Source organism: Setaria viridis, chromosome 5, assembly GCF_005286985.2.
Source record: "Setaria viridis chromosome 5, Setaria_viridis_v4.0, whole genome shotgun sequence".
Lineage (NCBI taxonomy): Eukaryota > Viridiplantae > Streptophyta > Magnoliopsida > Poales > Poaceae > Setaria > Setaria viridis.
In genome coordinates, this window is record NC_048267.2 from 34,141,369 (window position 1) to 34,243,107 (window position 101,739).

At 46.7% G+C, this 101,739-nt stretch overlaps 11 protein-coding genes and 1 long non-coding RNA gene across 23 annotated transcripts; 8 read left to right on the plus strand and 4 right to left on the minus strand.

Annotated features, from left to right (window-relative positions):
- The first annotated feature begins 1,168 nt into the window (after positions 1-1,168).
- On the plus strand, positions 1,169-5,353 carry LOC117859176 (mitochondrial carrier protein CoAc1). The gene is made up of 7 exons (XM_034742378.2): positions 1,169-1,576; positions 2,268-2,353; positions 2,448-2,655; positions 3,361-3,490; positions 3,619-3,803; positions 3,914-4,045; positions 4,917-5,353. The coding sequence occupies exons 1-7, from the start codon at positions 1,409-1,411 to the stop codon at positions 5,019-5,021; spliced, it is 1,014 nt and encodes a 337-aa protein (XP_034598269.1). The 5' UTR covers positions 1,169-1,408; the 3' UTR covers positions 5,022-5,353.
- Positions 5,354-15,265: 9,912 nt separating this feature from the next.
- LOC117858225 (uncharacterized) lies at positions 15,266-19,031 on the plus strand. Of its 2 annotated transcripts, none has more exons than XM_034741255.2 (3): positions 15,266-15,742; positions 15,866-16,091; positions 18,404-19,031. In XM_034741255.2, the coding sequence occupies exons 1-3, from the start codon at positions 15,484-15,486 to the stop codon at positions 18,408-18,410; spliced, it is 492 nt and encodes a 163-aa protein (XP_034597146.1). In that variant the 5' UTR covers positions 15,266-15,483; the 3' UTR covers positions 18,411-19,031. The 2 variants fall into 2 exon arrangements, with proteins under 2 accessions (XP_034597146.1, XP_034597145.1); XM_034741254.2 differs by having other exon boundaries at positions 15,269-15,742; positions 18,382-19,031.
- Positions 19,032-23,546: 4,515 nt separating this feature from the next.
- On the plus strand, positions 23,547-25,986 carry LOC117854508 (uncharacterized). Of its 2 annotated transcripts, none has more exons than XM_034736730.2 (4): positions 23,547-24,122; positions 24,288-24,417; positions 24,642-24,757; positions 25,084-25,986. In XM_034736730.2, exons 1-4 carry the CDS (start codon positions 23,990-23,992, stop codon positions 25,641-25,643), a joined length of 939 nt encoding a protein of 312 aa, XP_034592621.1. In that variant the 5' UTR covers positions 23,547-23,989; the 3' UTR covers positions 25,644-25,986. The 2 variants fall into 2 exon arrangements, with proteins under 2 accessions (XP_034592621.1, XP_034592620.1); XM_034736729.2 differs by having other exon boundaries at positions 23,548-24,122; positions 25,078-25,986.
- A 3,832-nt stretch (positions 25,987-29,818) lies between these two features.
- LOC117854507 (uncharacterized) lies at positions 29,819-33,848 on the plus strand. Its single transcript, XM_034736728.2, has 10 exons — positions 29,819-30,273; positions 30,445-30,539; positions 30,644-30,711; positions 30,801-30,844; positions 30,928-31,005; positions 31,110-31,263; positions 32,572-32,724; positions 32,807-32,917; positions 33,103-33,168; positions 33,245-33,848. The coding sequence occupies exons 1-10, from the start codon at positions 29,957-29,959 to the stop codon at positions 33,422-33,424; spliced, it is 1,266 nt and encodes a 421-aa protein (XP_034592619.1). The 5' UTR covers positions 29,819-29,956; the 3' UTR covers positions 33,425-33,848.
- A 436-nt stretch (positions 33,849-34,284) lies between these two features.
- LOC117854505 (receptor-like serine/threonine-protein kinase ALE2) lies at positions 34,285-41,867 on the minus strand. Of its 9 annotated transcripts, none has more exons than XM_034736719.2 (12): positions 41,285-41,867; positions 40,083-40,214; positions 39,200-39,262; positions 38,918-39,112; positions 38,710-38,832; positions 38,457-38,594; positions 37,887-37,994; positions 37,431-37,799; positions 36,979-37,227; positions 36,200-36,601; positions 35,569-35,806; positions 34,285-35,467 (listed from the first exon to the last, which is right to left on the minus strand). In XM_034736719.2, exons 1-12 carry the CDS (start codon positions 41,403-41,405, stop codon positions 34,843-34,845), a joined length of 2,763 nt encoding a protein of 920 aa, XP_034592610.1. In that variant the 5' UTR covers positions 41,406-41,867; the 3' UTR covers positions 34,285-34,842. The 9 variants fall into 9 exon arrangements, with proteins under 9 accessions (XP_034592610.1, XP_034592611.1, XP_034592613.1 ...); XM_034736720.2 differs by having other exon boundaries at positions 35,569-35,812; positions 38,457-38,642; positions 38,782-38,832; positions 41,285-41,865; XM_034736722.2 differs by having other exon boundaries at positions 35,569-35,812; positions 38,782-38,832; positions 41,285-41,864.
- Positions 41,868-46,870: 5,003 nt separating this feature from the next.
- Positions 46,871-54,884, plus strand: LOC117857381 (WD-40 repeat-containing protein MSI4). Its single transcript, XM_034740020.2, has 15 exons — positions 46,871-47,136; positions 47,845-47,908; positions 48,089-48,175; positions 48,981-49,043; positions 49,246-49,311; positions 49,431-49,505; positions 49,589-49,664; positions 50,383-50,581; positions 51,659-51,740; positions 52,707-52,780; positions 52,884-52,995; positions 53,095-53,169; positions 53,323-53,384; positions 54,245-54,344; positions 54,497-54,884. Exons 1-15 carry the CDS (start codon positions 47,012-47,014, stop codon positions 54,596-54,598), a joined length of 1,362 nt encoding a protein of 453 aa, XP_034595911.1. The 5' UTR covers positions 46,871-47,011; the 3' UTR covers positions 54,599-54,884.
- A 13,848-nt stretch (positions 54,885-68,732) lies between these two features.
- Positions 68,733-69,996, plus strand: LOC117858556 (uncharacterized). Its single transcript, XM_034741639.2, has one exon. The coding sequence runs from the start codon at positions 69,036-69,038 to the stop codon at positions 69,750-69,752; it is 717 nt and encodes a 238-aa protein (XP_034597530.1). The 5' UTR covers positions 68,733-69,035; the 3' UTR covers positions 69,753-69,996.
- Positions 69,997-79,941: 9,945 nt separating this feature from the next.
- Positions 79,942-81,869, minus strand: LOC117855848 (polyamine oxidase 1). Its single transcript, XM_034738247.2, has one exon. It carries the CDS (start codon positions 81,717-81,719, stop codon positions 80,184-80,186), a length of 1,536 nt encoding a protein of 511 aa, XP_034594138.1. The 5' UTR covers positions 81,720-81,869; the 3' UTR covers positions 79,942-80,183.
- Positions 81,870-86,061: 4,192 nt separating this feature from the next.
- Positions 86,062-87,857, minus strand: LOC117854744 (phospholipase A1-II 5). The gene has a single exon (XM_034736970.2). The coding sequence runs from the start codon at positions 87,630-87,632 to the stop codon at positions 86,253-86,255; it is 1,380 nt and encodes a 459-aa protein (XP_034592861.1). The 5' UTR covers positions 87,633-87,857; the 3' UTR covers positions 86,062-86,252.
- A 2,982-nt stretch (positions 87,858-90,839) lies between these two features.
- On the plus strand, positions 90,840-95,295 carry LOC117857248 (probable mitochondrial-processing peptidase subunit beta, mitochondrial). Its single transcript, XM_034739825.2, has 9 exons — positions 90,840-91,522; positions 92,220-92,384; positions 92,480-92,617; positions 92,727-92,878; positions 92,991-93,099; positions 93,350-93,448; positions 94,630-94,695; positions 94,777-94,884; positions 94,997-95,295. The coding sequence occupies exons 1-9, from the start codon at positions 90,953-90,955 to the stop codon at positions 95,120-95,122; spliced, it is 1,533 nt and encodes a 510-aa protein (XP_034595716.1). The 5' UTR covers positions 90,840-90,952; the 3' UTR covers positions 95,123-95,295.
- A 1,115-nt stretch (positions 95,296-96,410) lies between these two features.
- On the plus strand, positions 96,411-98,822 carry LOC117857247 (probable leucine-rich repeat receptor-like protein kinase At1g68400). The gene is made up of 2 exons (XM_034739823.2): positions 96,411-97,875; positions 97,963-98,822. Exons 1-2 carry the CDS (start codon positions 96,519-96,521, stop codon positions 98,595-98,597), a joined length of 1,992 nt encoding a protein of 663 aa, XP_034595714.1. The 5' UTR covers positions 96,411-96,518; the 3' UTR covers positions 98,598-98,822.
- Position 98,823: 1 nt separating this feature from the next.
- LOC117857249 (uncharacterized) lies at positions 98,824-99,813 on the minus strand. Of its 2 annotated transcripts, none has more exons than XR_011898185.1 (3): positions 99,675-99,813; positions 99,502-99,559; positions 98,824-99,368 (listed from the first exon to the last, which is right to left on the minus strand). It is a non-coding gene; the product is annotated as an uncharacterized lncRNA (long non-coding RNA). The 2 variants fall into 2 exon arrangements; XR_011898186.1 differs by having other exon boundaries at positions 99,502-99,598.
- Positions 99,814-101,739: the final 1,926 nt, after the last annotated feature.

Consider the following 101,739-nt stretch of genomic DNA (forward strand, 5'->3'; position numbering starts at 1 on the left):
ACTATAGTACAACTTTATGTTTTATTTCTCTTTTTTTCTTTCGAGGTGAGAGCCTAGCTCCTGTAAATATTTTTTTCCCACCAGGGATCTCTTCCTTTTTAATATAATAGGCATCTCTCCTACCGGTTCGTTTAAAAAAAATGACAACATTTGTGAAGTAGGATGAAAAGGGAAAAAATATGAATCCATATAAGTCGTACATACACTTAGATTTAGAGAATACTCTCTCAGGTTCAACATTTATGAAGTATTCAGGACTTCGGCTTAGACTATATAGTGAAGATTTGACAAAACATATTACATATAGAAATATGCCATTAAAAAAGATAATTGCATATTTTGAAAGTACTTTTTACGGTGAATCTAATAACATATATCTTGCATGTCAATCTTTGCAAAATTTTAAACATTCATGGTCAAAATTAAAATGGTTGGCAGAAATCCTAAAATGGCATGCAGTTTGAACCAGAGATCCTAAAATAACATGTATTTTGAACAAGAGAAAGTGCTTGAGAAGGCTATAGACACCCACATTTTGAAATCAAGAGGTGCCTTTTTCAGTTTGTACTCTATGTCTGCAAAATGACGTGCAACATTTTGGCTTATTTTTGCACCAATAAATTTCATAATTCCATCCAATTGTTCACGACCAGTCTCGTAAGATGATTTTTCGGTTGTGGTGTGAAAAGTGAAAATTGAGGGTCTATTTGGTATAGCTCTATCTGATTCTGATTCTCTATGGGAGCTGATTCTCTAATAGAAGTAATTCTGTGGCTGAAAGTGATTCTTTTTAATTCTCTAGTATAAACTTTTAAAATGAGGATGGGAATCACTTCACAGAATCAAAAGAAGATATTATTTTTCAGCTCCAAATCTCTTAATTTATTTTAGAGAATCATTTTACAGAATCAGAAGAGAATCATTTATCTTTGAAAAAGTTGTTTCACGAATCTCCTGCTGGAATCATCAGCTCTGCCCTGAAAAGTGAAAGCGAACACTCGAGGCACACCGGACGTCGCAGCCAACCTCAAGCCGAGTCGGTTCCGGACTTCCGGCGTCGCGTGAAGTCGGGAAAAAGGCCCCCGATCATGCTTCCCTGGCAGTCGGGTATTCTTGATATTTAACGAGAACGAAGATTCCACCGCATATTACTCGTCTCGTGTGCGACCGCGCCCTGCCCTCGGGAGGAAACCACGCAGCAAGAAAAGAGAAACCCGCAAGCCGCCCCGCCCCCGCGCAGGCGCAGGTCGTCGCCGCTGTCAAATTCGTCGGCGGTTGCGGCGGCGCAGGCCGGAGGGGTTGGCCGGGCCGCGGGGGCGCGCCCGGTCTGGTGGGATCCCTTCAGGCTTCCGCAGATTCCCGCGCGGGGGGTGTGTTTTGATTTGGATGAGAGGAGCCCGGCGGCGGGATGGGCTCCTCCTCGCAGGGCTCGGCGGCCGTGGCGGCGGCCCGGGTCGACCTCTGCGCGCTCGACCTCATGCCCGTCTTCGCCAAGGAGATGATCGCCGGCGGCGTCGCCGGGGCCTTCTCCAAGACCGCCATCGCGCCGCTCGAGCGGGTCAAGATATTGCTGCAGGTTCGTGCGGTCCTCTCTGCTCGTGCCGTGGATAGGTAAACCCGCGTGTTACTAGTGCGTTGGGTTGTTATCTCGTTGCGTGAGCGCATCGGCTAGTAGATAAATGGAATTTCCTGGGATTTGAATTTTTTATTTCCGCGTGATGTAGGGAACTAGGGATCCTCTCTCCCCGTATTTGCCCGGGCCAAAAATTGTTTGTATGCGCAATTAAAACTAGTTTGTCGATTTAGTCGCTGAATGTGAGCGGCTTTAAACAGGACTTGGTTTCAAGATTCCTATTCAAAAGATATTTCGAATCCTGTCACATCTCAGTCTTTGAAGTTGAGAGCAACAATCACAACTCCCTTTGTGAAAAGTTAGATTGATTTTGCTGTGTAAGCAGTAAGCACTCAGTGCTGATAGTTTTAGGATGCCGGAGCATAAACATGTCTTCTGTATCAATGAAATTGGTGCCACCAGGAGATAATTAAGATCCTATAGAAGATTAGATTTGTGCTAGATGGCTTCCATTTTCTTGGATGCAGACATGCCCTGATATTGATGGTGTTAGGTGAAAATTCTTCTTGTCTTGGCATGTAGATGCTACAAGCTATCCAATTGCCTGATTAGTTTTGCACATCCATTCTACGCTGTATGTTATTTTGAGATTAGTGCATGTTATTTCTGATTCATATTTATTCTGCTTTTGTAGACTAGAACAAATGAGTTTGGATCTCTTGGAGTTCTCAAATCATTGAAGAAACTGAGGCAACATGATGGAGTCAAGGGATTTTACAAGTACGTAGCAATTCGATCCAATACAGTACTTGGGTTGAATCATTGAGGTATGATATAATATTGTGTGCTAACCTTGTATTGATACTGCCTTCAGGGGAAATGGTGCCAGTGTGCTGAGAATTGTTCCTTATGCTGCACTGCATTTCATGGCATATGAGCGGTACCGGTGTTGGATCTTGAATAACTGTCCTTCAGTGGGGACAGGGCCTTTAGTAGATCTTTTAGCTGGCTCAGCGTCAGGAGGAACTGCTGTGTTGTGTACTTATCCCTTGGATTTGGCCCGGACTAAGCTTGCTTTCCAGGTTTTTACTTCACCAGTTATTATGTCTTCTTCATGGCAACTCCTTTATTACCATGCTTTTGTCATTCTGGATTACTTTCTAAGTCTTTACAACATCTATACTTTGTTTTGGAGCAAGGATTTAGTGTGAAGATAAGTTGCTACATATAACAGTGATAGATAAATTGCTCAATCAACAAAGTTTTGATCTCTGGCAATCACATTTCATAATGACTAATTTTTATGTGAGCGTCTGAGTTGGTTAAATAAAAATGACACTGTTAGCTTATTTGTGATATGTGCCTTCATACATTTTTCTCTTTTTCTAAGACACATTGCTGCTCAATTTTTTCTGTCAAAGATCATGTCAATTTCCATAGACCATAGTAACACTTATTTGCCAAATGAGGTAGTAGTATTTACACCCGTACCACATGTAAATTCTAGCTGAACTCTGAACTGCGCCCGAGCACCTCGTTAGGACCATATCAGGTTCATGTAATGTAACTGGAGTTAACTGTGGTTCTTTTGGCTAAACTGGTGGGTAGCTGAAACTTTCTCTCTGGTACCCACCGTCCTATTAGATTAGCTTCTACATCAAAATTTTTAGAATCCCCTATGGTATCTATTCCAAACACCAAGTTTTCAACAATTATATTTGGAAATTCACAAACCAAACAGAAGCAGCTTTCAGGGCTGAGTAATGGATGTTTATCTTTGGTCACAGGTCAATAGTTCGGACCAACTCAGCAGTGCTATCAAAAGGGCAAGTCCTCATCCAACATATGGAGGAATAATGGATGTCTTTAGAGGTGTTTACTCAGAAGGTGGAGTGCGAGCTCTTTATCGAGGTGTAGGTATGGTTCCCTTCAAGCCATATTATCAATAATGCCAATTCAAGCAGTGTAGATTTGGGCACAGCCATATTTTAACCAGGTCTGGATTTTGTTTAGTGTTGGGGCTCATCTGAAATATTCTCCATCAGGTCCAACGCTCATGGGAATACTTCCTTACGCTGGTCTTAAATTCTACATATATGAAGGACTGAAGACACGCGTACCAGAAGATTACAAAAATTCAGTAACATTGAAGCTGTCATGCGGTGCTGCTGCTGGTTTATTTGGACAGACTCTGACCTATCCGTTAGACGTTGTCAGGAGACAGATGCAGGTATAGTATGTGAACAGTCTCTGTTTATGATTATCACTGTAAGAAGATACTGTTTTCTTTTTAGTCATTTTTAGCATTTTGAGTGTTTGTATTTGCCTCCCTTTTTGTAGGTTCAAAATCAGCAACAAAATGGACTATTTGGTTGCCCACGAATAACAGGCACATTCCAGGGTCTTATAGCCATTAAACAAACACAGGGATGGAGACAATTATTTGCTGGCTTGAGCCTCAATTACATCAAGGTATTTATGAAGATAATCCTTGACATTTAGGTTCAGCTCATTAGACTTAGCATGCTTACCCCATTCCCAGGTGGCATGATTACATTTTTTTTTGTCAGGATATTTAGTGAAAAAACACACTGAACAAAACCTATTGCAACTGGGTACACTGTAACAGTGCCTGAAAGTCTTGCATTCTTGGTTAGAAGAACTTGTGTTCTGTTCCATCTTGAAGTACTGCTGCATATTTTTCCTGTCTGCCTGAATATGTAAGACATTTCTGTTGAGATATGTGATTGGAAAATAAAAATAGACTAGCTCATCAGTCTGTACCTTTGGTGCTTTATGTTCTCCTCACAACCCTTGGTCAGAAATCCTCTATGACCTTATTTGGAGTGTGAACACCTTTTATTAGTAGTAGACCTGGTTCTTATTAGTAGTTTGTGAGTTTGCTTATATATCTGTGTTGTATGTAGCAAATTCATCTTGTTAAAACTGAAATTACTGGATTCTCCCTACTAAAGAGAATATTGAGTGCTTTATCTTGGTGTTTTCTGTTTACTACCTGCACCTGGCTAAGACTAAGAGTGTGTTTGGTTACATGCACCACATGATGCATGCATGGATGATCCTGGATGGTGGGGTTCAACCAATTTGCTTGTACCATATGGTTCACTCATATTAGTAGAATAATGTATTAAGTGGGATGGCTTCATCCCAACCAAACAAAAGGATCATTATTATTTTGAACTATTCCAGACATGAACTAGATGATACAAGCAACCAAACACACCCTAACTGTTTTGATACTGCTGCTACTTATATTCAGATGGTTACTATAATTGTCATGTTATTATGTGTAATAATGTTAAAAACATGGGTCATTTTATAGGTGGTGCCCTCAGTGGCTATTGGTTTCACCGCATATGACACCATGAAGCATTTGCTGAAGATACCTCCGAGAGAGAAGGTCAGGTCTGTTGATGGCCCTGCTTGAAGTTTTGGTTGATCTCTTCTCCTAGGCTTGGAAATGCCGTATGAAGCTGCAACCCAATGAAGCAGCTTCATCCGCAACTCTGTTACCTAGTACTAATTGTGTCACGTAACAGCTACCTGACATTCTTTCATTCTAATTTTCCCCATTCATTTACGTTTTGAATTTCTAGTGTATATTTTATCAACCACGTGGAGCTACTGAGTTAACATCTGGTGACATGATTACAGAAGCTTAGTCTTAACCATTACTTGTAGTCTTCTGCTTGAGTTCCCCTGTAATGGCAAACAATTACTATGATTGCAGAAGAGGGGTTCCATTTTGGTTTGCATAAACGTTCTTTCGTATGTGCACCTTAGCTATTTGAGTTGCATTTTCGAGCGTGAAGGACTTGTGCTTGTATCTACTCTAGACCGTGCATGCTTGCCAACTTTTGCCTGCCGGTAGTGGAACTGAGAGTTAAGCGTATAGGGCATCTTATTGCTTACAGGTTACAGCTAACCTATCCTACCACTAACACGTTGCCGTGTTTTGTGTTTCAGGGGGAGAGGTTCATAAAATTTGCCAAAACTACAATTGAAACAAATTGTACCAAAATTACAATTGAAATGGTTCAAATATGTTACATACACAGAATATTAAAATACGAATTTCAGAATTAAAATAAAAATAAAGTCAAATAACGTTTGGGCTTGGGCCGATTCGTGCCCAACTTTCTGACTTGAACGCCCCCGCCGCGCGACTGAGCCGCATTATCAATCAACCAGCTAATCCAACAAACAATGGCACCATCCCTATGCAAAGTTGAGCGTTTGTGGATGCTGGAGTAGTCTCTGAATCTCTGATGCTGCAGGATCGCGTCGTGCTTCGTGCAGGAGGACGGTATGGCCTAGTATGTTGGCGATAGCGAAGCCAAGAGAAACAACTCCTCATGAGGGTTTTCTTAAGTTTCATTCGTTTGGTAATTCGATCAAAGGGTGTCACGGTGTCAGTATATGTAGCAAGGAACCGAAGGAAACGAGCAGTGTAATAACAATATAACTTCAGCATAAACATACTAGGTACATGCATAAACACAGTCACATCCCAAGTTAACCTACATAACAGGTGCTTGAAACGTGAACTGGAACATCATTTAATCATTGTCGACCAGACGACTTTGACTTGCAGATTGTAAAGACCACAGGTAATCTCATCCGTCTCTGCACCTTTCATAAATGGAGTGAAGGTAAGCTGGCGATGGGAGGTGGTGGCATTCTGACTGCTACTAGCCCAGATATTGAACTCCAACATCTTATCCAGTGGGACTGAAACCACACAGCACAATAGTCGGAGAACCCTGCCATCACTTACAGTAATAGCGCCGTGAACATCACTGTCATACAAAAGCATATGGCTCGAAACATCTGTTGTGCAAGCAGTTATTTTTCCATGAAAAGATCCAGGCCCTGACAAAATCTTTATCTTAATAGTGCCCTCCAATGCTTTCTCAACGTAAGCAAATACCAGCTCCACCTCGCTAAGCCAGCTATCAACAGTTTTCCTTTGAACCAGAGATTTAGTTCTGCTTTGAACCACATCAATCCATGCTTTGTTGAACTGCCTGTCGTCACACTCTCCGTCTTCCCTGATCTTCAGATCTATCTCGAAAAAGGCATTGCCAACAAAACAACCTCTCTACTTGGGCCAGTCAGAATTAGCGATTCACCCTGCACGTACACAGAAAATGTCAGCAATATATTCCTTAGTACTACAGCAAGTCACGACAGATGACAACTTTGCTAGGAGAACCTAAGTCTCATGTGTCGGAAATAACATGTGACATCATAGAAAAATAACTCTATTTGGGCCAGTCTGAAACTCTGAATCAGAGATTCACCCTACAAGTTTACAGAGAATTTCAGCAACATATTCCTACTTACGACGGGACGGCAGATCACGACAAATGATTACTTTGCTGGAAGAGCATAGGTCTCACGTGTCGGAAATAAAACATAGCATCACAGAAAAACAATTCTACTCGGGCCATTAAGAACCAGAGATCACCCTACAATTTAACAGGGAATATCAGCATTTTTTTTGCGGGGAAGAATATTCCTAAGTCCTACTGGCAAACCATGACTTCGCTGGAAAAAGATAAGTCTAGTACGTCGGAAATAACATGTAGGATTACAGAAAAGAGGGAATGAAGCAGATTGACTTGCTAAACCTCAAGGGAAACATGATTCCAATAGGTAGGACCGATGATTTCAATGCGAAAACGAGGGAAAATGTGACATTAGAAGCCATTTACTCTTCCACATACCGGAGAAGTTATGTGTTGGCAATTGTCTCTGTCGCGGCGGAAGATGTAGTTACGTTTCAGATCCAGACTGTCTTTGATTATCACAGTCCCATACACACTGATTGGGTAGCCAACATCTGAGGACAATATCTTCACACAGAGCATGTTTAATGATTCAGTCAACTCATGGTCCTCTCTGATAACTGAATCAGCAAAACGCATCGGACCATATTGCGCTGGAAAAAGCAAAATGGCATCAGTTCGTTCCTAGGAAATAACAATATGGTAGCAGAGGCAAGTATATCGACAAAAGATAGAAGGGACGACATGTTTGCTTCGGAGATTAAAAGGATTTTCTTGCGTGCGCGCGTGTGGTTGTGTGGGTGGGTGGGGGGGGGGGGGGGGGGGGGGGGGGCGCGATGGAATTCAATTGACGCGCATGTCAGCAGCATTTAAAATGGCTCAAATGGGCAAGAAGCAACAAACCTGAACACTGACAAGGCTTCCTTTTAGCAGTTAATACTTTTGTTGATAACAACATATACAAACACAGTAGAGCAGCTACTGCAGGAGAATTTCTCCCAATGCAGATAAGTAACAAATGAAGTTGAAATTCTTTTTCAATGAATGCAGTCACCAGTGCTATGGGTTCCATCTTCCTGGGTTACAACAGGCATGTGTAAAATTATCAATCCTACTGGTGTTGGGTTCAGCACGTTGCTGGGATAATCATCAAACAGGACCTACCAGGCTACCACCACCAGATCCCACCCAAAAATTTTTTTCTAGAATAAGCAGGAGAGCTATGTATTATTAAGAAGAGGAATAACGTTTTGTTACATCGCGGGCCTACCGGGCGCACGCACACAGAAAAAACATCAAAGATAGCTACATGAAAGCACAGTACAACCGTAAACTACTCTACCAACAGGAGGGAGCAGTTTCATATGAAACTTGCTGACGCCGGCCAACTGAAAGTGGCGAGGAACTTGGCACCGGCCGCGCACCAGAGATTGGCTACCTCTGAAATGGCTCGAGCTAGCTCTGTAGGATTCTTCTCTGTTGATCTATTGAAAACTCGGTCGTTGCGTTCTTTCCAAATTCGCCACGAAATCAGCATGAAGGTGGAATCAAGACCTTTTCTTATGACAGCATTGAGTCCTTCTCTCTTTTGTAACCACCAGTCCATCAGAGAGACGTCCTGCGCCGGTGCAGCGTTCTGAATGCTTAGGAATGAACTGACAGTGTGCCAAACCTGCTGGGTATAGCAGCACCTTGCAAAAAGAATCATCACCCCATCAAGTCGGTGGCTATAACCTCGGACTGTCCAGTTTACCACGAAATTACACCAGATACAGCTAATACGCGATTGGATCCACATATGCATGAATTTAATCGGGAGTTAAGGGTTATACTCTCTTCGTCGATGTGGACCTTGGTGAACCAAGCTCGGGTGTAGCAGCTGGTTCCCAACTTGGGGTCGTACTCGTAAAGCTTACGGGCCACAGCCTGATTGAACTCAATCCTCGCCAATTCCTCCGGAGTAACGCTCATCCGCGGCGGCTTCCGGCTCTGACGCCGACGCTTCTCCTTCTCCGCCGCCGCCTCCTCCTCGTCCTCCTCGACGTACATTGGAAGGCCGTCGCAGTCGTCGTCCGCCATGAGTTCCGATCGCGCGATCGTCAGACTCCAAACCCTAATTCCGTGGAACGAATCACCCGCCAAAATAGAGCGACGAAGAGGATGAAGCACCGACCTGAATCTTGTGATCTGTGCTGCGAAGCCCTCTTTCTCCTCGCACCTCTCCAAAGCCGAACAGACTGGAGCTATTTGGGCCAATAGCCCGCAATTGCCTCTTGAGCTTCATGGGCCAAAATGGCCCCACGGAAAGAAAAGAAAGCCGGCACGTTATATGTGCCAGGCCGACAGATTCCCTTTACAAAATCGTGACTAGTGATTGTGTGTGAGGGGAAAATGCTTTGGTGCATTCAGCACACTGAAATTTTGAACAGTCTCGGTCAGTATTTCATCGCTCAAAACAAAATCCTCAGTATTTCATGGCTCCAAAACCTCAGTGTTTCACTGAATTTGAATCTAATGGTATCTCAACAGCCTGCTTCCATCATGTCTATGTTGGGCGAATCAACAGGGTGCAGTATGCCTTCATCATCCATCACTGATCAGGCATGCAGGTCGGTGCCCATATCAGGTATGAAGCAAATAAGATAACTAAACAGATTTGTTGCTACAGTTTTATCACTGGTTCTGAAGATGAGCAGACCATTGAAAGGCACGAATGCTTCAGGCCTTCATGCCCTGCTTTCTTCTGATCAGGGATTCTGGTCGGCCATCTGCTCGACATGCTTTCCTCTATTTTCCAATCTGCAAGCTGTTCGGCATATAGCAGAGGACTTGCATGGGGAGCAGCAGGTATTTTTATCACACCACTTTCCTGTTGTTAAGATAAGAGTATAGCCACGTAGGCTTTCAGGTTAGGGCGTCACTGCATGCCTAAAAATAATCATAGACGTACCACCATTCATTTTCAGATGGTTTGTTGCAGCTCAATGAAGACCATTTGCTCTTGAGCATAGGAGTTGGAGCTGCATGTAGTTTATACTGTGTCCTGGCCTAGTCTCTTGAGGTGCATATGTGTATGTTATAAATTACACAATTTACAATTTGACATCAAGAAACAAGTATCTTTTGAGCTATCATAAAGTAATCTAGTTGCCAAGCTTTTCTGTGCTAGCCATGAAGTACTTTAGTTGCTTATATATATATTTATAAAATAACTGTATGGCATTCCTGTATTTTATCGCACTTTCGCAAAGCTCATCGATTGCAGTATCTCACAGTATACACTATCCATACTGAAATAACCTACAAGCAAAGTCCGCATCATTCTTTACAACAGGAAGCAGCCAACGCGGGAACCTTTGCTTAAACATCTACGCCCTGTCACTTAAGTTCCTGTAACTGCCAGGTACTCAAGTTCGGCTCAAAAACGGGCGTGGAAGCACGCTCGACCGGGTCCTGGCCACTTCTCTGAATTTAATGTAGCTGTTCATTTACACAGTTATACGCGAGAAATTCAACATAGAAAAAGAAAACCGAAGATAGATACGTCTAAGCAGAAGTACCAAGATGTAAACTTTCACTTAAACAACCGCCAGAGCTTGTTGCTTCATTTCAGCAGTAGTTACGTGATAGCACAGCAAACTGAAAATGAAACAAGTAGATATCTCACCTTATAAACGAGCTATGTTAACACAGATTGTTATAATTTAATACATGGGCACGATAAAGAGGATACTCCCTCCATTCCAAATTGAAAGTAATTCCAATTTTCTTGGAAAGTCAAAGTATCTCAAGTTTGACCAAATTTATACAATAAAGTACTAACACTTATTATATCAAATAAGTACTATTAGATTCTTCATTAAATATATTTTCATAGTATATCTATCCGGTGCCATAAATCTCTGTATTCCTCTCTATAATTTTGGTAAAACATAAAATGTTTGACTCTCCAAGAAATTTAAAATGACCTATAATTTAAGAACGGAGGGAGTCTTCGTACTAGACCTATGCATAATGCAATCATCTACACGAGCACTGACCAAGCGACTGAAACGGACATCTGACAGAAACCCAACATTGAATTCTCCATCACTTTTGCCAAGTATTTTAGCATGACACTTGGCAACGTCTTCAACACTATTTCGGCCAACTCTGCTTTGCGAAGCCCTCGCACCAAGCCTGAGCTCATCACCCTCTTCATCAGGAACAACACGACGTGAAAGCAGAATGCGACCATCGGGTAAAATAGTTACTTTGCTCTCCTGAGAATCAAGAAGCACTATCTCGTCCTTATCCATATAGTCCATCTGAGCAAAAAAAAACGTCCATGAAAATTGCTTCTTCCTCCAGAATGATATATTTCAATAGTTGCCTCCAATGGTATGCACATGTGTGCAAATTTTAGCTCTATTGTGCTACGCCGCTTAGTTGTGCGTCTAAGGGTCCGAACCTACCCAGCAAACCTTTCATTGCAAATATTGTTGTATTGAAAATATTGAGCACTTAAAACCTTCTCTTCTGGCAGCATTCTACCAATAACATAAAGTTCAACCTCAAATTCTGGAGGATCTATCAATGCTATAGCACGACTGGGGCCTGTAAGGACCAAAAAGGGATCCTTCAAAGAGCAAGACAGCATGGTTAGCATACATGATGTACAGAGAGCACAAACTTCTTGTGTCGTTCGCTACTGTTTCTCAAATGAATGAAAATATTGAACAATCACCAGTTATGGCCCACCAACTACTGCAGTTTGTTTTATCGATCTGACTAGTCCACCGGGGCAGAAGAAATACAATCAACTTCAATTTGTAAAGTTCCACAACCAGTTCATGTATAAAAACTATCTAGGAGATTTCAGGCAAGTAAATTCTGTCAAATACAGAAATTTTTCAGACATATGATCAAGCAACAAACTTGATTCAGTAAATAGCAGTTTACACCAATGAAAATATGAGCTCCTTCGTGCAAATGACTAAATGAATGAATAATGTTAACTTCCTATCTCCATAAAACTATTTCATGACACAGAAATGCAAAAAAAAAAATGAATATAACCTAGATAAAGAATAAATTCCATTTGTTGTTTGGATTCATGGACGAACTATATGATATTGTGGTGCATTATTAACAAAGCATTTAATTTGTGATCAAGAATAATTCAGATAAGTCCAACTGACTGAATAAATTGTAATTTAAGATGCATATATGATGAAATAAAATCTAGTACAGAAATCTGCAGTGCCCTGTTTGCTAAGGATTCAAATCTGGGTATCGTTGGCTAGACAGTTTTCCCAAACATAAATTCTGTGAATGACATTGAAAGTTTGAAACTATCTGGGCAATTCCAGGTTAGTGAATTGCTGCCAGATAAAGAAATTTGAACTCTTTGAAAGTTGATTCAGCCAATCCCAGTTAAGACCGTTGAAAATATAAAATCTTTGATATAAAAGACTTAATTAATGAATGTTATTATAGTACTCCAGATGAAACTATTTCCTGACATCAAATTGAATAAGAAAATGAATGTAATCTAGGGGCAAAAATAAATTTGATTCACTGTTGCGGATACATGGCAGAACTATATAGTACTTCAAGTAGTCGACTTGCAATCCAAATTAGTTTACATAAGATTTCAGCTGTTAGCATAAGTTAAACCAATGACTCAGGCTTTTACATACCTCTGCAGTAAGGACCTGACAATTGTTCTTGGAGCGGTGGAACAGTATGTTACGCTTGTAATCCATCGAGTCCCGCACGGCAACGAAGCCGTAGACATGGAGAGGCCACTCAAGACCTCCCTCGATCTGGGTCAACCTGAGGGAGAAAATCTCCATGGCGTCGTAGGGGATACCGCCGATGCGAGGTGGACCGGAATCGGTGTAGAGCATGGGTCCAGAGTCCTCGGCTGCAATAAAGACGGGGAATGTGTCATCAGCTAACTAAAATTCCTCGCTTTCTCGATGGAACTCTATCCATAGGATCACGAGATCAATATGGGGGCATACGTACTTGTTGTTGCATCTACGGGACCGACGTAGGGGGACATGGACCTCGTCCAATTCCTGCGAAATCTCTTCAGAACAACGAGAAGCTCCTCGTCGCCATTTAAGCCTGACTTCTTCGCCAGACACCTTTCCTCTTCATCCTGCTCCTCCTCTTCCTCTTGCTCCTCGGTGCCGTGATCTTCCCTTGTGAAGATCACCTCGCCGCTGCCACCCCGTGATCGATGCATCGCTGCCGCCGCCGCCGGGACAGTCACACACGAAACTCCGCGAGGATGGCCTGGCCGTGTTGGGATCGCGGCTTGTGCCACGGTAAATAACTTTGTGCGCGTGCCAGTTGGTATGGCCCGACTCTGACTGAACACTGAAGTGTGGCTGTTCGATCGGGGCTTTCAGGGGGTACTTTTGGGAAGCGGCGCTGAGGGCCTTTTTGGCGGTCCGTTCTGTAGCGGGCTGGCTGTGGGCCGAGTGGCCCGCACGTCACCTGTTTGAAACAGTTTCTTTCCAATTTCCTTGGAAGCTCTTTTTAACTGAATGGGGCGCACAACTCAAAAATAATTCGGCAAGCTACTCCATTTTTAATTCCTTGCTCCCTCCGTTCCAAATTACAATTCGTTTTGATATTTTTCATAACTTTTTAGATATATATATTATATCTACATACATAGTAAAAATTATAGATCCAGAAAAATCGAAACAAATTATAATTTGGGACGGAGGGAGTAGTTATCAGATCGATTGTTAGTTTGCACTAGTACGTTTTTACCGTCTTGTAGGTAAGGAAAGGAGTCTTTTAATAAGTTCGCTACCATGAACCATAAGTCGTGGCAGACGTGTCCGGTCATGTGCTAGTTCTTATAAGGAACCGTGTATTGACAGGGGCAATAACTTTGCTGCTATGATTTAATATTGATGCTACTATTTACAAGTGCAAGATGTCACAGCTGAAGCGAAGGTGTGCCAAGGAACAACTGACTTAAGAAAAAGAAGTAGAGTTATTAGGTTTTGTTCTTATTTGTAGTCATGTGATAAGAGGGATACCAACGGGCACGCAGAGATGGATACAATTATTTGCTGGCTTGAGCCTCAATTACATCAAGGTTTTTATGAAGATAATCCTTGACATTTAGGCTCAGCTCATTAGATTTAGCATGGTTACCCCACTTCCAAGTGGCATGATTACATTTTTTGTCAGGCTATTTAGTTACAAAACACACTGAACAAAACCTATTGCAACTGGGTCGTCCACTATAACAGTGTCTGTAAGTCTTGCGTTCTTGGTTAGAAGAACTTGTTTTCTGCTCCATTGTGAAGTACTGCTGCATATTTTTACTGTCTGCCTGAATATGTAAGACATTTCTTTTGAGATCTGTGATTGGAAAACAAAAATAGACTAGCGACTTCTTATTTCTATGGAAAGCTCATCAGTTTGTACCTTTTCGTTTTGGTGCTTTTATGTTCTCTTCAGAACCCATATATGCCTATATGGTCAGGAATCCTCTGTGACCTTATTTGGAGTGTGAACACCTTTTATTAGTAGACTTGGTTCTTATTAATAGTTTGTGAGTTTGCTTATATATCTGTGTTAGATGTAGCAAATTCGTCTTGTTAAAACTGAAATGGCTGAATTCTCCCTACTGAAGAGAACATTCAGTGCTTTATCTTGGTGTTTTCTGTTTACCATCTGCACTTGGCTAAGGCTAATGTTTTACCTGTTAAATACTGCTGCTACTTATATTCAGATGGTTACTATGATTGTCATGTTATTATGTGATGTTAAACATGGGTCCTTTTGTAGGTGCTGCCCTCACTGGCTGCTACTACTTCCGAGGCTTGGAAATATGCCGTATGAAGCTGCAACCCAATAAAGCAGCCTCGTTCGCAACTCTGTTACCTAGTACTAATTGTGTCACGTTACAGCTACCTGACATATTATTTCATTCTAATTTTCCCCATTCATTTACCTTTTGAATTTCAAGTGCATATTTTATCGATTCTGTGGAGCTACTGAGTTAACATCTGGGGACTGGTGACATGAACATGATTACAGAAGCTTAGTCTTAACCGTTACTTGTAGTCTTCTGCTTGTGTTCCCCTGTAATGGCAATTAAACGATTACTGTAATTGTAGAAAAGGGGTTCCATTTTCGTTTCGTATTTGCAGCTTAGCTATGAGTTACATTTTCAAGCGTGAAGGACTTCTGCTTCTAGCTATTCTCTAGACCGTGCTTGCCAACGTTTGCCTGCCGGTAGTGGGAACTGAGTTAAGCATATAGGGGTTCTCATCGCTTGCAGCTGAGCTGTCCTTCCACTCATACAATGCCGTGTTTTGTGTTTGATAATGGGGGAGAGGCATTTTTCGAGTTCTTGAATACGGCATTTTTAGCACTACAATGAAGCTGAAATTTGCACGTACGAACCAGAGACGTAGCCAGGATTTTAACGTTGGGTTGGGTAAGTCAAATAACGTTTCAATTTTTGACACAAGCTACACATACGGACTTGTGATGGGCCGAATGGAGCCCAAGTTATTGCCCGAGTGACCAAACCAACCGATCCAACAAAGGCCACTGGAACAACCCATAGACCGGCAAATGGAATCCGCCGCGGCGGCGGCGGCGGCGGCGGCTATGGAATCCGCGTCAAATGGAAAAGGAGGAGATGATCCTGGCTCGTCGGAAGAGGATCACGGCACCGGGAAGGAGATGGAGGCGCAGCATGGAGAGGAAGGATCGGTGACGAAGAAGCCACGCGTTGAAGACGAGGAGGCAGAGCTGCTCATAGTTTTGAAAAGGTTCCGTAAGTATTGGATGGAGGCTTTTTCTGAGTTCTACGGCCCGTTTGAAGCCACAAGTACGTATACTCTCTCGTGATTCCCTTCCCCCTCGATCTGGTTTCATCGAAACTTCAAGATTCGAACTGAAATCGGACGAATTTGTTAATCGAGCTGCCGTTGTTTCGAACTTTCGATTGCAGCCGGACCGGAAGTTGGACCTAAGCGCTACACGGAGTCAGGACCGCCCTTCCGCGCTATGCACTACGACGCCTTGGAGGTCTTCGCGCTCAAGGTGACCGAGATCAAGGAGGGTCTGGAGTGGCCTCTCCGTGTCTTTGGCCTGGTCGCTGTGCGGAACTCGATGGATTACAAGCGCAACATACTGTTCCAACGGTCTAAGGAAAACTGCCAAATCCCACCGCAGAGGTATGTATAGCATAGAGCCCGCTAGCCAGTCTGCTCTCTAGCACTCCCTTACTTTATCATGTTATGTCCATCAACTGCAAATTTGAATATTTGTCGAACAACCTGTGGTACTACTAGAGAACTGACTTTCGATCCTCCCTCTTTAGTCCCGGTTTAATTTTGGCTCGGGAGAAAAGGGGTGCGCCATGGTAGGCTAGAATTTACTCCCGGTTGTTATTTGCAATCAGGACTAAAGGGGACCTTTTAGTCCTGGTTCAAAAATCAGCCACCCGTAGGGATCCTTTAGTCCTGGTTGAAAAATTCAGGCACACGTGGGGGACTCTTTAGTCCCGGTTGGTAAGATCAAGTCACCATTTAGTCCCGGTTGGTATTACCACCCGGGACTAAAACAACCGGGATAAAAGGGAGTCATTTAGTCCCGGTTGGAAACTCCAACCGGGATAAAAGTGTCCCCCACGGGTGGCTGAAAAAAGAATAAAACCCTCGAACCTTTTTATCCCGGTTGGTATTACCAACCGGAATTAAATGAGGTCTTTAATCCCGGTTGGTGTTACCAACCCGGATTAAAGGGTCCTCCATAAGTTAATACAAAAGGAGAGCATCCCCTATATAGGCAGATGTGGTGTGTAGGTGGAATGGCAAGGAAGCTGCGCGCGAGGCTTGAGGTCATGGGTTCGAATCCCACGGACCGCGCACGCGCATATTTCGCGTGACTTGTGACTTATATTTCGCATATTTTTTTTGCAAAACCATTTAGTCCCGGTTGGTATTACCAATCGGGATAAAAGGGGCGAGAGGCAGCCCCTAGCGTGGTGACCGTTTTATCCCAGTTGGTGATCTTATATTCCGGTTCAGGGACCCAGGACAAAAGACCTCCTACTTTTATCTCGACTGATTAATCACGGATCGTTTTTCTGGAGATATGCACCCTACCAACCGGGACTAATACCGAGTTCTCTAGCAGTATAGCAAGCTTCAGTAAACAAGAAATTTTGTTCATCATGTGTGTGTTCAATCTGTGATTGTTATCAACCAACTGAATTAATTCAGATAGCAAACTGTGTAATTTATTGGTAAAGATCACACTACTATAGTCTACTCGTGCATCCAGTGTCAATTGATTTTCGTTCTCTAGAAATTAGAAAATGATAAAAATTTTATGTGTTTAGTTGTTAGGTGATAGTTTCGTTTTATAATAGCAACAACCTAACGCCGTCTGTTAAGTCATTTTCAAGTTAGGACTTATATTTCCAATTCTCTAAAGTGTAAACAGCCACATGTATAATACTGTTGCTTGATCACATGTCTTAAAGTTTCGGCAGCTACCTTTCTGTAATTTCCTAGATAGAGGGACTCCATTGATCTAATAAGTTGATTTTTTTTAAGTTATAGTTGAGTTCGTTTAATTTCCTGAAAACAAACTGCATTAACACTTATCTTTCATCAGGACAAAAAAGTTTTTAAACGTCTTGGATATAAGGATATTACTGAGTTCTGAACTGTTTTCTTTTCATGGACCAATATGAGGTGTTTAAAACATTACTCAAAGATTATTCAGTGATCTGTTTTCTCAGTGTATTTCTATTTAGTTATATACCACTCATTGATTTAACAGTTTCTGCCTCAGTATTTGTTTGAACAAGTGTTACAGGCTTTGCTCGTTATTTTTATAGATATTATTGGTCAAAAGTTAAAAAGATTTGACTTAGGACAGACCTATAAGTGTTTATATTTTGGATAGAGAGAGCAGTCATTTTCATGGTAGAGCCTATATTTCCAATTGTATAAAGTGTAAACAGCCATAGGCGTAATATCATTGCTTGTGTCTTGTGTCTTAAGTTTCAGTAGCCGACAGCAATTCAGCTTCCTGTAATTTCCAAGATAGTGGGACTCCATTGTTTCAATTAGTTGATTTGATCTTAAGTGAGTTGGATTGAGTTAATATTCACAAAACAAACTGCAGTAAAACTTGTCTTTTTGTTAGGACAAAAGTGTTCTTAAACACGTACTGTCTTGGATATAAGGATCTTACTGACTTCTACACCATTTTCTTTGCATGGACTAATGTGAGGTGTTTAAAACACTATGCAAAGACCATTCAGTCATCGATTTTCTCAGTGCATTTCTATTTGATTATATGACATTCATTGTTTTAACATTTGTTGCCTGATGTTTGTTTTTAACAAATTATTAGTAATGTGATTAGTTTGTTACAGCTTTACTTGTTTTTTTTTGTCCCAACGCACCTCTCTACCACATCTGTACCATTTTATCTTGTTATACCTTTCAGGATCCCTATTTGGTGCTTACAGGTCCTAGAGCGCAATTGCATTGATTGATCCTCCAGAGTTTGAGGTCGAACTCCGTGTCATTGGCAGCAGCCCATCAGAGGAAAAGATTTTAAGTGCTACAGTCTTTACATACAACAATAATACCTACGGTGAAAGTCTGGCTGGCCTGGTCCGGACTCGCAGACAGCCAACTAAGAGGAGCACAATAGAGCTAAAATATTCACATTTGAAACTGCCACTGGAAGCAACCGTTGAAATACATCACTCAGAAGGATCACGTGATTTTCATGGTCTATTTTTTGCCCGTGCGGAATATATGGGTGAAGAAAAAATAGTATTACTCAATTCTACTGATCGTAATGTAACTGTTGGGTCTGATGGCAGCATTCCACTTTCAAGATGTGTTGTTCTTGTTGAAGACCACACAAAGCTGACACTGGGTGTGAAGGCTTGGCAAGGCAAAAATGGCCAGGATGCTGTTGTGCACCATGCCGATTTCCCTGCTAAATTCCACAGTAAAAGTGACGAGAGGTTTGATGTTGGGTTTTGTAAGATGGCAGTTTCTGTTTATTGGTCAGTGCTTTGCTAGAATGTTAATAAATGTAGCTAACTGTTTTGATCTAAAACAAATATAGTTAACTTTTTTCATATAAAATTCTTACAATGACTCAGTGATATTTCTCACGGTTTGCTATCACGACAAACAACCACAATTTGAAACACAAACATGAATTAGCTAAAATTATTAACTAGTGAACATAATAATCCATTTAATGAATGGATGGGAACAGCTTGATTAATCAGGAAACTGCCAATTAACCAGGCTATGTGATTGTGTCATTGATCAACACTTGGCAGTATAAACCTTCAATAATGAAGCAAGCATTATCAATTATTTAGTCGAGCCAATCATCTGTTACTCCAAACATCAGTACAAATTATGTTGGCATCATATCCAAAACATCATACAATTTATACGGTTTTCCAATTCCAAAATGCAAAAGGGAAAAATTAAGTCCCTTGAATTTTGAGTTTACAAATAGAAGTCATCTGAAGTCAGTCTTCTTGATAACTTGTGTCCCAGGGAATAAAGTGACTAATCCACATTTCTAATTTATCCATGGTACCAAGTCACTCTTGGCTCAACCCAGTAGGCCAGTACACCATATAGTCGGCAAACTACATCCCAATTAACATAAGTAAACTCAACATTTTCTAATCATCACAAGCAGTCGAGCAAAACTAACCATATCATACCCATAGGACTATTTGCTCAAAAGCGAGCTCTAGAATGGTCATGCAGTTGTCCTTCTCAAAATAGAAGCGAATAATGAATATTGTCTGGCAGTACAGAAATATTAGAAAAAACATACCACCCACTCCCACACGAATCGGCCGCCTCCGTTGTTGGTCCGTCCAGAAAAATAACACCAGTGAAACAGGCTGGGCAGTTATCGGACGGGCGTACGGTAGTGCAACCCCAGTGAAAAGTACAGGCGGCTGTGCTGGCCATGCCATTGGCCGATCCCCGTTATTATTAGGCACACTGTGTCTGCTGTGTGCCATTTCGTTCGATGGGTGGCCAGCCGCGCGCGTGGGACGCGACGCGAGCGGCGGTATCGACGACGGGGATTCGGCTTGTCCTGTTCCCGGCGTCGGGTAGCCGGCTAACGGCAGCGGCGATCCTCGGCCCCTCAAAAGCGACGCACGCGGGCGCGGGGGACCGGATCGGCTGTCCGTGACGCTCGCTCTCGGATGGTCAACCGATCGGGAAAACTTCGCGGAAAGCGACTCGATCGTCCGCGCTCGATCGGGTTCCTTCTGGCCGGCCGGCGCTTCACCCTCCGGCTGCGCGGCCGGTGAAGTTCGCACGATCGGAGTTCTGTTATCGGCGGATTAGACAACTCGATAGCACCCGCACGCACGTCTACGAGCGTGTGATCTCCAGACCAGCAGGATCATTCAGCTATCAGATCATGTAGTGTAGAGGCAAGGTAGGTCGCCGGGCACGTCGTCGTCCCTGCAGGCTGACACGACGAGACTCCGAATCGTCGAGTTAAAGCCGCGCTCAACACCGTACGTACGTGTGGATTTTGGATGGAAGCTCTCAAGTCTGAAGCGAAGCGACGGCACAGGGGAGAGACATGCCTGCAGGCTGCAGGTTACATTGCATGATGGTTTGGTCGTTTCGTTTGGATGGGGCCGGTACGGGATCACCCCAGCCCGCTGCATCCGTGGTCAACATATATGCCCTTTTGCAAATTCGTTGGCAAAGTTGCCGCGAAGGCTAGCCATAGCCGGAACCGAAAATCATGTATGCTGCAGCGATCTTTCTGTATCAACTCCACTCACGTCTGACTCCTATCCTTCTCGCCTTGGACCTCGCATGGGTGTAGTAGTAGTTGAGTCCTAGCATACTGAACAACTCTCTCCTGGTCAGCTCGCCAACTGCACGGCACACGCACGGATAGGTGCTCTGGAGCTCGAGGTGGAGTGAATCACACACAAGAAGTTTGTACACATGCTCTTGTGTTAGTTCACTGCACAGTGCACACACACGCTGACACGCACACGCACAAAAATAAAAAGGCCAATGGAAAGGTGCGAGCTCTCGAGCCATAACGAACAGCTGGGGTGGTCGCTCGATCAGCGCGCGTGTGCCGCCTTTGCATACAATGTACATTTGTTTTAAATGTCTTGGGCGTATATAGTAGCTATCAGCATTCACTCCCGTACGTAGCTTGGCTTGCAAGTGCAGCGAGAGCTCCGGCCCCTAGGTTGAGCGGTTTCTACGTACTGCCGTTTCGGAGGCCTGGACGCTTGTCACTCCATGGAGGAGCACCATGAGTACGTACCGGATATGCATAGCCTAGCTGCTAGCTAGACTCCTACGTGGCTCGTGCCATCCTTCATGTCGATCTCGCACGTACACTTAGCTTATCCCCTCTCCTTTTTTGCTTCCATCGCAAGTCACAAAAACATACTATCAGAGAGACTAATTAATTAACCACCAAATAAGCAGCTCTGTACCTACTCGCATTGGGGCAGAGAGGTCGGCAGAGAGCTAGTGTACATGCATGTACATACACGGGTAAAGTTGTAAGGAGGAGGAGGCTTGCCCTTGAAACAATCGATGGGCACGGCGGTTGGGGGATCACATCGGCCTCGTCTTTGCCCTTTCGTACGCCACGGATACGCGCGCGGGGAGAAAGCAGAGGAGGCAGAGCACCAAGTAGAGACGATGCAAACGCATGATGAGGGGTGCCGGAGCTGGCTGCGTGACCACAGCTTATATTCAGCGTACGTACATGAAGAAAATCCCTCGCCAACTCGTGAATAATCGCCGGTGCATGTGGCACCCAAATGCAACTACGCACACAGCTCCGTGAAAAGTGCCTGTACAGGTTTCTGTTTCTCCTGGCTACAGTACGCCTATTTCGTTTTGTTTTTGTTCATTTGCACATACATATACTCCTCCTAGTCCCCGATCCTACATATTTTTCTTTTATAAAAGACGGCATGTCGACATGCACATGTACGGGCTGCAGGGACGTGTACGTACGCGGGGGTACACAGGATTGTGTACCCTTTTTCGTTCTCGATCGCGGGCGGGTAGGAGGGGGCAGTGGGACGTGTACTTGCCATGACATGTCGCGCGGGGCCCGGCGCATTGATCGCACGCGAGGGACGTGCACATGAGAGTATGAGATACCCGTATGGGATCGGACTCGGACGTGTGGTGCACGCTTCGCTCGGGGGGAGATCGGCGCGGGGAGGGGGGAGGCCGTGATCGCGCGGGTGCACGTACGGCGGATGCAGCTGCTACGACGTGTTGTCGTGTTTCCTAGACATATCTCCCTGCATGGCCCATGCATGCCGCCTTCTCTAGCTCCGATCGAGTCGCTCCTCCTCGGCTTGGCCAACGGATGCTGGTCTCATCTTGGGTCCGGATCGAGTCAATTACGATGGCATGTCGACAGTGGGTGTATGCCAGATCGACAGGATGAAGTGTGTCCCCAGATCTGTGCATGTTTTTAGCTCTCTGGCGATTTACGACTCTCTCTTTTTACTCGATTGCGTACGTCACACGCACACACGGCACTGCTATATAAAGCTAGTAGTATGCTCTTGCATCCTCACTGATTTTTTTGACTTTTCTTTTCGGATGTGAGATGCATATTTTTGGAACGAAACAATGCAGGGAAGACGCAAATGATGAACCAAGAACTGGCTGCAAACATGGCGTCATCAAGATGAACCCATTCAATTCACAGAATTCTCATCTTTCATCTTTCATATATGTATATATTGTAGCTTTTGTATATGCATGCATGCTTAGTATTCCAGGAAGCTTTGTTGAACATAGGGTCGCAGAGACAAACACGGAAGGCTACCTACTCGGCTTAATTGCTACACAATCTTTTTAGGGAAGCTACCTAAATTAGGTCCTCCAGCACGTACGTGCATATGCATGACCTTTGCAGTTCTTGTCACTCTTGTCTTTCTCTCTGGCAAATACTGCACTGTGCACTACTGTAGTGAAGATTCCAAACCAGAAACCTGTGGTGGTCGTTTACGTACGATGATTTTTTTCACATGTAAAATATAAAACAACATAATCAGATTAGTACGTAGTCATGTGATCGTGGTGATCCAGATCATGATCGAACGGCTGCGGTGGGGCTCCCCGTGCAGCACTCCAGCCCGTAGAAAGTCAAAGCCCTTGGGGTTCTGTCTTTCTGCAGAGGGCACGGTAAGTAAGAACAATAAATGTGCCAAAAGCATCTGGGCTATTTAGGGCTGGAATCCAAATATAGACGCGATTGATCAGAGCACATCGGTCGCCATTAGCTCCACGAATTGATACTAGTCTAGATGGTAGCTGCACTGCCATGTAGCTCTCCGGTTTGAAGAAAGCTAGCTGCCGGCACTTATGGCCGTGCCGATAAAGCGGTGAAATCTCTCTCGCGCACGCATGCAAAGCAACAAACACGTACACACTCGCCACACTGCACAGTACACACAGGCATCGGATGCGGCCTATCACGCACACCACTGCACAGTACACAGGAGAGGGGTTTCCTAAAACCAGCCAGGCATCGGTGCCGAGCCCCGTCCCACAAGTCTTCTCTCATAAAACGCCGCGGCGCGAGATTACCGGGGTGCCCTCCCGGCCACCGGCCACCGGACTCCGCCCCCGTCCAGCTCTCTCCCTCCCTCTCCCTTAGCCATGAAGTCCTCGGTTCGGCCACTCACATTTGGGGTAAGCTAGAGAGAGCCCGTAACATGGCTGCTCACGCGCCTAGAGGGGTTAGCTAGCCACCTAGCCGCTAGCTAGGGCTCCAACCGCATGCACAGGTTTGGCCCGACTTTTCCTGCCCACGCTTTTACCCTGCCTGCCCTTGGATGCATCGATGCATTTGGCATGCTGCAGTCAGTGTACTAGCTGCTCGCCCTCTCCTCTCCTCTCCTCTCCTCTCCTAGTCTCCTCTCCTCTTCTTTATAAGCTCGAGTGGTTCTGGTTCCGGCCCCTCCATTTCATTCCCTGTGTGCTGGGCAGCAGGCCGGTGGTGCAGTGGGAGAGAGAGAGAGAGAGCGGAGGGAGAGATGGGGCACCACTCCTGCTGCAACAAGCAGAAGGTCCGGAGGGGCCTGTGGTCGCCGGAGGAAGACGAGAAGCTCGTCAAGTACATCACCACTCACGGCCATGGCTGCTGGAGCTCGGTCCCGAGACAAGCAGGTATGTGCAGTGCGCCGTGTCTGTAGTCTGACCGCTGACACCGCCCAGATGCAGACACACATTTCAGCATATCTAGCAAAGGAAGAAAATTTTCGGTTCAGTGTTCACTCTCCTCAGTGTGCGTGCTTCACTTCTTCATTCGGGTGCGTGGTTGGATGCATGCAGGGCTGCAGCGGTGCGGCAAGAGCTGCAGGCTGAGGTGGATCAACTACCTGAGGCCGGACCTCAAGAGGGGGAGCTTCTCGCAGCAGGAGGAGGCCCTCATCGTCGACCTCCACAGGGTTCTTGGCAACAGGTAAGATCATTGGCCTCGCCGCCGGCCAGCCACGCAAATCAACTAGGCATACATTCATGTGACCCTGCAACTTTTTCCTACATGATAGTAGCTTATCTGTGCATGCAACCGCCTATATACGAGTAATGCACAATCACATTAACTTGCTTTGGACAAGGAAAGCGACGCGAATGGCAAGATGGAGATAGCTAAATGTGTGCCGCTTTGGCTTTACTGCACTGCAGGTGGGCCCAGATCGCCAAGCACCTGCCTGGTCGAACGGACAACGAGGTGAAGAACTTCTGGAACTCCACCATCAAGAAGAAGCTCATCTCCCAGGCTGTGGGCAGCCTTCACCCAGGTAACATCCCTACCCTCGACAGGTAAAATCCTGCGTTCGTCCAATTACATTTTACAGTTGTTCGTTCATAAGAGCTTAGTACATTTTATAGCTCCTCCCACGCACCTATCCTCCCTTTGCTTTTATGTGTGGTGTGAAATTCTTTGGCCTCAATCGATTCCTCTTTTCCGATCCAAGAAAAACTGTTTCCTCTTTGGATAGAACAAGTTAGTCTGGACAGACTGACCCCGATTTTTTTTTCTGAAGAAACATAGACTGACACCAATCATGCATGTGGCGGAGCACAACTTTTAACTCGCGGTTTCTGCTGCAAATGCTAGCTGCAGACCTGTACTACAACATTCTGGATGGAGCAGGACAGGGCATCGCGGTCGCCGGATGCGCACCGCTAAGCGGGGCGGACAATGCATCGGCCCAAGCAGCCACGGTGAGCGCGCAGTCTCCTCCTCCCATGCTGCACAACCCCGCCGCGGCGTGGGCCGACTTTGTCTCCCAGCCGCTCTTCCTCCCCGGCAACAACGGCGTCCACGGCGGTGGGGACGGCCTCCACGAGTACGCCGTCGACGGGGAGTTCATCAAGCTTTGCCGCGCCGCCGACGCGTTCCCGCCGCCGGAGAGCGGCGTCGCCGGCGTCGCGGCGAACCAGTGCAAGCCAGCTGATCTCCTGGCTCAGCAAGAGGGCGCCGCCGCCGCCGTCCGGAGCCTCCCGGTGTTCCTTGAACCGAAGGGCGGCACGGGAACGCTCGCGGCCGATCCGGCCATGGGCCCCGTGATGGACTTTATGGAAGCCATCCTGGGGTCGTCGTCGACGTCGGCGGTCAGCGCCTCGTCCGTCGACAGCTTCTCGGCGAACACCGGCATGCAGGCTCATTGCTGGATCCCTTGAATGCATCTTAATTAGATTCTTAGCGTTTATTGCTTCGATAGATGCATGGATTGATCAAGCACGCGGCAGCATCAGAGATATACTACATAATTTATAAAATAATTATACTGTTAAGCTTCTCAGGGTAGCAAAACCAGTGATCACATAAGTTACTTGTAAATATATATGTTTACATATATAATGTGTAGGGATGGTAAGTAGATATAAGTGGGCGTCAGTCATGTGCCAAGGAGGAACTACTCTGAAACTTCTTTATTTACAGCTATATGTAGTGTGTGTACATGTTACTGAACATGAGCTGAGATTCTTATTCATGAAATTGTACCTCTCTTTTACTCTCGCATATGCCTATGATGATTGAGTGATTGACACCATGCACCTCTTTTTTCAATATACTTTAATTTCCGCTGAACTCTGAACATCCTTGGAAGAATGTTCCACAAGTCTTTGCTTAATTACTGACCTAGTGAAGGCCAGATCAAAATTGCACCTGACCTAGTAGGTACACGTGCACATGGTGCACCCATATGTTGTTAGTTTATTTTATAATGGTCTGAGATGGGGATTTATCCTTATGGGTGTTTAGATTCACCCTCTTACTAGCGTCCGGACGTCCGGCAGAGCAACTCCCATTGGACATATGCATCATCATACATTTTAAATCTAAAGGCTACAGCAACACCATAATAAATACCCACTAATAATTAGACAATCAGTTGCAACATTAAAACAAAACAGCTCCAACATCGAAAATCTATGGTTGCAACATTGAAAAAAATATAAAAAAATGGCTCAACGTAAACATCAAGTTTGATCAAGTTTGATGGGTTTTCTCTAACCCCTTATTCCGCACACAGGACTGCTGCCAAAAAGCCAGGAAATATCTCAACTTTTCTCACCAAAGTTGAATGAATCAAATGGGCATACGAGGCAGGGCAAGCGCATCTTTTCCACTGCCGAGAGCAAGTAGTACGCTTGTTTTAGGTAAAAGCCAGGATTCTTCCACAGCTGTGCAAATTTCATCAGCGCGGATTGCACTGTCGACAGCATGTCTGCCTTTGAAAGAGGTGGCCCAGTGCCACGAGCCTAAGTACGTGTTAAGAGAGCGCCGTGCCGATCGGTCGCGAGATGTCCCTTGCACACAGTAGCACAAAGTTGCCACTTCCTTCACAAATGGAGAGTGTGTCTGTCACTGGGTTTGGCCGATTGGATCGGATCAGGTACGCACACTGCACGCAGCCGCTCGTGCCGGCGCCCATCCGGCCGGCCAGCCACGCGATCTACCCGTGACGACGACGAGTCGACGACGCGAGTGACGCGCGACCGCCGCCCGGGCGCCCACGGGCCGCGGGGAGAAAGTGCGTGCTGGCCGTCGTCCTTTTTGTGGACCGATTTTGCTTGGTTTCGATGTTACGGGCCGAACAACCGTCTCTTGGCATTAAAAAAAACAATCGTCTCCTGGGCTGTACTCGGGTTTTCCCTACGGCCCAGCAGGCCAGGAGCCCATATACGGAACACACTATTGACTGGCACACACATGGGCGCATGGCAGACAGCTGGGAACTGTGCGTACCCGTCGCCTGCATGTGTTGGCATCGAATGTCCGAGACAATGAGCGCAGCGTGCAGTACAGAACCATGCATTCACGGGGGACGTACACGTACAAACCGAAGAAAGCAACACAGATCACGGATCGACAAAGCCACGGGAAGCATCGATCGATAGATCACATCTCATCACACGCCACGGGACGACACAGGATTGATGAAACGAACGAGCGAGCGAGCGAGTGGTGCCGGCGCGTCGCGGCGCGTCGCGTCGGTCGACATCGATGAATTGATGGATCAGTGCAGCATGTGCGTCTCGTCGGGGGTGAGCGGCTCCACCTCGCAGGTGGGGATGCCCTCGTTGGGCAGCTTGGGGTAGCCCTTGAGCGTACAGGCCTCCTCGCAGCTCTTGGTGCAGGCGTTCTCCCGGCACTTGCCGGAGCACTGCCGGTCCATGCTCGGGATCTTGGCTCGCGCGCACAGCTTCACGCACTCGCAGATGCAGTTCTGCCCGGCCTCCGCGCGCAGCGCCAGAGCCAGAGCCACCACGGCGAGCACCGCCACAGCCGCCGCCGCCCTCGCCATGTCTCGGACAGCAGCAACCTCCAACGACGACGACGTGCGTACGGCGCGCGCCTGCCGGGCTCTGCAGGTCAGGTCTCGCTCGGCGTTGGCTTTGAAGGCGTCGATGTGATGTGTGCACGCGAGATGTCTCCGATCCGTCGCCAGCCTGCAGGCTCCCCTGTTCAATTGGCTATAGTTCCATTGGTCGGCCTTGAAAGCAGGCGCCGATTGGCTAATCACGGGAGCGCCTAATAATAGCTTGGGATTCTGGAAACAAACTGGTGATGAGTTCACGTGCGTACGGGCGCGATAACTGCTGCAACCTTCGTAATGCTTTGCTCGAGGAGGGGAGTAGGATTCACTGTTCGGTTGTACCATGAGAGGAGGAGGAGTACAAGCTACAGTACCGACCTTGTAAATGCCAATTGCCAGACACGTCTCATTATTGAGCGTGGCACACCAGCAGCTCGAGGACGAGAAGGAGAGCACGAGGACACTGGACCCAGCGCACATCTAAGATAACTGAAAAGAATTGTAAGATAATTGGAACGGAATATTTGGACGGCAACTTCGGCCAAATCTCATCATTTCAGCATGCAGCTGCGATCATCAGCACCTGCTCGTTCTCGCTACGCGTTAACCGTCCCTGATCTTCATGACTTCATGCTTCCAAATGATGATGCCTTGCACCTTCTAAAAGTGCGATGTGCTATACGGCAGGGGCAGGCTATACAAAACCGAACGGAGTGGGAACCGCGTGGATTAGGTCCGGGACCGAGCGTGAGCTCGTGCGCGCCCACAAGCCGCCAACCGCGCATGGTCCTCGTCCTGCAGAGGCAGCGTCGTCGGGCGCCATTCAAACGAGACGACTTGACGACGCGCCGGCGCCGCCCCCCTCGAGCCAGGCCTCGGAATAGCCTTTCTTTTCCTCGCGCGCGGCCGGCAGATCCGACGCGAGTCAGCCGCCCCGATCCATAGACCATAGGTCCTGGGTGCGTGCCCACGACCCCGCGAGGACCGATCGATTTTACCAGTGAGGCGGTGCCCAGCCGCAGCAGCTCTGCTAGGTGCTAGCCCGGCCGGCCTCTGGCCTCACATGAGGTTCTGAAAAGGGGTCACATGGCGCTGCCCTGCCCCGGCGCGACCACCGCCGTGCGCGTCGGCTGGCTCCCGAATCCCAATTATGCGATCCGCACGTACAATGCGTGCGCCCCCACTCAGCCCACGTAGTACACTAGTACCCCATTATTCTTCTGCCATCGAGGTCGAGGGGCATATGGATGGAGCTGTGCTGCGCGATAGCGTCCCCTTCGTGCGTGCCTGTCCTCGTCGCTCTCGTCGCCGTTGGCAATATTTTAGTTTGACGAACGGATGCATCATCCATCAGCGGTTTTCTTTTTCCTTCGGGCGCTGCATCAACGTTGCCGGAACGGAACGGAACGGTAGCACCCCACTCGCGCGCAGGGCGTCGTAAATGCCCGAACGGGGGACACGCCTTTAATATCTTTGTGAATGCACATGAATTTGATCTCAAGACTTTTGCGCATGCGCAAACCCCATGTCCCCACTCCCTGCTACACATTTCTTTTTATCATGGATTTCACAGGTTATAAACACATTTCCTTCCAGTTTTCAAATGACTTGTCCCAGCCGTAAAGCGCCTCTATTCTGTTATACAAACGTACGGCAAAAGACCGTTCACGGTCAACCAAACCGACACTGCAATCGAGCTTACCTACTCCGGCTAGATTGATCGGTGAAAGGTGAGGATCTTTGACTCTGAGGTCAAAGAAAGACCCTCTAGCTAATGCCAACGTTCCCAAATCATAGGATGCCATCAGTAATAGTTCTACTGAAAGTGGGTTTAGTATATCCAATCCAAGTTCCAAAAGAGACGATTAGTACCAAATGACGACAAGTTAATTTGGCGCATTTCGCTGAACCTGCACTCAACTTTTCCCCAAATCTGTGTAGCAGGTCAGAGAAAAGGGAGCCTCCTACACGTAAAGCGGGCCCGGTCTTGAAATCCATAAAGAATGCGCGCCCAGCCCATTTCGCTATTTCAGTCCATCTCCATTCCCCACCTCCTCCACCACCCTTCCGCCTCCTTCCTTCGTCCGTACACCTCTCCCTCCCTCTTCCCCTCCTCCCCCACGCCATCCCCGACAAGGCGACAAACGACCTCTCCGGCGGCCGAAGCCGATGGAGTCGACCTCCGGTGAGGACGCTCCCAAGCGAAACCCTCTCCCGTCCGCGCTCGTCTCCAACCTCCAGTCCGTGCTGGCCGCGCGCCGCCCGCCCCCGCCGGAGGAGGTCAGCACCGCCGCCGCAGCCGGGGAGGCGGAGGCGGAGTCCCCAGCGGCGGAGGCTACCGATGCCTCGCCGGACGATGGAGCGCCGGCGAGGCCCGTTGTTCTGTTGACCTGCGCGGGGGGGATCCGGTCGGCGGGTCTCGCGGCTCTCGTCGACGCCCTCGTTGCCGGCGGCCGCTGCGACGTCCACGTGTGCGCCCCCGAATCGTATGTACCCCAATCCGACCCCCCGGCTTCTTAATTGACCCTTACATTGCTCTCGTGGCCGCGAAATATCGTTTGCTTCCATTGGATTTGTTGCGAGCTTGTAGAAACAGTAATTTTGTCGCCCTGTGATTATAGAGCTGAACTAATTTGGGACCCTTTGTTGATTTGAAGGGACAAGCCAGCCTGTGGCCACTCAGTTACCATCCGTGAGACCATCACTGCAACATCCGTGGATTTCACGGGGGCTAAAGCCTTTGAGATATCCGGTGAGGGCCATTCATTCATCTGTGCGCAGTCTGGATCACGCTATTCCTGAGCCCCCATGATCCCAATATTATATCTCTGCTGACCTTGAGCATTGGTAACTTAGGCACACCGGTTGACTGCGTCTCGTTGGCATTATCTGGGAGGCTGTTTCCTTGGTCAGCGCCTGCTTTGGTAGTGGGCTTGTTTATTCTTTAGCATTGTTATCTTTGAGGGTAATTTGATTTGTTGTTTAAACCATAACATTTTTTTGGTTCATGCAGGTGATCAGTGGTATTAACGCGGGACCTAATTGTGGATATGAGATGTATGCCCTTGTTTCAGAAATGGTCCATTTATTGTCTGTTTTATTTTTATATTGTGTTATTAATTCATTGCAGAACTCTGTAGGTTCCACTCTTCTGCCATTGCCGCTGCAAGGGAGGCCTTAGTGTATGGGGTGCCTTCAATTGTGATCTCATTGAATTGGTGAGCATGCCTCTCTACTTGTATTGAATTTATATTTCAAAATTTTATGCATCATTAATATGATTGGTACATGCTAATTATACACGATGGGTATATGTGACTAGGAAGAAGGATGAAAGCAAAGACAGTGACTTCAAGGATGCAGCTCAGGCCTGTTTGCCATTGATAAATGCTGCCTTGGCTGACATTGAGAAAGGAGCTTTCCTCAAAGGGTGCCTACTGAATATCGGGGTTCCAAGCGCACCATCGGCAAACAAGGTCGTTTTCTCAATGATACTCGGAACTTAAACTCCACTTCAGAGTGATAATACCACAACTCTAGGGGTTACATGAACTTATTTGGTCATTTTACTTAAAGTCTCTTTTGAAACGATTTGACTTCAAGACTTTGTTGAAAGCATATATGGACCACACTATTGCGACCAAATAGTAGAGCAATAAATTTCGCAGTTATAAGATCAATTAAGAGCATCTACTTCAGTTTCCTCAGGATGTTAGTTTATGGGCAAATAAATGAGATTCCACATTACTAAATACTAATGTAGAATGTTAGGCCAGTCTTAGTGCATGGTTTCATCGCATTATTACCAAGAGTGCGATGTCAGCTTTTCAACGAAATGAAACTGTCACTCTCAGTGCATAGTTTCATTGTACAGTTCCATAGATAGCCTAAATCATTTAATTTTTGCGTTGTCCTATGACCAAATGTGTCATGCCATGAAACCATAACATGCTCAATGCAAGTTTCATTGGATTTCATGGGACTTGGTAACTGTGCCAAGTGGGTTTCATGGGGATGAAACTCCCCTCTCCTCTCTCCTCATAAATAGCCTGCCAAGTCAGCAGTTTTGCTGATGTGGCATGGGATTAAATGCTCGTGAAACTCCCATTGAGACTGGCCTTAGTAGCTCTTTGTCATGTCAGACAAAAAAATCTCTGAAAGTGTCTGGCCATCTCTTAGGCATCTGCTTCTACACCTGGCATGTGATTCAAGGGTTAAGAAATCAATAAACTACAGTGAGGCTGCCTTGTTTAGCCAATTGAGACCTCCTTATAAAAAAAATGTAGATATATTTTTATTTATGTTTCGTCACCAGTACTTAGCTCATTTCTTTTGACGACTTAATGTCCAAATAATCATGTGGAACTATCTGATACCTTGGCTCTGAACTTCCTTGAGTGCCATTTTATTTTCTGTTGTGTTCCAGTGGGTGAATTGCTGCCTTTATGTGTTATAGGCTCATAGCTTGACTTTGACTGCTGAGCTGTACAGAATGCTTTGCCCTGTACGATTACCTTAGCAGCTTATCCACAGGCACTACAATATTCCTCAACCTTTTTTCATAAGAATATGCGAATCATAAGGTTATTCAATTATCAGCAAGGCATGTCAACCTAATTAATTGAAAGCCAATTATGATTTGTGAACATAATTGTGCATCACTTTTTAATTTATATTGAGTTTATTTGCATTCTTTTTGGACAACTGTAAAGAAAAACTGATGTAATTTATGTTCTCCCTTCACATCTAATTACTGTTAAATTTTATGTCTGTTCTGATGCCAGGGTTTCAAGTTGACCAAACAGAGTGAATATAGTCCTGCTCAAAGTTGGCAAGCTGTTTCAACAAGCAGACCTTCATCTGCTGTTCACTTCATGGGCATGCATCAAAGCCTCGGTATTCAGCTGGCGCAGCTTGGGAAGGATGCATCTGCAGCAGTAAGAAGACATTCCTTTATGCATGGCAATTTTTATGTCCTCACCTGCACATTCTTTAATTGATTTTTGTTTTCATCTTCAGGGAGCTGCACGTAGAGTTAGTGCTCAGCGAAAGACAGTCGAAGTTGAGTCTGTTGCAGCTGCTGGTAAACAAGAGGTTCGTGAAGTAGTGAAGAAGTTATTCCGTGCTGAGGTAATTACACTTTCCAGTCAATTTGACATGGCAAATATCACACTGTTGGTTCTTCAAGCCTCCTCTTTGACTAGTGTTCTGCTGTTGATTCTTTGTGAGAGCCTAGAGCATGTTCCTTGGCACATGTGTGGTATCCTCAAAGCGTTCTGAGAACTATTTTCTTCTCTTGTTACATCAAAATGCAGTTTGTTGAGAAGCAACATGAAGATTTAAATGAAGATATCGATTTGAGAGCTATGGAGAATGGATTTGTGAGTGTGCTCTCTCATGTCTGTGTTTGTGTCCATTTCAAATGGCTTAGTATTTACCCCACTTTACAACCTACAGATATCTGTCGCTCCTCTGAATGTGCATGGGCAAGTGGAGCCTGAAATTGGAGCCCCAGCTTCAGATTGGCTCTCAGCAGTTGTATCTCTAGACAAAGAAAAGGAAGCTGCTGCAGCTACAGCTGACCAACAAGATGCATCAGTTGCAGCTGAGGAAAAAGAAGCTCCTTCAGCAACCTAACAAACACGCAGACATGTACACACTCCATAGGTGTCTTAGTTCTTGCAGTGGTGGCGGTCTTCTCTCCTCTCCTTATTGGGTTTGATCTGTTTAGTCTTTTTGCGCTCGATATTTGTTCAGTGCAATGTCAATTTTTTTTTGTTCGTCTTTCTGCCAACTGCCGGCTCCCTTGGCCGTGCAAAATGTGATTTGATGCAGGTGCCTCTACATTTTGGATGTAACCATGTAGGCTACGGCATCTAACAGATGAATACTGCCCAGCCCCCACTATTTTTTCAGTGTGGTTTGTTCGAAGGTGTTGTATTCAGCATGGGATATGTGGTTGATTTTGTCTTGTTTCCGTCTGAACGATGACCGCCAAATGTTAAAATGTATGTCGACCGCTTGCAACTTGAAATGCAATTGCAGTCATTCAATGCGGCAATGTGATCTTGACTTCTTTCTTTTGTAATGTGGTAATAACGTTGCCTGTGTGTTTTTTTTTACTTTGGATCTACTAGCAATGGGTACTGTTCGTTTTTTTTATGCTTGTAGTTTGGGTACGTCACAACTCAGAAATCACAAATTATGCCTGGAACAAGTTTCCAGGTCAGTGTTGTAAGCTCCTTTCATTTGTGATACTGCCCGTACACCCTTCTGGTTGTCTGAATGACCGAAGAGCGGCGTATGGTTGTGTCGCCCTAAGAACTAGCAAGTCCAGTATATAACAATGGCAATGTATTGGCAACGGGTAACAAATATACAAAAGATTGTAGCAATTAGGAAGACAAACGTCATTTCATTGAGCCCAAAATTGGTGACAGCATATGTACGAATACCCCAAGATTTCAATTGATGTACATGGGATAAAAAAGAAAAAATTAGATCAATCTAGGAGGAGCTAGGCGATTTTTCATTAAGAGGAAAAAATATGCACCCAAATTCGAACTAGAGGGGACTCGAATCTGGATGGTTAGAGTGCACGATTATACCTTCCACCCTAACGAGTTGAGCTAGGCTCAATTGCTCGCGGGATACAAAGGAACCTGGAAGAGTTCACGGAGATTTAGATTTACAGTTGGAAGAGCTTGCTTGTGTACACTCTTTTTTCGCTAAAAGGCATCTATACATCTCCAGCACTGTACAAAAATGTGTGTGAAGTAGCCTCTATCAGATTCGAAAGAGGCCAATGGGAATAGTAGAAGGCAGAAGTAACTGTTCAGTTCTGCAGTGCCTCCATCGATTTCCAGGGTCACAGCTGAAGCTGGTACACTGCTGTTTACACATTTCGCCGTTTTCCCCAGATATTCACAGTAAGCATGAAATCTGGCTTGGAAAAAAATACGCCAATGCCTATTTCTTCGATCCTCACATCATCATGAGCCAAGCCAATGCCTATTTTTTTCGATCCTCACATCATCATGAGCTGCCTGCAGGCGCTACTCTGAATCAATCCTAGATCTTTGTAGCCCAACGTGTTCACTTGAGCTGCCTGTTGACAGTCCCCTCTCTTTATTATGTCCAGCTCTCCCTACTCTTAGAGGACCTGAACTTGAATATCTTCGAAAAGAACCCGAGGCATCTATAGCATCATAACGTGCTGATGAAGTGAAGAGCTCGGCAGATAGCGCTGGATCAACGTCCATATCCATACTTGCTCTGCTCATGATCTCAACATCCTGGATATGCAAATCTTGGCTAAAGCTTGTGGATCCGTTGAACTCACTTCCTTCATTGCATACCAACTTCAGAGCTTGAACCACTTCCCCCATGAATGGGCGCTGATCCACCTCAGGCTGAACGCACATAGAAGCAATGGCTGCTACTTTTGCGATACTGTCAAATGCAATGCTGCTCCCAAGTGAAGGATCTATGATTGATTCCAGACCATCCCTGCTTGTGAGAAGAGAACTAGCCCATGCGACTAAGTTCTCTTGTCCAGGAGGTCTTGACATATCTACCGGTTTCCTCCCTGTAAGAAGCTCAAGAAGAACAACACCGTAGCTGTAAACATCACTCTTTACTAGAAGATGCCCGGTCATCGCATATTCAGGAGCAACATACCTAATAGGAATTTATCATAAATTTGTAATATGAGTTTTTATGATATTGAATAAGCTATGAAAGAGTGAACTGTGAAGACAATAAATTCAAACTCAACATACCCAAAAGTTCCCATAACACGAGTTGAAATATGCTCATTTCCCTCACCCAAAGCTGTCCTCGCTAGGCCAAAATCTGACACCTTTGGGGTGAAGTCATGCTCCAATAAGATGTTACTTGACTTGAAGTCGCGGTGTATGACACGTGGACTTGAATCTTCATGCAAATACGCAAGTGCACGTGCTGCACCAAGTGCAATTTTGAGTCTAGCGTCCCAATCAAGCCGAGAAGCCCCCTTATCTGATCCTGCTTAGAAACATAAATAATCTTCCATTTCAGAAGTCCAATGAAAGCTCGCTAATTAAGCGTAGATTGAAGATGTATACTACACAACCCATGAACCATATTAAAAATTTTAAAGCACTAGCCTGTATCATGTTGGGATCAAGTGTCAACATTTTGAAACAGTGCAATTCAAAACTAGCAATGATAGGTTGCATATGAGTAGCACCACTATAACAGCTCTATTCCACTACAGATTAATCTTGATTTTCTTGTTATTTAAGTGTTTGGCTCACAACTGCATCTCTTGCCAATAAATGACTAGACTAAGTGATGAGAGAGAAGTTATGATGATGAAACGATGAAAGTCTTAGAAAAGTGAAGCTATGGTATAAAAGAGCAAAACTTTACCATGCAAGTGAGATTCGACACTGCCATTTGGAACAAGCTCATATACCAAACATCGGCTATGCCCCTCTGTGCATATGCCTATCAGCTTAACCAAGTTCCTATGGTGCAATCGGCTAAGCATCTCAACCTCAGCCAAAAATTCCCGGGTACCTTGCTGGTCATCCCGCTTAAGAACCTTGATAGCAACCCGTTCTCCATCCTCAAGAATACCTTCATAGACACGCCCAAAACCACCCTCACCAATAATTCTGGACTCATCAAATACCTGTGTAGCTCTCTCCATCTCAACCAGGCTAAAGGCTTTGGCAGATCCTTTGTATGCCACCAAGCTTGAGCTGAAGGACGGGGAAGCCGAAATAGGTCTACTTTCTAACCTGTTCCCGGCCATCGCAGAACCAGGACCTTCATTTCCAATGCAACCATTTAAGGGAAAGAATAATAGAATCAGCATCTCGTATTAATGATTTTGTAAAGCTGATAACTGCAAGTCTTATGATTTCTCAAGTGCCCTTGTAAACTTAGAATAGGATAAGATATTTGTGCACTGGTTTGCAGCATCTAAGGCAAGGGAAATGTAAAAAGTGAACTCTTGTTGTTCTCTAACACATAACTATTAAGATTTATTACCATCTGCTGCCACATGGTTCATGTTTCCACAGAAAAAGGGCAACTTATGTTTCTAGAAGAAAAGAGGCTCACTAAGCTGCATTTTCAAAGGAGTCACATCGAAATGTACAGAGTAAAGGTAATAATAATCCACAGACAGAATGTCTTGCTACCTGCAGGTTTTGTTGGCACAAGTGATGCTTCAGTTAAATGGCTGTGGTTTCTAAGCTTGAAATAAACCACCAGTGCAGCTCCAGCACATAAAATAAAAGCAAAAACACTTGATAGAATAATTATAACAATTATGCCCCTGCCTTTTCTTTCTCCATGATTTACCACATCAGCAGCAAGCGGATGAAACGTTTGACCATTTACATTGCTAAGACCGTTGTTCATGCTTGCTGGTGGTGATGGGGGAAGACCTGCATGAGTAAATGAAGCCATGCATCATGATCAATGTTTTGGAAAGGAAAAAGAAAGAAAGTGAATTAATGACCAGAACACTATAAAATGATTTATGGTACAAATCAAATACTGAAATAATCAACAAGAAAGATTGAAGAAACTAACATAATTAGAAAACTAATATTAAGTGGAGCAACAGGAAATCATGGAGAACCGTCACCTTCGTATTGAACATACAACACGTCATACTTTCCAAAATGCATAGGGTTTATGATGACCTTCTTATGCCAAAACCTTTCAAATACTAAAAGTGCTGTCGTATTGTCAAATTTTGGTTCCAGTGGCACAAGATCAATAAAGACAATTGTCTTCTCCGGGTCATCAGGTGCAGCATTTGCTCCCATAACACGAACTTGACTTTGATTCATGAGCACTCCAGATGCAATATCTTGTGCAAACTCTGCAACCAGTGTGAAGAACGTGTACAGTGCTATACCAAAGCGAAGCTCAACTTTTATTGGCAACACACAGAGGCATGTTGTTCCTGGAGGACTATTGGTCAGAGGATCTTGACAGGAAGCCGTGCAATCTACAAAACCAAAATGAAGGTGAATGGACCAAAGCTAAGCAATCAGTAGCTGACTATTTGAATGGCAAAAAAGTATACTCAGCATACATAAATTTGTTGGTGGAGATAGCAGCGGTTGATTAGGCGTTGGTGCCAAAGCCTTGGGCTTCTTAAACACAGGAGTTTCAGGTGGATGCACAGGCGGTAGAGCAGGTCCTATAAAGTGTAGTGGTATTAAAAAAACAGATTATAGTTACATTCATATTAGAGAATGGAAGCCTAAATTACTTGTGACGAAACAAGATGGAACCCACTTTGACATATGGAGTAAAGGCTGGAAACATTTTGAGGCCTATCTGACTAATATTGCAAACACATTCAAATGTGCATAACAGGGCAGGAAAGTTTGTGTATTCATTTTAGGAAGTCTTGATCAATTTTGTGGAATAAATCAAGTACAGACTCCTCTTGCAAATGTCTGTCACCTATTCATTTGTATGAGATGTCTCAAAGCTTTCATGATTCAAGACTTCATGATAGCAGCATGCATGCTTAAGCATAGCCAAACTTAACATGTTAGTACGTCCAGTGGTGCGTGTTTGATATTCTTCTTAAGGGGCATGGCTGGAGCGCTTGTGGCAGATAGAACACAAGGCAATGTAATGAAAAAGAGATAACCTGGAGAATATGATGGCGAATGGTATTGATGGGGATGGTGTGGAGCATAAGCGTAATTGCCTTGTCCCCTTCCTTTCGATGGAGGCAAATGCACAGGTGCAGGTGCAGGACTATGATGTAAACCAGAATTTCCATGGCCTGGTGCAGAAGCATTGTTAGTTTTATGTGGAGCAGGACGAAAAGAACCTGCACCGAACATCAATTTTCTGAGATGAACACATTATTTTCGTTAGCGTTTTCAATAGGTGCGTGCCTTTGTGGTGTCTACGATTTGGAGATGGTAAATGGCTGGAGTGTTCCTTTGGTGGTGCAACAACTGGATTACCATGTCTATTCCTATGGGTGATGGGAGACTTTGAGGGAGAAATACCAGGTCCTGCATGACATAACTTCATGAGTCATTTTATTATCAGTAATAGGTTCATAATGGCACTAGGTATGGATGGTGCCTGGTAGTATACCTTCCCCATTTGCAGGCGCATGGTGATGCTTTCTCTTTGCTGGTGCCACCACTGGAGGTCCATGGGTTTTTCCATGTGTATTGTTCACAGGCATGGAATGGTGATGACCTCCTTTTGAAGGCGCTGCAACTGGAATTCCATGGTTCTTACCATGGTTAGCTGGATGAACTGCTGTTTCTGTAGAAACTGCCGATCCTGCATAATGTAGCAGAACAAAAAAGTATGTTAATCATATTCTAGAAGATAAAACGTACTTGTATCAGTACTTCTTGAGAAACATACTTTTCATTTGTTTCCCAATAGGCAATGGTGGTGAAACCGTTGATACTGGGGGAACAGCAGGTCCTGCATCAGCACATTGTTGGAACTTAGAAATGAGCCAAAATAATTTTCATAAACTCTCAACAGATATATATCCTTTTGCTATGTGGTTAATTTAAAGGCACTAAGTGTTTTTTGGGGCTTGAGCCTGACCATTATGTTGCAACAAAGAAAAGCTTTTTGAGCTAACTAAAGGAGAGGGCTACCTTCTATGTGTGGACAACTGAAGGAGATGGAGGGGCAGAGGATTTCCCTGGAGGTGCAGCAACATGTGTAAACATACCTACTCTATGGATGGCAGAAATGATTGGTGATGAAGAAACAACAGATACTGTATATTATATGGTTGGAATGTGTAAATGCTGATGATAAAATCACAGAATGACCTAGTTGAGTTCAGTTCCATTTGAATAAACTTGGACCCTGTTGTCGGGGAACCGGAATAGCACAATGTACAGAAGGTGGAGCAACACGAATATTGTCTCTATTCGCATCAATTGGTATAAAGATAGCAAGGATTGATGAGAAAGATGATTTGTCACCCTTGAAAATATAGCTCTTTTAGAAAAAACATAGCTAATCTGCTGTGGAAGGCAAATTATTGGAAGAGGAACCATTTCCAGGAAGCTCAAAGCATAATGGTTGATTGCTGGGCTCGATGCATATTGTTACTGCCATTTGTTAACATGTATATATGCTAAATAGTAGTCCATGTGGGTGATTTTGCGGCTAACCCTAACAATTGCAGTCATTCAGACCATCATGTCTAGCTCAGAAACACACATCACAATATATAAAAATGCAAATTGCCAAACATTGAAGTATATAATGTTTAGTTACAGACCTACGCGTTCGAATCTTTGATCTTGTACTGGAGATGGATGAAGCGCATTATCCAAGTTATTTTGTGGATGCCAACTCGTTATGGATAGAAGAACCTTGCGAGCAACAGCAGGTGCATGAGATTGCTTCAATCCTTCAAAAAAAATAAAGTATGAAAGAATATTCAATTATTTTTACCAGCATACTAGTGCCACATGCCACTGAAGGAACTTGTTTTGTGTCTCCAAGTGGAACAGAATAAAATTCAGCACAGTATTTTTTTTCATCTTTCTTTACCATGAAGAAAAATGACAAATGTACTTGATAAACTATCACAACATAGTGCTAAACAAAAAGATATGATTAGCTACAGAAGTTAGTGAGGTACATGCGCCTTGCATGATTAGGTACTGCTCAACACTAATCTAGATGCTGGTTTGCACCAAAGGATTCTTGCCTTATAATGTAAAAGCCTCATCTCTTGCCCTCAAATACCACTGGTATGCCTATTGCATTAAATTTGTGATTGCAACTGACATAATACAGTGTGGTTACCTGCCAAACACAAAGGAACTACTCCTCATCCCCAGTTACTGCAATCATTGTAAACTAAAAATTCCGTTCAAAATCGCTAGCACACGGTGTCTAAGGTATATAATACAATTAAGCCCTGACATTGCCAAATGCAATGCAATTATCCTATTCGTTGAAATAAACTAAATAAGTACCGTACAGAATGGATATCAAATCAAATCGATCATGCCAGACTTTCAAGTGCATAAACTTCCTTTTTCTGGAATCGAATAAATTTCAGAATCTGTATCTCAAATTTGAATTACGTGGACATTCTCCATCGTTTTACTTAAGTCTGGGGTGTATTACATTTAGGACACACGCCAAATCACAAACAACGTCCACTAACAATAGCCTGCAATCCAAAGATAAGAATCTAGGGCTCGAATAAAGTTAACTCTAAAGTGGAACATGATTCAGCCATCAGTTCAACTGCAAAAACCGAGGGAAGTATAACAAACGCTCCATGCTCCGGTTTTGACAGCTCAGACCACAAAAACTTGCCACTAGTAAGCTACATGAACATGAGCAACCACGCACAGGTGATCCTGTGATAGAACTACCACACCCACCCACAGGAAAGAGGAAAACCACCAAAACTCCCACAGAACAAACTGAGGCAACTCGCCGACTCGTACAGTTTGTACATACCTCCGGCACCATGAATCACGAGCGCGGAGACTACCAAGGCGGCGGCGAGGAGAGCACAGCCGCCGCCGCAGCTGCCCAAACCTCCCCCTCCTCCTCCTCTTCCTCCTCCGAGCCTCCCCATGTCCCTGCCAGCTTGCCTCCTCCCCGCACCACGGTCCAACGGCAACCGAAACCTCGGACCGACAGCCGAGCCCCGATCACATCTCAATCTATCCCCCGTAGTATTGGTCCGCCCCCCGACACGCTGCACGCGCGAGCACGGAGGCGTGGGGCGAGTGGGTGGCGGTGGTGCTGCAGCGGAGCGCGAGGAGGGAAAAGATTCGGGGCGGAGACTGGACCCGGTAAACACAGATGGGTCGGCCGGGCGGGCGGGGGAAGCCGAGCACGCACGCACAAAGCCGACTAGCGAGCGACCAGTAAAGCAAGCAGTAAGCGGGGTCTAGTTTTTTTAATCCGGGGAGGCGTGGGGGTGGCGAAAGGGCGGAGGCGCGCGGCGCTCCTCCGTCTCCGTCCGCCCCCGCACGCCTGCCTCTGCTGGCGATCTGCGCGCTGGCCCGCGGCGATTCGCCGTCCGCTTCCGTGATCGGGCGGGCCGCGCGGGGGTTTTCTAAGGTTTTCGAGTAGTTTTGCGGCGCCAAACGACGGGAGGGATGGCAGGCAGCGACAGGGGGGAGGCTTCTGGTTGTTGTTTGGGGGTCTCTGGATTTGTTGTTCGGTAGGGTCGCAATTAGTTAGGTGGCGTGGAGACGGACGAGCAGCAGTGGCGCTGCCTGCGCTGAACGACCGGCTGATCCATGGTGGTGGACGCGTGGGTCTCCGTTTTGCCACTTTTGGGGGACAGCGGCAATCAGTGAGATCACGGACGGGCCACCACTGTACCGCCGCGCGGTAACCTTGCGGTTGGGTGTCGTTTGAATGGTGATATTCCCTGCTCGGAAGTTTTTCCTTCTATAAGCACCTCGGCAACTCAACTGTATACGCCAAAATATCATAGGTACCCAAATGTGCTGTATTTTGCGAAACACGTTTTGCCCTTAGGAGTAGGTGCTAACTGGGTGCGTTACGCTGCGGTTTCAGCGTTTATTTTAGTCGCGCACTAGTAGCTGGCGCTATTGCTTCACAAACAAGACGGCTACGGAGACCACTGATCAAGTACTCGCGACCACGCCGAAGCTTTTGCCCCACAAAACGAATCGGGCATGAAGCTACAGGCTAATTAACTATAAACGAGCCAGCATCGTGATGGACAAATAGCAATGTAGCATGGTCCGATCTACGATGTGCCCGACCGATCGGGGTTGGCATTTGGCAACAATTAACCAAAGCGGCCACACAGCTTGATGTCACGCTACATCCCGCTGAGGTCACGCGTGCTCTGCCGTTACGCTCCGAACAGAACGGAGGGACATAAAGGGAAGGGGCGCCATAATGCGGTCCGATGCGCGGAGCATTTTCGAAAGCGGGATGGATCGGAACAAATGGATTCCATAATGATCATGCAGTCCCACAGCGCAAAAACTATCAATTTTCTGCCCTAAAAAAACTATCAAATTTCTCAAAAAGGACGGCCGAGAAGGCGAAAGAAGATCACAAATTATTAAAGGGAACCAGCGGTGATCCGAATGCCTTGCGTGTGGTGGATGCCCTGTTGTCTCTGACGGCAGTCAGAGACGATAGCCTCCCACGTTGCACTTTCTGTTCCCCTTGTGATTTACTACCAGCTAGAATTAGGCTGAAGCACGCTATTAAAAAGTGAGAGTTCTTAATTCCGGCCCATGGCTAAAGCTCTTCACGTATCGTTTTCCACTGGATGCATGCTAATTGATCTGAGATGTGACACATGAACCACTTTCGTACGATCGTGCTTCACATTATTGGCACACTCACACGGACACACGTTAATTACGATTTCCCCATTAGTGCCTGCCAAAATTCATCCGGTTCCTGCTCTGTATTGGAGAGGCTAAACCAGGCCTACAGCAGGCGTTTGCTAGCTTATTAAACCACCATTTCCTCTGGATGATTGACAAGACAAGAGGTAACACAGCAATACTGCCTCAAACGATATTTCTTCCTTCGTTTCAAATTGCAGGTCGTTTTGATTTTACTATGTTCATAGATATTATCCTGCATCTAGATATAATGTTAAAACGTTAAAACGACTATAATTTGAAACGGAGGGAGTAGGTAGCGGAAAACATGTCATTTGGAGGACCCTGTTGTGTACGTGACATTGCCTATTCAACGGGGACGGTAGACATCGCAGTCTTGTCGTACAATCAAAAAAAAAACGTGCTCCTGCGTTCCAGAGTGGCACACTTTCATGTGCATGATCCATTAATCAGTGATCTGACAGGCGAACAAAAGGCAAAGCGACAGCCAACGCATGGAACATGGTTTTTTGAAATAAAGCCAAGGATGGAATGTGTTCTCCCTTCTTAAATCGTCCGTGCCCCGTAGTCCATAGTTCCCAAAACCAAGCTTGTGAGCTTAGCTTATCCATGCATTCTAACGATGCCGCGCCTCGCGCCATCAGCCTCGTCAAAATGGCGTGGAGACCCGAACACCCAACCGGCCGACCGACCAGAGAAGCGAACGAATCGGGACCGGGTGCGGCGCGGTGGAGTCCCGTGCGTGCCCACCTCCGCCGAGTCCCCGGGTGACGAGCGGACCGAGCGAGAGCGACCCCCGCGGCCGGCTCGCGTTGCGTCGGCGGAGTGAGGCCAGCGTTTGACCTGCGTGCGCCGGGGAAACGGCCGAGACGACACTCGGATCCTGCGAGCCACGACGACGAAATCTTCTGGTAACGGCACGAGCGGCGGTTGGGTTGGGTTGCTTGCGGGAGTTGGGAACGGACGCGGACGGGTTGACGCATGACGACATGGGCGGCGCGCGCGCGGTGGGCGGAACCGCGGGGGATGGATCGTGGATGGTGACGACTGACAAGGAGATAGATAAGCGCAAATCGCAGGCGGACCGCGAGCTTTTTCTCCGGTCCAATGGATTTCGGATTGGAACCTCGCTTTCGCAGATCTCACCGCAAGTGGTGTGCACTGGTGCGCGCTGTGGAGTCGAAGGAGGGTAGATCCTGTGATTCCTGTCCGGTGTCAATTTCAATTCAACCTGCTCTGATTGATGGCGATAGATCATTGATCGGTGCCAGGTGAAGGGGAACCGCTTGTTGATCGCTGTTGTTGGGAGCAGTGGTTCCGTGAGAGAATTTGTTTGCACGCGGGAACGACCTGCTCTGACCGACGATGATACGTCGACGTTGCGCGGGCGAACGGGAACCTGAAACCGAAAGGGGCCTTTGGGGTGGATTTGGAAAGAGGAGCGTGCCGGGGTCGCTGTTCTGTTCGGCGTGGCCGTGAGTCGTGGCGACGCGGACGTGACGCTGCTGCGGCCCACTAAGAGCAACTCCAACAGTACGGACATTTGCCTCCCCATTTTGTTTGTCAACTTTGTTAGAAAATTCGGATTTAATAAAGTTGTATCCCATCCGGCTTGCTAAATGTGTGATCACACTCTTCAAACTTGACAAGCGAGTTTAGCTTACCAAATGTGCAAAATGGAGTGTTGTAATGCAAGAGAGTCTGTTCGAGAGGATGGAGAGTATGGATTTTTAAAGAGGAAATTAAGATTTGAACTATGATAAATTGATAGTTTGTTGGAATGAGCAACTCAATATGAAAGATGAATCTTTTTGCAACTTAGGGAGTCAAATGGAGAGGAAAAAAAAATACGCCCGTCCCGTTATTCGTTTCGCTCATCGCTCGTGGTCCTTTCTGCTTCTGCCTGGTGCTGCCGTGTTGGTGCATGTCGGCCGTCTCGATCGAGCCGAGCCGAGCGGTCCGGGGCCGGGACAAGGAATCCGCGCTTCAATGCGATCCTGACCAGGCCGGCGCGACATGTCCGGGCGCCGGGCATGTGCGTCGCGGGCTGCCCCCATCTAGGCATGTACGGGTCAGTCAGATTCAGATCAGGCTACTGTGCTCTCCCATCCTCCACCCGGTCGGCCAGCCTCGGTCCCATGCGTGCACGGCCTGGAGCAACAGTACCGAGCACAAGCAGCGCTGCTGCTCTGCGCAGAAGGTGTGCGAGAGCTGAATTGCTGAATCTTTCGACGGCCTCGTGGATATGGATGAGAAAAAAGAGAAGGCTAGACTAATATGCGATGCTTGACTTATGGGTATGATATTTTTAGAAGAAAAGCGGCTGGACTGAACGGAGGATAATCGACATATTCCAAACTCTTATTTTAGGCAAAGCAATCTGAACGTGCAAAAAGATTAACGGTAGTCAGGGTGCCTAACGTCCACGTCAAAATCGAGAGTTGACACATCACACATGCCAAACCAACTCGTTGTCTGAAATTTCAGTTGCCCCTAGCTGCATTTTGTTGACTTCATGCATACCTACGTGCCGTAGTACTAACAGAAACCTGTACAGGTTATGCCACTTGCGTAGTCGCGTGTTTTGATTTTGTTTGGTTCCTTAGGACCTCCTAAAATTCATGTCACATCGAATATTCGGATGTTAATTAGGAGGACTAAATATGAGCTAATTATAAAACTAATTACACAGATGGAGGCTAATTCACGAGACGAATCTATTAAGCCTAATTAATTCATCATTAGCACATGTTTATTGTAGCATCATATTGTCAAATCATGGACTAATTAGGCTTAATGGATTCGTCTCGCAAATTAGTCTCCATCTGTATAATTGGTTTTATAATTAGTCTACGTTTATACTCCTAATTAGTGTTCAAACATTCAATGTGACAAGAATTTTAGGAGGTGCAAAAGAAACACACTCCCCCTACCAAACACACACGGGGAACTCCTGTCTACAGTCCACCGATCAAGCTCGAGATGGAGACAACCAGTGCCGCCTTGAGCGTTAGTAGGCCCGTAAGGCCGGCAGAATTCGTCTGTACCATTCTTAGTTCGAATCAATCAGATAAGCAATAAAAACAACTCGAAAACGAAGAAAAAAATTTAATTTCCACTAGATATTACGTAGCTTTTGAAACATAATATTGAAACATGAGAGCAAAGCGAATTGAGCGCAGATCAGCTGGTAAGGTTACCTTGTGGTGGAACCTATCTACCGGGATTCGAGTCCTTGACTCGGTACTAGTGCTCGTATTTTTTTGGATTTATTTCAAAATTTAACTGGCGATATTATTTCAGTGGTAGGCGACATGCTCGTCGACAGCGAGACGTTAGTGGTGATTTCGTCAATCTCGATGATTTATCGGCTCGGTCTTTCGAAGGTGCTCATATAGGTAGGGTTTCATGTATATATTTGTAGGGGTGAGTGTGCGTATGTGTACGTGACTCTAGACGTCCGTGTGATTCGAAAAAAAATTGAGGTCGAAGAAAAGAGATGTTATTAAATCAGCATAGAGGGGAAAGAAGTTGAAAAGAACGAAGACCAACTTCTTCACAGGCCTTATAAGACTCACGCACCAGCCCAACTTCTTCCTAACGCAGCCACCGGCCCCACACCCCCCGGCCCAAATGCAACTTGGCCCAGCCCACGCGTCTCGTCCGTCTTCAGCTCCCCGCTCCGCTCCCAGCATGGGATCCTCTCTGCTCGCACCGCAGTGACTCGACAGAAACGTCTCCAGACTCGGGTGCCAGCACGCTCCCTCAGTAGCCGAGAGCGTGGGAGTGGGAGGCGCCGAGCAGTCGCCGCCGGCGGAGACCACCGGCGTCGGAGATGAAGGAGAGAAGCGGCTCGAGGGCGGCGGTGGATGAGCGCTACGCGCAGTGGAAGTCGCTCATCCCGGTGCTCTACGACTGGTTCGCCAACCACAACCTCGTCTGGCCATCCCTCTCCTGCCGGTAACCTCCTCTGCCCACCGCGCTCCCTCTTCCTTCCCGCTTGCCGTTTCGGCCGTTTCATGCCCGCAGCCGTCGTTTCCGTGGAGATTACTACCGGATTAGGGTTTTGAGGGGTTGGTCGTTCGGTCTTCGTGTCTAGGGTTTTGGTCCGGGGCTGTGCTTGCGGTGGCTCCAGATCTGTCGCGTGGTTGGTATGTTGGTGGAAATAGCGTGGGACGGGGTGGAAATGGTGGGCCTGGATGCTGGGTTAGTAGTGTTTTGCGATGCTAGGGTTTATGAGCCGGGTGGGTTTTGGTGGGATGCTACTGTTTGGGTTGGGGGCTAAGAGATTGTGTGTTCATGTAATTCCTGCAGCAGTGACTTAAGTACCTGTTTGGACAAGAAGGAAAGTGGATCCAATTTCAGTTCAAATTTGAATTAACTCTTGAAAAATCTTAGGACACCAACCTCCCCTCTGCAAACAGGTGGGTTGTTTGGTTGCTACTAGTGGGCTGGTGCACGCCTGTTGTCTTGATGATTACTGGAACTTGATGGTGGTGATATGCCATAGGTGCATCAGAGTTGTGAAACATAACAGATTCTGTTATCTCACCAGATGTTTTGAAGCTAAAGATAAATATTTGCAGATTGATTGCTTTCTGTTTATTAAGTTGCTTCATTGCTTGGATCCCTCACTTATGATGCTGATCTTCGGTTGCTCGGGAACAGGTGGGGCCCGCAATTTGAGAAAGCTACCTACAAGAATCGTCAGCGCCTTTACCTATCTGAGCAGGCAAGTGCATCTGCAATCATATATTCTTTTAGCTCTTTCAAGATGTTATGAAGATGAAACTAATGTTAAGTTTGAAGAAGCAAATGCTGCTGATGCTTAGGTTTTTTGTTGGTTAATGAGTAAGCTCATTTTCTTTATTGAAGCTAACTATAGGAGTTGCTTGTTGTGCTATGGTTTCAGACGGATGGGAGTGTGCCTAATACTCTGGTTATTGCGAATTGTGAAGTTGTCAAACCAAGGGTTGCAGCTGCTGAACATATCTCACAGGTTAGTTATTGTTTGTTGCATTGATTACAGTTCTGTTCTGTCAAAAACAGAAATGTCTGAGTGTTCAGCAGCGTGTCTTGCGGTATTTATTTGACCTTTGATGTCACTTTCATCTCATCTTGTTATATTAGGCAACACCAAATATGGTAAGTTTAGGGTTGATTGTAATCCTGGGATAACCACCTTATCTCTAGAAGAGGCTCCTTGCCTTCCAAGCCATGCACTCCTATATAAACAGTCCACGGGGCTCAAGCAATACAACCAACATAATCAGAAACTTGACTTTTGCTGATCGGAGTATTCCTAACCATTTTACTCTGTCAATCTCTCTTAGCTCCAATAAAAGCTATGTGCTTGTTGAGCTAACCATTCCAATGTCAGGAAGCAACGATACAAAGTATGCCTAACCATTTTAGTCCTTCCGTCTGGTTACATTGCTGGGTAGTAGGATGTTCAGTTATCTTTTAACAAGAGTTTGCCCGTTTCTCACTCACAAGGCAACACCTATGCCCATTTCTCATTCCTGACGCAGGATCTATTGCCATTACATGAATCAGATGTGGGAGCGGTTATTTTTTACTAGGAAAATTGCCCAGGTGTGACCAGACAAATATTTTGATACAGATAATCCTGAGGCAATGGACAAACTTAATGAGTCAGAGTACACTCTATAGTAGTGTAATTCTGGTGTCTCCAAAATGTCCTTAGTGTTAAATTGATCCTTTTCAACAGGACCTAGGGGTTTCTGGTTCTATTTTTTATTGGGTTGCAATGGTGCTCACCTCATTTGCATTTCCTTTTGCAGTTCAATGAGGAAGCACGGTCACCTTTTGTGAAGAAGTATAAGACTATAGTTCATCCTGGTGAGGTAAGAGCCATTTGGTTGTTTTGTATTTTAGTCTCCTTGTTACATGTTGCTCATGATCACCTGTAATGTGGCCGTTTTGTATTGGCTTTTCAGCCTTGTTGCTCAGCTTGCTTTCCTATCTGAAGTGTAGCAACATGATGCTCTTCTTTATTTGTAAAACCGCATGGTTGATGCATTATTTCTGTCTTTATCATGCAAACAGGTTAACAGAATCAGGGAGCTTCCACAGAACAGTAAGATCATAGCCACACACACCGACAGTCCAGATGTACGTCCAGCCCCTTATACTGCTGTGTAATTCTTGTGATGTAATCAATATCTCCATAACTATTCCAGTGAGGCAGTGATAGATTTATGGGTGTCAGCCTTTTTTTCATTAACATTCAGGTACTTATTTGGGATGTTGAAGCCCAACCAAATAGACATGCCGTCCTAGGAGCAACTGAATCTCGCCCTGATCTGGTACACGTATTTGTTTAGTTCATTGTGCTAGATATACTCTTTTCTTTCTGGCACAGGGCTTACTGGCATCAACTCTTTGTCAGATATTAACAGGACATCAGGAAAATGCTGAATTCGCGCTTGCCATGTGTCCAGCGGAACCATATGTACTGTCAGGAGGTTAGCATATTTGTATCTTACTGTATGCTTGTTTCTTATTGACCCTTCTCTTTTCGAAAGCAACTATTTATCCAGTTTCATTGAACATCTCAAGCGCATGCTGTAGCTTTGAAAAACTTCTGTTGAATGAAAGTGTTCCCTTGTTGCATTGACAAGTGTCCTTTGCGACCCTTCTTAACAAAGTAACCATATTGCACTACCTGTTGCATTTAGTTAATTTCTAGTTAATCTTGCGCCTAGGATTTACATCTCGAGCCATTTGATGTCTAGATCTGAGCAGCATCATTTTAACTCTGATCGAAAATATCCTTGACACACACTCTCTCTCTCTCTCTCATGCTTCTAAGTGTTTCTTGCCCCCCTAACGATTGAATGATTTGTCTTTAACAAATGTACATGAACTTAGGCATGTGTCACATTTTTTAGAGAGCTTGCACAATTGTGTCACCTGGACACCTGTATTCATTGTAACTAGTGTGTGCAAGTATGGACAGGTTCAGTCCTGATTTAGCTCAGAAATAGGTGCCGTGGCCCGTGGCAACTTTAAGATACATGGAAAAGAAATTGGAATGGAACCTAGTCACAATTACACCATCTGTAAAATTCTGTTTTCAAGCTGAACAGACCCTAGGGGAAGAGCAGTTATTAAATTTTTTATTGATTATTGTGCTTTGATAAGTGCTAACCTATGTTTTATTCAAATACAATTTTTTAATAGGAAAGGACAAATCTGTTGTCTTGTGGAGCATCCAAGATCACATATCTGCCCTTGGAGATTCCTCGTCTTCTCCTGGAGCATCTGGCAGCAAACAATCTGGCAAAACCACGAATGAAAAGGAGAGTCCTAAAGTTGATCCTCGGGGTATCTTCCATGGACATGACAGCACTGTTGAGGATGTTCAGTTCTGCCCTTCCAGGTAAATAGCATTCTCTGATCTCTGTTTTTCTGGTTGCCTTCAAAACAATCTGATAAGGCTATAGTCCTGACCTTCAGGATGTAGGATCTCGATCAAGATAACTAGTGCAACTTGACAAATAAACTCAAATCTAACCACTGTCTCCATTCGCCAACCTGAATCATGGATTTGCACAGCCACACTCAAGGAATCAACCAACACAACCTGCTATCGTTTAGGAGCACCAAATGGGAGTTGTTGATGTGGCTGCTTTTGTAATCCCATGACCACAAGAGCAAATGGGCTAGAGATCACTCTGAACTTGTTCAGCACATAGCAGAGCAAAGGGGTTTGAATTAGATTATCAGCAGTCTTAAAATAGCCTATATACAATGGGTATTTATACTAGGAACAGCCCTCCTAGTCGGGTGTAAAGGGGGCTTTGATAAGCTAGCTCAATGGTCACCTCGAAGCAATTCCCCGGAGCCTAGCGTAAATGTTTGGCTTATGCAGAGTCTTCACTCTTCAGTCCAAATGATCTGTTTTGTTATGTCTGAGAGTAGACCTGATAAGCTTTCCAATCACATGCATTATGCATACTGAAATATTATAGGTTGGTTTGCACATGTGTGGGGAGTTGAGGCACTTGCAAAACTTTGTCTTCATATAGCCCTTCTCAGCTTGGGCAGTGTCCATGTTGTCCACCATGTAATCCGTCTTGTCCTCCACATAAACCTTTGTAGCTTGAGCATCTTCCATCTCCACACAAAAATGTAAGCAACACAAATGTAGAACATTTAGGTAGTATTGAATCATATGTTAAAGTGAAATTCAGCAGAGGGTGACAGCAACTGGTACTGGTACTTGGTTTCCCGCATCAGTTTGTTGCTTTACATGAGTTGATATGGGGTTGGATGCAAAACATAAGGATATTTTGACCCTCCAATCTTTCAAATGCACGATGTTTAAACATCTCTATTTGTTAATGTTAATATTAATGGTGAATTAATGGCAGCTGTCTCTGTCGACTTATGTCTTATTTTCATTTTTTGTTTATACTAATACCTGTCTCTGTTATTCTCCCTTTTGGGGATGAAGTGCACAGGAATTCTGCAGTGTGGGTGATGATGCTTGTCTTATTCTCTGGGATGCCCGGACTGGTACTAGCCCGGCTGTTAAGGTAACACTCTCCTCTTATCTCAATAGGATCAATTTTGTTTCTGGCAGAAGTTTGAATGCCTGGATGCGATGCCCTTCTTTTGTAATAACATAGCTTAGCTTGAAGAGGTGATGGCATGTTGTTTATTAATGAGACCAGACGGTTTCGTATGGTCAGCCGCATCACATAGAAGGGTTTAGTTAGTCAAATTGACCTGGCATATCTTACTTGAATGATACGCCTGCTTCTGATTCTGTTTCCTCGAATAGTTGTGCATTTTCATTTTTCAATAACTTCACAGGCACAAAAGTTCATTGAAAAGTTGAATCTGTGAGTCTAATTTAATGAGTAAAAAAAAAACTAGCCATGGGGAAGATAACCCACTAAGGCATTTTCTTAAAGGTCGAGAGAAGGGTCCGGAGGCTGGACCACCACGAACATGCTGAAAGCGGTATATCTCAGCGAGGCCCTTTATTTTTAGAACCAGGGTTGACAACCTCATGAGTGGGGATCTACCGCTGTAACACCCTAGAGTCTAAATGGTTCTGATCCACTCACATGCTGAGTGGACCACACACTCCCACTAAGCCGCTTACACTTTCATCCTCGTTTTACATAAAAGGGTTAACCCGGGTTGGTGGCAGGTGGCATGGGCTTTAGAAGCCTTATATGCTGGTGTAACTTACCCTCAACTTGCAAGGTGGGACTAAACCCTCCTTGGCCTCACACGCGTGTGCGCATGCACACACACATGGGCCTAATTCGAATTGGGTCATGATGTCACAAGTCAACCGCCACGCTATGCACACATTCTCGATTTAACGAGTTTATTGAACAGGATTTTGCCAGCTGCCTTTTTCTTAATCTTGTTCCAAATAGGGTGACTTGGTGTTTTTTAATATATCATATCTCGTAATTTTCTTTCTCAAAACATGGAGTGATGAAATTTCAATAAGATGTTAAAACTTCTTTATTCTTGATTTCCAGGTTGAGAAAGCTCACAGTGGGGATGTTCATTGTGTTGATTGGAATCCGCTTGATGTTAACTATATCTTAACTGGGTATGATGGCATTAAGGCTTACTTCCTCATTATGTGGAAGATGCATCCATATTCATCAATTCTTTACGCATTTGAGTAGTGAGAATTTCAATTGATATTTCAGTTCTGCTGATAACTCTGTCCGTATGTGGGATCGTCGCAATCTGGGTTCTGGAGGAGCTGGTTCTCCGATTCACAAATTTGAGGGTCATAAAGCTGCTGTTCTTTGTGTCCAGGCATGTCAAGATAATATGCTTGTTACTATTTTCGCTTTATGCAGATATGGTTTATTTCCTATGATGTTTTTGAATGCTTAAAAACCTTTTGGATTCCAGTGGTCACCTGACAGGGCATCTGTTTTCGGAAGTTCTGCCGAAGATGGTTTCTTAAATGTGTGGGATCATGAGAAGGTAACCACTAATATACATATACTTAACTATCTTGTTTCTTCTGACAGAATCCTGCACAGTGATTTCTAAAGGCCTGAAGGGTGATTTGTATTCAGTTGCTTTATTATCTTTTCATGTACTTTTCTTGCCTGAATATTTCTTTTGTGATGACAGGTTGGGAAGAAGAAAAACTCTAACGTACCAGCTGGGCTTTTCTTTCAACATGCTGGTCACAGGTAAGATGCTGTTGGGGGAAGTCCCCTGAACAAAGAGGGACAACCGAAGCCCGAAAAGGGGACATCCAGGGTTTGGGACAGAATTAGTGCATCAATCAATCGCTATTCCATTTGAGGAGCAATATGCCCCAAATGTTTTCTCTGCTCTTACATGATGGAGGGGTGGCGTACTTAAAGCTCATATCCAGTCCCCTTTTGTTCAGTTGCAAGCATATTCTAGGATATTCTATGCCTTCTAGTGCAAGGGCATTACAGATTATTTGCCATGGCTGGGCCCATCTGTCATGATAGAAGTGTAGAGAGGGTCTCCTTAGTCCTCCCCATCTTCTGGGCTAGCTTTCATCTTTTGTCTTTCGTTACTTGGAAGTACCCTACCACAAAGTCATCTGTCGTCTTGGACTTTGCTTTTGGGTTACCACCGTATGCTCTTCCTGTCTTTGCACCTTCCAGGAGTACACGCAGGGCCCCTGGAAGACTCTTGTCTTGAGGTTGGCCTCTGTTGGATCTTGCTTTCGGGCTCAGCTTGAAACCATTTCTGCTTCCCCAAAAGCTCTTGGCATAGTGGTTTGGTTCTGGCTTCTATGTCTCCTCCAGGTAGAATTGAGTAGTAATCTGTTTTGGCACCCCGTGAAAGCCATAAACGATAGGATTCGTACTAAGTCAAGCAGAAATAGATCCATGTTTTCTAGCCCGTGGATGAGGGTATTAAGTAAACTCTTTCCCTAACCACAAGCATTCCTCTCTATATGAAACTAATCCTTTTAATACGTGTGATTCAAAATGCTAAAAAACACGGCTTTTCTTTTTTCTTAAATGGTCCATTATATATCGTGCATTTCATATTGCACATATCTTGGCAGGGATAAGATTGTAGACTTCCACTGGAATTCATCGGATCCTTGGACGATCGTCAGTGTGTCAGATGATGGTGAGAGCACTGGTGGAGGTGGAACACTACAGGTACTGCTCTTTCTTGTGATTTTGCAAATGACTGTGAATTGACAAGACAAAAGCGAGCTGTATTTTCACAGATAATTGGAGCTACTAGACCTATTTGTCTCCCTTGTCCTTTATTCAATATGGGTTCTGTTCTTACTATTTTATTTGTTCAGATATGGCGCATGAGTGACTTGATCTACCGCCCAGAGGAGGAAGTTCTCACAGAGTTGGAGAATTTCAAGTCTCACTTGGCCAGCTGCACTCCGAGGAACTGAGTCATGTGATTATCTGTGGAATCCAATCCGTTGAAAGCTCCGTGTAGGTGTTCTAGTTTCCTAGCCAGTAACTGTGGCTCCAGTTGACATTGGTATTGTACTGTGATGCTCTAGACCTGTGACTTCTGAGCTTGTGTTAAGCTTGTTGTGTGATTAAACTGAGTATGTCCGCAGACAAGCAGAGCTGGATATCTCCGTAGTCTGTAGGCTGACTATTCGGATATTGCTGGATATTTTTGACAATTATTCTGGATTGTGCTATTGGACCTAGTGAGATTGTGGAGTACTGGAGTGTGTAATGCTTCATGTCTAAAATATGCTTACAGCCTTAACTCCCACGTGGAACGAGTGCTGTATAGCGTCATTGTGGTAACGTGGAGGCCACTGTCTAGACTCCTAAGATGGTGGAATAGTTGGTGACATAGGTTAGAAACCTAATAGGCCTTGTGGAATTTGCTTGTGTCACTATTGGTGTTTTGCTGCAGATGGTTATGTTGCCTGCCAGTGACTGAATAGCGTCAGGTGTTTCACTGTTGATGATTAAGTTGCCTGCCCCTAACCAGGTGGTGTCACATGCTAGTAAGCGAGCTAAGTCAAGGGCTCGCTCGCTGTGGTGGGTTGAGAAACCTACAGCTCAGTTCGTGTTGTTGTCCTTGGTGTGTAAAACGGACAGTCCAACACAAGGAACACCTGGGTATTACAACGGGTTTGTTTTGATTGCTTGACTCCATGTTATGTTGTTGTTCTTGTTCACGTAGCTTGTCGCGTTGTTGCAGGGATTCAATGAGCGCAGCTGCGCAGGTTCTTTAGAGCACGTGCATGCGCGCAGGCTTACGGAGCTGCGCCCCTGAAAAGGAAAATCCTCTCCGAAGTCCCAAACCACTACTTAGAAGATGGGTGTGGCGTTTATGTGCATCATTCCAGGGTCATCATCCTGTTTATTTCGAGCGTGGCCGGTCGTCGTTAGAAAAACCTTAGCGTTTGGACGGACCTTGCCACATTTTTTTTTAAGAGATCGACATGCGCACACGCTGTAGTAGATCAAGTGTTGCCGGGACTCTTCAGAAAACTTTACTGCCGCTAATTGGCTGGGTCGGGTTCACCTGCTCTTGGTCTGAAGTAGAACAGAAGCAAGAACGAGTGAAGAGCATATGGAATCTGGGCACACGCTGGCACGCCAGCAAAGCCAAGCAATGATGCTACAGTTACTTGCACAGATATACTCGTTCAATTCTGGGGAGGATTCATCTTTCTGTTGGTGTATAACACGGGCATTTCGATCAACTCACATCACCCCACTAAAATGCTACTCCCTCCATTCCAAATTATAAGTCATTTTAAAAATCTGGAGAGTCAAAGTATATCAAGTTTTATCAAAATTATAGAGAAAATTATAAAGATTTATGACATCAAATAGATATACTATGAAAATATAATTGATGAAGAATCTAATAATCACTACGGGAAACAGAAGCTTTGCCGAGTGCCAGAGGCACTCGGCGAAAGCCCAAAAATACTCGGCAAAGGCTTGCCGTGTAACACTCGGCAAAGAGCACACGGCAAATTTTGTGTCGGCAAAGACTAGTTTGCCGAGTGTTAAAACGCGAGCACTCGGCAAACATTTTGCCGACGACCAAAAAACACTCGGCGAAAAGATGTACTCGGCGAAATACGCGCTGATGGCGTCGGGGGTAACGGCGGGTTTGCCGAGTGCCAGACGGGAGGCACTCGGCAAACACCGGGTCTTTGCCGAGTGCCAACACTCGGCAAACACCGGGTCTTTGCCGAGTGTCACGGAGTGGGCACTCGGCAAAGCCGGCTTTTTTGCCGAGTGCCGTGTCCCGGGCACTCGGCAAAGACGGGCCCTTTGCCGAGTGTTAGGGTGGGCACTCGGCAAAGACCCCTGCCCGGGTAGCTGGGAATTAGGGCCTTTGCCGAGTGCCTCGCGCCTGGCACTCGGCAAAGACCCCTTGTTTGCCGAGTGCCTTGTCCCTAGCACTCGGCAAACAAGCTTTCCTACACCTGGGAAATGCACCTTTGCCGAGTGTTAAAGCCAAAACACTCGGCAAAGGCCCCTCTTTGCCGAGTGTTACACTCGGCAAAGTGACCAGAACCCCCTTTTTCGACATTTTGCCACGTATAACGGACCCCTCTCAATTCACAATACACATATCACAGGTATTTGTAATAAACAATCACATGCATAATTCACAACCACAGGCATAATTCATAAACACCACAGGCATAATTCAACATAAGCACGAAATAATCCATAAATCCAAGTTTTTGTCACAATTTAGTTTCCACATTGTTCACAACCAAGTCTACTTCCGTGGAGGCCAAGGAGACCACTGCGACAAATCTTGATCTTCATTATTCGAAGCCGCCGATTGATTCTGCACATAGGATAGGACATTCTGAGCTAACATCTAAAGTTGTCAAATTTAAAGTATTAAATCTTAAGCACAATGTGTCAAGTGACTCACAGGAGTAGTCGTGGGTGGCTGAGGCGGAGGGAACATCATCGGCGGTGGCGGAGTCAAAGACTGTCCCATGCTCGAAGCAAAGTTCTGCATGTACTGGAACATCTGCTCCATCCTAATCCGATTTTCCTCCTCCATCCTCCGCCGCATTTCCTCCATCTGCGCCTCCATCTGCGCCGCCATCTCCTCTTGTTTCTTCCTTGATTCTTCCACCTGGGCCTACAATATTTCATTGCAATGTTATAATGCAAAGCTAAAGTATAACAACAAACGAACGATGAATGGAAGAGAAAGAACCTGTAGAGCCTCCATCTGGAACTGTGCAGCGGTGGGTCGTGGCCGTATCGCCGGGCTCGAGTCCGTGCTCCTAGCTCGGATCTGGGAGAGAGTGGGAGTAGAGGCCGTGTCGATGACGCCGTCGCCAATCCAATATCGGCCATGCTTCTTGCCTCCTCCCACCCTCATCACGATTTCTCCATCAATGTCCTTGGAGCTCGGATCGAAGTCTGGCCCGTGAACCTCCCTAACCATCTTTGTATACTCGCTGACGCGGCTGTGTATGCTAGGGTGGCTGTACGCCTCGGACGGGTCGTCTGGGTTGAAATCTATATCGGCCGTCGCCTTGCCCTTTTTGGAGAGGACCCATGCCTTGAGCTGGGAGCAAGGTCGGCCATCATGTGACGCCGACTGCGGCAAAATACAAAATCATTAAAAATTACGTAGAACTGAACGTTACAATAAAGAATTGAAGTTGCGTACCCATTTTTCTCTATATTCATCAAGGCTTAGGCTGCCTTGATGGTGTGGTGCAGTCGGCATCTCCAAACGCCGCTGCCGGCAAGCAAGGTGGTTCTCCAACCACCCGGGCTCCAACCACACGTCGACCATCCTCTCCCAGCACGGCATATGCGCACGACACCACCACGGAGGCACCTACATCATCAAGCGTGTGACATATGAAAAAGAAAATGAGCCTAATTAATCATAAATAGTAAGCATCAACGTTCTTTACTTACCCTCATGAATTGGTCCTTAGTCATGTTCATTATTCTTGCCTCCTCTTTTCTAACCTTCATCTGACTGTATTGAGCGTGGAATTCGATGATGGCCTGGATGCGCGCCTCGTAATGCATGTCCTTCACGAGCTTCTTGGCGGCTACATCACAGACGGCCTTCGCCTTGGCCTCGAACCCCTCCTAGCATCTATAGAAGTCCTGCATATACACGCGTATACAGTTATTATTTCAAGAATGTCGAAAGTAGGTGATGTATTGAGCAATTTAGTACGAGGAGTACTTACCCACAGCTCGGCCTTGACCCGCTCCGCTATGTTGGGGAATCTTCTCTGTTGACGATCAGGGACGTCGGGGGCGGCGACGTAGTGGTCCCACGTGTAGGCCGGATGCAGCTGTCCGGCGTACACCACCAAGCCAGGGAAGTGAACCCTGCACAAAAGGCCAAGGATCCCGTTGGCCTTACGGTTGTGGTCACCCCCACTGAGCTTAATCCAACTCCTGCACAAGTCATTAATATGAATTATTAGTTTTTGTAACTTTCAACATAAGAACAATATTAAGAATATTTAAAGTTACTTACTTGGTCCCAACCGGTTTAATCAGCGGGCGTAAATGCTCAGGTATCGGCCGCTTCGGGAGGGATGAGGGACCTCGCAACCATATCTTGGACTGGGCATCCCCTGCCTCCCCGTCCCCCTCCTGCTCCTGCTGCTCCTACTCCTCCGCCTCCTCGTCCCTAGAGGCGTGTGCGGAAGGTACCTCCTCCTCCTCCTCCTCCTCCACCTCAGGTTCAGGCGACAGGGGCCTCGCCGCTTTACCCTTCCCTCGAGGCCTCTGGACCACCTCCTCCTCCTCCTCCTCCTCCTCCTCAACCCTACATCGAGGCCTGCCTCGACGCCTCCCTCGACCGCTCCCTGAACGTGACCCTGACCCTGAACCAGTCCCTGCCGCGACCAGTCTCTCGCAAATCGACGTGAGCTTCCTCATACCGCCCACCATTGCTTAATGACCTGCAATTAAAAAGAGTACACGAGTCAGCATAGGCAAACAAAACATAATTACAAAGATATGCAAATTATAATTAAATTATAACTAAATTAGTACGAATCATACATGTATTAGAAATAATCATCATGATCGGGATTAGCTGGATCATAAGTCTCATCATCACTATCACGCGTGTCGATATAGTCAAGCTCGTGCTTCGAAGAAGGAATGTCGTCATCACTGTCATTAGCTAACTGTAATCATTGAAGTAATTCTAAGTCCTTCACATTCTGAACCTCGTCTCCACCGTCCTCTGCAGCAACCCTCTCGTTGTCTACTTCCATTCCGATCGCTTCGGTTAAATCTATCACAAAACTCCCTTCGAGCCCATCTTCTTGGAATAACTCTCCTTCGTACGTGTCGGGGTCTATATTGTAATCTTCATTGTTTGGTACAGGTAGTTTACCGTGTGGCGATACCTTGTACACAACATCCCAACCCTTAAGACGGCTGTCGGTTTGGCACGGGTATGACAAATAATAAACTTGCGTGGCCTGTTGAGCCACAATATAGACATCGTCTCCTGGTAACCTGGATGACTGTCGAATTTCGACTAGCCCAAGGTTAGGGGCCCGTCTCACGACAGATGGATCAAACCAATGGCATTTGAATATAACTGGATTAAGAGGTTTGCACCCATGAAAAGTGAGTTCGTATATTTCTTTAATTCTTCCGTAGTACTCGACCCCATCGGAGCCTAGCGTGAAAACTCCGGTATTTGTGGTTCTTCGATTGGGCCGACTCTGCTCGTGCCTTGTTGTGTGAAACCTATATCCGTTAACGTCATAACCGGCAAACGACCTGACCCTATAGTCACAGCCATCGGCAACCTGTCTCAACTCGACATTCATAGACGCATCGGTTCAGCCCTGCAAGTTCAAACAGGGCGGTTCGTTATATTAATCGTATGTACGAGAACGAGAATTATCGGGCGTAAATGAAATTGTACCTTCTGTTTGAACCAAGAAATAAAATCGGGCATTCCATTTCCCGCACCCTCTTTAAGAAGAGTCTCAGCTTCATGCAGGTACGGTTGCCTTGATTTACGCCAGAATTGATAATGAAATTGCCTATAGCAACGAGAAAGATACGTTTAGGCAAGAGATAACATGACTACGTCGAAACAAGTTTGTCGATGACTTACATCATGTACGGCTCCACTTCAGATAGGTTGGTCAACACATACAGCATGATAGAGCGCCACTCTTCATGGTTAAGGGTCTTGCGGGTCGCACCACTTGCACTTCCGAGTTGCCCTCGAAAAATGCTAAGGCTTAATTCATCTTCGCTGGCATTGTAACGAGGAGGTGGATTATGCACGCTAGGAAGGTTGTCAGCGTAGTATTTCGATGTGAAGTTTGACTACTCCTCCATCCTCTACCATTTAAATGAGTAATACAAAATTCACATTGCATATACACGTTCCTATATTGTCTACTAGGTAAAGATAGGTCCTAATCCCACCCGAGGATGTGTAGGTGGGTTTAGTATCCATGGTCTACTCCGACCCGAGATAAAATTTCGGCAGCACCTTCCCGCTGTTCTCCAAATACACGTCCTTGATAGGAGATTGTGTATCTGGAGAACAACAGGGAGGTGCTGCCGAAACTCTATCTCGGACCGAAATAGATCATGGATACTAAACCCACCTACACATCCTCGGGCTGTCCAAAAAACGTGGACAATTCGAAACAGATACGATTATAGATATGCAAAGATCTGCATATTTCCAACCGTATCTCTTTCGAACGGGAGACACCTAACTAGGTTACGTGATATACGAACATTATACGGAAAGAGAGGTGTAGCATGCCTCACCTTGCTATCCTGCAAAGTGACGAGTCGAGGACGGTCCTTGTAAGCCTCTCCTGCAACAAAAGAAACAAAGCACTGTTTAAGTCAAAATTTCGGCAGCAACTTCCCTGCACGGGGAGGTTTCCAAAACCTGCAACATAATAAACGGCACGATAGCCGACAACCACAATCTCACCAAAGAGTTGGCACGATGGCCAACAACCACAACCACAACCAACCACACCTCTATTCTTTTCAACATTTTCTAATTTCCACTCTTCCTTCTTCTCAAATTTTCTAAATCCATGCCTCTAATTTCTAAAATAAATGCTACCACATCCTACCACCTCTCTAGTATTTTCAACATTTAATTTCTAATTTCTAATTTCATGCCTACTCTAATTTATGATGTGTAGCGGCATAAAAACTTACCGGAGGGGTGACGGAGGGGCGACGGCCACGAATAGAGGAGCGGGGGCGGCCGGGGGCCGGTGCGGGCGGCCGACCGGCTGGGGGCGGGCGCGGCCGCGCGCGGGCGGCCGGCGGCGGCGCGGGGGAGGCCGGGGGGCCGGCGGCCGGCGCCCGGATCCCGGCGCGGGGCGGCGGCGGCAGCGCGGCCGGGCGGGCGGCGGCGCGGGCGGCCGAGCGGGCGCAGGGTGGCGGAGCGGGCGCGGGCGGGCGGCGCGGGGGGCCGAGCGGCGGCGGCGGCGCGGGCGGGCGGCGCGGGGCGGCGGAGCGGGCGCGGGGGGCCGGGCGGGCGCGGGCATGTGCATGTTCTTGTTGTGCCTGTGCCTGTCCGCGTGAGGCGCGTGATGCGCTAAGAGTGGTTAGGCCGCCCGCTTTGCCGAGTGCTCCTGATCTAGCACTCGGCAAAGCCTTTGCCGAGTGCTAGATCAGGGGCACTCGGCAAACAATTTTTTTTTAATTTTTTTTTCGGATTTCAAAGTGCGGCTGACAGGTGGACCGCGGCGACGTTTGCCGAGTGTCCCGGGGTTGACACTCGGCAAATAGGCTCTTTGCCGAGTGCCATCCCTTGACACTCGGCAAATAGGTACTATTATTTCATGTCAAACTGGTTTTATTAATTAAAAGTATGTAAAGTTTGCAAAAACCTAGTCAAATTCACTAAACATTGCATATTTCATTTTTTAAGTAATATTGTTCCATCATTTCATGGATTTATAGCTCATATTAAATTTATATCTATTAAATTCATATACGTGCAATTAATGAATAAAAATTACCAAACGGATCTAAAAAATTCCCAAAATTTGACATGAACCAATCTATGTTCTCTATAGCCTATAAAAAAATGGGACTCAATGAGAAATACATGTATCGATTCGTCTCAAAATCTTACCGGATCCTTCCAACTTCTACGAATCCTCTCCGGAGATGCTTCGAATTCTAAACATCATATGTCAAAACTTGTGCGAAACCTTGTCAATTTTTTACCACAGCCTCTGCATATGAAATCATAGCATCTTGCCAAATCTCGTGATTTTCAAACTTCGTTTGAATTTTTGAGAATTAAACAATCATTTGGCCACACGTTCGTAGTCGTGTTTCCTTAGCAAAATGTTCGAAATTTCTTTTCATTTTCTGGGTGAGACCTCAATTTGGACTCACTAACATGAATATGATTTTTCCACTCATATTATTCCATTATTCCAATCACCTGCAGTTCAAATTTGACTTAAATCAAAAAATGACTCTAAATGAAATTAATTGATTAAATATAGCAAACAGGTCAAAAAATAGTCCACCTTCTACCATGCAGTGCCAAATGCCATACATGTGGAGTGTAAAAAGTTTGGAGGGTGGAGGAGGAAAAAAAAATTACTTTTGCTGAGTGTGTCGAAAAACACTCGGCAAACCCTAAAGTATGCCGAGTGTTCCCTCTAGCACTCGGCATACTCGCCACTTTGCCGAGTGTCCCATGACGACACTCGGCAAAGTAATCGGTTTGCCGAGTGTTCCATCACGACACTCGGCAAACTAGTGGCTTTGCCGAGTGTCCCCCGTCGACACTCGGCAAAGCCTAACGTCCGTCACGGCGCCGGCCCGTCACGGCACGGGGAAGTCACGTGCTCATCACTTTGCCGAGTGCTCCATCTTTGCCGAGTGCCTCGTGGGTGTTTGCCGAGTGTTTTTTTGGTGGCACTCGGCAAATAGTGTTTTCACCGAGTGTATTATGTTTGCCGAGTGTTTCGAGTATTGCACTCGGCAAACCGGTCCTTCGCCGAGTGCCCGCAATAATACACTCGGCGAAGTAATTACACTCGGCAACTTTGAGGTTTCCCGTAGTGAATACTTAGTTGACATCATAAATGTTAATATATTATCATATAAATTTGATCAAACTTGATATACTTTGACACCAACCCCTAAACCCTAGCTCTGGTGGCCGCCGTCGCCGCTGCCGAAGCCGAAGCCGGTCTCGTCACCCCCCTCCCTCCTCTCTTCCTCCCTTCCCTTCCTCTCTCCCTTCGCTCCAAGGTCGTGGTTCGTCATGGTGGGCGGCTGCCCCTCCATCGCCGGCGAGGCTCGTTCCCAGCTGTCGCACGTCGGATCCGGCCTTCCATGGCGCGGATCCGTGTGCCCCTGGGCAAGGATGGCTCGCGGCGGCCTCCCGGCGTGCAGCCGCCCGCGGCGGCGGCGGCGCGGGTTGGGCTGCTTAGCAGTTGGCGGCGCGGAGGCGGGCTCCCCGGCGTGCGGACCCTGCGGGAGCGGCGGCGCGGGTCGGGCTCCCCGGCGAGCGGCTGCCTGCCCTTCGCCGGATCGGCGGGCTCCTAGTCGACGACAGCTCGCGGCGGCCTCCCGGTGTGCCGGTGCCGCCGCAACGACAGGCCACCGCGGCGTCACCGGCGGCTGCCTTGCCCGTGCGCGCCCGTCGCTCTTGCGGCGCTCTCCTTCGCCGGCGGCGCTAGCTCCTACTCCGGTGCGGCCCGGGCCCTCCTACTCCGGTGCGGTGGCGGCCCCTCTACTCCGGTCGCCAGCAGCACGGAGGGCAATGGGTGTCCTCGCCGTGCCGCCAGTTGGGCTCGCCTGCCGCTCCCCCTTCCCCCTGCTGTTGCCCGGGCTGACGGCCGGCGGGGGCTCTGGTCGGCAACGAGCGCCTCCCTCCCCCTCCGGGCGACCGACGGTGGGGCATGCTTCGCCAAGGTGCGGACTTTCATTCGGTTTTGGCGCGGCCTAGCTCGACGCGGCCGGTCTGTCGCTGGCCCGGCAATGGTGCGGCCGCCTCCGGTCCTCCTGCCCCGGCGGCTCCTTCTGGTCGTACTCCGGTCGCTCCCTTGGTCGCCGTCCTCATCGGTGGTCCCCTTGAGGCCATCCTCACCGGTCTCTCGTCGAGAGCAACTCCGGGCCCCTCTACCCGCATCGTCGGATGCTTGCCGCGAACCCTAACGGGTGGCCGCCACCACTGCACGCACCCCTCACCTTCTCCTTCCCTGGTCGCGCTCCTTCTCCCCTCTCCCCCACCACGCACCCCACCACACCCAGATCGTGCTCTATCCTCTTTAAGGTCGCTTTTTCAGGTCGTGCTCTATCCTTCCCAAGGTCGCTTTTTCTCGCCGGCGTGAGCTCCTCTAGTAGGCCCGCCTGCTCCACCTTCGGTCGCTTCGATTGCTTGGTCGCTCCATGGTCGTTTTTCGGTCGTCGTGTTGGCAGTCCCTCTTTGCCTGTGGTTGTTCCTCATCGTCGTCGTCGTAGATTGCTCGCTGCCATCCCATCGCATTGGCTATCTTTCAGGACTTGGTGGTCCACTGTGTGGAGTTGGTTTTGGGGACCTTTGGCTAAAGCCTGGCCGGGCATTCGCCGAAGCCGACAACGGTTGCGTCCTTTGATGTAGATCACTTTGCCGGGGGTGTCGTGGTGGCATCCAAATCCATTAGTTTTTGCCAGGTGAAAACTTGGTCTGCTCCCCCGGGGACAGACGGACGATGGCGGCGTCCGCGTCGCTTCCTTCCTGTAGGCATCGTCTTGCATGACCTCTCGCTCTACCACCGTGAACTCGGGTTGTTAGGCAGTCGGTGATGTGCGTGTGTTCTTGGTATCTTTCTCTCTTGAAGGTATTGTTCGTCTTAGATCATGTTTGGTGTGGTGCTGGTGCCGTGGTTTTCTTCTTTGTTGTATTGCCTGTGTTGCTTATTATCAGTGGTGGTTTTTGTAACTCTTTGAGGTTCTCCTGAAGTTGCATCGTTGTAATTCTTTTCTTAATGGAAAACATGCCATGCACATCTTAGAAAAAATTATGGAACTATTTTTCTCAGGAGAAAGCACAATCGCTGATGCATGCAACGTGCTGCGACCCCATGCTTCTATTGATTCAGCAATTCAGACAGGCTCATCGAACGGGATCCAGTCGCTGGATTCAGATGGAATTGTGCAGTGATGAACACCACCTTCCTGCCCAAAATCTATATCTATATTTATACCTAATAAAGAGAGGATGTTCCTTTGGACCGCCAACCGTCGTGGTTATTTTGCAAAAAACACCCTCAAAGTTTTTTAATCAACCCGCAGTCCATCGATTAGGGCCGGTCATTTTTGTGCTTGCAGGTGTTCCGGGGAGGATGGGCAGATGGGCATGGGCGGGAACGAGGAGAAGGACTGGGCCCATTGCATGGAGGCGCTGCCCTCGCTCGACTCCCAGTCGGCGGAGTATTCCGGTAACAAGAATTCAAACGGTTGCCGGTGGCTCGTTGTAGCAGCGAAGGCGACGAGGAGCTTGCGAATATGCCGCCGCCGCTTCCATGTGCGGCAGGACGATTTGATCCGCCTATTGATGAAATCTGGTATTCCCAAATCAACACCCGCAATCTGATCTCTAGGAAGTCTGTTCGTCTTTTGTTTGCCAATTTTGCGATCTTCCACGATGATGATTTTCTTTTTCTTTTTAAAAAGGGTGCAACTTGCATGCGTAAAATGAGTACTCAAGATTTTCGCTCATTCCACATGGTACTTGCTGTACTAAAATGAGTACTCAAGATTTTCGCTCATTCCACATGTTACTTGCTTTACTAAGTGATAACGTGAACTGAATATTGTTGATGTGCATGTAGACTGCAACGCTGTTCTGTTGAGCAATCATGGATTCAAGTATGCTTTGATAGAGTCCTCGGAAAACAAGTATGCTTTGATAGGAATTTCATCCCTACAGGCTACAATGCCACACTATCAGAATCCTAGAGAAATATGTTTAGTAATTTTTAGTAACAACTCAGATGGGTCTGCCTTTTTTTTCCCTTCTCATTCCTATTCTATTCTCTCTCTTTGATCTATGTCCCGTTTCTTATTTCCAGGTGATCATGAACTTTGTCTATCTTGGCAGCGCAACAGGGCTTGCTTCAACATTTCGTAAGTGGATTTCCTATTCAAAATTAATATATCATATCCATTTCTGGACAGAAGTTATCTTTATCTTCCAATTTGAGAATTTGTCAACTAATAGAGAAAGAAAGAGTACTTATACAAAGTACAGTTTTCGAGAGTTTCTTTTTAAGGAATGAATATAGAAAGACCCTTCAATTTAGAATTTGATATTTGTACTAGAGGTATCTTGTTGGACAATAACCGGAGAAAGACAAGCAGCACGAATCAGAGTCTTGTACCTCAATGCGATTTTGAGACAAGATATTGCATTCTTTGACATGGATATGAGCACTGGAAAAGTGGTTGAAAGGATGGCAGGAGACACATTCCTCATTCAAGATGCCATTGGAGAAAAGGTACGCAGTTTTGAGATGATAAGAAGTGAAAGGCTAACAGAAAAACCTTTACTAAGTTGTTAGATAATATGGACATCTACGATTAATATGGTGCAGCTTATGGAAAATGCTATATCTTTAAGTGCATTGTCCAACGGTATAGATCTCGACAAATAGTGGGGCAAGGATTTTGTATTTTTTTTACATAAAAGCTGCTTTTTAAAAAAAATGGAAATATATCTGGCCTTTGCGATAAACACACACCCAAGTTCTTTCACAATCTTATCACAAGTAAATAAAAGGAGAAAGGGCACACAAATAAAAGGAAGTAACCTTGAGCAATGTCTATTATTGATCTTCTAGCATGCCGGTCAGCGCAAGTATAGAGTGTAAGAGCATAAAAAAGTATGAATAGCTAATAGTAGATGCTTTAAAATGCCATATTTAAGTCATTGTAGAGATTTCTGATACTTTTCCCTGTGCATCGGATACTTGTCATGGCACATTTGCTGTACAATTTGTATTTTATTTTCCTCATAATGATTTTTTCAAGCAGCCATTAGCCCATTCTAATCTGCCTTGGCTTAGTACCTATACCTTTTGTGTTTATGTCTTTTGTGCTCTAATCATTTTCTTCTATTGTCCAATTAGATTTAAGTGTTCCTTTCCAATCTGAGCTATATTTATCTACTCTTTCAGCCACTAATAGGATCTGTTATGGAGAAGCTTTCACAATTTTGCCATGTTCCGGTATGTTTCATGAGTAAGTCTGAAAAGTTGACATTTATCCACGTTGTTTTCCTGTCTTCATTCCTGTAGGTCGAGAACATACTGAACATCCGCGATGTTCCAAATTTATGGCATGTCCCACTTATCCTTAGAGTGAGTAACTTCCACAAGAACCTTAACCTTGTGGTTTTCTAGAAATATACTAAATGTATATTGTTTACATTTAGTATTGGCTGTAGCACAAATTTTGATGACTAAGTCGAGTGACGGTAAGGCAATGGAGGGTGCCGCCGAGCTCGCCGTAGAGGGCGTGGCTGCCCACGTGCATCCTCGTCGGCCAAGCCACTGTTGAGAGAGAGAGAAGTGGCCGGTACAATGTACGGCACAGTGAAGAACTTCTAAATGAAATTAAAGACGCATCAATACGCAGATTACCCTATGCGTTGGTTCGACGCAATCACAAGGTAAAGACCTTTATGCTTTTCAAGCGAGTAGAAAGGATTAAATAAAATATATACAAGTGTAAATTTAGGATAATAAATTATTGGAGTTGGAACCAAATTTAAGATTTTTATGGCAAATAATATTATTTATTTAGTTCTAACCATGGTCCGTGGCAACGCACGAGTATTGTGCTAGTAAAAAATAAAAAAGAAGAGAAAAGATGAACGTCTTGGCCAAGTGTCCATCGTTAGAAGATGGACATGTGCACATGCTGATGGGAGCACGTATCTTGCCGGGACTTGTCACCTGTTAACAACGTTTTTTTTAATACTTGAATTAAAAGTTCTGGCCTTCTGGATAGGTTGACCGTCTCTGGTTGTGATGAGAGGCAAGAACACTGGAACAGGTGGTAGCACGTGACGTATCATGGCACGGTGGCACACAAGTGTCTGATAGCACTAGCTGGACGGCTAGTCCGCGTGGTTTGCGTACTAGCCTGACGATGCCACGGTTTGCTCACTTGATCCTTGAAGGTACATCTGGTCACTGGTAAGTGGTAACTTGCCGCGCCAAAACAGTGAAGCGAAAAGGCGTCCCATGTCCTCATTGCTCTGTTCAGTCCTAGAACCATTCTTCTGTTTGTTTAGTTAAGAACACGAGTCGAGTCCATGCATCGATCAGGCGCTGCCGTGAAAAGATGAGAATGGTTGCTCGTGAATTCGGATCTGATCTTCAATCAACAAAGCTCGATCGACAGCAACAGTCCACTAAAATATTGGAAACTTCTGGTAGTCGGGACTAGACATCGTCAGTATCTTCTCATGATGGAACGCAACCGCCGACGCGCAGCGACCCCGTGCTCGCATTGATTCCATCAGGCTCATGGGTTTTGGGATCCCCAACCTGGCACGGGCACGGTGGATGGTCGGCTACCGGCCGGCGCACGAGCAGAGGCCGGCGGCACTCCATCTCGCGCGCACACACGGTTTCCCCCTCCCGGCAAGCATTCGTTTCTCTCCAAAACACCCGCCGTCCCCCGCTTCCGATCCGTGCGCCGCGTGCCCCTCCGTGCAAGAGTCCTCGTATAAAGAGGCCCGCGCCGCTGCCGTTGCCAACACCGAGCAGCAAGGGCAACCAGCATATCCGGCCCACACCTGCCCACCTCCTCCCCCGTCTTGCGCGCAGAGAACCTTCCAGGCAGGCCGGTTCATCGATGGACGGCGCGGACGCGTTCGCGGCGCCGGCTAACCCGTGGTCGCTGGTCCGCGGCTACTTCTCCCCGGCGACGCTCTTCCTCCTGCTCAACATGGTCATCGGCACCATCGCGCTCACCTCCCGCTCCCGCCGCCGCCACCACCACCACCTCGACGATCGCTACCAGCAGCACTACGGCGGCGATCAGCACCAGCACGCTCCTCCGCCGCTCGTGCGCACGTCGTCGGTCATGGAGCGCCTGCGCTCCCTCGGACTCTATCGCTTCCGCTCCGGCGACTTCCCGCCCGAGTACAACCACCACCTCTCCGCCGGGGCAGACGACGGCACCAGCGGCCACGAGGGCAGCGGCGGCGCGCGGGAGGCGCAGGCCCAGTACGCACGGAGCCGGTCCGAGACGGCCGCGAGGCCGCCGCCGGTGCGCAAGGCCACTAACAAGAAGGAGGAGGAGGCGGTGGTCAGCAGGGCGGCGAGGACGAAGCCGAGCGCGGAGGTGATGAAGCTGGAGCGCGCCCCGGCGCAGGCGCAGGTGCGCCGCGCGCCGAGGGCCCCGGCGACGCGAGCGCAGCTGGTGGTGAGAGAGGAGGAGGAGGCTGCCGCGGCGGTGAGCGTGGACGCGCGGGCCGACGACTTCATCAACAAGTTCCGGCAGCAGCTGCAGCTGCAGCGGCTCAACTCTCTGCTCAACTACAAGGAGATGCTCAACCGCGGCTTGTAGGTCGTCGCAGGCTCGCAGCTCGCGCGGCGCGGCGGCGGCCAGTGGCTTGCTAGTGTTTGCTATGGAGAGTGTGCGTGGTGTAATTTAACACAGTGTACCAGTGGAATGTACGGCCGATTTTTTTCTTGGCAAGCTGCAATCTACAGCTGTATTGTAAGCTCGAAGCTGTCTGGTCACGACCGGCAGATGTGTTGGTGTGGTGTTCTCAGAATTGAAGCGAGCCACAGCCAATGTTCTCGTCGTAGTCTCGTGTCTCTGCTGCGTCCAACATCATTTGATCGGGCTGCCAGGGGCGGATCCCGGGGGTGGGGGTGGTAGGGGGGCTGCAGCCCTCCTAAAATACTGTAGATAAAGTCTCAAATCACTATTAATTTCTTAATTTCTACTATTTAGCCTCCCGAGGTGTTCATCCTGGTTCCGTCCCTGGGGCTGTGCAGTTGAACTACTTTGTCGTCGGACTCTGTGTTTCGATCTAATCCAACATCGTAGAATGTGGAGAGATCGCGGGAAAAAAATGCTCCAATATCGCTCTGTTCGGATCATGATATCCGAAGCGAAAATAAAGCGCAGATTGTTCTCTTCTTGATACCCTCGGATTATGGATTTCAGAGATGCTTCTGCACATTATCTTAAAAAAAGAGAGAGATGCTTCTGCAATGAAAAACGGTGTGAAGGCTCGGCTTCTTCTCTTTGCTGCAAATAAAGAGATTCCTAAGCCACCATGGTTTGTGACCGTAAAGCGTAAATGGACGCAAACGGAGATGGCTGTTTGCGGCCAAAAATTTCGGTGAAGGAACGAACACCTTTTCACGTTTCCAAAAATCAAAGCATCACAGGATTTATGGAGAACGGCCCATGACGAGTGAAGGGAATGGGGCCAATAAAGGATGGGATTGGACACTGGGCCTCGTTCCCTTTCTTTTCTGGGATACCCTATAGACCTGAGGGGTATTTGGTTTCGCATACTAAAATTTAATCCATCTCTGTTACATTAAATATTTAGATACTAATTAGAAGTATTAAATATAGATTAATTATAAAATCAATTGCACAGATGGAGACTGACAAATCTATTAAGCCTAATTAATTCATGATTAGCACATATTTACTGTAGCATCACATTGTCAAATCATGACTAATTAGGCTTAATAAATTTATCTCGCGAATTAGCTTCCATTTGTGCAATTGGTTTTATAATTAGCTCATGTTTAGTCCTCATATCTAAACATTCGATGTGACAGGGACTAAACTTTAGTGCGTGGAACCAAACACCCCAATACCCAATATGAACATATTTAGAATTAACATATGAAATGTACTATCTCAACATTTTTTATATATATACCGCTTCAACATTTGTATACAAAATGTTGAACTTGTTTATTAGAATTGTTGAACTAATTTTGAATAAACATTGAATGTAGTAGTTTAAAGTGTTGATTAGTTTTTTAAACAGTTCACAAATTTTCAACGAAATAGTAAATCATTAAAAAAGAGAAAGTGTACCAGCCAGGCAGCCACCGGCCGACACTCCTGCCGTCCTGCGCCTGCGCGCTGCTGTGCTACCTGGCTGCCTGCATGCGTGTGAATTGTGATTGGGCGATGGCTCCATGATTCAGGTCTTGTTTAGTTGCCAAAGTTTGGAGGTGCCAAATTACTGTTACAGCATTGTAGCACACTGTAGCGTTTCGTTTGTATTTGTGAATTATTGTCCAAATATTGACTAATTAGGTTCAAAAGATTCGTCTCGCAAAGTACAACAAAACTGTGCAATTAGTTTTTAATTTCGTCTACATTTAGTACTCCATGCATGTACCGCAAGTTTGATGTGATGGAGAATCTTCTTTTTGCATAGTATCAAAGTTGGGAGTTGGGGGTGAAGTAAACAAGGGCTCAGCGATTCCTGTCTCTCTTTTTTTCCCATGTGGGCATGCAGCAAAAATACTTAGGCCTTGTTGTCCAACTTTGGGGGGTCCAAATTACTATAGCAACACTGTAGCATTTCGTTTGTATTTGTAAATTATTGTCCAAATATTAACTAATTAGGCTCAAAAGATTCGTCTCGCAAAGTACAACAAAACTGTGCAATTAGTTTTTGATTTCGTCTACATTCAGTACTCCATGTATGTACCGCAAGTTTAATGTGATGGAGAATTTTCTTTTGCATAGTGTCAAAGTTGGAATTTGGGGTGAACTAAACAACCATCACATTCGTTCAAGTACTTTGTCTAGGTTCGGCTGAGACTGTTGCACAGCTAGCCTAACTACAGGAACCGGAGTCGATGGAGCTGCAGCCGCAGCTGCAGTGCAGCGGCAAGAATCACAGCTGTGACCTTAATTTGGTCGTCGAATATTTTTTTGGATACGAACACATGCATCTACATTCTGTATTCACTACTCCGAAAGCGAGTTTTTTTGGTATATTGCCATATATATACTTTCAGTCAAGTAGGCATTCCCTCGGGCAAAGAAAAAAAAGTTTTGACTTTCATTTTAGAGCATCTACGGCAATATCCCTTTCCCTAATCCAACTACCATATTGGGAGAATTGATAGGAAAATAGTGCTACAACAATTTCTCTTTACCTTTCTCTTTTCCTAATAATTATTAGGACAATCCAATAATTCACTCAACTCTCCCTAAATAAAGAAGGAGTTGTGACTCTCTCAATACGGTAGTTGGATTGTAATGAGATTATTGGGAGACTGCAAAAGCAACTCTCTTAATAACCGTGCAAGTGATATTGGAATACCTCGGTTGACTAGTTGGAAATATTTATTAGGAGACTGCTGGAAATGCTCTCTCCCAGTGGCTAAGAAATTTGCACTGGTGCAAGCAATAATAGTCCAGCACTCTGTAACGTCAAATGTTTACTTCTTCCTCGTAAACAAACAGATCAATTTTTCTCCTGTCATTTTCTCTGCGTCTTCCACCTGGATTTCAGGATTTTTGTCACTAATATATTATTGATATATGGACCTGGTAGACATGATAGCAACCCAGATTTGAATCATGGCAAAGAGACAGTTCGGGGTGTTTGGTTCTTTAGGAGGCACGTTTAGATACTAATTAGGAGTATTAAATATAGACTAATTACAAAATTAATTGCACATATGAAGACTAATTTGCGAGACGAATCTATAAAGACTAATTAGTTCATGATTTGACAATGTGATGCTACAGTAATCATTTGCTAATGATTGATTAATTAGGCTTAATAGATTCGTCTCGTGAATTAGCCTCCATCTGTATAATTAGTTTTATAATTAGCTCATATTTAGTCCTCATAATTAGCATCCGAATATTCAATATGACACGAACTAGACTTTAGTCCACGAACCAAGCACCTCCGAAATAACAGATTAGACCAGGATCCTCTTTTCACTCGTCAATTGATGGTAGCTACCCAGATCGCAGATCAAGCAGCTAGCCCTGCTGTAGAATATGGTCCAAAGCTAAAGTTGCGGCTCTCATCGATTGCCCAATCCAGAAAAGCGTGTGCCTGTCGTCAGTGTCGTGGATCCTTTGGAACCAGCATCCCAAAAGCTAGCTGCTCCGATCGAATCGCCGCTATCATTCATCCAAGTTTTTTCATTTTATTTTAATACCATGTTCTTTGCGGCCGTGACAATGGCGAATTGGCAAGCTCCCCGTGCAACTACCCTTGCCATGGAAGCTGCTTCTTCTTGCCATGGAAGCTTTCTGGGCATCAGCATCATGGTAGCTTGATCCTGTCCGGATTCAGACAAGGAAAGCCTGATTAGCACGGGACCCCTCTCGCCCGTCGGCCGTCAACACATCGTGTGTCGCGCATCGCCTGCTGACGTAGGTTCTGTTGCGACGACAGACTTCACGTTGGATTTGCCAATACGGCACCATTAATATTGTTATTCGAAGAAGATGCGAGCCAAGGCCAGCAACGTCACCGGTCGACGTCGATGTGAAGTAAAATCTCTCTGATCGAGCCATACATTGACCAGATGCAGCTCGATACGTCATCAAGTGACATGTTGGCAGACAGCAAAGTATACGGAGGAAGATACATTCTGATTGGGGAGCAATACATGTCGTGTCGCGGTCGTGCTTAGTGAGGAGCGACACGTGTAGAAGCATGCAGGCAACTAAGCAGGAGGAGCTACGGTATACTGTTAGTGAGAAAACGCCAACAATATTATCGTTCCGGCGTGTGAGAACGACGCCGATTGGAAGTGAGCCGCTCCCTGAGTGGCGAGTGCAGTGCTGAACTCTCCATCAATAAGCAAAAGACAGGCACACGTACACGGAGCGAACAAGATATGGACTTAGAACTTATATAAAATGATAGTTAGGCATAGTAATATTTTTATAATATATGGACAAATAATAGCTTTCAAATCAATTAGTACGTAAAAGTAAATAAGTGTGTCTCTAGATAAAAATAAATATGTGGCGAGTTTCGTCAAGATCACCAGCAAACCGACCTGACGATACGTGGGCATACCATAATACCCCTTGACCACGCACCCCTCAAAGCTCACGTGTTCCCCATTCCATTTTGAAACACACCGACCCATCCCATCCCCGACACTACCTCCGCCCATTCCGCTGCAATCCACCGTGCCTCACCGGCGGAAGTTATCGCGCGCGCCCGCAGACCTCCATTGCTTTTCCGCCCACTTCAATCCACCGAGGAATCTATCTCCACACCCTCGCTCAGTATCCTCGTTAGGGTTAGGTGCATCAGTGTGGTGGTTGGGCCAAGCCGCCGACGAGGAGGAGGCTCCCATCAAAACAAGCTGTGCCGGAGGAGGGGGAGCGGGCGGGAGATGAGGAGCTGTTGTTTGCCGGCTCTCACGAGTTGGATGTTCAGGCTGCCGGTGACCATTTACTTTTCCGATGTTTTCTTTCCCGTGGTGCTTGTCATGCATTACTTTTTTAGGGCTGTGTGTGTTTGGACCAAATCCCCCAGTTGATACGGGGGTTATTAGTGATATTCTCTGCTTATTATTCATGGAAATCTCGCTAGGCAAAAATACAAATGCTCATAGCTGTCTCTGTTTTGATTGTATTTTTTTTCAATCATTACAATGTTTGTTGTGCATGCTCATTGTTGTCTGTGAACGAGTCACCTAGTTTTGTAATATTTTGGTCCAAATTTTAGGTTGAAACTGAGGACTCTCCTCCTTTTATTTTGGAAGTGAGTTCCTGTTTTTGCAAGGGAATAGTTGTAACTGTGAGCGAAATGTTAGCAACTGATTAGTGTATTGAGTAATATCAACTGCAGCTGAGAATATTTTTTTGACATGTCCATATCCAATTATTCTTGGTCTCTTGGAAATCATGCAAGTCAAATTTATAAATGCTTATATACGGCTTTAATTTTGCTTGGATTTTTCCCCACTCACCGCAAACTTGGGTACTCGTAGGAATTAGTAACTTAAGATTTGTGTAATTTGCCTACCTGCTAGGTAGTAATTGAGATTCCCATTTCTAAAAAATGAGTTACTGTTGGGTTGCCATTATACAGGGAAATAATTATAACCAGTCAGATTGGCGCGAAAAAATATTATCTTCTACTATGCTCAAAACAACATCATAACGATGTATTGAATCAAATCCAAAGCTACATTAAATCGGCATAGTAGCTCAGAATCCGAGAATGCTTCAGACATTTTGGTACATGTAAAGATAACTTTTTTACTTAGGAATTCACTAACTTTTGGGTGCTAGTAGATATAGTTGACGGATTGGTTTACGTTGATTATTGGTTTTGTAGGGGCAAAAGATAAAATTAGCAATGAAGGAATAATTCAATTATAATTTGTGAGTTTATGAAGTAAAATCAGTGCAAAAGGTAGTAGGGCTACCACATACCACATGTGAACGTAATATACAGAATAGTACGTGGGTCTATTGTGGGTCCCACATGAACAGTACATAGATCCCACGTGGGCCCACGATTCACGAGAGAGCTCCGAAGCGAGCCACTTTAGTATGTATAATAGGCTAGTGATGCTTCTAGTAACCGATGAGTGTCACGAGTAGCCAGTTCTGTTCCGACTACATTTTTCAACTTGAAGTGAAACATGTTTTCTAATGCAACTTGTTAGTACCTCAGTGTGTCCTCAATTACTTATTAGCAGGTACATTCTCAATTTTGCTATATAGCAAGAACATGTGCAGTTGTGGTTAAGCAACATACTTTTATCCCTTTTTTTTAGCATGAGGACCGAAGGTGTTCTACCAGATAAGAAAAGAACAACATTCCATTCAGGATCAACTTGAAACTCGGCTGGAAGATTACGAATCAGGGCTCGTGCTACTGTGCATGCTCTGTGGCGGAGCCAATGGAGGGTTGGCAGGGGCCATACCCCACCCCAATGCCAGAGAAAAAAAAAATTAACCCCTACTTAGCTAGAGTGGATGTTAAGCTAAAGCATGAATTAGCAGCTGCAAAACAAATACACTTATTAACGATTTGTAAGCAATATATACATTAGGAGCACTATATAACCAAAAAAAGTTGCTTGTTCTAAATTTAGTGCCTATGCATATGATATTTTGACGAGTATATTTGGTCGGCCCCATGCATAATTCCTAGCTCCGGCATTGTGCATGCTGCGAGAGGTGATTCAAATGCAGGTTCAGATGTCCCGCGAACATCTCCTGGGTTACAAGCTATGCGCAATGCTGCACCCACCAATACTAGTAATCCGGTTCCGAAGAAGAGGAAGATGCCTTAGGGGAGGGATCTGAGGTTGCCCAGTCATCACGAAGATGATGATTTTATGGAGACTATACCATATAGAAGGCGTCGTCTAGCTGCTGCAGATCCTTGCCCCAGTCTTTCTAGACAGCAATCGGCTGCTGCAGATTCTGTACAGGTAATTTATTTCAATTCAAAACATATATATTTTGCACTGCGTTTTTATTTTGGTCTGCTACTTTTTTGTATTTAATTCTGGACATTGCCACTGTTTGCTAGTATTTTTTTTAACTTACATGAGACACTTACCATTTTTCGAACTTGCATGTGCTATCCTGTAGTAATTGACGCATTGTGTGATATTTTTCAATCTGGTATATAATATGTTTAGCAGTAGCCAGTAGAGTCTTTTCTATCCTTTTTTTGCAACTGAGAGCTCAATGTATTAGTTATGATTACTATGTTTTTTTCATTAATACATCTGTTTTTTTTCATATGACCAGCCCAACGAGGTGGATGCAGCAAGAGTGAGAAAAGGCTCTCCAACTATGCGTTGTTCCCCAAAGAGCTTTAGAAAATTTGTTGATGCTCTTAGTCCTTAGCAGAAGGGAAAGATTGATCTTAGGTTTCGTTTGGATGTATGCATTCAGCCTCAAAATTGGGAATTGGCATTGAAACTCCCGAATGCCAGCTGTTTGGCTGTCCTGGAATTTGAAATTGGAAATCGACTCCAATACCAACCAGAATTCACGACGCACTCAACCTCCTACCCTTGATACCGAGCGCATCCCTTTAGTATTCGCTGGAATCCATTCCCCCGCGTCTCTCTGCGCGACGCCCCTCCGTCTCCCTCTGCGCCGGGCCCCTTCGCGCGAGGCACGTCGGCCCTCCAACTCCCTCCGCCGGCCGCCTCTAGCTCCCTCCTCCATCTTCCACCCCCCGCCGGCCCTCCTCCATCTTCCACCCCGGCACCCCCCTCAAACTCGCGGAGGCACATGACCCTACCGACGCGTCGGAGCGGGAGGAGGCGAAGGCCGCGGGGAGAGCGAGGAGCCACGCTGTCTCTCCCCTACCTCCCTCTGCGATGAGCCCCGCGCCCCTCCGCCGGCAAGCCGCGCGGCTCCTCCCCTGCCTCCCTCCGTGGACAAGCCGCGTCACCTCTCGCCTGGCCTTCTTCGATGTTGTGGATCCGGGAGCTCTGCCCTGGATGCAGCCCGTCTTCTTCTCCAAAGCGGGATCCCCGTCTTCTTCTCCGGCGAGGCAAGATGAGGGCGGGTGAGCTCTACCCCGGATGCAAGCGGCGCAGCCCCTCCCTGCTCCCTTCGCCGGCGAGTTGCGCCGCTCCATCTTCTTCTCTAGCGGGATCCGACGATGCCTGGGTGACGCGCTCCGCCTCGAGCGAGCAACGGCTCATCGCAGTGGCTCCCAAGCTACAGCCCGCAGCCATCTTCGACGAGGCCTGGGCATCGTGGAGAGAAGATGTGAAGAGGAGCAATCAATTCTCAATTCCAGGATATATACATCCAAACGTGAATTGGATTTGTCTATCTCATAAAATTCCATCTAGTAATTCTATCTACATCCAAACAATGACTTTGGTATTATAACTCAATACCAATACTAGTCTGATTTGGTATTTGATCCAATTCAATGCCAAGGCTCCCAATATCAACATCCAAACGAAGCCTTATGGGTTTTGGGGACTTGCTTTCTTTTAAGCCAAACTACCTCAACACTCTACTGATCTGGTTAATGGAGAAGTTTAACACAGAAACAATGAGATATATTGGAGATTGCTGGTAACCCAGCACGCCGTGAAGTGTGTACTTTGTTTGCCAACTATGATTTTCCCCTTGCCGTAAGAAGAACGACGATCACCCCCACCATTACCACTACCTCCAGCAGCAGTAGCCATCTCTATGTACCACAACTTATTTAGCTCATATTTGCAAATGACTAAACTATGAACAAATTATATATTTTCCCACAATTTACTTAGCTCAAATATAACATATAAATGAAAAATTTCTCCATTGTAACTTATTCTAAAAATGACTAATTATGTACCTCTATTTCATCTTATTATCTCTATGTACCATAATTTATCTCGCTCATTTTGCCATAATTTATTTAGCTCATATTTAAAAAGTACTAAACTATGAAATTCTTCCTCTAACCTCATATCAATTTCTTTGACTAGTACGAAACATAGCATCCAAAAAATTGCAGTTTATTCTAAAAATCACAAATATGAGCTCTAAATAACACATGCATATAAATGAAAATTTTCTCCATTGTACCTTATTCTAAAAAATCACAAATTACTCTAGTTCTAAAGCATAAAACTTAGTATACTAACCATGTATCAAGAAGTTTCTAACCTTTAAAATACTTGAATGAGTGAAATCCCCACGAAATGGTCTTAAATCCGGCAGCACCTCCCCTATGGCGCCATGAATAGGATGAAGCTCGAGCTGTGGTTAGTGGCTCGAGCAGGAGGAAGAAGAAGGCGAATTTATAGGAGGAAAGTTAGTACCGGATGGAGGCTTCACCCGGTACTAAAGGTTGCATATTAGTACCGGGTGGAGCCTCCACCCAGTACTAAAGGCCCGGTGGCACATTAGTACCGGTTGGAGCCCCCAACCGGTACTAAAGGGGTCACGAGGGGTTCCTGGGGAACTAGCCATTAGGCTCGGTACTAATACTCATATTAGTACCGACACAGTTACAACCGGCACTAATGCAGTGGATGAAAGGTCGATTCTGATGCATCCCTCCATGATCCAATGATAAAGAAGGAAATCTTGCCCGAGAGCATGCACACTCATCCAACCTTGGGCACACAATCAAAAGCATGTTTTCATCGGTTCATATGCTGGAATATAGCATAATATCCTTATTAATATTACTAGCCTAATGTTGATAGCCTTTCGAGCTTTATAGGCACTCCGACTAATCAATTGTGTAATGTATATCTAAAGATTGCGCAAAGTTTTAAATAACGGGTTGAGCCATTGACCAATGATTTCCTCCAAGCATTATAAAAGGTTATAGTGAAAGTCATTTCACTTAGTACTTTATTTAACAATAAAAATTAATTATACATAACATATCAAAATAAGGAAATATCGTAAAATACTCTAATACACGTCTAGGGCTCAAAGGCTCCGGAGTACATTTCTCCAGATTCATCGCTTCACAATTAGGATTAAGGTTTGGTCTTTGACCTACTGTCATCGGAATGAAACGACCTCGGTGCGCTGATAAGAAAACTGGATTAGCAACATTAAAACAATTTGCAGCTAACCTGTGCAAAAAAACGTTGTTAGCTACACGAGGGGGACAATTGTAATGTTGTAGCGTCAAGTATCTGAAAACGCAATAGCGGCCATATATAGCCCGTCTCTGATACTATGCCATCGTGGTTTCACGGACCGTACTGAAAACCAATCATCCTCAAACTTAAATTAGATCACTATTCCTCTGCAGCGTATACGAAACAGATATTCCTTACGTCTCAAATTACTATTTATTTTATCTTTTCTATGCATCAACATAAATATATATTTAAGTGCAGAAAAGTCAAAATGGATAGAAATTGGGACGTAGGGAGACTACCACGTAAATCACAGCATGAGCAGAGTGCCGAAACTAAAGAGCTCGTAAGAGTTCAAGCAAAACAACCGTAGAAAACAGAGGCAAATCCGCTGGAACGCGTCCTCGACTCGTCGGTGCAGCGCTAACGCCTAGCGGTAGCGCTGCAGCAGCCGCTCAGCCTCCCTTACGCCGCTCATGTACGCGGCGTGCGTCGTCGAGTAGTGCGTCCGGTGCGTTGCCTCGCCGGCGAACAGGACGCGCGGCGGCGACGCACGGCCGTCGTCGCCCCTCGACCCGCGAGGCAGCGGCTCGGCCATTCGGTCGAGGTCCTCGCCGTTGGACCCGACGGCCACGTAGCTGTAGGACCCCACAAACAGCGGGTCCGTGGCCCACCCGCTCCTCTTGATCCGCTTCACCCGCCACTGAGGTGGGCCCGGGAGGAAGGAGTCCAGCGTGGCTTGGAGCCCGCGGATGACCTCGTCGTCGGGGAGCGACTCCAGGTGCGCGGCCTCCCGCCCGGCGAACCACGCCAGCACTACGCGGGAGCCCGCGTGGACGGGGCAGATCGACTCGGTGCCGCGCATCCACCAGGGGATCTTGGCCACGTGCCCCCGGAACGCCATGTGCAGGAACGGGAACTCCGGCGGCTGGCCGCCGCCGCCTTCCGGGCCCGGCGCCTCGGCAGGCTCCACCTCCATGAACAGCTTGTTCACGGCGCCGAAGCCGAGGCGTGCGACGGCCTCGCGCTTGAACTGCGGGAGCGGCGGGTCGAAGGCGATGGCGCCCGCGGCGGAGGCGTCCTTGCCGCCGAGGCTGGCCTTGAGGACGCCCAGCGAGACCGTGAGGATGACGTGGTCGGCGGTGATCTCCGGCGCGCCGTCGGCAAAGTGTAGGCGCACGGGAGACCCGCGCCAGTCGAGACGGCGGAGGCGGAGGCCGAGGCGGACGGTGCCCGGCGGGAGCGCGGCGACGAGGTGGTCGACGACGCGGGAGTACCCGCCGGGGATGGTGACGTGCTCGCCGGGGAAGTCCCGGTACTCGCCCTCGGCGGCGAGGTCGAGGTCTCCGAGGTCGTCGGCGGAGGTGTCCGTCCGCTCCCGGTTGATGTGCATGGCGAGCAGCGCCTCCTCGACCTCCTCCAGCTCCTTATTTTCGCCGCCAGCTGCTGCTGCTGCCGCCGGGCGCGCCGCCTGGTACGCGCGGAGGCCGCGGCGCAGGTACTCCTCGACGCCCCCTCCACCGCGGGCCTCCCCGGCGCGCGCGGCCTCCATCATGCCCCTGTAAAGCTCCTCGACCGGCCGCGCCACCCGGTCCACGTCGACGACCTCGCCGCCCTCGGCGACCGTGAGCACGCGGTCGGGGAACCCGTCCATGCGCTCGTACGGGAGGGACCCGGCGGCATCCCCGTCCTCGTCCTTATTCCCGCTGCGACTGCCGAGCGCGCCGGCGTCGCGCGCGAGCGCGTACACGGGGCTCCCGTCGACTCCCTGCACCCACGTGGCGCCCATCTCGATGCGGTGGCCGGCGAACTCGGACGTGAGCACCCGGCCGCCCGCGCGGGCGCCGGCCTCCACGACCGCCACCTCGAACCGGTCCCCGCCCCCCGCGGCGCCAAGCCGGCGCGCCGCCGTGAGCCCGGCCACGCCCGCGCCCACTATGACGACCCTCGGCTTCCGGGTCACCATCCTCGGTCGCGCGCGCACCACACGCTAGCTGCCTCACAATGCAACAGGAGTGTGTGGGTGTCTCAAGCCTTCCTCCCAAGACGGGCGGAGGCCACACGAGGCGTTATAACGAGGAGCCGCGCGCCGGGCAGCGCGAGCACGATACGACACGGGGAGCACACGAACAACACGTTTGTGGTATGTATCACTGCGAGAGCGTGTCGCTGGTGCCAAGCTTCGCTGTCGAGGTAGGACAAGTGCAACATCATCTGACACGATGGAGTTAGCAGTGCAACGACAGGAAAAAAAATAGATAAGCTATTTCATCAGGTCCTTAATAAACGAATGAATCAATGAATCATGTTAGGGAGATTTGTTCGTCTCTTTTCCGTAGTCCATCTTTCACGAGATGCAGCTGAAGCTTTGAAGGGCACGGCCGCTAAGCTCTCATCCTCTCAAGAGGTGACGCGAGAGGATAATGGTGAGATGGTACTACCTCAACTCAGTGAAACAGTGACCGCAATCTCAGGATCTGATGAAGAGGAGAAAAGAAAATGTAGAAACAAACTACCGTCAATTACATATGTTGGGTTGAATTGAAAGTCTTTATGTCTAAGTCCGTTAGCTCTTAGCTGTTGGTGTCCGTTTTGTGGTGAAGACGTGAAGTAGCTTTATGTTCCAGGTGCTAAACACTAGCGTTGCTTTTGCTGGTAGGTTGGTGTGGTTTTTCAGTCAGGAGACTCAGGGACTCTAGGATCAGCCCTTGGGTGCTGTTATCCTATGTTCTTTTCACCCTAAGTTTCCATCAGTGTTTCTTTTCAAATGACTTGGAGTGGAAACGTAAGTATTTGGGGTGGAAGCTTATTGTAATTTCGTTGCTTTTAGTAACGAAATTCGGTATGTCGATATGAGCGAATCTGATGCCAGTTCTGTCGAAAGGGAAGGAAAGAGAAAACAAAAAGGGAATAACGAATCCATGCCGCATTCACTCCTGAAACTCTTGTGGTGTTTGCATACATCCGACAAGCGTTTTCCCTGGCATCAAGGGACGGACGGCATTGTCGTTTGAGAAGCTTACAAGCTTAATCTTGGATGGATGCCGGATGCCACCTCATAATTCATATCTGTTCGGCTTTCTTAAATTGAGCAGCTTCAAACTGTATGCTTACCTTGCTACAATCTGATGCTAGTATGCCAAAATGCTTATGTACAAGTTGGTCTAAGGGCGTGATTGGTTGCCTTCCCTTACAAACCGGGCTCGCACCAAGGAATCAGGCTGGCCGGAGCCAGGTTTAGCTCGTGCAACATCACCATGATTGGTTGCCTCAATCCCTCCAACCAGGCCCTAGGGAGATATTGATTGGTTGCATGCATGTACATAGATTTTAAATAGCAGAGGTAAGATGAGTTTGATTGGTTGCCTGAATTGAAACAGATACAACATCCTCTTGCATGGAAATGGTGAGGTTACCACCAGCTTGTCCATGAGGCCAACACCAGGAAACAACCAGTGTTACGTACATTTCCAAAGCATAAACACAATAATTAATGCCTGAACTAATATTATTGCAGCATCTAATAATATGATTACATCTTTAAAATCTAAACCACCCTTCTTCCTCTTGAGTTCAGCTGCAGGAGAGTCCTCTTTTTCTTTAACATTTTCCATGGAATGCTACCCTGCAGCCGACCTCTTGATCATGGCACTCCTCCTAGGAGGAGAAAATATAAGGAAATTAATAATAAAAATGATAAGTAGGCAGTAGGTAAAATGAAAACAAATGAGCAATTAACAATTGAAAGAAGTCCACATATCATCATTGGTAATGGGCATATGCTCAGAATAGGACTACCACATGAACAACAAGGTACCACATGAATAGGTAGTAGTGAAAATACAAACAGGAACAGCAGGGTAAAATGGAGAACATAGTATCATTGGCAATGGACAAGTATACAAGTGCATTAGTCCTATAGTTATGCAGATTGTGACTTTATTTATCTACCCATGTTAAATTAATTACCTTGTGGGACACTTAAACCATCATCCCGCTCAAGTGCATCAGCAAGAATGGTAGCGTCATGTGCTGACCCCTCCTAACCAGCCAAGACATATGTGAATTTCAAATCAAAGTCCACTGCAGCTAGCACATTTTGAGTTGTATAGTGTTTCCTGCGCCTAAATGCTACTTGCATCTTGGTTGGCACTCTAGCATAGATATGAGTTCCATCTATTGCCCCAACACAATCCTACATTGAACCTAATAATATTTGGTTACATGACATTCACCCAAGTATGCAAAAGTTAGTGTTACCACAATGACTTAGCAATTACCGTAAAATATGGATACCATCTTAAGCTGTTTCTAATCTTAAGTGGTGTCTCAGTTGAGGAGCCTTAATAAGTTCATGCCTAAGTTCCCCAATAGCATATAACACTTCCTTGAAATATCTACTCACTGTCTCAACTGACCTCCTCCAAGATTGGTGTATAACTCTAAACCGCTGGTTATGCCCAACAACGTGAAGAAACATTGCAAGTTGTTGTTCTATGCTGCTATGTATGCTGTCTCTAAGTAAATTTCTTTCCCTAAGCACATTGCATAGGTGGAAAAAAGGGGCTCTCCTCATGCGAAGCATGTTTACACACTCAACATCATTGCAGTTATAAATTTTATCCAAGTTCTTTTACCTTTCCTCATCCATTGTACTCATTGGGGGCATAAGTTATTTGAAGGCATTAGCATTGCCGCAGTCTAAGCCTACTAAATAGGAATGCATACATACTAGCAATGATAGCAGTGGCATGAACAACAAGCATGCATCTCTGATCTTCCAAAGCCATCTAAAAAATAAAACAAGCAATAGATCCTAAGTGGTTGGACAGGAATGAACATAACTGATAGGTAACAACATGGACAAGTATACTCAGATTTAACAAAAAAAACATCATTAGTATGGATAAGTATGCTCAGATTTAACATAAAATATCATTAGCATGGATAAGTGTGCTCAGATTTAACATAAAAACATCATTAGCATGAGACAAGTGTGCTCAGATTTCACATAAAAACATCATTACCATAGGACACATTATTTACATCATTAGCATGGATAATATGCTCAGGTAAGTTCCATCCAGAGCACCGTAAAAATGTAAAACAAAACAAATCATGCATGCACACGCAGGTGCTCACAGACAAAAGGGCTCGCTTGCACATGATTGGTTATCTTTATTGGGCTAGTTGATTCCGTCCACACAACCTGCCTGATGCTCTTCAGGTGACAGGTGCAGAATCATATGCGATATATAGTTTTTCCTATGGGCCACGGCCCACGGGACTCTTATTCCTCTTCCTCCTCGCTTCTTGTAAAGTTGTGCGGAAACCTATGCGTCTTCCAAAAAGTTTTTTTACTACCCAACTTCCATTGGTTAAGATTCGTACCTTCAATCTCCATGTTGGATACATCACATCTCCCTCAACCCTAGCTCCGTTGACGTGCTTGCCAGCCGCTGCCGCCACTTGCGCTCGCGCGCACGCTCGTGCTTGCCGGCCGCCCCGCTGGCCTTGCCGCGCGCTCCAGCACCCCGCGCCATCTGCCCCGCAGCATTGGAACCCGCAGGCTCGGCCTCCGCCTCGTGCTAGGCCAGCCACGCCGCCCGTGGGCGTGTTAGCTGGCCGCTGGTGCCGTTGCACCGCCCCGTGCGGGCGCGCCCCCGGCCCTTGCGTGTCGGCGGCCGCTTCGTGCGCACCCGTGATTGGAGGTTGAAAAAGAAGCAGGAAAAAATGTTGATTTTTCTTCAAAACAATGTTGAATTCAGTTTGACAAAATATTGAAGTAGATAGTTAAAAATGTTGAATGTTGCATGTGTCTTACAAAATGTTGATCTATATTTTAAAAAAAAGTTGAATCTATCAATTTTAGAGGTTGATTCAGCAGTTAAAAAATGTTAAATCTAGTTTGTTAAAATGTTGACTTAAACTTCTAAATGGATCTAACGAGTTTTAAAGCTATGTTGCTTATCTATCTTCCAATAGCTAGCCCCCGAAGTTGTGATGTGAATCGCCACCGCTTCATCATCAGTCGCATCTCACATGACGCTTCCTCTGAAAGAGAAGACGTTAGATTACCTGCCCCTCTCCCCTCAAAAATGGAGTTTACAAGGGGCCTATCTTTTCCGAGATTCAAAATCACAAGAGAAAACCGGATAGAAGTACGAGAAGTATTCTGAAATCCGCTAGTCCGTGAAATTCTGCCGTCTTTTTTTTTAAAAAAAAACTGTGTGGAGACGATACGAGGGTACTGCATCAGGAAATGGCTGAGGTCATCGGCATTATTTCATCGCAAACTGCTCAACGAGTACAGAATACAGAGCACTAGCATTATATATATCTCAGTTCTCAGAGGCTTAAGCACTATCACATATTCACATTACACAAGCAGCATCATTCCTCAGTGCACTTCGAAAACACATTTCACAAGACAATACATACAGTAATAGCAAAACATCGTTCAAACATTCAACCATATCAATTATGAACAAACCAATTATTAACCTCCTCTAAAGCATGCTGTGAAAAGATTAGCTCCGGGTGCCTTCTTCTTATCACCCTCCACCGGCATCTTGGTCTCTTTACTAGCCGTGGTAGTGGCGGCAACGACGTCGTCGTCATCGATGACCTTCCCGTTCAAGACAGGCGGGACTGGCAGGTTCTCCTCGGCAGGCGGCTCGAGCTGCCACAGCCCGGTCTCCCCGATGACCATCCCCTTGTTCCGCTCCACCCACCACGACTCCGGCACGAGGTTGTCGTCCTTGAGGAACGCGCACGACTTGTTGACCAGCGCCACGCTGCGGTGCACCTGCAGCTTGAACTCGCCGTCCTTCCCGTTCCACCCCGCCACCGTGTGCAGGATGGCCTGCAGGTTGTGGTAATCCCCGACGTTGGTAGTGTTCTCCTTCAGGTACGGCGACTTCTTCGAGTCCACGGCCAGGACGTCGCCGACGTTGGCGTAGCCCAGCAGGCCGCTCGGGTACAGCGGGATCAGGTCGGGCTTGTTCCTGACGTGCAGCGCGCGGAGGTTGGGCAGCTCGTCGAACCGCTCCTTGAACTCCGGGTTCCCGATCTGGGGGCTCCCGAACACGATGGCCGTGACGGGGACGTCGGCGCCGCACACGCCGTTCGCCGCGATGTCGAACGCGGCGAGCGTGGCGAGCGACGCGCCGAGGCTGTGGCCCGTGCACACGACGCTGAGGCTCTCGCCCTTGTACCTGGCCGCCAGCCCGCGCACCGCGGCGACCAGCTGGTCCCGCGCGCTGTGCTTGTTGAAGGGTGACCGCTCGTCGCTGGAGGTGTAGATGAGGTACCACCCCTTCATGACGCGCGCGTGGACGCCCGGGTGGCCCTCCGGCAGGATGGCGTCGGGGAAGACGAGGTCGGGTTTGAGGACGTCCACCCACTCGAGGGTCCGGATGGTGCCGCGCAACGCGACGTAGATGACGCGCTGGCCCGTGGCGGCGGCGGCGGCGTCGGTGGACACGGAGACGTAGCCGATCCAGTTGGACTCCTTGCTCCAGGCCTCGCGGGAGAGCGAGAACACCATGACGCCGCCCGGGAACGACGCCTGGGAGGTCCCGTAGAGGTAGGCCGCGGGGGTCACGTCGGCGGCGGCCGGGAACAGCGTGCGGGCGAAGAGCGTGGACCGGGAGTAGCGGCAGCTGCCGCAGTACTTGGAGTGGGAGTCGGAGTTGAAGGAGTCGTAGGTCACCTGGCAGAGGTCGCCACAGAGCAGGATGAGGCGCCGGAGCGTGAGGTCCAGCGGGTCGAGGAGGCCGTCCCAGTGCTTGGAACCGAGCAGCTCCGGCCACGACGCCGAGCCCTTTGCCGCGCCGACCAGGGCGCTGGACAGGAGGACGCCCTGGCTCGCGTCCATGTGTGCAGCCAGTGTGCGCGGCGCGCGCGTGGTGCGATGAGGAGAGGATTACTGGATTAGGTAGTGTGAGTGTGGGAGTGGTCACTGGTCAGTGAGAGCCTGAGAGGAGGGGAGCAGAAGATGCGTGGACTACTGGTAGTTGGATGTGTGGCACGAAGAACAGATGGGATGGGGTTGGGGACTTGGGGTAGCTGACTGGTTGCTGCACTTGGAACGCCGACGGCCCGGGCAGCGGTTTGCTTTTAACTCTTCTTGAGTTCTTGGTATGTGTCCTGAATACAATGACGTGTAGTTGCAGAACAAGATTAGACGAGACGACCCATCAAGTAAAATGTGCACGTTTTTCTTTGTCTGGTAAAACTGTGGGAGAGCTGGGCAGCTCCATGCATCTCTGCATCCCCTGTTTCCAGCAGATCCTCCCCAAGCCCCAACGGACAGAAAATTCATGTTCGGTTTCCTGTTAGATCTGAATGGCATGTTCGTGACCATTTCTGTATCAGGGGATAGGACACTTCCAGCGGGCAGCGACGGGATGACCTGGATTTCCAGTGGAGGTCCTGGTCTGGCTAAGCGTCATTGAAGATTGTTCAGATTCAGCCTGCGTCTGGACAACTGGACAATTAGATGGGTGGATGGAGGAAGAGAGCGAGTGATGAGATGAGTGAGACTCGGACGGAATCTTGTTTTTCTGCCGTCCTTCCGACAGGGGATGGTTGGCGAGTCACAGTTCACAACAGTCAGCAGAAGGATTTAGGCCCCGTCTTCTTCCACTTACTTATTTTTAGCACCCGTCACATAGAATGTTTAGATACTAATTAGGAGTATTAAACGTAGACTATTTACAAAACCCATTACATAAGACGAATCTATTAAGCCTAATTAGTTCATGATTTGACAATGTGTTGCTACAGTAAACATTTGCTAATGATGGATTAATTAGGTTTAATTAGGCTTAATAGATTCGTCTCGCCGTTTAGATTTGTCTTATGTAATGGGTTTTGTAAATAGTCTACGTTTAATACTCCTAATTAGTATCTAAATATTCGATGTGATACGTGCTAAAAATAAGTCAGTGGAAGAAAATGTCCCCTTAATTACCGGAACAATACAACTAAAGTTTTTTTTTCTGGGATACTTTTCTTAGAGCTAGGTTTTACTTAAGGATATATTACATCTATTTTCCGGTCTTGAGTTTACATTTCAAGTTATTATAATACGAAACCTCTGTGCAAACAGACACAATTAACTACTATTCGTTCTGCAGATCAATCATCTAATAGTGTCAGTGGGCGTTTGGTTGGGAGTAATTGGGGTGAGGGAAAGTGAGTTTATAAATAAGATCTTAGAATCCTCTTATTTGTTTGGTGGGATGGAAAAGGGAAGCCAACTCCTAGTGATCTCTTCTCAAGGGAATGGATGACAATTGGATTATACTTTTATAAGTTTTAGATGATTTAAGATACAGTACTTTCTCATGACAAAATCCACACACCAAGTAGAGGGTATGAATTCCCCCTTAAACTCCCCTCCTAGTCCCCTCCACGAACCAAACAAAGAATTGAGACTAATATACATCCAGTTCATATTTTTTGTTGAGATATATATATATATATATATATATATATATATATATATATATATATATATATATATATATGCAAAAACTAATCGGATAAGCTTGAGTCAGTCTGAAAAGACCCACGGCCCGGGTAGCCCGGGTAGGTGATGTTGAAAAGACCCACGGCCCGGGTAGCCCGGGTAGGTGATGTGCCTTGGAAAATGACTGCCACACGACATGAAGAAATCATTGAAATTGGGAGTCCGATAGTAGGATCCACACAAGCACAATAATCGTACAGTTGCTATCTTGCAGAAAACAGTGAGACCTGAACATAGTGTCGCACTAAAAATATCAGTGTCTAATCGAAAATTTGGTTAATTCGCAGATCGGCCACCGCCTGTGGCAAGATGATTATTGTGGAACAGATACTTTAGAACAGCAGCTGTCAATCTGACATACAACTACCTATAAGGTGCACACGTGGAAAACCAAAGTAAATACTGCATCATTGTTCAGCGAGCTGTCATCTGCGAGCCTGTGAGCAACATGACAAAGACTGGAAGACGTGTGCTCGTGTTTGATTGGAAGCAGTGCCGATTTGCCGAAGGACGGGACTCATCCGTTCCAGTCCAGGTTCCACGCACGGCACAGAGAAGAGAGCTGGAGACACCACCGTTAGGATGTGGGCCTACAAGAAGCCCAGTAATCCGTGTTGCGGTGCGGAGCCCAAAGATAAATGGATCCATCCTGGAGGAGAGAGCTCCAGGCAGGCATGGGCTAAGCTGCGGGACAACCACGGACTGATTTTGAATGCTACGGGCCGGCGCGGCAATTACACGCACTTCTCTAAGTGGGCCTATTATATTTCTTCCTTTTGATTTCTTCTCCTCTATAGGACTAGGTCAAATTTCGATCCACAAGTAAAAAGAAACATCCAATTTGGACAGTAAAAATGTTTAAATACTTATAAAAAAAATTTGGGAATTGAAAAAATATCTCGTCTCGTACTAGTAATATAATAAATATACGAGACAATAATCTATTATTTACTAAGAGGATCAGCGATGCAATATCTACTCACTAAAACGAGACACTGGAACGTACCTTTCCAAAAAAAATAAGACACGAACGTAGCTTCTACAAAAGGCTAACATCGTGTCTTGTTCGTTCTACCAATCTTTTTCCCCTCAAAACGTTTTTTTCTTTGTTCCTTCGTCTGGTAATTGGGTCCTCTGCTTTGGCTTTATCCTTAGGATAAAAGACTAACTTCTCTTGATAGAAAAGTAAGCAATGCTACAATGCTAGAGCCCTAGAGCAATGAATTTGTATTACAAGGATTTGTTCGAAATTGAATGAAACTTTGAAAAATTTTAAGTTCTACTTTCTCCGTTCTAAATTATGAATCTTTTTATTTTTTAAATTAATAGATATTATTATGTATTTAGATATATATTTTATCTAAATGTATAGTAAAATCTATAGATAAAAAATCAAAACGATCCAGGATGTGGGGAGTACCTTGATAAGATTGGTCAAAATCGCAGCTAAACTCTATTCCAGGTTCCCCGTTGCCCTGTTGCACTCGTACCCGACTCGGAATGGAAACCTCCGATATTTCTCAGCAAGAGAAGTCAGGCAGTCAGCGTAGCCCTTCCCCCGCCGCAAGAATAAACGGGAGAGGGAAAAAACCCAGACCCCTCTTCCTCTCCCTCCTCCCGTCCGGCGGCGCGGCGACGCGGCGAATTCCGTCGAACACAACATGTCCGCGCTCGCCTCCGCCGCCCGCTCGAGGCGCCGGCTCATCCCCTACCTCCACCGCCTCCTCCACTCCGGCCCCGCCGCCGCCGCCTCCCCGTCCCCCTCCACCAGCCGCTTCCTCCGCCACTCATCGCCGGTGCCCCGCACCCCCGACCACTCCCCCTACCTCCGCTTCCCGGACGTGCGCGTATCCACGCTCCCCTCGGGCCTCCGCGTCGTCACGCAGGCGTTCCCAGCCGCCACCCGGATGGCCTCCGTCGGCGTCTGGGTCGACGCGGGGAGCCGCTTCGAGCTCCCGGGGACCAACGGCACCGCGCACTTCCTCGAGCACATGGCCTTCAAGGGCACTGGTCGCCGGCCCAACGCGCAGGCGCTCGAGGTGGAGATCGAGGACATGGGTGCTCGCCTCAACGCGTACACCTCCCGCGAACAGACCACCTTCTTCGCCGACGTGCAGGCGCGCCACGTGCCGGTCGCGCTCGACGTCCTCAGCGATATCCTGCAGCACCCGCGCTTCCCGGAGAAGGCCATCCAGCGCGAGCGCGGCGTCATCCTCCGTGAGATGGAGGAGGTGAGCTTGTTCCACCTATTTGCTGTGCTGTGCCTTTCTTGCCCTACACCTCGATTCCTCCCTTTACCAAAAGGGGCAAGCTCTAGTGATGCTTAGCGATATTCTCGTCCCAATTGCTAATTGGACATTTGACCATTGTCGTAAGAGTAAAGGTGAAAACTTGAGATGCTTGATTGGTTTTTGAACTAAAAGTGGAGGCCACATTCTTTTACTGCACATTGGGCAGGGATGGTGCTGTATAAAATTTGGGTACTGATCGATACTAATTTGGCCTTGCAATTGGTATCTGCTGTACCACTTCAAGCTGCATCTGATGGCTTTAGGTTCCCTTACTCTGAACATGGATTTATACTATACATGTGGAAGGTGCCGCCTGTGGGCTGTGTAGATCTATAATGTTCTGACTGTTAGTTTTGCCTGTAAGGTAGAACACTTTTAGTGGTGTAACGCAATGATGAGCTTTAGCACTAATGGTATAGGTGCTGTTCTGGGCGATATCCAGATAATCTTTGTGTTATGGCAGTATGTATGAAAACCAAAATTTTTAAATATGTCTCATTGCTGGTTTCCCTTGTAGCGTCAGCCTTTCCATGATTATAATGGTGAAGGATGCTTGTTGTGGTTGATTGCTCTTGCTACAAAGGTAGAACATTTATTGCCAAATGTGGATGCCTGATGCTTGTTTATGGATAAACAGGTACAAGGTATGATGGAAGAGGTGATATTTGATCACTTGCATGCAGCAGCATTCCAAGGCCATCCATTAGGGGACACAATATTAGGTCCAGAAGAAAACATTAGATCAATCTCAAAGAAAGATTTGGAGCAGTATATCTCAACTCATTATACCTGTCCTAGAATGGTATTTCTATCTCACAAATCTGAAAGTTTGTAGAAATTGGTTATCTTGAGAAAATTAATTAACTTGTAAATTTTTTATTCTGCTGGCTGGTTTAGGTTGTATCTGCCGCAGGAAGTGTCAGTCATGATGAGGTTGTTGATCGAGTGAAAGATTTATTTACAGAATTCTCCACTGATCCTACTACTGCTGATCAGCTTGTCGAAGCAATCCCAGCTATTTTTACCGGGTCCGAGGTCTGGCTTCAGTTCACTTCACACAGAATCGTATTTTAACAATTTGCTAGGCCATTTCAAATGATCTTTGATTTAGTTTTTTCACTCAACTGATTTTTAGCTTTTGTAGGTTCGTGTGGAAAATGAGGAGATGCCTCTAGCACATGTTGCAATTGCTTTCAAGGGTAGTTCATGGACTGACCCTAAATCCATTCCCCTTATGGTGATCCAAAGCATATTGGGATCCTGGAACAGGAGTGTTGGGGTTGGGAACTGCTCAGGGTATGAAATCTCCTTTGATAGTGTACATTTTGATTGTCAGCAATTTGCTTTCTTTAGTGTATGAGTTCCAAATTTGTTGCTTCAATCTGATGTTACTTATTGAAACTGCAAGGTCTTCTTTAGCTCGTGGTATCAGCAACGGTAACTTAGCTGAGAGCCTGATGGCGTTCAACACTAATTATCGGGACATAGGAATATTTGGCGTTTATGCTATTGCTCCGGTAATGTTAATTATTCAGCCGTCTTGGTTTGTTCTGATTCAAGCATACAATCTCCTATCTTCTCCTTTTATCTTACATCAGATGGATCTATAAACTACTCATAGACAATCACTTGTATTTGCACTACACAGAGTTGCTTCGAAGTTAGTAGTGATCATTCAGCTATACAACAACTGAACAAATAATATGGATTGGATGGAAATATTGCTTGTTACAATGTTCTCTTACAATTTGCAAATTTGTATTACAGCCTGATACCCTGCATGACTTGTCACGGTTAATAATGGCGGAGCTTAGAAGACTTGCATTCCATGTGTCCGAAGAGGAGGTTGCTCGTGCCCGTAATCAGGTAGATGGTTCTGTCCTCAGCTTCCTACATTGTGTACATTTCAGCTGTTAATATCTTGCTTTAGTAATTGATGTTTGTTGAAGGCAAAAGTGCATGGGTGGCACTTTGGTCAATAGCTAGTAGAGAAAAGAGGTGATTTTCAGAATGTGGGCTATTAGGAGCCTGCATGGGCTCCTAATGATACACTGGTATGGTGAAACTAAATACCAATAAGTATATACATTTATATTTCAGAGATATACGAATAACTATAGATTAAATCGCAAGTGTAAATATCTGAACAAAAACTATTCAATATGCCCTTTTCATTTGTCTCATCTGAACTCTACTAGAGGAAGGTATTCATCCCTAGATTGCATCAAAATTCAGTTGATCGGACCTAAATTGTGTAAAAAATAAGCCCCCAATCACATTAAAATCAGCCCCCAATCATGTGTTCAGCAATCACCACCAGTCTCCATGGGCCAGGGCTGCTGTGTGAGCTCCTCTAAATGTGGGCTATTAGGAGCCTGCATGGGCTCAAGGCAGTTTCAGGTTTTGCTGTCACCCAGCAGCGGTGCAAGTTCCTGGTGGTGGCGTGGGCTCCAGATGGCAGCACACCTGCTAGGTAGTACCAGCAGGTGGCAGCACAGTGCAGCGTCACAGGTGAGGGGTGAGGAAGGGAGCGATAACCTGTGTGGCTGTGTGTTCTGCTTGCTGGGCCTGCCATATCCTGCTGCATTGCTGAGTACTGTCTAGATAACCAATACTCCCTGATACCATATTCCCGTATCTGATATGGGGACGTCATGGTTCCTCATGTATGGTGATCCAGTTATACAAGATCTAGTAAGCACATGTTCTCCTTTTTTGATGTGTTACTGACCTATGTGGTCTTCGTGAATCATGACAGTGGGTATGTTCTCTTCTAGGAAAAAATGCTACATGTTCAAAAAGAGAACGTTCCCTTCCATTAAATTACACTGGCAGTTTTTGCATAATGATCCCTATGATATTGGGTTAATTGTTGCATTAAGTATGGTGTATCCTCGTGACATGTTCACATATATGCTCCCCTAAATTTTAGTGAAGTGTAAACCATTTTTTACCTCATGCATACATCAACCTGCAACTTGGTAGAGCTGGTTTTCATTAGTGGAACCTGATAAATATTTGAGAACTAACATTATGTCTTATGACAGCTGAAATCATCTCTATTACTTCATGTTGATGGATCCACAGCAGTTTCTGAGAATAATGGTCGCCAGGTATTCTATATTAAGCAATCACCGTAGAAGCTATTTCTCTGGGTACTGATTAATAAGCATTGTCTTCAACTGCTCATGCAGATGCTAACTTATGGGCGAGTAATGCCATTCCTAGAACTTTTTGCACGCATAGATGCTGTTGACTGTGCTACAATAATGGAAACCGCCAAGGAGCACATAATTGATAAGGTAAATCTCCAAAGTTAGTGGCCATGCTACTATAGAGTAATACAGTATTTTTTTAAGTATTTGAGCTATCTGAGGCTTCGTGAAATGACATGACTGTTTCGGCAATTTCCAGGATATTGCTCTGGCTGCTGTGGGACCAATCTCGAATTTGCCAGAGCTTAGTTGGTTTCGCTCAGAGACATGTTCTGATGATGAATTTACTCGAAGAATATTCTTTGGGAACGCACAAAATAATTGAAGCTGCGGTTCTGTGAACTGTGATAGTGTTGTTGTACCACTAGCTAGGTCATTCCAAGAAATTACCAATTGATAGATAGCATCAGGCATTTCAGTTATTTGTTAGATATTCTCTTCTTTTTTGTGCTTGTACTACACTTCGTTGATGCTAAATGTGGAAATAACTTTCTTTTTTGTTGTGCTCTCTACCGATGAATTCGCTGGGTCCACGATTTATTTGTGAATCGTGTCTGGGATGAAGCATCTTGAAATGATAATACTGGCAAGAGAGTGACAATGAACCTACTCTTTACAGAAAATGCCTGAAGTTCGTATTTTTACCGTTTTCCCTCTCTATTTCACTTATATTTCTTTGCTGTGCAAACCTCGTCGACGGTTTTTTAGGCTTAGGGAGTCTACTTCAGTTACTTGTCTTACCTATTGGTGTGAGGTCAGGAATTTGGAGTCTGCATCACACAACCTTCAGCATAAATTGATTTTTTATGGAGACAGACGAGTATCATGCCATTGCATCAGAGTTTGGCGAAGAGTAGAAAATCACCTAGTCACCTAACGAGACCTGAGCACAATGTCCTAATAAGTAATGCGGACGTTTTGACTCCTGTAGATTCCAATTAGCATTCTATTTGCAATTGCGATCCTACGCTGTATCTGTATGGATCTCTCTAAAACAGAACACAGCGTCTGCAATTCTGTGTGCACTATGCAGTATTGGCATTTGATGGCTGTTGCGGTGAGTCACAGATGAGGCAGCCCAGGGAGCCAGCCAAAGGGCAGTGCAGCCAGTGTGGAACGACACAACCAGCACCCAGCAGTTCACCGGAGGCCAAGAGGGATGGAAATGGAGACACGGCCGGAGGAAAAAGGCCGCATGAGAACAAACGCCCGTTTTCCTTTTCCATTGAATCCACAGGTCAGAGACGCAGCGCTACGGCTTTGTTCTGTTGTTTTATTTACCCGGCCAGACTGAGTGACTGACTGATGCTCAGGCTCAGATATGCAGGAACCTGAAATATGCATCAGTGAGCGACTCAGCGACAAGTGGTGAATCCTGAACGCAAATCACCATGACAGTTCATGCAAATGCAGAGTGCACCAGCCCGGCGCTGCCAGAATTTCCCTTGGGTTTGGGGTCCTCCGACGGTGTGCAAATGGGCTCACGCCGGCCGCACGCGTTCCCGCGGAGGCGCCACGCCCCGCGCGCTCCTCCCGCGCACGCCCATTAATCCCTCACGCACCTGGCCGGTGCACCATCAACTCCCCCTCCCGCTGCTGCCCTTACTGCTACATACGCCTACGCGCCGTCCGCCGAGGCCGAGCCGCTCCCCCGCTCCACGCGCCCGCGATTCTTGCACTGCCCTCTTGCTCTCCGGCTCAAGCATTGCAACAAATTTGCAATGGCGGCGTCGCGCGTGCTCCTCTTGATGTTGGCGCTCGCCGCGGGCTGCGACTCCGGCTCCACCCCTGCCCCGAGCCCCGACGCCGCCGCGCTGCTCGCGTTCAAGTCGGTGTGCTCGGACCGCGCCGCGGCGCTCGCCTCCTGGGCGGAGTCCTCCGACCCCTGCGCCGGCAAGTGGCGCGGCGTCACGTGCCAGCGGCCGTCGCCGATGCCGTCGCCATCCTCCTCCACGCTCCGCGTTCGCCGCGTCGTCCTCGAGGGCCTGCAGCTCGGCGGGCACGCCGCGGCGCTGGAGCTGCTCGCGGACCTCCCCGTGCTCTCGTCCCTCAGCCTCAAGAACAACACCTTCACGGGCGCGCTCCACGGCGTCGACTTCTCCCGCCTGGCGCCGCACCTCAAGCTCCTCTACCTCTCCGGTAACGGCTTCTCGGGTCGGTTCCCCGACTCCGTCCTGCGTCTTCGCCACCTGCGCCGCCTCGATCTCTCGGGCAACCGGCTCGCGGGAACGATCCCGCCGGAGATCGGCGGCCGCCTCCGTGCTCTCCTGACGCTGAACCTCGCGCACAATTCGTTCGTCGGCCCCGTGCCAGTCTCGCTGGAAGAAATGGCCATGCTCGCCGAGCTCAACGTCTCCGGCAACCACCTCGAGGGGCGGATCCCCGGCCGCCTCGCCGCTGCCTTCCCTTCGTCGTCGTTCGCGGGCAATCCCGGCCTCTGTGGCGCGCCGCTGGCGCAACGATGCAGTGGACCACAGCAGATCGTGTACAGCAACGGCAGCGGCGAGGCGTCGGACGATGGATCGAGGGCGGCGAGGGGGAAGAGCCATGACCGGTGGATGGTCGTGATGATCATGTCAGCGGTGGGCGCGGCGGTCGCGTCGCTGGTCGCGGCGGCACTGTGCGCCGTGCTTCTGCTGAAGAACAGGAAACCGACTACGAGAAGGCCGCGACGCGCCGTCTCGGCGTCCGCCAACTCGGTGGTGGCACGGGAGGAGACGGTGCGCTTCGACGGGTGCTGCGTGGAGTTCGACGTGGCCACGCTCATGCAGGGCGCCGCTGAGATGCTCGGGAAAGGCGCCACGGCGACGACGTACCGCGTGGTCATGAGAGGAAGCAACGACGCGAGCGACGACGGCGTCGACGAGGCCCAGGGCGAGGTGGTGGTGGTGAAGAGGATGAGGAGGAGGGAGGGCGCGTCCCGCGAGGACGAGAGGCGGCGGAGGGAGCTGGCGAGGGAGATGGGCACGTGGCGGCACGCCAACATCGTCGGCCTGCGCGCGTTCTACGCGTCCGCCGAGGAGCTGCTCCTCGTCTTCGATTACATCCCCAACGGCAGCCTCCACAGCCTCCTGCACGGTGAGCAGCTAAATTTTGAGTCACATTATTTGTAAATGAAATTCGGGCGTGTCACCTGTGCACAAAATTTGGTCTCTTTTTGTACAGAGAACCGAGGACCCGCAAGAGTTCCTCTGGACTGGCAGACCCGGCTGAAGCTGGCGCAGGACGCGGCGCACGGGCTGGCCTACCTCCACGGCGTGTCCGGCGGCAACCTCTCCCATCGGCACCTCACCTCCTCGAACATCCTCGTCGACGGCAGCGGCAACGCCCGCGTCTCCGACTTCGCGCTCCTCCAGCTGCTGGCTCCGGCGCCGGCGGGGGAGCTCCAGCAGAAGCAGGACGTGCACGGCTTCGGCGTCATCCTGCTGGAGATCCTGACGGGGCGGCGGCAGCCGTCGCCCGAGGACGGCGGCGGCGCGCAGGACCTGCCGCGGTGGGCTCGGGCGGTGGTGCGGGAGGAGTGGACGTCGGAGGTGTTCGACGTGGAGCTGCTGCGGGGCAAGGGCGCCGAGGACGAGATGGTGGCGCTCCTGCAGGTGGCGCTGCTCTGCGTCGCGGAGGAGCCCAGGGAGCGGCCGAGGATGGCGGTGGTGGCCAAGATGATCGAGGACATCAGGGACAGGGGGAGCAAGCGGAGCAACAAGTACTCGGCGTCCCCGTCGCAGGCGGGGCACTCGTACGAGTCGTCTCCCTGCGTGTCCGAGGACACCACAAGGTCCACCCCTGCGTCAAGCTCCTGACTCATCAGTCGCCTGTGGTGTTGGTGTAGTAGCGTAGCAGTAGCATCGTTGCCCTCGAACTCGACAAGGATGACGCGAGGGGAAAAAAAAGGAACGTTGTAAAATCAGAGTAGCGACGAACAACCTGAAAGGCAGTTTGCACCAAACAGGTGGTGTACTGCTACTGTCGAATTTAAGATTTTAGACCTCCCATTAGCTGATGAAGTCTGCTACGTTGACATGGCACTGTCGGGGCCACTTGCCTTTCGTTTCCTTGGAACTGTATACGTTTACAAATGCAGCATAGCACCCAGCAAGAGACCGAGGCAGATTGAGCAGGTCGACAAACCAGAAAGTTACGTACCCTCAAGACATCGTTGATCAAGGAAGACCAGAATTGAACTTTCGGCACCGTCGCAAGCGATTCCATTCGATGCTTCTGCGCCGATTTGGTTTCATCAGATGATTGGGTAGAACGTGGAATCTTGGTGGTTGGCAACTTGGCATGAGCGGAGCAGCATCACAGCCTCAGACCTCAGCCGTGCGCTTGGCCTGCGGCAGCACTGGGTTGCTTTCCTGACCCAGCGTGTGGAGGCCGCAGCCCGTAGTGCCTGCCGAGCACGTCCTCGATTTCCACTTCTTCGAAGCAGCGTACGCGGGCCAGGCCGTGCAAACTCTAACAACACAGACAAAACGTTTCTCAGCGCATGCATCCGGCCCAGTGGGATGCCAGCCTACCTTCGGCTTTTTTTTTTCCCTCAGAGGGGGCCAAGGCGCACTAGTAGGCCGGGACTACAGAGAAGAAAGAATGCTCCTCAACACCAACAACAATATGCATTAAAAAAAACACCAACAACAATACAGTTATACAGCATCACGGCGCGCCAATCGCGTTCCAGTGTCAAACTGAAAAACGTGCACGTACCTGCCGGCACCCGGTGGAGCCGCCGTGCAAAGGGGCTTTTTTGGTAACAGTTTTTAGCCTGAACACCACCTTGACGGCATGATACGTAAGTTTGTGACTGTAGCGAGGAGAGTACACGAAAATTATCTATGCATCACCAAGCTGTTGAAAAGAGTCGGCAATGTTACACTTACACGGGCAAGGCGTTCGCTGTAGCGACCTGGTACGGGTACGAATTGAATCCACACTGCTTGTTGCCTTGCTAGGTATGGCCTAAATTTTGGCCTATGTGGCTATGTCTAGCGGTCTGACCAAGCTTATGGATTAGTTGCTGGGTTGAATGCACCAATGAACCGTGGAGTGCTATATATAGATGTACGTAACCACGTCAAAATCATGATGAAAGTTGTTAATACTAAAGTCGGAACTCAGAAGGGAGCGGATGGACGCTGTTTGGTGCTCCCTTCGTTTCAAACTGTAGGTCGTTTTGATTTTTCTAGATTCATAGATGAGATATACGCTATATTTAGGTGCATACAAAGTATGCATTTAGATATACACTATATTTAGATGCATACAAACATCTATGAACCTAAAAAATCTAAAACGACCTACAATTTGGAACGGAGGGAGTAATATTCAACTCCTTCAAAGTCAGAGTTAGTAGCTATTTTTTTTGCTTGATGTGATGTGATATGCGATTCTATCGCTGTGGAATATACTATTTTGTTACAAGAATCTTTCCTATTTTATCTTGCTGTCGTCAATCCTAGAACTACAATATGCCCTTTTATGCTCTTAAGTCCTAACTAACCGCTGCATCTGAATTTAAAAGAGAACCACTGAGGCGCGCGGCTTTACTACACAAGTATGTTAACCACATTTTGTTTTCATCTATGTTAGAATTGTAAAGTCTAAGAACCATGCATTTTGTTTTGTAAGATTTTGATGGTATAAAAGATACTGGTTTTTGTAAACCATGCTAACATATTCCGAACATATTTCATAAGTTCACGACTGAGCTGAGAGGGGAAAAGTCTTTGCAGCTCTCAACGAAAAATCTTCCCACGAAGTTTGATTACGATACATGTTCTTTTCAATTATTTTTTTCTCTTGATTTCCAAGATCACAGATCACGTACAGTCTTTTATATTTTTTTTCTTTCGTCTTTATTGATAATGATATCACTCCACTTGGTTAGTGCGAGGCTACGAGCTTTCCTTTTCTTCATAGCACTTTATTTAATTTTTGTGATGGTCGCTCACTTCGTGGTACAACTGGGGGTACGCCACTATCCAAAGTTGTTTGTTTGATCCAGACACACGAGCTTTAGTGACACTACTGGTCCACTGCATACTCCACTGAGGCACTGACCAATCGTTTGTTGGCTTCTTCCATAAACAAAGGAGCGTGATTCGTCCACACATCACGACCTGGGTACACGTCTTCAGAAAAAATGTGGCTGGATGCAGCATCTGGTAATTTTTCAACCACACGTCTACTATGTTGGATTTGTAGAGAACATCAAATTTAGTTTCTTGAGCTAAAATTTAGTTTTTGTCACATTAAATCTTCGGATGCTAATTAGGAGGACTAAACATAAGCTAATTATAAAATTAATTACACAGATGGAGGCTAATTCGTGAGACGAATCTATTAAGCCTAATTAATTCATAATTAGGATATATTTATTGTAGCATCACATTGTCAAATCATGGACTAATTAGACTTAATAAATTCGTCTCGCGAATTAGCATCCAGTAATTAGTTTTGTAATTAGTCTATGTTTAATACTTCTAATTAGTATCTAAATATTCGATGTGACAGTAACGGAACCCTTATTAGGTGTCGTTTGAGTGTGCCCGCTTGTTCTTTCTACTTCGGTCTTTATGCATTCGACTTGACATGACGTCTCAACATATATTATGTAGCCAATGATTGGTATGCTAGACTTATACCTAATTTCATTCTAGTACATAAGAGAGCATTTTAATATACTAATATAAATCGATGATGTGAAAGGCCTCTAGCCTAAAGGTTAGAGCACCTGAGTAGCACCCAGTAAGAAGTGAGTCTAGCTTAACTGGTTAGGTTGGGAGGTGTGGTCGTGCACTCTAACAACCCAGATTAGAGTCCCATCTTGCTCGAATTTGGGTGCCGATTCTTCTTTTTAATAAAAAATCGCTTAGCTCTTCCTAGGTTGATCTAATTTTTGTTTTCTGAGTAGCGCCCAGTAGGTCCAGATTCGACTTTTTGTGG

Excerpts from the sequence above, each read along its gene's own strand:
- LOC117859176 (XM_034742378.2), top strand. The coding sequence starts at position 1,409 with ATGGGCTCCTCCTCGCAGGGCTCGGCGGCCGTGGCGGCGGCCCGGGTC. Across the intron at positions 1,577-2,267 it reads GGGTCAAGATATTGCTGCAG|ACTAGAACAAATGAGTTTGG; the intron begins GTTCGTGCGGTC and ends CTGCTTTTGTAG. Across the intron at positions 3,804-3,913 it reads TTGTCAGGAGACAGATGCAG|GTTCAAAATCAGCAACAAAA; the intron begins GTATAGTATGTG and ends CCCTTTTTGTAG.
- LOC117858225 (XM_034741254.2), top strand. The coding sequence starts at position 15,484 with ATGGAATCCGCCGCGGCGGCGGCGGCGGCGGCGGCTATGGAATCCGCG. Across the intron at positions 15,743-15,865 it reads CGGCCCGTTTGAAGCCACAA|CCGGACCGGAAGTTGGACCT; the intron begins GTACGTATACTC and ends TTTCGATTGCAG. Across the intron at positions 16,092-18,381 it reads TGCCAAATCCCACCGCAGAG|GATCCCTATTTGGTGCTTAC; the intron begins GTATGTATAGCA and ends TATACCTTTCAG.
- LOC117854508 (XM_034736729.2), top strand. The coding sequence starts at position 23,990 with ATGGGGCACCACTCCTGCTGCAACAAGCAGAAGGTCCGGAGGGGCCTG. Across the intron at positions 24,123-24,287 it reads CTCGGTCCCGAGACAAGCAG|GGCTGCAGCGGTGCGGCAAG; the intron begins GTATGTGCAGTG and ends GGATGCATGCAG. Across the intron at positions 24,418-24,641 it reads CACAGGGTTCTTGGCAACAG|GTGGGCCCAGATCGCCAAGC; the intron begins GTAAGATCATTG and ends ACTGCACTGCAG.
- LOC117854507 (XM_034736728.2), top strand. The coding sequence starts at position 29,957 with ATGGAGTCGACCTCCGGTGAGGACGCTCCCAAGCGAAACCCTCTCCCG. Across the intron at positions 30,540-30,643 it reads TAAAGCCTTTGAGATATCCG|GCACACCGGTTGACTGCGTC; the intron begins GTGAGGGCCATT and ends TTGGTAACTTAG. Across the intron at positions 30,712-30,800 it reads CTTGGTCAGCGCCTGCTTTG|GTGATCAGTGGTATTAACGC; the intron begins GTAGTGGGCTTG and ends TGGTTCATGCAG.
- LOC117854505 (XM_034736718.2), bottom strand. The coding sequence starts at position 41,405 with ATGGGGAGGCTCGGAGGAGGAAGAGGAGGAGGAGGGGGAGGTTTGGGC. Across the intron at positions 37,800-37,886 it reads ATCTCCACCAACAAATTTAT|ATTGCACGGCTTCCTGTCAA; the intron begins GTATGCTGAGTA and ends TTGGTTTTGTAG. Across the intron at positions 36,602-36,978 it reads TGTGCCAACAAAACCTGCAG|GTCCTGGTTCTGCGATGGCC; the intron begins GTAGCAAGACAT and ends TTGGAAATGAAG.
- LOC117857381 (XM_034740020.2), top strand. The coding sequence starts at position 47,012 with ATGAAGGAGAGAAGCGGCTCGAGGGCGGCGGTGGATGAGCGCTACGCG. Across the intron at positions 48,176-48,980 it reads CTGCTGAACATATCTCACAG|TTCAATGAGGAAGCACGGTC; the intron begins GTTAGTTATTGT and ends TTCCTTTTGCAG. Across the intron at positions 54,345-54,496 it reads GTGGAGGTGGAACACTACAG|ATATGGCGCATGAGTGACTT; the intron begins GTACTGCTCTTT and ends TTATTTGTTCAG.
- LOC117858556 (XM_034741639.2), top strand. The coding sequence starts at position 69,036 with ATGGACGGCGCGGACGCGTTCGCGGCGCCGGCTAACCCGTGGTCGCTG.
- LOC117855848 (XM_034738247.2), bottom strand. The coding sequence starts at position 81,719 with ATGGTGACCCGGAAGCCGAGGGTCGTCATAGTGGGCGCGGGCGTGGCC.
- LOC117854744 (XM_034736970.2), bottom strand. The coding sequence starts at position 87,632 with ATGGACGCGAGCCAGGGCGTCCTCCTGTCCAGCGCCCTGGTCGGCGCG.
- LOC117857248 (XM_034739825.2), top strand. The coding sequence starts at position 90,953 with ATGTCCGCGCTCGCCTCCGCCGCCCGCTCGAGGCGCCGGCTCATCCCC. Across the intron at positions 93,100-93,349 it reads GCGTTTATGCTATTGCTCCG|CCTGATACCCTGCATGACTT; the intron begins GTAATGTTAATT and ends TTTGTATTACAG. Across the intron at positions 93,449-94,629 it reads TTGCTCGTGCCCGTAATCAG|CTGAAATCATCTCTATTACT; the intron begins GTAGATGGTTCT and ends GTCTTATGACAG.
- LOC117857247 (XM_034739823.2), top strand. The coding sequence starts at position 96,519 with ATGGCGGCGTCGCGCGTGCTCCTCTTGATGTTGGCGCTCGCCGCGGGC. Across the intron at positions 97,876-97,962 it reads CCTCCACAGCCTCCTGCACG|AGAACCGAGGACCCGCAAGA; the intron begins GTGAGCAGCTAA and ends CTTTTTGTACAG.